This window comes from Rhyacophila brunnea, unplaced genomic scaffold (assembly GCF_057557595.1).
Source record: "Rhyacophila brunnea isolate RB1 unplaced genomic scaffold, BYU_Rbru_1.0 scaffold_21, whole genome shotgun sequence".
NCBI lineage: Eukaryota > Metazoa > Arthropoda > Insecta > Trichoptera > Rhyacophilidae > Rhyacophila > Rhyacophila brunnea.
This window is the reverse complement of record NW_028232871.1, coordinates 37375771-37509263: the sequence shown is the minus strand read 5'-3', so window position 1 is coordinate 37509263 and position 133493 is coordinate 37375771. Positions and strand designations below refer to the sequence as shown.

General features: G+C 34.0%; 1 protein-coding gene across 1 annotated transcript; it reads left to right on the top strand.

Annotated features, from left to right (window-relative positions):
- Positions 1-30795: 30795 nt before the first annotated feature.
- Positions 30796-132380, top strand: LOC147070994 (uncharacterized). Its single transcript, XM_085949037.1, has 3 exons — positions 30796-31027; positions 76820-79896; positions 132143-132380. Exons 2-3 carry the CDS (start codon positions 76820-76822, stop codon positions 132243-132245), a joined length of 3180 nt encoding a protein of 1059 aa, XP_085805163.1. The 5' UTR covers positions 30796-31027; the 3' UTR covers positions 132246-132380.
- The last annotated feature ends 1113 nt before the right edge of the window (positions 132381-133493 follow it).

Here is a 133493-nt window from a genome sequence, read left to right as displayed (position 1 = left end):
GCCTAAAGCGCAAAGTGTTCAACCAGTGTGTGCTTCCCGTGATCACATAATATGTGCATATTATGCATGTGAAACATGGACCCTAAGTAAAAGAGAGATCCAGAAACTTAGAGTAGCACAACGTGGTATGGAGAGGTGCATGCTGGGCATAACGCGAAAGGACAAAAAGAGGAATGAGTGGATAAGGAAACATTCAATGGTTTGCGTTGTAATAGACTTTAAAAGCGTTAAATGGAGATGGGGTGGACACAAAGCTCGAAGAAGAGACAATCGTTGGAGAAATCTAGTCATCCAGTGGTATCCAAGAAGTACAAAACGTCCGCAAGGTAGACCTAGAGGCCGCTGGATCGATGAAATGATAAAGTTCTGCGGAAGTACGTGGCAACGCAATGCACAGAACCGAGAGAAGTGGAAGCAGCTTGAAGAGGCCTTCATCGAGCAGTGGATAGATTCAGGCTGATGATGATGATTACATGATACCAAAATCTTAAATTTCATTTTAATAATATTATAAGATTTTTATTTTTGTAAGGAAGTCTTCGTTTTCTCTTGCTGGAGTGACTTATTTTCATTTCTAAACAATTCCGAAAAGAGCGGATATGAACGCTTTCGACTAATTTATGATTTTATACCAGCATTCTTTCAAAAACTGAAAGCAATAAAATATACGAGCCCATGATGTAGAAATTGTAGGTACCTAGATTGTAAACAATGCAGTAAACACGAACGAACCAAAACAAACAATACCTATACCTACCGACGAATTTGTAACACATGTGTTACGAATTATGGAATATTTTACAAACTGTAATGAGTGTTGAAATAATTTTTAGTTGGCTAAAAACGTTGTCCTTTTTATTTACACCATAGAACAGACAATACATAGAATTCCGATAGGCTATTTTCGCTATTTCAGCACGCTACATTTTGATGCAGGGTTTTGAATGTGTGAGTGTCCTACGAAAATGAAACACGCATTATGCACGTGCAATAGAGTGTGTAATACACCAATGTTAAATGAGCGTCAAAGCGTAAACCGAGAGCAGTTGTCAGTATTCGACGTATGACGTATGACGTATTCTTGACACGTGTTTAAGTTTATCCCGGGTTCTTCCTTACTCGAGATCTTTCGAGTATTTCAGTTCGCATTATTTCTGAGTTACCTGATTCCACTATTTAGTTTCTCCATGTTCTATAGGTAGGTACACGTTATTCTTTAGTTATCATGTGCCAATATTTAATCTACTCTGTGGAGGCCCATATTGTACTCTTCTTATGATCGGACATGGTCAAAAAGAAAAAAAAGTAATGTTGTATTTTTTTAAAACCCCTTGTGTAGATTTTATTGTGAAGTAATTGAAGTATGTAATCTGTGAAATCGTATTGAAGTGAATCAGAACAAGTACATATCAAGGTAGTTATCATTGGAGGTGACTACCTAATAGGTATAAACAAACATACCTATATTCCTAATCCTATGAATACCTACTCAGTTTACTGTAATAGGATGGACTGCTATTTTTATTCAGGGATTCGGATAGTGTTCATGGTTTTCCACTGAAAATTCAATTCTAAGAACTATTATTCTGAACGTTTATTCATCTAGGTACCTACCTAGGTACCTACTATATATAAACAAAAATTGAATCATTATTCATTAGGTATAAAAATCCGTGACGTATTTATAATTTAGTATTTTTTTCGTTTTATTAAAAAAATCATTTTTTTGGTAATCTTTCACTCGTATAAAACACTGTATATGCCGCGATAGACTAATGGTAAAGTATAATCGTGGTACCTACGCTGGTTTGAATCTTGTGTCGGCAACGTCGGCAAATTCGCATCTTCTTTTTCAGTGTGTGCTTAGATTACGACCAACCTCTTTCGTTTTAATTTAGATGTGTTATATTTTCTCCTAAATATGACGTTGTTACACCTAGGGAATCCAATCCCGAGCCAAAATTCTGATCCCGGGATTTCGGGATTACAATTTGACAATCCCGGGATTGGCATTTTTTTCCATTGTTTATATAAAATTTTTATATTTACAAATAACACTGATAAAATCGACCAAAAATAAATCTAGTATAATTCATTCTATTTAAGAAATTTATTGTTAATATTGTATACGTTCAATCTTGGAAATACACAAGTTTAATGGAGTAAATAATATTGTAATATAAATAATAATGTGAATTTAATATGAGATTGCTGTTTCTGATAGTAAAGACTTAATGAATGGGTTAGCGAGATTTAAAATAGTAAAGCAAATAATCATGGCGTACTTATGGCCTTTCCGCTTCATAAATCTAATTAGTCAGCCAAATATGAAATTGCCGTAAAACGTATGAAATCATGGTGGAAATACTTTGTTAAAAGTGCGAAGCATTGTTTTTTCCAATCTTTCTCATTTTTAATAATTTATGTGAAAAAATAAAATGAATCGGCTACCTACACATGGGTATAAATCAAACTTCATTCAAACTCAGTTTATTTCTAATGTAGTTATTTTTTATTAAAAGTATTATTTCCGTTATATTTTCGCTTTTATTTTATTTTCCATACAAATTGATAAAAAAAATCAATCCCGAAATCCTAGGATTATGTTTATCAATCCCGGGATTCATAGGTATCGAAAATAGCTCGGGATCCCTAGTTACACCATTGATGTTCATGTAGGTACTTAAATAGATTTGAGACAGCATGTTCACACATTGTTATTAATTAGATTACAAACGTAAGAAGTTAGGTACACGAAAAATTATGTTCTAATTAATTAATGATAAGTCAATTTACTGATGACGCCCTATACCGCCCCCCCCCCCTAGGCATCGCCAAAATGCCGCCCCGATTCTTTATAGGTAAGTAGGTACAGTATTGTTATTTTATCATTATCATCCTTTCATGACTCCAATATCTAAGAAATGTGTTCTATGGATGCCTACCAACAACATATTAAGTATATACTTACCAATAAAACATACAAAATTAAATTTAGATATAAAAAGCGAATAAGTAACGAATAAAATAATATAAATTAGGCATTTACCCAAATCACCAGAGTCTGAGGTCCTATTTGGTTGATATTAGTGACACATTTGGTTTCTACCATTTAGCAATACCTACACTAGTGGTTTCCAAACTTTATGTTACTTCGCCTCCCTTTTAAAAACATTTAATCTTGGCGCCTCCCCTCCTTTATTTCATTAAATAATACAGACACCTTTTTAAATAGCCAAAAATGTACTACTTAATAATACAACCAAGAAAAAAAACTTAAGTAATTAAGTATAAAAATAAACAAGATTTTACGAAGTACTTTTAGATACTTATTATATTAATTTTTAAATTAATTTGTTTTTCATGCGACGGATGTGCTTGTTTCTTAGCACAACGTGCTCTTTTTCTACTAAACGGGGTCGATATTTGGATTTCATTGCAGCTAATAAATGCTGAAAATCCCGAAAAATATGATGTTACGAATGGTATAGCAGTACCTTCTTTACTTACAACTTGCATTGCTTTTCTTGACAAAGTATTATATTATTATTTCTTCACTTCGATTCAATCAAAATTGAACTAGGGTTTTTGTTTCAATGAATTATCGCATGTTAATTCTATCATTTTTCCCTTTTCAATAGTAGTCTATCCAAATGCATCATCGTTCATTGACAAATGGATTCTATCATGGGCCCCACATCCTGAAGCGGGCCCACCTACCCATTGCTGAGGTTAAGGGCAATGTGGTGCTCTAAAATAGTGTTTCCTAATTTATACACGGGAGTTATCATTTAAGTAGCTATAGCAATCATCATAATATAGGTATCACAGCAAATTGCAATGCACAACTACATATTAAAAATATTTAATAGCTCTGAAACTAAGTAGCGCTCAGCTAAGACTTTTTTTAAACTATTAGATTAAATTTGTGATGTCTTTTATGCCCGGGCCCCAGGCTCTTTATAAACTATGCATTTGCAAACTGCAAACCTGTGGCTACATTTGTGTTAAATTTTTCGCGCCTCCCTTTGCAATACTCCGCGCCTCCAGTTTGGAAATCTCTGACCTACACAGATTTATTATTTGCACACCATTTTGATATTATGCTATTGTTGTACAATATGCAAACAAAATAATTTTCCTTATTAATTATTTAATATACATACATCTATTTTTAATCATAAATACACTATTAATAAAGTCTTAGAAAACTATGTCATCATCACATAAATAACACGATTTAATAGCACAGCTATCCACAGATCACATAAAAAACAATTAATTAGGTACATACTTAGGTACTACAAAACGTTTCCCTCGCTTATGCAATAGGTACTATAATATTAGAATGAATTTTTGGGTAAAGTCACAAACTCATAAATCTTCCCCGGGAATATTTTTTTAGGTGCACCTTCTTAAACCATTATCATACGTTGTCATTGTATAGATAGGGCATAGGCCATTGACTGTTTTACTATTTAACAAAACAACTTTGGTACGTACAAGTCGGGTTAAACAAAAAATAGGAACTAGGTACTAGATACTTATTGATTTATTTAAAAAAAAACTTCTCTTCCTCGAATAAGTCCTCAATATTTTTTTGTTTCGCTATTTTCAGTATAACATGTGTCGACCATAAGGCATACAGATAGATATTATGTGAAAGCTGATCTAAAAACAGCGTGATGTTATACAAACATCAAAGTTCTGAGCAGGGTAGTTTATGGCCTGACCGCCTGAAACCAAAGTAAAAAAAACCGCGTCGACTGTTCCCAAAGATTGAAAGGATGTTACATTATTAACGTGACAAACTAAAAAGCATTTATTATTTACTATTGCATTGAATTTCAACATTTCAATAATATACCTAGATTATAGAATATAACATTCAGTTTATACAATTTAATTCAAAATTTTTAAGGATATTAATAAAAACCCTTTGACTACATTGAAGTATTTACCTTTGTTATTGTAATTCACCTCCTCTTCCGTTATATTCGTGTTTTAATATAAGTAATTTCGTGAAAACTATTTTTCAAATATGTGCTAAATTGATATGGAAATTGAAATTGACTGCTGTAGTGTAAACCTACTTATGTACCCATTGTGATTTGTAAAAAAGGAGAATGTTTCAATCACTTAAGCCGTGTTTGTGTATTTTATACAAACGTACAATCATAAATAATTGTTAAAAGCATGGATTTATTAGAAAAATTAAAATTAGATTGTTGTTTTTTATTGTAGTGGGCCTCAAAATCAGTCAGTGCGCCTGACCTCAACCTCACTAAATACGCCACTGAGTCTGGTAGGTATAGGTATAATGTATTGTTGATACTTAATTAAATCTATACCTACCGCTGGATGCGGCGTTAAAGACCTGGTTTTGACCTGGCAGAAAAAACGGGATGCCTCCACCAAAGGCAGGCAAATATCAAATAATATAAAAATACCAAATATCAAATGGCGAATGGAGATAACCGCTTTGACTCCAGATCATTACACCAGTCAATTCCTGACTGGGCATGGTGGCTTAGCTGGCAGGCTCTTTGAGCTGGGTCTTGTTATTCGTCCTACATGTCCATGTAGCGGAAAAATACACGAAGCAAACCACATCCTCCGGGAATATCTGAAAATGTGTACGGGAAGGGAAGAGCTGTTCAAGTCGGCTCAACCAGCTGTCGGGCCCATCGAACCGTCCGACCTGGTCCCCACAGAATGACTATTTAAAGAATTTTTTGATACCACAACCTCCTATACTTAACTACACTTCTTCTAGATTCTAGATCTATTCATCATCATCATCATCAGCCTGAATCTATCCACTGCTGGATGAAGGCCTCTTCAAGTTGCTTCCACTTCTCTCGGTCCTGTGCATTGCGTTGCCACGTACTTCCGCAGAACTTTATCATTTCATCGATCCAGCGGCCTCTAGGTCTACCTTGTGGACGTTTTGTACTTCTTGGATACCACTGGATGACTAGATTTGTCCAACGATTGTCTCTTCTTCGAGCTATGTGTCCAGCCCATCTCCATTTAAGGCTTTTAATAAACTCTATTACATCGCAAACCCTTGTCTGCTTCCTTATCCACTCATTCCTCTTTTTGTCCTTTCGCGTTATGCCCAGCATGCACCTCTCCATACCACGTTGTGCTACTCTAAGTTTCTGGATCTCTCTTTTACTTAGGGTCCATGTTTCACACGCATATGTCATCACGGGAAGCACACACTGGTTGAACACTTTGCGCTTTAGGCACAGTGGAAGGTCACTTTTGAAGACATTATTCAGGCGGCCAAAAGCACTCCAGCCTAGCTTTACTCTGCGAACAATTTCATCAAATATACATCCATCTATAGATACTTGTTGTCCCAGATAGATGTAGCTTTTCACCTGTTCGAGCTGAGTGCCATTGATGAGGATCTCTTTTTGGCCTGCAAAGCAGTTGAACATGACTTTCGTCTTTGTTACATTTATTTTCAAACCTACTTTGTTGCTTACTTCAGCGAGTTCCTGCATTCTGCTTTGGAGGTCTTCTGAGTCTTGCGAGAAAATTACTATGTCATCGGCAAAGCGCAGATGACTCAGGTATTCTCCATTTATGGGGATCCCTTTGTCATTCCAGTCAAGTTGCCTGAATAAGTCTTCAAGGGTAGCTGTAAATAGTTTAGGTGAGATTGTATCACCTTGTCGGACTCCTTTGCTGATAGGAAATCTGCGCGATGGTTTATGGAGATTTACAGATGCTGTTGCGCTACTGTATATATTATTGAAAATATTTATATAGCGTCCAGGGATTCCTTGTTTTCTGAGTGCGTCGAGTATTGAACATTTCTTTATCGAATCAAACGCCTTCTCATAGTCTATAAAACCCATGCATAGTGGCAGTTTGTATTCCTGGTACCGCTCTATGATTTCTCTGACGACTTGGATATGGTCCATAGTGCTGTATCCTCCTCTAAATCCGGCTTGTTCTCTCGGTTGGTTCTCGTCTAGTACATTTTGCAGACGGTTTGAGAGAATTTTTGTGAACGTCTTGTAGAGAATAGGGAGTAGACTTATTGGACGATAATTTGTTAGGTCTTCTCTGTCACCTTTTTTGTGAAGAATGACAATGCTGGCATTTTTCCATACCTCTGGGACATCCTCTTTGCATATGCAGGCTGTGAACAATTGTGCAAGTACTTCATTTGCATCCTTTCCTGCTTTTTTGAGGATATCTATCGTTAAACCGTCTTCCCCGGGGGCTTTACCACTTTTCATGTAATTTAAAGCATGGGTTACTTCCCAGGATGTAATTTCGGGAGTATGGTCTTCCGAATTTCCATTTCTCTGATCTAAGTCTATAGTCGTATTGTCAGTGTCATCACTGTAGAGATCGCTGTAGAACTCTTCAACTCGGCTTAACAAGTGTTCCCAATTTCTGACGATCAGATCTATTATTTGGAAGATAATGAAATTTCTCATACATAATATTATGAAGGTTTTAATAATATAAGTAACCTATTTTTACGCATAAAGTATAATAAAATAAAGTCATCTTTGTCTATTCTGCAAATAATCATAGATGAAACTGATTTTGAGCAATTAAAATTAAACAAGTGATAATATTATGTTCAATTTGTTAAACACTGCCCTGGGCTCAACTTATAATAATTATTATTAACATATCGCAAAATCAGCGTCGGTTTTCAATACCCCCCCCCATTAATCGTTGTGCAAAACTATTAAAAAATCTATTAATATTAAATTATTTATTGTTAATTTTATTCATAATAGATGGACAAAAATTATAACGAATATGTAACAACGTTCGTGGCTCATTATTCAAAATAATAACGTATAGTTGCCATAGGGATTGCGAACCTTTTTACGAACGTGTGCCAAACTTTCCCAAATAATATTTTTCGACTGTCTGAACGTGCTGCCAAGCAGTTTTTCATGGTGAAAAAAAAGTTTTTTAACAGTTCTCTAAAAAAATAGTTTTTAAGAATTCCATTAAAAAAAGTTTAAAAAATACAATTGAGCTCTTGATATTCAATCTTTCACCGTATTTCTAGCCGAATGCATAACTTTTATTCTTTGAATATTTTTGTATTGTTTTCAAAATTTTCAAAGAGATCGTGGAAGCATTTTTTCATATTATATTCTCCATCACTGAACGGTTTTCCATGTTTAGAGATTATGTTTCAGTCAAAATAACTAGCAGTTGTTGATAAGTATTTGAATGACTGCCGATAATTAATTTCATAAAGTTTGTTGATTAAATATTGTTATTTTTAATTGCCCGATCCAAAGGACCGGCCTATGCAATTGTATATTTACATTAAATTAAAAAAATTAAACATTCGCGTGCCATGCAAAATCATCTCGCGTGCCATAGGTTCGCAATCCCTGCCATAGGAAAACATCGAGTAGCCATTTAAATCAGTTAATAAAATAATTATTCGTTAAGGTAATTAATGTCTGTTTCTATAATCTAATTGAAATATCTTAGATTCAAACTTTGAATGGTTTGCAGCGACATATATTTTTACATTACATAGGTATTATACCTAGTCATTTACACGAATGGCTTTTCAATAATTATCTGTTGAAATAATTCAGTTATAAACAAAAATTAATGTTTAATAACCATTTCTTTAATTCAAAGAATAATTCACAAGATTTGAGTACTTATGTAACATTCTATATATTATTATATTGAACATACACAATTATTTGTAAACACCTCAGACATTTGTAATTAAGGAATCATCGAAAACACGAAAATACCGCAATTTGATAAGCATTTCATGTAGTACGTAGGATCTACTAGTTAAAATTAGTGTAATTAAGAAGGAGGCTGTAGCTTAATTGGTTAAAGCATATTGGCGCAATACCAGTGGATACACGGGTTCAAATCCAGTCGGGCATCATATTTTTTTGAAATGTGACTTTTTCTAGTGGGTATATTGTATATCTGAGGTTATGTAGGTATGTTAAAATTAATGTGTTTGTTAATAATAATATATTCACTCCAATTACCAATTTTTCGTACCTATCTTTCAACTGGAAATGATAATACGGTAAATTTTTAAACTAGTTTGGTGTTGTTTTGGTTGTTAACACCAAACATAATTTTCTTTTTTGAGTAAATCTTTTCTTTAGAGTTGGCTCTTGAGCATTGTCATATCAATAGAATGAAGTTGTATTTTATTAATTATTTATACAAATATATACGTGTCGCTTTAAATTATCTATTATCTTGTTTACAAGTTGATATAAAACTCTATGGGAATACTGAATAAAGCAGACATTAAAAAAATCTCTAAAACTGTGTTGATAATATTTGCCTCTAAATATTCGAGAAAGTAAAAGGTGAGAATGTACGAAAAACAAAATTATAACTTTAATAAAACTGTCACCGTACGAATAAACATGACATAAACGTCACACTAAATCAGAATGCGTTGATTATTTAACGTTCTAAGTGTTTTTGGGAGAAAAACATTCGTTTTCTCTTTCAATGCGCGTCATCATGCGCAATGCTCGCAAATTAGTTTATGCGCAGGTATACAAACACAAAAAAAAAACATAATTAAAGTACCATTGATCGATAGGTATTCAAAAGAATGTGATTATCATATATGGTGAGATTTCATACACGCTATCTTGTGCGGCAGTGGCTATAAATCATTTTTTTTTGTAAATACAATTATTATAATGTTATCAAGATCGTGACTCCATTTAAAAAGCTCTCCAGCAATACCCTCGTCTAGTCGTCTATATGGCCGAAGTTACCAAGAGGGCCGTATTATTATCGACTATAATGGATTTAGGTTTCACCTGTTAATCACCATTCCGTATGTCCTCCTCGCGATGACCAAAAAGACAAACGAATCTATCACGACAGCTGGACATCTCGATTAGCTCTCCTCGGCTAACCTCATGGCCCCCACAAGGGGGAGGCTGATAGAGCTTTAGTTTGGGGGCCCGGCGTGGCAAATCGACCAAATAAGTGAGATAAACATACATCACAAAAAATTTGCTCTAATATTAAAAGAAGTCTTGAAACTTTCCTGGTTGCAAAAACTTTTCATTATTATAAGTATTTAAAATTTTTGTAATCAATAGATATGTAACTGTTTGTTTCCTTAATAAATAAATTTAAAAAAAAGCGCTATTTTCCTTCAATAATGTTATTATTTCAAATTATGTTGTTGGACGATGCCATTTTTAATTGTGTATACCGTACGCGTACACCATTTGCAAAACGCCAATGTAGAGCGTCATACTGCCTTTATCCTTAGCGATAGGTAGGGGGGCCCGCCAAAGATCCTAGCCTGGAGCCCCGCTTCAGGATGTGGGGGCCATGGCCAACCTGCACCACATGGCCGTTATCGAAGGACCACAGATGATAATTCTAGTCAGCTGCAAAGTCGGAGAGGACGAGAAAGAACTGTTTACATGATGGACGGACCAAACGAAGGGTGTTACAGGCCGTGTCTTTGTCACTAATATAGAAATATATAAGTCGCGAAAAATCTTCCAGATCGTAGTCATCAGGTTCCGTCACAGAACAGATAATAAATATAATTTCGATAGGCAATATTCAATTACATTTTGATGCAGGGTTTTGAATGTGTGAGTGTCCTACAAAAATGAAACACGCATTACGCACGTGCAATAGTGTGTGTAATAAACCAATATTAAATTAGCGTTAATGCATAAACCTAGAGCAGTTGTTAATATTCGACGTATGACGTATTCTTGACACGTGTTTAAGGTTATCCCGGATTATTACTTATTCGAGATAGGTTACCTGCTACTCCACACCCGTTAGGTATTTCAGTTCCCATTATTTCTGAGTTCCCTGTGTTCCGTCAAAGAAGTATAATATTTAGGTACAATGTTGTAACGAAAAGAGATAGGTATGAAATATTAGAAATACCAAAAACATAGATAGTAGATACCTTAGATTATAGGAAAAGATACATTCTGTTAATTTATTCAATTTTATACGAATCATAGATCTCAACAGAAGTAATGAAAAACTTCTGGAGATTTAAGTAAGTAGGTAACAAAAAGTTTAAAAGATAAACATTATTGAACATACTTACTTACATAATTTTGAAAAAAATTCTGAGAAAATATATTAAGTATATATTATAATCTAAGATACAGGTATAACCAATAGAAAAGTATTTTTGAAAAAAGTAAGAATCTTTAGAAATCGAACCTGCATCTCTCGGGTATTGCGCTCAGGCACATACATACTTAGTCCACTATGCTAAAGGATTCATAGGTACTTAACTGCGACAAATTTTAACTATTGGCTTTTAATATTCATTGCTTTCCAAATTGAACTAGGCAATCTAGTAGGCACTATTGGCGATCGGGTTAAATTGTGTATATTCAATAATAAGAATGTTACATTCTTAAATCTTGTGAATTATTCGTTGAATAAAAAAAATAGTTAATAAACATTATTCTCTAAAATAAGATTGACCACAGGAATGCATCTAGATTTAAGAGAAATTATTTGATCGATCGTACATATCAATGTCCTTTGAACTTTATGCGTTGAGAATAAATTAAAAATAATTTACCCACATAATACGGAAACGTAGGGCATTTTATACTATTTTTTAATAAAATACTATTCCATTTTCGGATGTAGATGCCATTCGATGACGCGAAAGCCATAAATGTCGGCAGGTAGATGCGGCAAGCCGCGGGCCGGCGCGCAACAACACCTGCGCATGTTATGTCGGTACTCGGTACCCGTACCTCCGCCGACCGGCTGAGTTATTCGAAGAGCTCCGTGACACGAATTCCGCTGACATTTGGAAGCAATAGCGTGTTCGGAAAACTTTCACTGAAACTGTCCGATTTAAAATAACATCAATTATTAATGGTCTCTCGTACCGAGAGGGCCTCTTTTGAATTTCTGCGAACCACTATTCGCGATGCGCTATTTTGGTGAAATTTTCGTATGAACTTAGGGACTGGGCACATCTGGATGATTTGACTTAATATCCTCACGTTAATTATACTAATAATATAACCCTAGGCTACAGACACACGACATTGCAGTAGACATGCGTCAACGCAGGGTATTATTTGATACCAATTGCATCCGATTAGAATTACCAGTTAGATTGGTTTTATCTTTACCTGCGTCGATGCACGTCAACTGCAATGCCGTGTGTCTGCCGAAAGTAGAGAATATAAGCATATCTGTGGCGAAGACTCCATACTAGGCGATTATTTGAAACCTACCTTCTTAAGAAAAATATTTTTTAATTGCATGTTGACTTATTTATATAATCACTTGACTATATAAAATAATTTATTTTGACAACGAGAGATGCCGTATGTGTAGGAATGTATTACAAAGATAATTACAAAACAATCTGCAAAGGTTTTAAAAAATATACCGCAGTTCGCCATCTCTCTTGACGTAAATAAAGGTCGGATTATGTTTCAAATAATTCTCAATTTTTTTGGACTTTGCGTCACGTAGCCCCGCCCAGTCTATCGAATTGTATGAACTAACGTAAGCTCCGATCGCAGAGCCTAAAACCGTTTTAGATCAAACGAGAGTGAGAAAATAATTAATAATTAAATTAGATTAGTAATTTTAAAAAATAATTTCTAGTGTTTAATCAAATATTAATAAATATAGACTGTTTATAAAAATAAAAAGAACTTTTATCTAATGATTTTTGATGTGTATACATGTTTTGATAAAATACGTAATTTAAACTGATCGCTTAATTTTATGTCGTCAGTGAGTTTTTGAAGTTTCATTAAATTAGTGTGTCGTTGTCATTAGTGTATACCTATTCATTAGTAGTAATATCGTATTATCTTCTTATTTCTCGTAAGTCTCCCTGACAAGTATGTTCTTTTTATCAGATCTCCACAGCCTACCTCTTTCCAAAAGTCACCCTTCGCCACTGAAGCATATTATCCTTAATTTCTGTACCGCCGACGGACGATCGCCTTGCTTTATCTTACTTACTCAATGAAATATCTCGTACTTGAGAATGGTAAATATGTAAAGTTGTAAAGCTTCGTCTGTATGTAAGGTTAGTGCCTGTAACATGGTCCCCACATCCTGAAGTGAGCCCCCGGGCCATAATGTTTGGCGGCCCCCCTATCTATCGCTAAGTTTAAAGGCAGTGTGTTGCTCTACAGTCTACATTAATGTTCCTCAATTAATGGTATTCCGCGGAACCCCAGATTTTCGCGAAGTAAAATTAAAGGTATTCCGTGTATTTTTGGTAATTTTCTAATTTTTTAAATAAATCCACCTTAATTATTGAGTTATCTTCACACGTCGCCACTTGAAGCACTGATCGCGACCCCCTTTTGTGGAAGCCAAGTAACCTGTGACACTTCGATACTTGGAAGATATAGTCATTTTTATTAGTCAGGAAACAGACTAAAAATAATCATTAAAAATGCTTCACGTGAATTATCATTTAATTATATCAATCATAATATCACATCAAATTGCATCGCATAGCCATAATATATTTTTAAATATTAATATTCTTTATGTAATATGCAGGCGACTTTTTTTTTTTACAGTGAGATCAAATTTTGGTACTTACCTATTTGTTTATCTCACTCAAATGCTCGACTCGCTGCGCAAGCTCCCCCCGGGTATCCTAGGCCAGAGGCCTATCAGCCCCCCCCTTGCGGGGGCCATGGCCTGCAACGTCTGCTTATCATGTCACTCCACAGAGCAGATAATACATAGAATTCCGATAGGCTATATACCGATACGGTAAATTTTGAAGCAGGGCTTTGAATGTGTGAGTGTGTTTCGAAAATTAGCCACGCATTATAGACGTGCGATATTATGTGTAATACACCAATATTAAACAAGCGTCAATGCATACCCCATGAGCAGTAAGTTGTCAGTATTCGACGTATTACGTATTGTTGACACGTGTTTAAATTTATCCCGTATTCTTCTTTACTCGGTTGCCTGCTTCTCCTTACCCGTTAGGTATTTCAGTTCCCATTATTTCTGAGTTCCCTGGTCAACCCCTATCGAAGTTAAACCAAGGCGATTTTTGGGTAATCTTCTATTACTTATATAAAACAGTAATGCTACGAAATGCGACGTCGTCCTTTAGGTACTACTTTTACGTTGATCTTTCGATGGATAATAAGTTGGAGGATGCTGTACTTTCGTCCTTTTATAATGCGGCCGAGGAGCAGTTTTCTGTTTTGATAATATTCAGAACTTCATTTCTTCTTATTTCTTCTTTCTTATTCATCTTCAGTTATTGCACATTTATTTGAGTACTTACGTTACTACGTTAACATTATTTTGTCACCCAGTCAGTACAAGGAATTTTGAGAATAGGTAATAATACAGTGACATCTCATCCAGACCTCAGCTCTCCAAAAACCACATTTCCTTACAAACTTTCAATCTCCGAAAAGTTTGCTGGCTGTGGAATTTAGATAAAAAATGCGTAGATCGCAAAAAGCGTCAACATACTTTCTATGATTTATGATCGCAGTCTTCAGTAATTTAATTTTGTATTAACATTAACAAATAGATATTAATTTAAGACGGCCTTAGTATATAAATGACAGTGGTGAAGGGTGAAGGTAGGCTGTTAAGATCCGCCATAAGTAGTGCACATTAAACTTTATCAGTTATACGTATTTGTTTTTATTGAAATAAGATTACACTTATTTACAGATGGTGTAGGTTAGTTTTTAAAAACCAATTAAACACGGCGAAACCAAGCCATACAAGATAATAGTCAAAAATACTCGTCTATCTATACAATATCTAAATTTATGCAATTAAATCATACATAACTTGGGTATTTTAGAGATAGAATAACATTTGTTATCAATTATTATTATAGTTTGTTTAGGCAGGACCGACAATATGTGTAATATAATATATTCTTAATCTAACGAAAACAAATAAGTATGAATGAAAAAGTGTGCACAATTTTGTCGTATCGCCCAAAATATACCAAAATTATTAGAGTTTGGTTTAGGCAGGGTTTAATTAATTTTTAAAAGCTAACCAACGCCATCTGTATATTCTAATCTTAGTTCAACAAAAATAATTACGTATGACTAACAAAAATCACCCTTTGATACTGATAAATGGTATAAAACGTAAATAACATAATAATAATAATATGCAAATGCAGAAAATGGTGGGTTTAGGGAAATAGAGGTCCGACGCGCTAAATGGTTTAGGCTTCGGCCACACCGAAGTGCTTCGCTTAGTGCTAAGCTAGGTGCTATGCTTGTCTACTAAAAACACTACTGCCATATTGCACGCTACGTGTTTAGGTACAAATTCAGTTGACATTTGGGAGCGCTCAAGTCAACAACGATGTTACTCTCTAAACTAACCAGAAAGCTACTTCTCACAGAGATTTTAAGGTTAAAATTTCGAAAGTCTCAAATTCGAACTTGTTGGGTGCATAAATGCCGGCCACAGACGGACAGTTCTCGTAACAGGTTGAACATGCCAGTTAATAACCATACAGTTATCTTTGGTAGATAATCTGCTGCGCCCATAGACGGACACTTTTCGACCTTTCAGATGTGTGCCATGTTCAAACTGCCAGCGACCTCCCACTCCCGTGTTTTTGTAAAACTGTTGGAATTTCAACTCACCGAAAGTTTTCGGGTGACGTTAGCTAGCTGTGTCGTAAAGTAGGAGTAGCTGGCGCGATTTGGCGGCAAATTTTGACAGTTCTGTCATAATCTTCTAAGTTCGTTCGATAAGAAGTATATTATTTTTGTTGCGTATTCTTTTGCTACTCATATTATATAATTACGAATATTGTGAAGTGTCAACTAGGTACCGCAAACAATATTTATTGTGTGTTGTTAATATGTCTGTACCAAATTAATATTATATTATATTATTCAAAACCAATAAGTAAATTGTTTTGGTGATTGAATAAAACATATTACATAAATTTAATGTATATAACCCTGATTTAAATAAAACAATACGTATGTATTTTATCTTAATTAAATTTTATTAAAACAACAATTAGTATACTATGAATAATTTATTCAAAATAAAAGAATCTGGACATATATTTACACAAACAATAAATTGTAATCATAATAAATCTAACAAAGTAAAAATATTCGTAGATCAATCGTTCGTTCAAGTATACCCTACTTAAAACTAATTTAACACATGGTACCCCTGTGTATGATCTCGGCGAACATAACCTCCATAGTTTTTGACACTTGATCTGCCACAGACAATAACTGTACGTATATGGGCACGTCTGTTGACAGTTCGACAGATTTAAATGGGGTAGTTAAACTGATCTGTGGTATGTCCACTAACGTACAGTTATTGAACAGTTATTGTCTGTGCCATGTTCAAACTGCTACGAAAACTGTCCGTCTATGGCCGCCTAATGTCAATTCATCTCGAAGTACTCAAAGAGTTTCAACTTCTCTACAAAGAATTTCGGAACTACGATGAAAAGTATTTTAGTTATTTGAGGATAAACCAGGAAACATTTGACTTATTGATGTTGGTTGTAAGAAACATTACAAAAGGATGATACGCATTTCAGATGTTGTATATTCTATAACACCCGGGTAACAACTTTATACACTTACTCTCTTTTATAAACTGCTAATATTAAAACTTACTCCGTCTTGCAAAATCACTAGGTGACTAATAATCACGTAGCGAGGCGTGAAGCGTGCAGTGTAGTCATTGCGATAGTATAGTGTGCGTCCGTTCGCTAGGACATGTCACATAGCTCTTAGCGTAGCACTAAGCGCCAAGCGAGGCACGTACCTGTGTGGCGTTGGCCTTAGACTTTACCCCTCCATAATGAGAAATAATATAAAGCCATAAAAACCTAGTAGTACCCACAAAATATATAAATGTATCTTTTTCCTAGAATAACAATCTTTCAAAAATATAGGTAAGTATATTATTGAATATGTGCATTGTACAATGATGGCATACACTAATACTATTATTATTTTATGATATTTCATTGATTTTGTTATGATATTGGCTTAATTTGTGAGAAATATGCTTATTTTGAAGATTTTTATATGATTTCATATTTGTATGACCTGTATAAATCGTTTCGATCAGAGGGTTGGAGCGGATCCCTGACTCAGAAATAATGGGAACTGAAATACCTAACAGGTAAGGAGAGGCCGGCAACCGATCTCGAGTAAGAAAGAATACGGGATAAATTTAAACGCGTGTCAAAAATACGTCCTACGTCGAATACTGACAACCGCTATCAGTTTATGCATTGGCGGTACCTATTGTAATATTAGTGTATTACATGTCTATAATGACGTGGTTCATTTTTTGTAGGACACTCATACTTTCAAAACTCTGCGTCAAACTTTACTGTATTGGCATATAGCCTATCGGAATTCTATTTATTACCTGTTTTGAGTTGCTCCGCTTCAGCTCTGCTATAGGGTCAGCTCCGGGTAAAACGTTTTAATTGGTAGATATTATAGGTAATAAACAAATGTTAAAAATTAAACAAATAAGTAGTTTTTAAATAAGGTTTATTATTCGTCCTTTTCATTATTAATTCTATTAAACAAAACCGACAGCAAATCGTCTTTTATTATATGCCTCTTCTGCCGTATTTCAAATAATTCCGGTGTTGCAAAGATCAATATTATAATAATTTCATTAGATTATAGGAAGCAAATTTAATACTTAATTAAAAAAACATCCGGAGCAGTGGAGCACTACAAACTTTCGGTGCTCCTGGTCCGGGTAAAAGCCCATTGCTCCACTGCTCCGTGCTCCAACGCTTAGGTTTCGATGCACCTTTTAAAATCTTCTGGCGCATCTTTTTCGTTCTTGTCGGGTCTTCAATAACTACAATGTGTCGTTCCAGAAGTTGGCGAAGGCAACACCATATTCCTTGAATTCCTTGAAATTGCAGCTTACTGGGCAAGATTTGCATGAAAATAGGTGCTCCATGCTTTGCATTTCACCGCACTCCCCCCACTTCACCACATTGTCTCGAGTGCGCCCTACCATGGTTCTCAGTCTGTTTAGGGCTTCATGTACGGTACCCGAGACTGGGTCCGGGTGGGTACTGGCTTTACCCAATCTTTGAGACCGTCAGAGGATAGGTTCGCCTCCCAAACAATCAAATACTTACATCATTTGTATCAATGAAAATCGCCGCTGATTATCTACCAAGTGAAGTGAAGTCGAATATTTTCGTACCGATATCCGAAGCAATTTTGTTGGTCCTAGGACTGTTTCAGACGGGACACCGGGGGAATGGGACGATTTGACACCGCGAACTGGCCTCCGCCGATTGGTCTCCGGTAATTGGCCGTCGGTACAATCGGACGCCGGCCCAATTGGACGCCGACCCAATTCGACGCCGACCCAATTGGCCTCCGGGAGGATTGGACGCCGTATAGTTGAATTAAATGCGCAAAGGAATAGACGTACGTTACGATTTGTTGGAGTAAGTAAGCAAGTCAGTTTAATATGCTTCTATCTTCTCAGTAGTTGTACCTTATACATTTCGCGCTTGACACATTTTTAATAGGCCAAAATCCCGAATGCTGAAATCCCGAATGGCCGAAATCCCGAAAGCCTAAATCCCGAAAGCCGAAATCCCGAAAGCCGAAATCCCGAATACCGAAATCCCGAACGCTGAAATCGAATTGGGTCGGCGTCCAATTGGGCCGGCGTCCGATTGTACCGGCGGCCAATTATCGGAGGCCAATCGGCGGAGGCCAGTTCGCGGTGCCAAATCGTCCTAGACCCGACACCGGTGTCGCGCTCAATACAATATAGGAGGCCTTTGTATTATTTTTATGAACGCCCCATAGTTAATGAGTCAACGCATAATTTCGCGTTTATTTCTAGAACATAAAACTGGCTGCGGTAATAAAAACAAGTGTATCGGCGGCTTGAGAATGTAGCGACCGACGGAAAAGTGTACCGGACACGCGTTGACTCATTAGTGCTGGGGCGTTCATAAACATAATACAAAGGCCCCTTCATTCGAATGCAAAGGCCTCCTATATAACATCGAGCGCGACACCGGTGTCCCGTCAGAAACGGGCCAATGAGCCAACGCATAATTTTGCATTTATTTATAGAACATAAAACTGGCTGCGGTCATAAAAACATGTGTATCGGCGGCTCGAGAATGTAGCGGCCGACAGAAAAGTGTACCGGACACGCTTTGACTCATTAGCGCGGGGCGTTTATAAACGTAATACTAAGGCCCATTTATTCGAATGCAAAGGCCTACTTATTATATACGAGCGCGACACCGGTGTCCCGTCTGAAGCGGGCCTCAGTTTAGGCAATACCTCCCAATATTGATATCATCGGTGGCCGGTTAGTTTTAAATTCGGTTTCATACGTAGACAACCAATGTTCCCGATTTCTCAATAAATTATTGGTTTAGTTAGTCAGAATTGTAGAATAAAAATCGCAATGAAAATGCTCAGCTGAAAAAGAAAGTAGACGATAATTACTGCATACTAATAAATAGTTTAATATGTTTTTGTAGTATTAATCTCTAAACGTTTTGCTTTGCAAACATTTAACTAAAAGATTAATGAGTTGGCAGACGTACATTAGGCGTTTAATTTGTTTTGAAAATAGCAGAATTTCACATGTCACAACTCACATCGTTGTGACAATATGTCGGAAACTGTGTTGACAAAATACTGTAAAAGCCAACTTATTTAAATGCATGTGGGAATTTTATTCTCAATTTAACTGCAATGACAGTTGCATATTATATATTTGTATAGATTTTTTATAACCATGGAAAGTTGATACTGTTATTAATACACTTATCCGTTTGGCGTGTATGAAATCTCATAGCTTATATTAAATTATTATACTATAGATACGACGCCGCTAAAAAGATTTTAAAATATGTATTCACAACGTCTACCTACATATTTACTTGCTTGACTGGTGTTTATTTATTTATATAAGAAAACAAAACATTGTGGACATAACAAGTCAAATTCAAGACGTGCACACCATGAGATTTACATTATAACAAATTAACATGACCCTCACAAGGGAGAAAAAGAGAATATATAAAATAATAATACAGTCGAACTTGGTTATTACGATCACGGAAATAGCGAAATCTCGGATGTAATGAGGAAACATTCGTTGTCATTTTAGGTAAAGATTTTCTCCATACATTTATTCACGTTTTCAACGAGGTACTTCTCGGGTATACCGAGCACAACTGTTACTATGTCAACATTTTCGACCCTAAGCAATAAAATCCAACCGGGCAGTTAACTAGACCGATGCCGCCGGGATCAGATTACGTTTATGACACTAGTTAGGTGTCTAAGTACCTAATTGGTGTTTTCGCCGACAACATTGAAAAAGTTTCCAAGCATATGGTTGAAATTGCATGTAAAAAATCCAAGCTGTGTGAAGTCAGGTACCTACCAGCGCCGGCGGCTCAGCACTTCATTACAATAAACAACTCATTTTGTAGTTTATGAATGCCATGCTTGTTTCGGGGATTTTTACGATGTTTTCAGATTTTTTTATGTTCCATGCTTAAATAGAACGTGGCGCGAAAAATATTATGTAACGATATAACGAGTAATGCTTATAACGACTCAACGAACAAATTCGGTAGGTCCCATCTTCCTCGTGCAGGATGTTACAAAAGCTATATACACGACGTAGGACTCATATAGGTATAACATAAGTAATTATATACTATACTTATATATCAATACTGTTTTTAATGGAACGGTATCAACTTAATTCCTTGCCAGATAATTAATGTAATGTAAACCATTTCTTTAATTCAACTAATTATTCAGAAGAATTGAGAATGTAACATTCTATATAATGAATATACATACTTTAAAAACACCTCAGATGTATTTATATATCTATATACCTACTAGACAAAAATATTACAAATAAAAATACGACACCCGATGGGACTTGAACCTGTACCGACTGGATTCGCGCCAATGTGCTTTAAGCAATTAAGCTACGGGCATCCTACTTAATTACGATGAATTCTACTAGTAGTTCTTACATGAAATGCTTATTAAATTGCGTTATTGATAAACATTTTATTTTTATGTATTTTTTCAAAAACGATATTTTCTAGTAGGTACTTACATATTACATAGCTATATTTCTGAGGTGTTTTTAAATTATGTATATTTTAGAATCTAGCAGGGTAAGTCAACCTTTTTATACCTACCGCCCAATTTTGTATCTCTGTTAGTAGTAAAATTTTCTAACCGCCCACCGGTTCCACAGTAATGGTGATTTATAAAGTAGGGAAGTAACTTTACTTGATAAAATTTATAAAGCAGAGTTACAGCAAGACAAGTTAAAGCATATAATAATAATTACTTACCAAATACTTTATGTCGGACTTTCGCTAAGTTTGGCAGAATAAATCTTTATAAAACAACTTACTGTAGTTAAATTATTCTTTTTATTTATAGTTTGCATCCATGGAAGCATTAAGTCTGATGAAATTACATCTAATTAATTAAATTAATAATTTAAATTGTCACGGGGAATTTTATGAAAACATAATGAAAATGTTTTTAAAACCCCTACCGCCCACCATGAAAGATGGAACGCCCACTATTGGGTGGTAGGGACCAGGTTGACTGCCAGTGATCTAGATAATGAATATTTTATATGTTATCATTTAAAGAATACCTATTTAATAAGTTGTACAAAAAATAATATATTTTCCCATGTGTGATAAAGTAAAAGTTTTCCACAATGGCGTACAATATTGAGAAAACATGCGGCAAAGTAATTAAATTAACGAGAATGACCGCTGCAATATTTTTAACCGTACAAACTGCATTTTAATTTGACACTAAAATTATACGAGCGATGTTAATCTTATACATTTTGAGAGAAGTATATCTACATCAATACAGAATACCGGGCTGACCATAATATAATATTCTGTATTCCATGTAAAATATATAATTAAGAAACAGTTGAAATAGTTATACTATATATAATTATAATTACTTATAAAATATCGAGTAAATATGGCAGAATCCAGTAATGAAATGACAACAAAAAATATCTTTCAGCGTTGTTACGATGGAATAATATATCGCAGGACACGCAGGTCGCAGGCCTATTCTAACATATCACTTAACATCAAAAAAGAGCTAATTATTGTGATAAATATATCACATGTATCACTTTTCACACGTATTCTGGCGGTTTTTAGGTAAAAAAAGTTAACCGTCTGCACTATCAAAATGTGATATCTTTTAACAGCCTCCCGCTTGGCCGTGATAACTTTGAGAACGGGACAGAGTATGTCAATTTTACATATTGAGAATTGATCGTTTTGCTACAATCACAATGTCATGATTAATAAAATTGTAGGTTATGTTGATATGTCTGACGTATCAATACAAAATTCTTGTGTTCGGTCTTATCCGCTTAGGTTCGGCAGTACGAAAATATCCGAAGTTGACCGACATGTCTACCAACCTAAATTTTTGCTGTATTATGAATTAGAGATAGCCGCCGCTAACCGTTTAGTGTAAAGTTACCTTCCGTGCTAATTTGTAAAAATGAAAATAACGAAAACGTGCTAAAATGGTAACCGTTAAGAATAGACCTGCTGGTATACGTTCATTATCCCGAATTACCTGTTACTAAACTGATACCGTTCTGATTCAGGAAATATTTTTCCTTTCAGGCCGTTGTCCGAGTTCATTGCAATTCCTAATAATTCAAAATACACTATAATTCACAATTCAAATAGATAATGTAATAAAAAAAAATGACATAAATTAATAATATCGGAGATACATAAACATTTCAAAATATCTACTAACCGGATGACATTGAACGAACGTTATTTATGTACGTAACGTACCTACATTAATAGCAAACACAAACATAAACATTAGATTTGGGATAATAGCGTCATTCATGAATAAGTAGCGTGCAATGACTGTGATCGGATCCATATCGGAAAGACTCGACGATCATTTAATTGAGAATTATTGAAAATATTGGATCCTAAAGATAATAAGATTAAAGTCCATTGGATTAAGTTAAAGTTAAAATTGCTACCCATTATTAATAATTTACTCCTCTATTCAATTAATAATTTGAAATTTTACTTACTACCTACCAACTATACTTAGCTCCTTTTCTACACAGTGTTGAAAATAATTATACTATTACATAAACTCAAATGTAAATTTTAATACTCGTGTTTGTACGTTTATAATCCGCTCACTTTTCGTAAATTAAACTATCATACAGTTGGTGGAAAGAGCAATATGTATATTTTTATTTTACAGTTTCGGTTAACTTTCTGGGTTCGATCTAATTATAATATGTAGGTATACAGAATACTAAAAATAGTGATTGACTAATTGCACTTATAAAATAGACTGAACATGACATAATAATGATATGTAATTACCCGTAAGATATTGCAATTAACAAAAATTTGTATATTATACAAAACTACGTTGGTTGGCACATGAGTAGTTATGATGTATTTTCATTGTATTAAAAATACTATAAGTAGTAATATTAATCGCACCGTGAGTGTAAAACCAACGCATCTGCAATTTTTCAATTTCGAGATTAAATGCAAAACAACTGCAAAAGTGGTGAACCTGATAATGTAAAAGTGAAGTAACTGAAAGAACATGCAATATATACTGTACTGTATATACAACCAAATATTATGGTTTTTTTAGAAACTCTATTTCTCCTAACAAAACGAAGACTTCAAACCGTAATATATCCAAAATATGTTTTTTGCAGTTGCTTTGGTTTTACACTCACGGTGCGTTATGATTCGTTTGATTTTACAGGTATGTATGTGTTAAGATAACAAAATGTCAATGAACTAGGCCAGAGGTAGTACCTACTCTAGTGCAGTGGTTTCTAAACTTTATATTACTACGCCTCCCTTCAAAAAAAATCTAATCTTGGCGCCCCCTTTATTTCATTAAATAATACAAACAACTTTTAAATAGTCAAAAATTGAAACACAAAAGTGAAAAAAAAATATAAAAACAAAGAAGGTTTTACTACCTACTTATATTACTTATATTCATTTTTTAATTAATTTGTTTTTCATGCGACGAATGTGCTTGTTTATTAGCACAATCAATTTCAATAGTAGTCAATCCAAATTCATCATCGTTTATTGACAAGTGAATTCTATCATGGGCCCCACATCCTGAAGTGGGCCTCCAGGCCAGGATCTTTCAACCACATATTAAAAATATTTTATAGGCCTGAAACAAAGCAGCGCATGCGACTTTTATACTATTAATAACTTAATGTGAAAAGTGCATTAGCAAACTAACCAAGAACTTAGTAAATAGATTTTTGTTTGCTTCAATATATCTGGCGTAAACGTACTTTTTTGTAATTTTGATTTCCAAAGCTCCAATTTTTTATGAATGCCTTCACTTTGTCTTTTTAAATCAGTGAATGCATTAGTGGTCCTTGCATTGATTTATTCACTCAATTTTTTTTTAAATTTCATCCAAATAGACAAGTTTAACAACAAAATTACCGTTATGATTTTACCCTTTTACTTCATTTTTTCACAAGATAGCCAGCGCGCTTCACAATAGTATATAAGTGAGATACTTATTATAAAATTAGTCTCCATATTTTCAGACAGGTTTGCAAACAACCTTTTATATGACTGTTTTTTGTGTAGTTTAGTGTAGTAACTAGCGGCCGTTTTATAAACAATGCATTTGCAAACTGCAAACCTGTGGATATATTAATTGTGTTAAACTTCGCGCCTCCTTTGCAACACTCCGCGCCTCCCAGTTTGGAAATTGCTGCTCTAGTGAATGAAATATAAATAATAGTAAACATGTGAAGAAAAAACACATACTACGTTTGTACCTGCGATTATAATATTGTCAAGTGTTCTTTTCAGTACCTGCATATTATTTTGAATGTGAGAAGTAGCAATCAAATATACAATACCTCTGTGAGCCATTGATTTTGTGTACAAAAAAATCTTATAAGTACTTACATATTTTTTTATATTGAGAGAAAACCATACAATTTAACCTTAATAAATTCTGACTCTCGATTTCTTTGTAAGTATATTAATTTGAAAATACATTTGCACAGAGTGACTCAAAAATATTAGGGTATTCTATAATAATTAACTTACAAAGTGAATCGGCAGGTATTTTAGTTGATGGAAAACCAATTGACAATAATATTACGGTATGCCGACGGGTGATGGCCGATGACAGGTGTGCATCAATTGGTTGAAAAGGTTAATGAGGTCAGCAATTCTTACGGCTTAAAAATTAACTTCAAGAAAACAAAGTTATTGTTAGTACCCATCAAAAATAGTGACACCAAACACCAACACAAGTAATAATTGCAGTCAACAGCAAACCAATTGAACGTGTGACCCATTATAAATATTTAGGAATATGGGTCAATGAGAAATGGGACCAGTCAAAGAAAATTAAAACTAGAATTGAGATCGCAAGAAGTGCCTTTCTCAACATTTTGACGCCTGGGAAAGGACCGAGAAGTTCTGCGTACCTAGTAAACTACAGTAGGTACCTCGGTCACATTATGAGAGGACAAAAGTACAACATTCTCCAACTTGTCATCCGAGGAAAGATCAGCGGTAAGCGTAGTAGACGAAGACGTCGCATTTCGTGGCTTGTGTACATGCCTCATTTGCCAAAAAGTAAGGTTATTTATCACTCATCAATGTTGCTGTATTTCAAATAATTTCAGTGTTGCAGTGTCAAATAATATGATATTTTCATTGAATTTTAGGACGAAAATTTAGAAAAGTAAAGCGCTACAAATTTTCGGTGCTCCGGGTAAAACTCCATTGCTCCACTGCTCCGAGCTCCTACTCCGAGCTCCACTCCACCACTCAGATTTTTACTTATTGAAATAACTACATATTAATACGTGTTTGTTATTTATTCGTTAATGTTAGGTACATTATGGAATAGTAAAGTTAACAATAGAGTTATTAATATTTGAAGCAACATTCTTGACTGTAGGTACCAAAGTGAAGAATTTGTTTTAGCCTTGTGCCAGTTTACGTAATAATAGGAGAAGGTACACATCAACATCTTGAAGCGTCCTTATACGTCTACCTGCATGTTCATTTACAATTTACATATATTTTAATGACAAAAAGTCGACTACTGTGACTTTGTTATTGTGTGTCTTATGAATAAATAATATTGTGTTCGTTGGAGCTAAACATACATGCCTTATTTTTAGTTAATAATATAATATAATAAAGATAAAAATATTTTTTTTATTAATTTTAATACATTAACAATGAACCGATATAAATGAATATATGAGTATTACTTCTTCGTGGTCGTACACTCATGGCTGAGGATCGTAACCACATTTGAATTTCATCATCCTCTGAGCGACCAACACTTTCCATCCTTCTCGATCTTCCGCTTCCCTCAGGGCAGAATGGCTTGAGTCAGCTCTTTCACTTGGTCGCTCCAGCACGCAGACGCTTTTCCTCTGCTTTGCTTTCACTGGAGGCCACCCAAAACCACCAGTCTCTTCAGGTTGTCCGATCCGCGCCTGACAATATGTCCAAAAAACTGTAGAATTCGTCTCAGACATATTGTCGAGAGCCGTTCCTTCCGAACACCACATCTCAAAGACATCAATTGCCTTCCTTTCCCTTGCCTTCAAGGTCCACGACTCCACTCCGTATAAAAATATCGAGAACACTAATGTTTGCACAAGCATCATTTTTGTGACAATCGAAATTTCCCGATCCTTCCATATAGTGGTAAGACGTGTCATCGCATTTTTTGTAATCTGCGTGCGCCTTCTTATTTCCGCTTCACATCCGCCCTTTCCACTGATGGTCGATCCCAGATATACAAACTCGTCGACTGTTTCTAGGTTTTGGAGTGTACTTGCTGTTGGTAGAAGGTTAACCCAATCGACATCCATTAACTTGGTCTTATTCCTATTAATAAGGAGGCCGTATTTGCGACTCTCTTCCTCTACCCAGTGTAGCAGCTCTGTAAGTTCTCTTTCATCACCATCATTAGTATTACACAACTAGGTACTCGTAATTAATAATTTTATTATCAATATAGTTTTTTTATGATTTTACCGAGGTTTTGACTGCGACTCTCTGTCATATCGCCTCTTCTCGTCTAGAAGAGGATCCGCCGATCAGGCCCTCACTCCAATTCTGTTAAAGAACTTTACAATTTTGCCAAGCTCTTTGGTCCTACCAGTCCTACCCACCGCCAGGGCACTTTTCAATTCGCCGACATTCTCAAAGATATCTGAAATTCACAGCTGTTCTCGTGTCGTTCATATTATTTAGGCCATTGTACTGTATCTATGTACAATGTCCTCCAAAACATCACATTCATCGCAGATATCCGAATCGCTTCTTCCTACGAGGACATCAAATCTTTTACCTTTACATACTTTTACATTGCGTGTCCTGTTCTTAGCCCGCAGACACATGGCACTCCCGTGGACATGCGTCGACGCATGGATAAAACAAATCTAATTGGTGATTCTAATCGGGTGCAATTGGAATCAAATAAGACCCTGCGTCAACGCACGTCTACGCAAGTCCACTGCAATGCCGTGCGTCTGCAGCCTTAGCCTCAGTATCAGCTTGAGCTCATTTTTCTTCAAAGGAGACTCTACAAACCAGGGCACCGAACGTGGGGATGGTAGAATGGACTTACTCCATTTCCCATTTTCTAGGGATGCTCTGTGGTGAAAATCTATCCACATGCTTTGGCACATTTTATTTATGGCCTCATTCCAGTCCAGGTATTCCGGTACCCACTAATATGGCATACAATGTACATGATTGGCCAGCTTCCTTTGCCAGATCATTCGCCCTTTCATTAAGCTGAACACCCATGTACGATGGGATCCATTGAAGGCATAGGTCTCCCCCTCTATTTTTCTTGGCGTCGATCTGGTCAAGGATGTGGTACGCTATGCTTTTACAGTTATGTGAACGACTAACTGACATTTTCCAATTAGTTATCTAATAATTGATTCATATCCAGAAATATATCCAGCTTAAATTAAAAAAAAACTTTACTTTATTGTATTGATTTGTTATATAAGTTAGAGTTAATAGTATTCGGTGTCAGTATTTATTTGCCTTTTGGTCAGTTTACACAGTGCCTGAAGATGCCAAAAGGCGAAACCAGAATCGCAAAAAATGACTCAAATGGAATAGTACAAAACCTAAATCCATTAGAATTAAAAAAAAAAGTTTATTTCTTACCGTTCCGTACAGAAATTGACTGACATATTCCTTTTGGGGAAAACTGGTTCTAATCATTGCAGATTGTTTTTTTTTAATCACTTCATATAAGTAATATCTCAATCGAAAAGGAGTAGTCACTCGAACCTTTCCGGTCTTCAGCTAAATCGATCAGCATGTGAGTTCTGGTTTCCAGGAGAGACAAAAATCAATCAATAATTAGAACATTTGATTGAGGAAGAAGATATAAATAGTATGTCAAGCTAAATATTCTTGCACACTCTAATTTGGATTCATTACGCCACGTTATACGTGTCACCGCGACGCTGCGAATTTAGAAGCAAATGTATACAACAATAGTTTCATGAAATGGGTGTTTGTTGAATCTGCAAAAAATAATCTACTTAATGTTTTCGAATGTCGACAACTTTACTTGTTAACTGATAAATGCATGCTACCCAATTATATATCAATGGAAACATCGTCACACCAAATCTACCCTATCATGAGGACTAATTGATTAGTTTTGGATTAATCGACATTCAAGATTGAATACAAATATCTATCTGCGATATTATAGTAGGTGCTTACATAAATATGGTAGAGTAGAATTCTGAGTAGATTCGCAAACTTTTCCAATCACTGCCCCAGGGCTCGTAATGGATCGGAGCGCCGTTCCGGTTCATAAAATTCACAAAATTATTGCTCCGTCTCGTGGAAAAATTAATTTGACCGTCTAAGCTTGACAGGCCATATAATAAAATCTAACACTTTTTTGAAAAATACACATAAAATTAGATAACTATTAGATAAATATAAATTTATGTAAAATTATCGAGCACTGCACTGCCTCTTTTTAAATACTAAATTTCTTACTATTAATAGTGAGTAAACCAGTAGAATTATAATTAATAATTAATGAGAACATAGGTACCTACATAATTCTGAAAACACTCGTGAGAAAATATAGCCAATAGAAAAAATCTTTTTCGAAAAAAGTGGTATTGCACAGGGCGCGATACCCTAGAGACGCCGGTTCGATTCCTGCCTGGTGTCTTATTTTTTCGAACGAGATTTTTTCTATTGGTTATATTTTCTGATGAGTGTTTTCAGAATGATGTATGTTCAATAATTAGAATGGTACATTCTTAAATCTTTTGAATTATTCGTTGAATAAAAGAAACAGTTAACTAAGGAGAAAATGAGGCCGCTGTTGTGCTATTAAGTTGTCCGCATATTGTCAACAACGTCTTGAAACGCAATAAATCGCCAGATAAAATAAATAGGATATTATTGGACTATCTCTTCTACCAATCATTCTCATATTTCTTTTAGAATGTGTACTATAATAAGTGTGTGTTGAAAAATTGCTCTTCTTCTCCTCGTACCATCCCCAACGGTGGTCGGCTACCATCATTACGATCTTTGCCCTATCGTCTGGTATTAGTGGAGCTGCACTCGTACCAATCAACGAGGCTCTTAAATTATGCAATGCGGCGTTGTTCTCTGCTATGTTTCTTACCTTGGATGACGAGTTTGAAAATGCTGGACTTAAGTTAAGGTTCCAATTCTCATTGACCTATGTTTCTAAATATGTATTTATATTGGATCACTGTTGTTTATAGCAAAGTTAACAAAAACTACTTGACCGGATTTTATCATTATTATGATGGTAGAATGCATGGTCCCCACATCCTAAAGCGGGCCCCAGGCTAGGATCTTTGGCGGCCCCTCTATCTATCGCTAAGGATAACGGCAGTGTGACGCTCTACAGTAGCGTTTTGCAAATGGTGTACGCGATAAAATTAATGTGTATATTTAGTGTTTTTTTTTTTTTGTATATTTTAATACATCCATTTGAATTATGGAGTTGTCGAGTATAGATACACAATTAATAGTAATTGTAGATATCGTACAAGCACATCGTCTTTAATAATAAAATTATGGAAATTAGCGCCGCATGCGACTTTTTTTTACTAGTGAAGCAAATTTGTGACGTGTTTATCTCACTTATCTGGTCGACTCGCCTCGGAGTACCCCTCCTGAGCCCGGGCCCCGGTAGAATGTCTCGTTACAATAGTTCATTCAATATAATACTGTATTTTACGTTTTCTTATTCTCAGTTAGTTGGCTTATGATTATTTTGAAATAAGAACGTTAATTTAATTCAGTTGCTGTTCGCGTGTTAATGTTGCTACTTGCTAGTCTTGCTGCCCCTCCTCCGTTTACCTCCCGCTACCGAACAAACCGATCGACTTGCATTGCACTTGACAATTGGAGAGAGCTATCCTCTTTCACAGCGATACAGCTTCAATGCTTCAAACGTGTTCCGAATCCCGCGGTGTGAACAACCGAACTTATAATTCGAAAAAGGAACGTGCGCGCGCACTCTCCGAACGTAATTACTATTGCCCGAGAAACGTCCAATGTTCCAAACATAAGCAAACGGAATAATAAATTTAATACCAACATTCTGATTTTGAAAAAAAAGAACGATCTCCAAACGTCAAACTCAAAATAACGCGATTCGTTTGTTTTTCATGTGAAGTGTCAAAATAAAAATAAAAACTATGTTATTTTGATTGAAATACAATAAATGGATACAATGTCCGGTGCAGTGGGTTAAATACCATAATTTGAAAAATAAATAAAAACTTTATCAATAAAAGAAAGTGAGTTTTAATCGGTCTGGTGACTGTTTTCCGCAATTGGAAAGGAAATAACAAAATAAAGGTACTTACCATTTTTTTAAATCATGTGCATGCATTTTTATACGAAGGATATTATATCGGTTTAATCCCGAAATGTTTAGAAAAACGTTTTCAAAATAAAATTTCTTTTCATTCGTCATTATATTACATTGAGAGGCTCATCATATTATGGAAACGTTGAGTTATGTATGAATTATTTATTAACTCTTTATTGTAAATATACATTTAAGTTTGTATCTATTGTTAATTGCCACGTAGGTATTACTTAAATTAATTTTTCAAATAATTTAACCATTGAATAATATTAATAGTAAGCAACTCTAAAACAATAGTGAATAGGTAGGTATTACTCGGAAATATATAATTGAATAACGGTCAGGACCAAGGACCGATTTTGACCGATTAGCTGCTGGTTTGGCACGACATTCATTGTTTTATTACACATTAATTAACACCATTAGTGTGGTTGATCTTAGCCACAAGCAACCTTTATTTGACACGATAAATTTTGTATTTCCCACAAAAAATATTTTAGAAATATATTCAGAATATCCAAAACCATAGATAAGAAATGGTATAATATTATTTACCCAAACGGATATGAATTTTTCTAACGCAATATTAATAGATTTATTTTTTAATCATAGACAAATGAGAAAAACAACTAAGTATTTACCTAATCATAAACCATAAGGCTGCAGACACACTGCATTGCAGTAGACGTGCATCGACGCAGGGTCTTATTTGATTCCATTTATTGTATTCGATTAGAATCACCGGTTAGATTTATTTTATTTAATTGATGATTCTAATTGGAATCAAATAAGACCTGCGTCGATGCACGTCAACTGCAATGCCGTGTGTCTGCACTCTGCAGCCTAACATAACCGATCAATATTAGTTAGTTTTTAGCATGCATTCTGAAGATCAATATTGTTGTAGAAATCAATTTAATATAATCATACACGTGTAATATTATATTAATGTTATTATTATAATGTATGTTCATTTACAAAGTTGCATGCGAAGAGATATTATTTTCGAAAGAGTCGTAGGTATATTTATTGTTGTAGAAATGTATTGTTGTTTTAATTTAATAAAACGCATTTTTTTTGTAGTAAGTACTTATTCCACATTTGATCAATAGATTAGGACCGGTTTCGCCCGCCTCAGAGGGACATTTTCAATTTGTTTTTTCAAATTTCATTTCCTAATCTATTGACTAAAAGTGGAATAAGTACTACAAAAAAATTGCGTTTTATTAAATTAAAACAACAATACAATGCAGTTCCACCATGAATTGACAGTTAACAAAATAAAAGAAATTAGAATTGTATAATGTAGATACAGTTAGATGAAATAAAATATAATTTGATTTTGGAATATTTAGATAGATTTTGGATCGAGACGTAAACTGGTAAACTTGTTATAAAAGAGAGTAACTTTTATAATTTAAGCGAAAAAAACGATTTATACGCATTCAATTTAAATTGAAATGCGTAACGATTGTATTCCACTGTTCATTAGATTAACGATTGATGATGGACAGGTGAAGCAGTAGGCACAATTCCGTTTTTATCATTTATTGAAAAAAATGCGTTTTTTTCAGATAACCCAGTTACTTCTATGGTCCAAAGTTGTGCTCGAGTATAATACACAATCCACAGTATATTTAAAACTATTTAAAGTACTTGGGGCGGTCCTGTACCACTGCTTGCGCAAACTTAAACTAATATTCACAAGTTAAATAGCCCTCGTGTCATATTTTATTATATCATAATATTAATGCACAGTAGATGCAATGTTATGTCATGTGTATAAATTTACTCGTATAATATATTTTTAGCAGTGAATGTTTTAAAAGCGTATTTTTTAAAACTTCACTATCGAACTAAACACACCGTAACTTATAAATTGTAAATATATTTAAAAACTATGTATATTTTCTCACAAATTTAGATCATATCTAGATACATAAAATATATTCATTCGGGGGCTCTGAGTTCGACCCGGTGAGGTCACATAATAATATGTGATTTTCTCAAAGCCTGGTTTTTTGATTGTTTCACTTACATATTATTATTATCTCTACACTACTGTCATTTGACATAATGGTCTGTTGTAGTGTTAAAAAAGAATAATAATGGAATATAGATTTCGAGTTCTAAATTTTTAATAAATGAAAGCTGTAACCATAGATTTTTTTATCCTCGTAATCCCCTTTTTATACGTTAAAACTGTGAGTACATTGGCAACATTGCGTCATGTATTCATGGGAAAATGCAGATACGTATGCGTGGTAAAACATTTCCTTGAGTAGAGTGCTCATTGAAACATCAGCTTTCTATATTTTTTTTTAAATGTGAATAGCATTAAGAAAGAAATTATTAGAATGCCTACTCATCACACAATATTGATAAATATCCGTTATCATAATTATATTATGCATTCATATCATAATAAATAATAACATAAATATAATATTGTATATGGTGGTGTACACAATATGAATATGTATTATTATTAATAAATTCACTTTCTTTCATGTACATAATGTTATGATTCAATATTCTATCCGATTAAGGCTTGAATATTGTTCCGATGAGTTTAATGATATGTGACAAAATTTTCTGTTATGACTTTCAAAACATGTTTTCACTTTTGACGGCGGGCCAAAAGTCAATATTTATTTATTCATATCGAGTTTCAATCCTTTTGTGTGCTGCATTGCATACTTAAATACGGTTTTACAATATTTGCAATACTTTACAGTTTTTTGACTCATAAAATGATACATAATATTATTCTAGTGGTTAAAATTTAATACAAAAAACAGGCTTTCTTTTAAGATGCATATTTGATTTTTTTTTTGTGCAGATTTCTATTGGAATAGTGACAGTTATAATAAAATTTATTCAAAACACTATTTCAATGAATAAATTAAAATTATACTTACTTACAATAGGTACAATATGATATCCATCTTATGATAGACGAATAATAGTACAGATTCTATATCAGATTTAACTTTCAGTTAGACCTTCATCCAAGTAATTCAGAAAACAACGTACTTATATCGAAACTCACTATCACGTAAATGGTATAAAATACCAATACCGGAAGCTTTGAAGATAGGTTGAACACAGATATTGTCCTTCCAATTTCCATTACCAATGTCAGGTAAGTACGTGTATGATAATCATATTTACACAATACAATAATTACGTCTGAGAACTACGTCATGTAACAATCGTTACTCTAGGTATACCTTATAATTATTATAGAATGTAATACACCGTATACACGTGCATAGGTGCATAGATTTACTGCTGACAGTCCGTATTATCGCAGCCATAACAAAATAATACAATATAGTTACATATACAATATGTATTATCTTGCAAGTTACAGGATTGCATGCATGAATCGAAAAAGTTCGGAAGCTTCGGAATTTTCACACGACAAAATGCCATGTTTGTCCATTGTGGTAATAAGGCAATTATAGAGGATTCCTAATTTACATTATTGCTGTTTCACCACGCGCTTATCAAAAATGAAGACTTTTCCCATCGATGATTTTACATTTTAACATAATAATAGATTTAGTATTTCGCTAGGATAAAATCTTGACGAAAATCCTTTTCATTTTTTTCATTAGAGTGGAAACCAAATGTAAGAATTCACAGCTATATGTCACATAGTCATATAAAAATAAATTTATATATTTTCCATCGCTGGATTTTAATTGATTTGTATATTAAATTTATACTATTATATTACTATCATAATATGTTTTATATATATATGATAGTAATTGGATACAAAAAGAAGTTTTACTTAATATTAAAAAGTTAAATATATTTCCAAAAGGATTTTACTGCATATTCTAATTGTATAAATAAACGTATAAAGTGAATAAAAAATCCGCAGTCCGGCGATAATTAAATTAAGTTAACATAAAAACTACATTAGGCGATTCGATTTGTGATATCAGAGTTATTTTGTATGCACAGCATGTAACCCATTTGTTCACTCTTTAGTTATGCGCTACGGGAAAAACGCAATTGTTAAAAATGTAGGCCGAAGATATTGTGTTTTGCATGTGAATCGATTTAAATTCTACATAGCCACTGAATAGAGAAAAACGTGAAGTGGTGGATTTTATAATTACCGAAATTTGTCTAATAATTGATCACGTACGTATGTGAGTACAATGCGAATACGTAATTTATGTCAAAAAATATACATTTTTTTCATTGGGCTCCATCGTTTACGCAGGATACTTTACTTTCATACTAATCCTCATAGTAATATTTTTGACGATTTTGTATTCGATTACTCTTACTCTTAGAGTATGAAGAATTAAAAAAAACGACTAGTAGTACAACGAGGCATTGTAAAATGCATATTGGGCATAACACAGAAAGATTATAAAATAAACCTATGGGTAAGGAGTCAGGCAAGAGTAAGTAATGTGACAGAATTTCCCACTGTATTATGTGAGAACCTATAACATGAGCTATTTGACTACAACTATCCGAGTTTCTCAGTCAACGCAAAAGTCCTTAGTAGAGTATACCTACGTTTTATAACTTTGCACTTTTTATTAAGTACAATGATACGCCTCTTTGCCCGATTAACTCGCATTAGATCAAATGATATTAACTTGTATTAATATAGTAGTACCTACCTAATAGGTACATAAATAGATAAATAATTATGTTAAAAATATTGTTAGGATATATTACATCATTTTCATCCTACAGCCGGAGTGCAAAGTTATGAAGCATATGCAGATGCGTTTACAAAGAGGTGCTTTTACATTCGATATGTGTCGCTTTCAGAGTAGTAATATTTATTATTTAAATATTTATTATGTGAAACACGTGACGCGTCCCGGTCAACTCAGTCCATTGCAGGCCTCGATATAAGGCTCACCGATAACACAGTCACGCATACAAGTGAGAATTATATGTTTATTTAATCAAATCATATAAACGGAAGTTAAATGTGTTCACACGTGTTTCACTGATAATCCACTTAACAACCAATACTACTCACGGGTGAATTGAAAATGATATCGAACCACTCCAGGTTGAAGAGACCGGTCATGATTGGTAGCACAAACGGAAAAAAGAGGAAGAATAACTCAAACAAGTGTAAAGGTGACGGAGGAAAGTCATGTGCATAATTGAAACTACTCATGAAGACCGTGATCCTCAGTATAGAGGCGAATGCAAATTAATATGTACTTACTATTAGTTTATTTTATGTTTCAATAACCGAATGATGGGTGTTTCGGTTGTATTAATTAATGTATTATATAATGCGCCTATAGTAAAGTAGATCCCAGAACGCTCGTTTTTTGTTCCGTGGGTTGCGTGCATTGATATACTACAATTTCAAGCAAGCAGAGACGCTGTGGAGGTCCATAAGCTCTATTTAGGAGTTGAGAAAGTATTTTTTTGTATAATAAAACTAAATATAGTCATTTCTATTTTTTCATTGATAATTATCATTAACAAACCTGTATCAATCGAGAGTGCTTCTTGGAAGGGTTTCTTTATTGTGAGAAATATTTGTTGGCCGTTTGAGTCACCTGCGGATTCATGCGCTAGCTAGATGCAAACACGCATTATAAAAGCAACATAGGTAGATAAAGATAAACAACTCGCGAGCTTAGAGGCGGACTTCACATCGCAAGCTTTATGTACTAGAATTAGAATGTAGAATAATTATAATGTTTTCAATTTTTCCCTTTAGTTTGCACCATTATGTGTGTTTAACCAGAATTGGTTTTTCACACAAAATATTAAAACATATTTTTTGGCTAATGTGTACACTACATACTTTGGCTGCAACATTTTTTCGCTGCACGGTTGGTACGAGAATAATAAGAGAAGAATGAGAAATGCTCACATATGAATAATCTATAACATGCATACCTCAAATATCAAACAGTTATTAAATATTTGCAACCAATCATTGCTACTGACAAAGTATAGTAGAACCTCGTTATAACGGACTAATGCGAGTGAGGAGGTGTCCGTTAAAGCCGAAAGTCCGTAATATAAAAACACAAACAAAATTCTGTTTATTCGTCTTCCGATGATATATCTAGCTACACACACCCGTTGGGAGTGACGTTAATGTTCGATGTCGACGCGCTTGCTTTCGGAAATCCTGATTTTAAAGAAGAATCAAGTTTTGTTTCCATTTTAAGTGTGCTATTTTTTATAATCAACTCCCTAAAATTAAGAAAATGTGTGTAATATATTTAGTTGGATTTTATTATATTCTGATGAATAAATAGTATCTAAATAAATATTGTTAGATCATCGAGATGCGATCTTATCACTGATAACTTTGTTTTTGGGCGTGTTGTTTCTTCTTTCTCGCTATCTTCACTTCCAAGATCATATTTACATCTGCCATTTCACTTTCAGGTCACCTCTATCTACTTCTAACAATCGTAAACTTATTGAATGGAGTAATAAATACATTCATTCACTTTGAGTTAACAAATTAAACTGCTGTGCAGCTCTGTGAATTAGCGGCCAGCGTTGCAAACGTCAGTGCTACATTCAGTATATGACACGCAGAACATTGTTTACAAGCGGTGACACTTATATGTACATATGCATAACATTAACATGATGTTTTTAACAATTTTCACATTTGACAGGATATTTTGTCCGTTATATCGAGGTTCTACTCTCTACTGTATGAAAATTTAAATTTATTTACAAAATCTAATCACATGCATGTTTTAATGTTCAAATCGCAAATGTTAGTCGTATCTAGGGATTCCAATCCCGGGATTCCGAGCTATTTTCGATACCTATGAATCCCGGGATTGATAAACACAATCCCGAAGCTTTCGGGATTGATTTTTTTTATCAATTTTTATGGAAAATAACATAAAAACGAAAATATAACAGAAAAAATACTTTTAATAAAAAATAACTACATTAGAAATAATCTGAGTTTGAATGAAGTTTGATTTTGTAAGTTGCCGATTCATTTTATTTTTTCACATAAATTAATAAAAATGAAAAAGATTGGAAAAAACAATGCTTCGCACTATTAACACAGTAATTCCACCATGATCTCATACGTTTTACGGCAGTTTGATATTTGGCTGACTAATTAGATTTATGAAGCGGAAATGCCATAAGTACACCATGATTTGCTTTACTATTTTAAATCTCGCTAACCCATTCATTAAGTCTTTACTATCAGAAACAGCAATCTCATATTAAATTCACACTATTATTTATAATACAATATTATTTACTCCATTAAACTTATGTATTTCCAAGATTGAACGTACTATACAATATTATCAATAAATGTCTTAAATAGTATAAATTATACTAGATTTATTTTTGACCGATTTTATCAATGTTATTTGTAAATATAAAAATTTTGTATTAACCAATGGAAAAAAAACCAATCCCGGGATTGTCAAATTGTAATCCCGAAATCCCGGGATCAGAATTTTGGCTCGGGATTGGATTCCCTAGACTCGTATCTCAAGTGAAAGGTTTTGATAGGTGACACAATTAGAACGATAAAATAACACATTCTACGTATCCGGAAATTTGTACGTAAACAGTTCAACGTAGAACACTTATTCGTGTGCCGCAGTACGTGAAACATGAGTTCGTGCAACATTTATTCAAATGACGAGTTCTTCGTTGAACATTTCACCGTGGAATACATTTCACCGTGGAATGCGTATTCTACAACATGTGGCGCTGGTTTGCAGTTCCAATTAGATTCAATACGAATTTTATGAGATGTCTTTATTGGTTTTAAATAATTTAATGTTGAAACTACATACATATAATTACAATATGAAACTATTTCTAATTTAGTTACCTACTTATTTTCTTCCGTCTTTCCCATATACTCCGATGGTTTAAGTGTTATAATTTTACATGATTATTATACGTTACCAAAATAGCATTATTTTCTTCAAAATTAAAGTAAATAATATTATATTTATTTACCTTCGTAAAAGAAGTGGTTATGTCGATATGTCATTTTTTCCAGTACAAACGATTCTTTAATGCCTTTCAAAGTCATTAATTGATAATATAAATAATAATATGCACGATAGATTTTTATGTTGTTTTTAATACAAGTAAATAATTTGGAAAAGACCAAAAAATAAAGCAATTTTTGAACATTTTTAGGAACTTTTCAACACTTAACTTAGTATTGGCAAATTTTGATATTGGCACTTATTTTACCAAGATCCAGATTTATAATTCCTTGTGTAATATAGATATTATCGTGTAAGTATTAATAATTGATGATTTTTATAAGTACTTAATATTATGAAGTGCACTTAATGGTAACTATAAAAACAGCTATTTATTGGTTGGAATTAGGAAAACATTTTATTAGGTAGTTAATTAAAATAAAACACAAAAATAAGTAGTTAGTGTTTATTCCACAATTCACACATGGATATTATAGGTTAACCTATAATCCTGAGATATTGGTATCATTTCAGTACCGTTTATTATATATTGTACTTATAAGTAATAAGTAAAACTAATAATACACCCATGGTGGCTGAGTTGGTAAAGTGGTCGTCTATCAAGAAGTGGGATCGATCAATCCAGCGTAAAGACCCAATGTGTCATGCAGTGGCGCAACCAGGGGGGGGGGGGCAAGGGGCCCTGGCACCCCCCAAAAATGAAAATTATCAGCATGATTTTAAACATTTAAATTGAAAGCCAATAAACTATACCTTTGGGCTTAGACTAATAAAGACACAAAAAATGATTTGTAATAATTCTCCAGCACCCTTTTTAGAAAAATTTCGTAGATTTTAATTTTTAACACAAAAATTTCGAAACACTAATGTCAGGTTTTTTTAGAAACACAATCCCTAATGGAAATGTCAAAAATTCTCGATGTCCACCCGAATTCCGGAGTAGTGTCGGTCATGGCTGGGGAGGGCTGACAGAGCTCTAGCCTGGGGGCCCGGGCTGTGGGGGGCCCGGCGTGTCGGGTTGACCAGATAAGTGAGATAAACACACATCATAAATTAGCTTTAATAGTAAAAAAAAGTATACTTCATGGTCATGAACATTTTCAATTACTTATATAATTGTGCAATATAGTTTTTGATTATAATGTGTCGATACTCGACAGCTCCATTATTAAAGTAGATGTATTAAAAATCGCCAATAATTCACTGTATAAGTACCCTTAATTTGAACTAAAACACAATTTGAAGAACGTTAATGTAGTGTTTCACACTGCCTTTAATCTAATATCGTAGCCTGAGGGCCCGTTTCAGGATGTGGGGACCATGGTGTACGTACACCGAGCGCAATGGACAAAAGACCGATAAACGAGAAATTAGGCTGTGAAGAAGAAATAGATCCTATGGGACCAATGACATTAATATGGACGAAGCATCTAGAAAATAAAATGACACTCACTTTGTGTCGGGTCTGCCGGATGGCGAAATTCATATTTTAATATCGGTATCCTACGCTCAAATGAACATTCTGCTTGCAAGCGGTCTGGCGACACCGCTGGGTCTGCCCATACAAAATTTCTGACTGTCAGGTTTCGACTCCACCGTTATTATTGTGTTACAAAATGCCAATGTGCCTAGTTAAAAATTGTAATAAAAATCTACTAAACACTCCAAGAAAGATGGGATATCACTTTTCATGTGTTAGTATTATTTATTATTTATAAAATGCCATTTTAAGATAATGTTTATTCAATACAATTGAATGACAGAAACCATTGGACAGTCGCCTGTGATGCGCTGGCTCACTTGCGTCTAATCTCCGAAAAGTCGTAAGTAACCGAGAATCTGTTTCTAACGCAATGAGTCATGACACTAATACGCCATTACAATAAAGGTTATATTACTATAAATTCTCGAAGCTTGTATCGCATAATGGAAATGGATACGTCATATGGTCACGTGACATCTACCTATACATCTGTGAATGACTTTCATGCACAATTTCTCGTGCGCGCCGGTATGAAGTGAGTTGTCCATTTAATATGTCATTGTATGGGACTAATTTACATTTTCCTCCTTGCCCCCCCCCAATATTAAATCCTGGGTGCGCCACTGGTGTCATGTCAAGTGATTATTTCTAGTGTGTCAATCAATATATAGAATGTTACATTCTCAAATCTAGGGTCTTATTGGTTGAAAAAAAATGGTTTATTATAATTTTTATAATACCTATGTATTTATTTAATAATACATTCAGTTTACTGTGGGAAACATGTCCTAAATATAATTAAAAAACCAATAACGAAATGTAGTAAGTAAGTGTTTTGAAATGATGCATTACCTAATTACAAATCCGTTTTATTTTGGTGGAATCTAGTAAGTGACACTGACTAAAGTCTAAACTAAACAATACATTCATTCAAGACAAATGTGCCCAGATGGTAGATTTTTTTGTATTATGGTCAATTTATTGGGTTGGCCCTTTCTCGAGAGTTCCCTTGTTCATTATTGTGTGCACAAAAAAGACCGTTTTAGAAATTAATATTATTAAAAAAAAAACATTATTACGTACGATATGGTTGTAATTATAATATACTTATCTATCTATTTTCTGCTGTGTCCCTTGTATTATAATGGTTTTATTACGTACTTTTAAGTAAGTATTATATTTTTACATGAATATTTAAAATTTCATTATATATTGTAAATAAATAATATTATATTATGTTACTATGTTTATTGGTATTATGTATTGATAATGGGAGCTATTTATAAGTAATAACCATATACAATATACATAGTATATTTGTCTATGGTAATATCTACGTAATGCACATTAATGGTATTAACTATCAAGTTTAGTATTGATGAGAAAATATTAAGTATATCATTAATTTAAATACCTATAACACAACAATACTATTTAGGTAAGTACCTAATGTTTATTTCGCAATTTAGACAGGTATATAAATATATATGTACAGATAAGTTAACTGAAATTACAAATATACCTAATGCTAATTTAAATCTATTTCCGTTTTATCTATGAACGTACATTTTATATTATTTTTATAATAACTTAACTTGTGTACTCCATCATAATGCAGGAAATTAAGAAGGCATCAGAAGTGTAGATAGATAAAGATTGTCATGGCTACGGAACCAACGTGTGTTTCAAAACATACATTCTTGAAATTGACTACAATGTTCTTATAGCTATTTACCACGTGATAAAGAATATGTTATTTACATTACGTAAGTATCATAATATGTTTTAATTTGTTAACTGTCAATTCATGGTGGAACTGCATTTTTGTTATATTATTTCTGTCGCTTTGGAATTTGTTTGATAAATATTGTTTTAAAAAAATGTACTCAGTTGAAAATGTCCCTCTGAGGCGGACGAAACAGGTCCTAATTAAAAGTGGAATAACTACTACAAAAAATGCGTTTTATTAAATTAAAACAACAATATCATAATATGCATTAAAGTTTCTAACATAAATGAAACGCGCATTCAATATTGGCAATATTCGAAGACACTAAACGGGCTTAGTATTTCTTGCGTTGCTGGCTTCAAATTCTGGGTCGATGGTGACTGGCTTTAGCATTTCTATCTTAATAATCAGTTCTGTGGTATGACCTATAGATATTTAAAATGCACTATTATGCAACTGTAACAAAAGTAACCTATAACGTAAGCGTATTAAACATTACATATTATTTATAAATCATGTATGTGTGAATACTTAGTAAACAGAATACAGTATGTACCTGGCTAAATAATTAACATTTTTGCTCCAAAGCGCAATACATTGAGCTGCATTGAATAGAAATTATATTAATAAATAAACGTCACTGTTCGGTTATACGGAATACAGCGGAAAACGCATTTTGAAAATAGCCGATAAACTGGATTATTTGTTAGGTTAACCTAACCAAACCTAACCTAAACTAACCCAAACTAACAAATAATCCAGTTTATCGCCTATTTTCAAAATGGGTTTTCCGCTGTATTCCGTATAACCGAACAGTACCAAATAAACTTTTTACGAAGAATGTTGTCACTTGTTAGCCATTCGCCAAACCCATTGGGTCTTTACGCTGTATTAACACACAATGGTTTCAAATGTTTTAATTAGATTATTATAATCTGAGTGGACTAATTGAATTAAAACTTATTGTAAGTAGGTATTATTGAAAATACAAAGATGGCAATACCTAATTTATTTAAAAAATAAATGTTTTAACCTAGGTATATATATTTAATTCATTTAGGATATTATTGATCTTTATAATATATAAAGTAAGTACTTAAGTATCTTAATATATATAATATGTATTATACAAAAAATATAAAAATAATAATACTTAATTAATATTATATAAACTAGATAATAAGTAGATAATACAATCATAGATATAATCATAGGTTATACATTAGATATACCTAGTCAATTCACTGTCATTTACTTTTTTTGTTTGTAAGAAATAAAAAGGTTTTTATATTTATACATATATGTATAAAGTACGCAGTACCTACCAACATATCCTAAATATAATTAAAAAATCTTGAAATAAATCAATTACAAATCCGTTGTATTTTGCAGTTTATTGTGTAGGTAGGTCCTTTAACTTTCACGTGCTTCTAGTGCACAAAAAACATATGGCCACTGTAACATAGATACCTAATATCCGGAGTTCTGATCAAATCTAAAAATTAATAAGTATTAATAAAAAGCCAACATTATTACGTACCTACCTTACTATAACAAAAATAACCTATAATGAAACGGAGTGTATTATACGAGTGTAGAATAGGTAATTAATATTTTTTCTGCAATCCGGAACATAAATTGGCTCCATAGAATGGAGATTATATTAACAGACTTTTTACGAATAACGGTTGTTACTTCGTCGCTATAGGATTTGTTTCCCGAATATCCATTTTTGTCGAAATCGACATTTTAATGCAGTTCAATTTCTTTTATCGAACTCTACCGAAATCATTTATAAAAACAATATATTTTTATCTAGGAACAGAGATATTTTTTTAAAAAACCCGAATACGCCATGTTAAGTTACAATTACTCCGTGGTTTTCTCCCGAATGACCAACTATTCGTACCTGAATATCCAAGTTAATTTCGGTCGAAATATATCTCTGGCTGAGTGTTTATTTCCCGAATATGACTTTAGCCAATCAAACCGCGCTCACGCCGTGCATCTCGCTCCCACATTCACGCTGTCTAGCTCTAAAACAATCACGCCCACTTTCATATTTTTCCGCCGTCTGGAGACTTCTTTCAAATTTCGTCTTATTGATATTGTTTTTAACGTTACTATTGTTTTAATAGTGAATTCATCAAATTTGAAGAGATCATTCATAGCTGATACATCACCAGTTTGCCCTGAACTTACAATAGAGTTGTGGAAGTGAGTATTTCAACCTAAATAACTGCATTTTGATTTTGATAAATGACACAAAATCCCAACGGTTATATGAATTCTACAGTATGACCCGGCAACTACTATGACGTAAAAAATAATTATTATTTCAAATTATTATTAATCAAACATTGTTTGTCTTTATTTTACTTTTATTCTAGGTATTTCTATGAAAATAAAGGCGAAGCTATTATTTATTTTTGAATGCGCTGATAATTAATATTTTAATTTAATATGTATGTTAGTAACTATTTATTTGGTGGATATTATATACTTAGGATATTGGTACCTACCTAATATTAGCAGCCAATGGTAATTAATTTATACATGCTATTATTTTGTGTTGTTGTTCCTTACAATAGTAAATATATAATATTTATTTGGTGGTTTGTAATAAGTTTAATTGTCAATTATAGAAATATATATAATAATATACAGATATATATAAATAGATTTTTTTTTTTTTGGAAAAATTATTAATATAAAATTGTTAGCAAGTACGAGTAAGTACCATCATAAAATATTGGAGAAATGACCTTGACGTCGGTTAGTAATTGAAGTAGTAGATACCTTATAATATATTTTCTCAGAAGTGATTTAAAAAAAATATGTAAGTATGTTCAATTATTAGAATGGTACATTCTTAAATCTTGTGAAATATTCGTTCAATAAAAAAATAGTTAATTACTTAAAAACTATTTTATTACTTAATCCGAAAAAAAACCTAAAAAAGCGATTGCCGCGTGTTATTATTACATACGAACTTGGGTAATTACGATCATTAAGTATTTAAGTAGTAGAGGTAATTATTAACAATTATCGTGTAAATAAATATAACATTTGAGGCGCGTACTTTTTGACCACTCAGTAATCTGTGGGCCGTGCAGCAATACGCTACGGTCTTAAATCCCGAACGTCCATCTTTTGTCCCGAATATCCATTATTCTGAGAGAGCGCTAAAAATTTCCCGAATATCCACAGTGAGTACTTGTAAATAAAACGCATTTTCTGTTCATTTAATGATTTATACCAGTATATTATTCTTGGAATCTATTCTTAGATAATGTTGCAATCATACAGTATAGAAAGAATGATTGTTACATCTACTGATATTAAAATATACGACAGTGAAATTTGTTTTTCGTCTCCTGTAAAATTGACATTTGGTCTATTCGGGAAACAAATCCTATAGCGACGACTTGTTAGCCAATCTTGGTCTCTCGTTGGATTAACACACATTTAAAAAACAACATGTATTTTTTATTAAGTCACAGGATTGAACCCACTTTCTATATGGAACCGCTCTGCCAAGTCGGATACCATGGCTGTATTATCAGGATATGCAAAAGTTAAAGTACCTACGTAGTAGTACCTATGTTTAAAGTTGCAAAGATCAATCATATCCAAAATGAATTCAATAAATGCAGTCATCTATATAAGTAGGTATATTTATTTTTAAATTAAAGTATGCAGCTATTAACACGTTCGTATTTTCAATAATATCCATTTACAAAAAGTTTCAAATCAACATTGTCCATAATATTATTTTAAATAATAATAAGAACACACATTTTCTATAATACTATAATAAATTTTCAACATATTTGGTAGTTAATTAAAATAAAACGCAATAAGCCACAACAGACACATTTAAAAAACAACGTGTATTTTTGTATATCCGCGGGAAGAACTAACCCACTCTTCATAAACGACCGCTCCCCCAACTCGGGCACATCTATTTAAAAGTAAAGTAGGTACTACGTACTTATCTATAAAAATCAATAATATCCTAAATGAATTAAACAACAGCATTTACATATACCTATGTACCTATATACATTTATTTTTTAAATTAAAAAAGGTAGGTATTGCCATCTTTTTATTTTCAATAATGCATACTTACAAAAGGTTTCAAATCAACTAGTCCATTGTCCACACCAAAACAACAAAATATTGCTATTTCTGTAAGTTGCAATATTAATGTCTAAATAAAACACTTAAAAATACGTAATAAAACCATCGTAATACAAGAAACACACATTAGAAAATAGGTAGGTAAGTAGATTATAAATACAATCACATCGTATAGGTATATTATTTATGTAGTTTCAACATAAAATTATTTAAAACCAATAAAGACATCTCATAAAATTCGTATTGAATCTAATTGGAAGAGCAAACTAGCGCCACATGTTGTAGAATACGTATTCCACGGTGAAATGTATTCCACGGTGAAATGGTCAACGAAGAACTCGTCATTTGATTAAATGTTGCACGAACTCATGTTTCACGTACTGCGGCACACGAATAAGTGTTCCACGAAGAACTGCATACGTACAAATTTCATGTAACCCACATTCTATGATGTCCATTTACTCAGGAGGTATGAATATTTTTTCACACGTATGAGATAATAATATTATACATACTTACTATAATTCAATACATTTTACGTATAATATAAAAAGAATGAAAAAGAGTATTTCAATAAGTAAACATTTAACGCAGATGAATACGAATCTTGTAAGGAAATCTTCATTTATCAGTAGCTCGATGACAACAATATCAGTAATTAGCTAGTATCTCTTATGATTAAATAGTTTATTGCGATTCTTAGTTGCAATATTTAGCACAATAAAATTCTCTCTAATAGGTATACATGTGAAAAGTTCACTCGAAACAATAGTAAAAAAATTAAGCACATGGACTTTGCTGAAATCTAGACAACGTTTCGCTAATCCATTTACGTTCGTGCTAATCTTTCATCCAGTGTCAAGTGTAGAGAATAAATCTTTTGGTGTTGTACAAAAAAAAAAAACCGAAAAAACAACGTATTGAGAGCGCATGCGCCAGCGCCGGCTTCGCGTCATATTCCGAAACCACTTTCGATTCCTTCGCAAGATTCGTTCAATATTACGAATCGAAAACTTATTGTTTTTAATTTCCATAATATTATAAATATTGTTGAATTTCTAAATTAATTATACCTAGCAGAATAATTTTGTCGTAACATGTATCCTAAAAGTGACCTCCCACTGTGCCTAAAGCGTAAAGTGTTCAACCAGTGTGTGCTTCCCGTAATCAGATATGCGTGTGAAACATGGACCCTAAGTAAAAGAGAGATCCAGAAACTTAGAGTAGCACAACGTGGTATGTAGAGGTGCATGCTGGGCATAATGCGAAAGGACAAAAAGAGGAATGAATGGATAAGGAAACAGACAAGGGTTTGCGATGTAATAGAAAATAGAGTTTGCGAAAAATATCAAATGGAAATGGGCTGGACACAGCTCGAAGAAGGGACAATCGTTGGACGAATTTAGTCATCCAGTGGTATCCAAGAGGTTCAAAATGTCCGCAAGGTAGACCTAGAAGCCGCTGGATCGATGAAATGATAAAGTTCTGCGGAAGTACGAGGCAACGCAACGCACAGGATCGAGAGAAGTGGAATCAGCTTGGAGAGGCCTTCGTCCAGCAGTGGATAGATTCAGGCTGATGATGATGTATCCTGAATTCTAATATGTATTAGTAACTGAAATATTTGGATCATTGAGCAGGATATTGAATTTTATGTAGTTAGTGTTAGATAATACTATAAAGTTTGTGTTCCCATTCCATGGGTGGTGGACCCACAGGGCCACGGGGTGGTCGGGAAGGGGTGTCTATGCGTCGCACTCTACTCTTAATAAAATTCTGGTGAAAAGTAATATTTTCATATCTACAATTTTCGTACAAATTTGTTCCACGTAAAAACGTTGTAAAACTTTCACGTTTATTAGCTTTTAGAAATATGTAGGTGCGCAATAGATAGGTACCTACCCATTGTGTTTACTAATAATATTTTTTTACTAGTAACTAGTTTACTAGTAATACGAGGCTGCCAAACGAAAGATTGTGAAAGGGCCTTCATCGAGATGTAAATACCGTCTCTGTGTTATGTGTTTTCCTTCTTATCATTTGGTATTTCAGGTAATCTGAGGATGGCTTCGTAGCCAGTAACAGCTGTCAATATAAATGTAGTTTGTTTCTAAACTATAGGCAAACTATGCAAATGAAAAAAGTTTAACATGAAAGAAAATGTGATAATTTACATTAAAACGTTGAAAAGGTTTGGGAATATTTGTGATAACTGACAATTAAATGATACTTGATTAGTGATTACTATGAAATAAATGTCGCGACACGAAAAAGGTTGGGAACCAGTTGGAATACCGGGTATTAAAGATATAACGAAAGACATAACATCAATATCTGCATATATGCATATTTTTGTCAGAATCGCAAACAGATGGTTTTTTTGAATTTAATCAATGTTATTTGTCAATTGAGCATGCTTGACGCGATTCATCTCAACTCAACCATGGATCAGTAATAATTATTACTCAAATGTATAATGATCAATTATCAATGAATGATCTTATTGAATCTAATAGACTCGGAACATTACTGTATGTAATATTCCACGAACAACGTGTCATTTTTTTATCCCAATGCTATACGGACGCCTCTTTCCGGTACGGCAGCTCAAGGCGAATTATGATACTGGTACAGAATACGATACATGTAACCATTAGTACCAACAGATATTATATATTTTATTATCAACCGAGTTTCATTTTTCTCTGTAATAACACTATGATAGATAAACAAAAACAATTGTAGGTATACACTATGACTATACCGCAGCGGCGAAGAGTGGAGGTAGGCTGTTAAGATCCGCCATAAATAGTGCACACTAAACTTTGTTAGTGATATTAATTTATTTGTTTTCATTGAAATAAGACTACAATTTACAGATTGGTTAATTTTTAAAATTCAATTAAACCCTCCGAAAACCATGCCATAATAGATAATAGTCAAAAAATACTCGGTTATCTACAAAATATCTAAAATTATGCATTTAAATCATATATATTTTACAGATAGAATAATATTTTTTTATCTATTATAGTTTGGTGTTGGCAGGGCTTAATGAATTTAAAAAAAAAAACTAACAATATGTGTAATATGTATGTATTCTTAATCGAATGAAAACACAAAAACATGAATGAAAAAGTGTGCACAATTTTGTCATATCGCCCAAAGTACCTATACCAAAGCTATTATGGTTTAGTTTACACAGGGTTTAATTGATTTTTCAAAACTAATCAACACCATCTGGAAATAAGTGTAGTCTTAGTTCAATAAAAACAAATAGGTACGTATAACTAACAAAGTTTAATGTGCACTATTTATGGCGGATCTTAACAGCCTACCCTCACCCTTCGCTATTGCTATACAGTAAGAGTAACTACAATAATTATATTCAGCTTTCGTCATAGTATAATATGGAAATATGAATACAGACCATACCTACTAATAATTAATAATAATAGTATGTATTACCATACGCAACATTTTTAACAGCGCCGCAACGTCTCGTTGACCATCAACTACAACCACCTGTGCATAATATCATTCGAATTGAGTCAGCGTCAAATGCAGCGCGGCGGCCAGACTCGTCTGCGCTGAAGACCAGACTCTTGGTCAGTGGGCAAGTCGAGGTATGCGAGGCGATTTCACTTTTCGGCAGCGCCAAGTACAACGGTCCAGTGAGCCAGATCGGGCGGAGGAACTCGCATAGTTTCGAGTGCGTTCACCGACCTCCATTTTATTTTAGAGGTGCCCTTTTAGCTCACCGGCGAAAAAATTTACGGCGCCCATAAATGCGATTGTAATTCTGTATCGGGTATTACTTTACGAGCGTCGTGTTTGCTTACGTAAAAGGACGCCACGGGCTTTTCTCTTTAACTAAATTTACTAAATGATTCTCAGGAGCTAGATTTACCACATTCGATAATAGTGCTACTGGTGAACAATTAAATTAAAAGGCTTTCAGAAATCTGCCTCCAGCGCATCTATTCTATACACAACACTGCTATCAGCAGCTATCGAGGGTAGATTTGTATCGAAGTATTAGAACTTATTGTAACAATTACAATAAGTTAGTTGTAATTTGTTACAATAAGTGCAATGTTTTAACAGCACCTCACTTGGGTGTACTAAATTTTAGAGCGAGATAGACAGTTTTGACTGTTTATTATTTAACTTATTGTAACAATTATAATACTTCGATACAAACATATGAAAAAAATACCATCGATAGCTGCCGATAGCAGTCTTGTGTATAGAATAGACCCGCTGGAGTGAGTAGCGTCGGTATGAATAATCGAAAAACTTCTATCACTCAAAAAACTTACAAACAATAATATTGTCATTAATATTGATATGACGTGTCTCTGAGTAATTGGGAGGATTTGTGTTGTTTTTTTTCCCCCAAAATCTGAAACTAACCTGTCATTTTGTTACAATAAAAATACGAATGACCAGTGGTTATATCAAACTAAATTGTTTCAAAAAAAAATAATTCACTTATAAATGGACGTTGTTTGATATTCTTTTCCTTGTGCCGTCCCTGGCTACGATTTTCTTTGACGCAGATTATGCAATCGATTCATCAGAAGATTTAAAAGAGGGTCTCGGAACAGTTCAAACCGCTCATACAATAATTAAAATGTACCAATATCTCAAAAATATGCGTAGCACAGCACCGCGATTTCCTAACTATCGACTCGTGTGGCACCAGACGACATGACGTAATTGTGACGTCAGCCAATACACGCTCGTGGCATGCCACCCAGCGCGCAGCGCTCACCGTAGATATTATTACGATGAAACACCTATATGTGTATGGTGACAATGAATAGCGCCGCTGTCTGAGTAGCGTTATTTTCTCGAGTGCTATTATCACTCCGGTAGTACGTCACAATGATGTCATATGACGTCATGTCGACCGGGAAGCTTGCACTCGCAAGTTCTAACATCGGGCCGCAGAACAGATAATAAATAGAATTCCTATAGGCTATATTCAATAAGCTAGATTTTGATGCAGGGTTTTGAATGTGTGAGTGTCCTACGAAAATGAAACACGCATTATGCACGTGCAATAGTGTGTGTAAAACACCAATATTAAATGAGCGTCAATGCATAAGCGGAGAGAAGTTGTCAGTATTCGACGTATGACGTATTCTTGACACGTGTTTAAGTCTATCCGGATTCTTCCTTTGATACTCCTTACCCATTAGGTATTTCAGTTCCCATTATTTCTGAGTTCCCTGATGCGTAGGCATTTCTCACAAATTGAGTACATAAGTATAAAATATGTAAGTATTAGATACCCAAAGCTATTAACAGCAGATGTATATAAAAATAAATACTACAACAAATATATACGTAGTGGTGTACACAAAAATAAACGAGCTAATTGTCTATTGTCACTGTCATCTTCAATAATAATTAGTTTTCGCGTGTTAGTAATTAGTGCATCGGACATCCACGTATATAAATCCGCAACTGGCCACCCCGAATAGGAGGTCTGCCACCATCAGGGAGATCATCGCTTTGTCGTCTATTACCCGATTTTTTCACCACTAAGTTGTTTTATAAATTATCAATTTATGATCTTTTTGATTCACTCGGTAGACTGTGCAACTATTCTTTTCGGTCAGAATTTTACATTACCTGTTTTACTAAACGTGTCGTTCTGAACGTACAATAATTTCTAATTTCCCGTAAAATAATGAAAATACATACGAAAAATGTATGGGAAAGTCATGGAGCGAAATATTAATACATAGGTATATAAACCAGTTAGGTCCCTACCATGGCCCCCACATCCTGAAGCGGACCCTCAGGCCAGAATATTTGGCGGGCCCTCTACCAATCACTAACGTTAAAGGCAGTGTGACGTTTTTTCCAAATTGTGTTAAATTATTTAAATACAATACTCAAAAATCGCACAACGATATGTTTTAAAATGTTATTTTATATACTTATGTGCTATCTCGTGTATTTGGTCGACTCGCCACGCCGGGCTCGCAGGCTAGAGCCCTGTCATACCCTCCCTCCCTTGTGGGGGCCATGGTCTCTGCCCTACAGAGTAAGAAGAATTTTAACCATAATACCATATTAGTAGACAGAACACAGATAGAATAGTTCACCATATATTCAATAGTTATTATGATGATGAAATTAAATTCAGACTTTCTTCTAACAATCTAATAGGATATCTACTGTTTAAATAAGTTAAACCGATAAGTTTACAGAGTAACATAACGAAGTTTTCGTTCCCCTTTGAAAATAAAGAAACCACTGAGTACTGTAATAGTGATCACGTGACTGGACGTCCTTTTATTTAATATCACCAATAAATAAAGTTGTAAACCGTTCAAATTATTGGTAATGATTTTTCTAAATATAATTTGTAGGATTAAAAAAGATTTTTCCGGATTGAAAAGAAGATGTGTGCATTAAAATCTTTATAAATTATTTAAGCGTTTTCATTCAATTATGTAATTGGATGCGATCGCTTTCAAATCCCTAATTATATTTTTGTGTAATTGAAGCTTATTAATTTATAGTAATCTGATAATATATGAAATATCTCTTAAAAATGTTTGAATACTATGTGACTTTCACCATGATTTTTACGATTGTGATAATACTTGCTATCTCAGATAATAAAATATATTTTCTATTTAGTATTTTTCACATTCAGAAAGTATTATAAATAGGTATCAAATTTATATACATATACAGTTATTTTTATAGTATATATACTTAACAGCATATTATACTATCATAGTAATTACAATCGATGTAGGTACATGTTTAGTCACCGAGTAGTACACAAGAGGTACAAGGGTCACATAACCGAGAAGAATAAAATCCACTTGGTAAGGCCTTAATTCAGTAGTAGATGAAACCTGGCTTAATGGTACTCGTATATATAATATTAAGTTATTATATCAAATACAATAAGAGAAATTGTATAGGTAATTTAATTCTTTATAATTTAATTTGCTTCAAACAAATATATTTACTTCTTGACTGATTAATTTATGTGAATTCAAAGAGAAAAATATTATAAATATCGTTGTGAAGTTAAAATTATTTATATGAATGACTTGCTTAATATCTCAACTCTAGTTTTTAAACAATTTTAAACTTAATAGTAAGAAAAAACCAGTTATTAATGCAACAATAGAAAACAGATGTTCGGTGCATTAATTAATTATATATTTAAAATATCCGGGTCACGGACAAGAAACTTCTCCTCATAAGTAAGTATTTAGCTAGACAGTTAGTTATTATTATTACAATAATTTTTTTAACACTTTGTCATGTATTTAATTTATAGACATATTAATAATTTTATATAGGTACTGCCTATTAGAATTTTGGTGGTAATAAACTTAATAAGCTGAAAAATGTATTTATTGTTTTGGCGCACCACACAATAATATACTCGAAAATATCTGATATGAAGACAAAAATCATAACCATCGTCGGTTAATTTAGTATTGGATAAAAGCTTTCCAATTTTTAATACAATACAGCGTTATGAGACATTTTCTCAATCCATTCATTAAGACAACGTTTCTGATGAGAGTACAGATTCTTGCAATTTGTGGATTTGATTATAATACAGAGGGTTAGAGCGGACCCCTTTTTGAGTTGCTCTGCTCCGGGACCCAATACTTGCTCCAGCTCCTCTCCACGATCTGCTCCGCTTCGGATAAAAAGTTGTAATATTAAATATGTACCTATACAAAATGTTACAAAAAAGTAGTTTTGAAATAAGGTTTATTATTCGTCCTTTTTATTATTAATTATATTAATCAAAATTTACCGACAGCAAATCGTCTTTCATTATCTGCCTCTTCTGTCAAAAAAGTAAGGTTATTTATCATTCAGCGGCGTTGCCGTATTTCATTGGATATCAGGACGAAAATTTAATGATAAAAAAACATCTGGACCAGTGGAGCACTACCAATGTTCGGTGCTCCTGCTCTGCTCCTGCTCCTTATCCGGGTAAAACCCTATTGCTCCACTGCTCTGAGCTCCGCTCCAACGCTCTGTTATAAATTATAATACACTAAAACTAAAATATTCAGATAGTGCAGTATATACTCACTGCGCATACTATGTTAAACGTTCAATCCTTTTATTTAAAAGTTTCGGAACATTAATGAGCCTCATAAAAGTAAATTCTAGTTTTATTAACAGGTAGTTGAATGAGAATTGATACGATAAATTTATTGTACCTACGCTAAAATAAGTAAACGATAGTCGAGATGAAAGCTTAATCGCCTAATTATTTCACATCGAGTTACAATGTCAGTAAACTATGCAATTCTCAGTAAGTACTTGTTAATTATTGTAAACAGCATTAACAATTTATCAGAGAGCTCCGACGTCTGGACAATTAAAAATCTCTCTCTCAGCTTAATCGTCCGATGCATAGAGATGCATACAAGTTGTCCAGTTCAATTATCCTATAATTATACATACTAATGCATCTGCAGTATTTGCAATGGGTTTTAAGAACAGCTTAGTATTTTGTCGTTAATATTTAAATGACAGCGTTTGTTTGAATTCGTGTTATGAGTTTATCGGGAAAACGTTTATTTAATTTTACAACAGTAATATACTTCCATGCGTGGTTCACAATAATTATGGATCGAGTCCATCAAAATGGATCCTGAGATATTTGGACCTATAGTGAAAACTCCTTTTGTAAATTGCAGGAATGTTTTGACTGTATACTATATACTTAACATATTTTGATAGTACATGGATCAATTTAAATAAATAGTCGAAACATAAAGTATATTCAGGCTTTAATTAGCAAATACCTCTTTATACTGCTGAAGGAACTGTCAAAATTGATGTCTTATCAATACTAGTATTGACATTTATGCGGAAAATTGTAGAGCTACGATTGTGATATTAACACACAATACAGAAATCTGTTTTATCTAGCCACTGAAACAAAAAAATCGATTTTTATGAAAATTGGACTTGATCCATAATTATTGTGAGCCACCCATATTATTAATTACTCACTACCTACTTCACTCTGATACGTTCCAGCATCGGATCACTTTTCGCCACGTTTCGCGTTTCTCGCCATGTTAAGACCTGCAGTGCGTAGATCGCTTTTGTAGCACCGCTGCAGATGTAGCCGGATCATATATGTTTTCTTTACTACTTTCAACACGATTGGCTCAATTTGTTTTCTAAAGTTTAATTATGATTGTCAACGAACTGAATTACTTTGATCATCAATTCGTCATAATCAGTCTCGGCGTTACATTATAAATAGTCGAAATAGTTCTTACAATAAAAAAATTCTAACAAAATAAATTGTTATTTCTTTCAAATGAAAACTTCTTTGATTGTTAGTTAGTCTTCCATATTAGGCCTACCGATCGGATTTGTACCACTTTCACATGTGAGATGATAGAATAATCACTATAAAATACAGAAAGGTCATGGTTGGAACTATTGTAGTATATCAATAAAAATACAGGTGCCTGCATTGCACAAGGACTACACGCAATATGATTATCTACATAGCATTTGACTCTGCATTTGGTATTACATAGGTACAAATATTTTTCTAATGTATTTTGTAATACATGTTAATGCACGAGGTTATTGATCTTACACAAAATAATTGGTAAATAGTTGGAATTTATTTATTAAGCTAATGTGTAATACTTATTTGTAATTCAATTGTCTAATATCTAAATTATACCTATACATTACTTACCTAATTGGGAATAATTATATTATTAATTGTATAGATTCTCTTACACTAATTTTCACTTATTTATAAAAGATCTACACATCGAATTTCATTATAATAATAGAAATTTATTTCAAATGGCGAATTTGCAGAATATATTATACTATGCATTAATGTTGTCCGATTCACTCAATCTCATGTTATCTCGAGATACATAATTACGTATAGTAACCTAGTGGCATTATCAAAAGTGTATTTATAATAATTATAACCCCATTATTTTTTGATTTAATTAAGTAATACACTACCTAATAAAAAATATTGTCCTTATAAAATTTATAATTGCGCGTAATTATTTCCTCTAGTCATGTCAACATTATACCGTGTGGAAATTCATTGATATTAATGGGTAGTAAAAACACATATGTTTTTTACTTACTAAATTTAACTCTTAACATGAGGAAATAGTTGATATAAAAATGCAATATTTTTCCGAATGCTATTTCAATGATTAGTTGTCATCCATAGATGCGTTGTGTCACCGCCATCTTTAGATTAATAAAGCCTGATCATAACTTTTTGCACAAGCAACGAGTGCAATGACAGGTCATCTATAGATAACGGAAGGGGTGGAAAGTTAGGACCAGTCGTGAAATGTATCGGCTTTCCTCTTCAGTCGGCAATGGTTGTGTACATTGTGCCATACTAAACGCATGATTTCTGTTCATGGAAATATTATATTTTCACTGATTATATTATAATCGTCTGACCGTCAGTGGCAAAGGGTGGAGGTAGGCTGATAAGATCCGCCATAAATGGTGCACACTAAACTTTGTCGGTTTACTGTGTTAAACGGTTGGTTAGTTTTTAAAATTCAATTGAACCCAGCAAAAACCAAGGTATAACGGATAATAGTCAAAAAATACACGTCTATCTAAGTATAAAATATCTAAAATTATGCAATTAAAATAATTAAAAAGATGGAATAATATTAATAATTTTAATATTAATAATATTATAGTTTGGTTAGGCAGGACTAATGATTTTAAAAGAAAGAACCAACAATATGTGTAATATTATAATTATATTCTTAATCCAGCGAAAACAAATAAGTATGAATGAAAAAGTATGCGCAATTTTGTCGTATCGCCCAAAATACATATATCAAAACTATTATGGTTTGGTTTAGGCAAGGTTTAATTAATTTTTAAAAACTAACTAATACCATATCTAAATTGTAGTCTTGGTTAAATAAAAACAAATACGTATGACTAACAGAGTTTAATGTCCACTTTTTATGGCGGATCTCAACAGTCTACCTCCATCCTTCGCTACTGCTGTCTGTATCCGTTTATATAGGTACCGTATAATACTATTACGCTCATAGAGGAATGCCCACGATGGCTGCGCGGCTTAAGCGTTGGCCTATTGCGTCGTGGTTCCCAGGTTCGAATCCTGGGTCTGGCAAGTACACATATTGTTTTTTCAATTTGTGTATGAGTCGAGTATGGATATGATCCTATTAGAATCGGACACGGTCGAAAGAAAAAGAAGAGCAATTACTGAAAATATATTTCTATGCACAGAATTCATAAGTTTAGTATGGCACCTGGTACAAAACCACATACATTTATGGTATCCGTATATGGATGATTGGAAGAGATAATACTTACAGAGTTTTATTTTTCAAAATTTGTGCACTTTCATGTTTTTATGATTTATTATGGATGGTGGCGAAATGCTAGGCTTGGGTAGCAGTACGAATCTTTTAATTATCTTTTCTTTTCTCAATATTATCAAACGTTATTTGGCATTCTCTTTGGGTAAGACCAGCGGAAATGCCGGCCGGGTCAGATAACTTTGAAAATTTCGCCAATATAATCCGGCGAAAGATTAATGGGCTGAGATAAGCGCCACCGACGCACGCTATCATTATCTGTTGCGGCATTTTAAAAACATACAAAGGCCTCCTATATTAAATCGTATATAAATATAAATATGACTTTTATGACCCCACCCTGTCAGGGATTTGAAAAATGTTTTACATCGGAACATCAAAAATTGTTGGCATTACAGCTGAATTACTGAACGTATTCGCGAATGAAAACGATATCTAAAATAATTTTTCACTCATTACATCTTGTTTAGAATAAATTTTCTGCAATTAACTGAAATCATCCACTCTTCGTCTCATTAGTGCGTAGCATTCTTGAATATGGATCGATTATCTTGAGTCCTTCTGAGGTTTCCTATAAGCTTATTTTAGAACGCGTCCAGAAGAAATTTATTCTATATATTCATTTTAAGACATAATAAAACTATTTTCCTTTCGATAATTCGTCAAATGATTATTTTCCGACTGTCTTTCTGCAAGGCATGCTTACTTTTCACTCTTTTGAATCTCTTCTGCTCTTGAAACACTTTTGCCTGTTATCACGAGGGATGGTTACCAATCCTGGTATCCTAATGATTTTAAATTCACATGCACCTGTCAATTACCTACGTGGTCGCAGCCACGATTTATTCTGGATTGTAACCGTTTCCTCGTGTCAAGCCCATCAGGCAGCATTAGCGAGGGGTGCAAGATTAGTAAATGCGCTCCCTAAAGACATAGACATTTTCAATCATATACTTTGCATTTTGTTTTTGAAACTTTATTTTTACAACGTTTTTATTAGCTCGTATTCTTATTTGTCCGGTGGTTGTTAATCCAGTACAAATCTTGCAATCGATTTTAACTAACTTCCCGACTAGCTAGACATTTGAAACTTTTAGAATATGTCAGAACACGATGCCAATGCATTCTTTTAATACTTTTAGCCATCTTTAAGTAGAATTGAATTCATTTTCAGTTAATTCTGTTTTGTATGAAAAGTTATTTCGGAAGAAATCCGTAATTCAATCCACTATTATTGGTTGCTAAGTGGATGGTCCTAGCAACTAAATTATTAATATATACGTGCTTTACTATGGAAATCAAAATGACATTTCAGTATTCTATATTTTGTTTGTTTGTTTGTTTTTTATTTACTTCATATCAAGTACAAGTTTGAGCATATTGACCATAATAATTGAACAGAAAATTTAAAAACGTTGTATATAAGAAGTTCTTTTTATCTTGTAATTATTCTGTATAAAATTGTATGTTTTTTATTTTCAAAATTTTAATTTTTCTGTATTAAATTATACTTAAATATGTTTCGATTTTATTTTATTTTTTTTGTTATTATTATTATGATTATTATTGTTCTTATTATATTTTTTTCTATATTCTCTTCTTCTTTCTTGTGAGGGTAATATTTCACTTATAATGTAAATCTCATGTTGTGTACGTCTTGAATTTAGATTTTTTATGTCCACAATGTTTTGTATTCTTAAATAAGTAAATAAATTTCGAAACTACTGTCAACATATTAAATAGCCCAACCTGCCCAACTATCGTACAATTAATTAGCATTAAACGTTGTTTTTAAAACTAACATTGGTTGATTGTACCTACTCAATTCAATGATCTATTTTACAAAATATCGCGAAAGACACTTTCAAATATACCTACTGCTAATTTTTATTAATATGAAAACGTAATTTTGGTGAACGGATAGAGAGATGAAACGGTGGCGAGTGATGTGCGATTGTGATAAGATTTCTCCGAGCTGTGTGGCAAATTTATCGCCATGTTTGATTATCCGTTTTTTATATACTCAAGATTTAATCTGATACATCATCTTAAACGGATGTTTAGTTTATTAAAGACAAGAACATTCCTTGTGCTGCTATAAATAATAAATTATAATTAATACCGTGTAGAGAATTTATTTTTCGCGTAATAATGAAAGTGTTTTGCTAGCGATCTATGTATGGTATACTTTTTGTAATTTTAATTGCAATTTTTGTATTATCAGAGCTTTATAAAGTTTTATCAAAATCATAGATAATTTCAGTTGTGACAAAACAAGATCTGGGTAACGTGTCTCAGGCAGCACACATTATTTAGCTTACACTGTTTACAGACTATTATTTTTAATTTATCTACAAAACGCATTAGCTACCAACTCAGATAATAGTATTTTTGATAAAATACATATACCAATTATTCACTGTAGATAACGTGGAATCACCATTATGTTTTGCTTCTTACTTACTTCATTAGGCATACTATTTGAATATTTTTGGTTTACTTACCTACTAGGTATGTTTATTGATTGTCACTTGATAGAAATCTATTTTACAATCGTTGGTAGACGAAGAAATTGATAATATTTTTCAATAATTACAAATATTTAAATATAGCCAATAAATTTCTCAAAATTCTCTTTTGGTGTAGGTAGGTATTCTAATTTTCTATTATTTTATATTATAATAAATTTGATTTCGATTAATTTCACTTTCACGATTCAATCTGTGACGCATTTATGAATGGTTTCCATATGTGATAATACCGCTACATCTGTAACTAATTTTATGTTTTGTTAATTTTAAAACACCGTATCTAATAATAATGGGTTTGCATTTCATATTCAAATACATTTATTTATTATACATGATGATATCATTGCTTAATACGGAAATTAATAACCTATGCATAAAAAAAATGGAATTAAAATTATTATTTTATTTTCCCTACATGGTTTAACTCTTATAATCGATTTATATTATTATTTATTAGGTATCTATTTCAGTATCTAGAGCGGGTAATGCTCTCAATGAAAATTGTGAAATTGTGATCTGGGACGTCGCGTAAAAAGTAATAACCAATCAAAGATAACATATTGTGCAAATTTCTTACAAAAATGCACACGAACAGTAAGTACCTAGTGACTTCACAAACCTTGGATTTTTTACATGCAATTTCAACCTATTTGCGTGTATACTTTTTCAATATTGTCGGAGAAAATATCAATTACGTAGGTACTTAAACACTCAAATAGTGTCATAAACGTAATCCAATTCCGGCGGCATTCTGTCCGATCGGATTTAATTACTTAGGGTCGAAATGTTTTTAAACGATCGACACATTAACAGTATTTTAGCTTGGAATATCAGATAAGTTGCTCGTTATAACAGTGTATAGAGAAAATCATATACTAAAATATGTCAACGAATGTTTCCTCATTACATCCGACATCTCGCTATATCCGTGATCGTAATAACCTTTTTCGACTGTAATTTGTTTGCGTGAACATGTAAGTACTTATGTCGGTCTGTTACTATTAGGTTTGAGATTCTGGCAATGTGTTCATTAAGCCTTTGTTCGTCTTAATATTGACATAAGTGTTGATATACATCGCTGATTTAATTTAGTTTTGTAATAAAGGTAAACTGTCGATAACAAAACTACTGATGGTGAGTCACTATTTTATAGAAAGCTTCCGTGTTGCCCGACCATTGAAATCTCTCTTGCAACTCGAAACTCGCCATGATAGAGTTTGCTATTCGACCTACGACCTGCGCAATGCACGAAAACAGCTGACGTAGGCGTACTCGCTCGTGCGCATGTGCAGTTAGTGAAGTCACCGTGTCAGTTTCACTGCGCGCACTTTTGGCGGGAAAGTGCACCGGTCATCTAATGGAAAAGTTCCCGTGCATCCGGTTTTGTAATGGCCGTTTTAGACTAGACGTTTTGCATTTCGAACGATTAAAACCGACGACTCGCTAACGACACTATTAAAGTGCAAGTTTATTACATACCTGTTTCTTTGTATGTGTTTATTAACAGATGTTTTCGCAATCGTTGAGGTCGCGATACATTTTATAAGGTGTTATATTGTATTTTAAGCGGTGCTCTGGTTCAGTAATAACTAGTAATAGTGGATAGGTACTGTAGTGCATGGCCCATGGGGGGGGGGGCTGACAGGGTTCTAGCCTGGGAGCCTAGGCTTTGGGGGGCCCCGGCGTGGCGGGTTGACCGGATAAGTGAGATATACGTGTGTTGATATACGACAACTCCATAATAATTAAAGTACATGTATTAAAAATCGCTAATAATACACTGTATAAGTATCCCTTAATTAATGTAGTGCGTCACTACTCTTAACCTTAACGATAATAGGGGGCCCGCCAATGATTCTAGTCTGAGGACCCGCTTCAAGATGTGGGGGCCTTGCTGTAGTGTCATTAAACATGTAATCTCTTAATTAAATATCACCAGTAATGATTATTGAGTTGTTATAATATAATTATTTACGTCTTCCCCGAAGGCAAATTCGTATGGGATCTCCTCAAATTATATATACTGTTCGACAACAAGATCTCGTCGATAACAGAAAGTCACTGTAGTCGCATATAGAAGAATTCTCAGTGACGTATCTGTGATGGCAGCAACGAGTGTTTAAATAATGTATCGGCTCTCTTTTCTTCTTCGCAATAAACCGAAAGTTTACTAATAATAATTATAACATCACCCTTGATCGTTTTAGACATATTTTTTTTAATAAAAAGTATAAAATTACGTAAATTGATAGATCCGTACACCACGAAAGTGTAAAATGAAATGATAAATTTGGGGACGCATTATTTCACAGTTTTAACACACTCGTTTGTACGGACGTTCTTGTACGACAATACATAATAATCCAGAACTCATGACTGAGTAGTATTGCTTCTAAAGCCGTTATGTTGGGTTCTAGCCCCGCATCTGACGAATCCATAATTATTGTGTATTTTTAATCCAGAGCAACGACCAACTGTAGACCAGTGGCGAAGGATGGAGGTAGGCTGTTATGATATAAATAAAATATATAGATATAAATAATGCACATTAAACTTTGCCAGTCATTCGTATTTGTTTTTATTGAACTAAGCTATAATAATTTACAGATGGTGTCGGTTAGTTTTTAAAAATAAATTAAACCTTTCCTAAACCGCTAAACTTAATCATAATAGTTTTGGTATGTTTTGGGCGATTCGACAAAATAGTGCACACTTTTTCATTTATACTTATTTATTTTCATTGAATTAAGAATACATATTACACATGTTGGTTAGTTTTTTTGTAATTCATTAAGCCCTGCCATATTAGATAAAAAATGTTATTCTATCTATAAAATATCCAAAATTATGTAAGTATGGTTTAATGGAATAATTTTAGATATTTCATAGATAGACAGATTGTTTTTTACTATCATCTATTATGGCTTGGTTTCGCCGGGTTTAATTGAATTAAAAAAAACTAACTAACACTAGGTATATGTAAATTGTAGACTTAGTTGAATGAAAACAAATACGTATGACTGACAAAGTTTATTGTGAATTATTTGTGTCGGATCTTAACAACCTACCTCCACCCTTCGCCACTGCTGTAGACAAGCATTCTAATAAATAAAATAAAGCCTCAATTTTGTGATGATAATTAAATAGCAGTTAAGTTGTATGTTTTAAAAACTTAATATGCACATCTTCTTCTTCCACATTTCTTCAGCCAATTAAGTCTCTTACTGTATTTCTCTAGTTTATTATATTGAGCAAAATTATGGCTTCTTCTTCAATGTCATTCTACCTACACGTGGGTATAATCCCCGAGTTCCCTAAATGAATTATTTGGTTTTATCAGTGGACATGTCATACCCAAGTTAACTGTAGTTTTGTGATAGTGGAAAGTAACTATATAATAATTGACAATCTTTTCTTGGTCGTACACTCATGGCTGAGGATCGTTACCACTTTTTAATTTTGCCATCCTTTGAGCGACGAAGACTTTCCATCCTTCTCGATCTTCCGTTTCTCTCGGGCCAGAATAAATGGTGCCCCCAGTCAGCTCGTTCAGTTGGTCGCTCCAGCGCGCAGGCGCTTTTCCTCTGCCCTGGAGGCCATCCAAAACCACCAGTCTCTCCAGGTTGTCAGGTCCGCGCCGGACAATATGTGCAAAAAACTGCAGAATGCGTCTTATATATACTGTCGAGAGCCGTTCCTTTATCTGCAGTCTCTGGATGATTGACTGGTTCGTCCTGTGTTCCGTCCAAGATATACGAAGCATTCGGATTGATTGCGCAAAATGCGATGACACGTCTTACCACTATGGAAGGATCGGGGAATTTAGATTGACACAAAAATGATACTTGTGCAAACATTAGTGTTCCCTATATTTTTATATGGAGTCGAGTCATGGACCCTGAAGGCAAGGAAGCGGAAGGCAATCGATGCCTCTGAGATGTGGTGTCGGCGCCGAATGCTTCGTATTTCTTGGATGGAACACAGGACGAATTGTCAATAATTATTGTTTTATTTTGGGAGTCTAATAATTAATTATTGGTTATGTTATTGATACAATCAATATGCATTCGAGTGCATGCAAGTAAACGCATCCTGTAGCGTTGCGAGAAGCACGACATCGCTTTCATTAGCCAAGCTTAGCAATTCAATTTACACTGTGAGTCATTATTATTGTGATGCAATCATGCTCTAGTTGCCGCCAGGTAATCACTAATCAGAATACCTGAGACGAATGAAAAAACCATTGCATTTTCTCAACGTAGATTTTATTGTGCGTCTATATGGTATAGTATAAGACTGAATCTAATCTTTAATATTAAATTTGCATTCTAATTAGATGACCACAGTTAATTTTATAATACAAGAGCAGTAGTATCATCAACCGATATTACGTGCTGGATATTCAATTTTTATTATTGATGCGAGTTTTGTACTATTCCGTATGAATTTTTTTTTACTTTTCGACATCTTCGTGCCCTATGCTAATTATTGTACAGTAGACATTGATCAAAGTTGATAACTGTTATTAGATGATTTAAAATAACATTAAACTTACGTAAAAGAATTGCCCAGCCATTGAAAACTTCAAGCTTTGAATATCTTGGAAAATAAAAATTGTACCAATTAAAAAAAAAAACATTAAATACTTATCTAACAATTGAAACTTTATATTTTTCAAAAACAAATAATCAATAAACTAAGCTCAGTATGAATGTAATAACCAGGGAACTCGGAAAATGTTCTGTGGTAATAACAATAACTACACTGTATGTTATGAAACCATGCACATAATTAATTATCCAGATGTTCAAAATCAACACTTCGAGTGTGTAGATATCTTTATGTAGGTACACTGGTTTCTTAGTATATAAAAATATCATTCCTACTGAAGAAATAAAATGGAGAGTCAACATGAATGCTACTTTGATTTACAAAATCGACTAAACTCTAGTATCCTCTCCAGTTTTTCAAAAATTCTGATGTACAATACGTTGATTTGACCAGTATTGACCTACGGGACAGAGTGATGGACTCTCATCAAGGCCGATAAGCGTGCGCTCGATTTATTCGAGAGAAAGGTGCTGCGTAGGATATAATATGGTCATATCCTACTAGACTGACAAGAATCGCGTATTTGATATAACACTGAGCTCTTCTACCTCTTCCGAGAAGAATGTTTTTCCAGATTCGTTTCATTTGATAGACTCTAACGGGCGAGCCATGCAGTATGAATTAACACTTAACGACTGCCGAGGAGTATCCTGGATACCAGACCGGCTGACTGGCAGGCCCGTTTCCGATGGTTGAATGGTGTCAACGAGGATGCTATAGATATATCATCATTAATCGTCAGGTGTTCGAATTTAGAACTAAGCTTATCACAGTATAAAATATATTGAATGATATGTAAAGTGTTAGCATGTGGTGCCCTTACTCAGCGGACAACTTATACTGGTGGATCTATTGAGAGGCCGGTGTAGTAACTGGAGAATACTAGCCTAGGATAGGGCAGAATGGAGGAAGCGCCCTGAGTTAAGAAACTAGGATTATCACATTTTTAAGGATTAGTTTAGGTACTATTCTTTATTAATCACACCCCTCTTTCAAATAACTATCAACAAAGCCACGCTGAATTAATGTATTATATTTAGTTTCTAAGAAACACAATCTTCCATAGCTGAATAATTCATACGTTGTAGTTTCTCTGCTATCAAATACACAGTTTTCTCACATAGAGCAATAAATTATGTTAGAGATGTTACTGCTTGAAAATAATAAAATAATATAATAAGCATACTGCATCGTCTTCGGTTGAACAGAATAAGTTAATAAACAATTCAGTTACAAATAATGTAACCGGCCTAAGCGCATCTTTTCTCCTTGGAAATGCTTGTGCTACAAAGTAATGAAGTGTGTTTCTCTAAATATTTGAAAATGAAGTTTCGATTTTAATTATGATAGTTATTAATTTAAATATTAATCGTTTATTTGGTTATTCATGATAATTTTATAAAACGTATACAAAAATACTATTATGTTAGTCATCGAATTAAAATATTTTGATCGTTTAGTAAACTTCCTCAAGTAGGTATACTAAATGAATATTTATACTTACATATTTTGAATACTAACTGAGTTGATGTATCTTTAAAAAAAAATATAGGTATATCAGTTTTAATGATTTTGATTTGTTTAGGTTTAGGAGCTACTTCTTCCATAGTTTTTATTTTTATTAATATTGTTTTGACTGTTCTAGATAGTATGTAGGTATATTAGCATACCTAATTTATCGTTTCTTATCATCACAGCGAAAGCTGAAAATTGTATTTTTTTATTAACAGTTTATACCCCTAGTTAATTTTTTTTCAAATAATATTGTACTTCTTCATGACAGATATCAAAATATAATACACTGATGTTTGTACAGGCACAGTTCGCCGTGAGATTTTTATCGGAAAGAGATGACCGTATTCGATACGGTTTTACTGATTTTAGCAAAATTCATGAATTCAATAATGAAAACCTAACCTAACAAATAATCCAGTATATCGGCTATTTTCAAAAATTGTTTGCTGCTGGCTTCCTGTAAAGTGTGTTTAGAACCGTGTTTTATTTAGACATGAATTTAATGTCAGTTCTATACGACCCAAATATGTTGGACGCTCTTTAATATATGGCCATATATTTCCAATACATCATTTCATCGTGAAAAGTGTGATACGGCGAACTGCATATTACGTACATGTATCCGGACACGACTAGATCTACAGTAGAATGATAAGAAACCATAACAAACTGATTGAGGAAAAAAATGTTGACATGATATTGTCTTAAACTAAAAGTATTAGGTATAATGAAATGATCATGTATACCTACTTGAACACTATTTGTACTTATGTATGCGCTTTAGAAGTTATACTTCTTTGGCGTAACGAAACAAAAACAAAACTTGTGATAACCTAGATTCTTCGACTAGTTAGCTCTTAATTATTTTGTTAAATTACACACTCAAGAAAAAGATGGTTTATTTCTATACACTTTAACTTATATTACTAAATTATGTAATTATTTCTCGTTGTCTTTATTTTTAAAGTAACAACTGTCACTCTGACGTTTAATCGTTTGTTTACATAAGGAATTGCAAATGGCCGACAATAATAAATTCGTTGCCTAGGCAACGGAACAATTCTACTGTCAAACTTGCGTTTGTATACAGCTGACTGATTCGCAGCTAACTTCATACTGTCGCGCACTTTCGTAACGTCTCAATTTCACTCTCTACCAAACGCCCCAAAATAAGTATAACTTCAAAAAAATGTGTTAGAAACTCGGTGGGATTCAGTATAAGTTTTTCATATTTCTTCTACAATTCTACAAAAAATCACCGTTTCCAGTTGTCAAGATATTTTCAATTTCACTTTAATTATTATAACAGCGACTGATTCCTTTTGTACTGTAAGTAGCGGATTTACGACGCATCATGCCAATAATGATGCAATTAATAGTGGGACTAATCGTTTTTTATTGCTGTTTATGCGGATATCAATCTACGTTGAATCAGTTCCAATAGTTTAAATGCCTGCGACCGCAGACTTCAACTAGAAAGTTCTCGGTGCGGTTTGATCGTGACGTCGCGTCGCTCTTTCACACAAAAATGTCAATACCATCGAACCAACTATTCAGGGGTGGCAAACCTATGGCACGCGAGATGATTTTGCATGGCACGCGTTTGAAGAGAAAAAAATACCTATAATGATAATAAATGACAGATCGCATTGTATTAAAAATAGCAGGCGAATACTCTTCAAGAATTAGCATTACGTTTAATGTAAATAGATAATTACATAGTACGATCCTTAGAATTTATGCGTCACATATAATATTATCTCACTAACCTCATCAGGCGGCGGGGAAAGCCGCGCCGCGAACCTCTACTTTTGATCGATTTACGATGTTTGAGACAACTATAGCGAAAAAATGCCTCATCTGATCGGAGCAATTCTCGTGTCAGTTTGTGCGATTAAAACCATACTAATGAATACATTGCCAAACAATATCATTTCTACCCACAAAAAATGATTGCACCAAATAAGAAACAAAAACTTGGTGAAGCTAGTAGTAGTAATTCTAGCAGACAGCTTCATAATTGGTCGACCGAAATGTATGGCGTAATTGAAAAAGTGCTAAAGTTATGTGTGTGCCAGAATATCATCATTTTGATTAGAATTCATAAAAACTATTTTTTTCCATGAAAAACTGCTCGGCACGTCAGACAGTCGGGAAATAATATTTGGGAAATTATGGCACGCGTACGTAAAAAGGTTAGCTAACCCTGAACTATGTGATATCTCTCGACTATTTGACTAATCAAACACACTGGGTATGATTTTTTCCAATACTGTAGCAAACTTTTTCTTTTTGCCTCAGTGACACAAATCAGGTGTCACTCCGCTGCTTGTGACACGGGGTTTTCGTATTGGCACCTCAAAATGTTTACAACCATTTCGTGCTATAATACCGCCGACGCAGTAGCGAAGGGTCGAGGTAGGCTGTTGAGATCCGCCATAAATAGTGCACATTAAGCTTTGTCAGTCATAAGTTTCGTTTTTATTGAACTAAGATTACAATTTACAGATGGTGTTGGTTAAAAAATTAATTAAGCCCTGCTTAAACCAAACCATAATAATTTTGTATATTTTTGGCGATTCGACAAAATATTGCACACTTTTTGTTCATACTTATTTGTTTTCGTTGAATTAACAGTTTTAGTTTTTTTTTAAATTCATTAAGCCCTGCCTCAACCAAACTATAATAGATAAAAAATGATAATAGATAAAAAATATAATAGAAAAAATATATAAAATATAATAGATAACTATAATAGATAAAAAAATAAAAAAAACAATATACTTATCCAAAGTTATGTATGATTTAATTGCATAATTTTAGATATTTTATGGATAGACGAGTATTTTTTGACTATTATTTATTATGGCTTGGTTTTTGCAGAGTTTAATTGATTTTTAAAAACTAACCAACACCATCTGTAAATTGTAGTCTTAGTTCAATAAAAACAAATACGTATGATTGACAAAGTTAAGTGTGCAATATTTATGGCGGATCTTAACAGCCTACCTCCACCTTTCGCCACTGCTGCCGAGAGTGCCGAGCTCTTGTAGTAAAAAATACCTGTCCAGTATAACTGATGATTGATATTTTTTTTACATTACGTTATCTATTTTTTTTTAAGTCGTCTGTCGTAATATTGAAATAGCCACTCGTATTTGTTTGATCCATTAACAATTTCATTAAATAAGCTAGCATTGGCACACTAATATATTAGCCGCCTATTAGCGCAACTGATTTCAAAATATCTTCAAGGGATATTGCTAGAGCCGTTCAGAAGCGACTTTTTGGCACATCCAATGATACAATAATACTATAATGTGTAATATTTTTAATATAACTGTGGGTTCGAGGACTGATCCAGCTAAATACAATTAAGCGGTTAATATTATCTCTTATATACGAGGGTGGGTCAATAAGTCCTTAGAAAAGCCGACAAGTGGCGCGACTAGTACTGTAAGCGGTTTGTTTTCATGCAGCGGCACTACCGATTCAGTATGCTGCGAAGTTTCAATCAGATTGGTCGGGTTGTTGTGTGTTTTTCGTACATTTAAAAAAAAAATTTGCTTGTGGAAAATGGAAAAATGGAAAATGGAGAAAATTGAGCTTAGAGCTGTTATTAAACATTTTAATATAAAAGGGTTAACAGCAAAGGAAATAAAAAATGAGTTGGATTTAGTTCACGGCATATCTGCTCCTTCACTTGCAACTATTTATAACTGGTTAAATGAATTTAAACGTGGTCGTACATCAACAAAGGATGAACCACGCTCAGGACGTCCTGTAGAGGTGACTACACCAGAAATGATCAATAAAATCCACGATATGGTGTTAAGTGACCGAAGATTAAAGTTGAGTGAGATAATTGAGGTTACAGGGATCTCAAAAGGTAGCGTCATTTCTATTTTACATGACAAATTGGGCATGAAAAATATTTCTGCAAGATGGGTGCCGCGTTTGCTCACAGTCGACAATAAACGCAATAGGGTGGTGGCCTCTAAAGCCCTGTTGTCGCTCATGCAACACAATCCGGATGATTTTTTTCGTCGCTTTGTGACTGTAGATGAAACATGGATACACCACTATACTCTTGAGACGAAAGAACAGTCAAAGCAGTGGATTGCGAAGGCAAACCATGTCCAAAGAAGGCGAAAACCGTAAAATCAGCTGGTAAGGTTATGGCTACTGTATTTTGGGATGCACGTGAAATTATTTTCGTTGACTATTTGGAAAAAGGAAAAACAATAAATGGGGATTATTATGCATCTTTATTGGACCAGCTAAAAAACAAAATTGAAGAAAAACGGCCTCATTTAAACAGGAAAAAAATCCTCTTTCATCAGGACAATGCCCGTGTTCACACATGTTTACGATCAATGGCTAAAATTGAAGAATTAAAGTTCGAATTGGTCGACCACCCACCGTATTCTCCAGATTTAGCCCCCAGTGACTTTTTCCTTTTCCCAAACTTAAAAAAATGGCTAAGTGGACAACGTTTTTTTTCAAATGAAGAAGTCATCGATCGGACAAATGCTTATTTTGAGGACCTTCCGAAAACTTATTTTTCTGACGGTTTAAAAAAAATTGAGAAACGTCTAACCAAGTGTATTGAGCTCCAAGGAAATTATGTTGAGAAATAAAAAAAAAATACAAAAATAAAACCTGTTTTAATGCTTTTTTCTAAGGAATTATTGACCCACCCTCGTATCTCTTTGACAGGATATTGTCAATTGATACAAAATTCACAGAAATTTATAGATTTAAAAACTATTCCTGCAATTTATAGTTTAAATGGTCTACGTTGTTAATTATTCCATGAATGATTAACTCTTTATGTTTTACTATGAATACAAAATTCGACATAATCGGAATATCTGAAGTGAGACGTCAAGGAACAAAGATAGAGGAATATGACAATCATATTCTATGTCACATAGGACTTACGCCTGGAAAGTATGGCGTCGGATTCTTAATACATAAAAACATAATAACAACATAGAAAACTTCATATGTATAACAAATAGAGAAGCACTATTGAATTTTAAAATACAAGGAGCGGAATTATCTCTCATACAAGTATACGCACCCACAGAAATAGCGAAAGAAGGAGAAATTGATACTTTTTATACAAATTTAAATAAAGCTATTAACCAAGCACATAAAACTTTTATAATAATGGGCGACCTAAATGCAAAAATAGGTCAACCCAGACAAGACTTCACCCGAAGAGGGGTTCTTACAAACCAAACAAACTAATTATATACCGTTGTTCAATTTATAAACATTATCTAATAGTATTTTATACAAAAATAAAAAATCTAGTATGTATTATAAAAAAATATAAAAAATAATAATAATTAATATTAATTATAATAAATTAATAAACTAGAAAATAAGTAGATAATACAACCATAGATAGATATATATATATATACATAATATATATATTCATAGGTTATATATTATATATTCATTACATATAGTCATTTAACTGTCATTTACTTTTATTTGTAAGAATTATAAAAGCTTTTTATTTATTTATTATATAGATTAACAGACATGGTCTACGTTGTTAATTATTTCATGTATGATTAACTCTTTATGTTTTACTATGAATACAAAAATTATTAAAAGATGAAAGTTGTGAAAACATTCAACAATAACCAAGTGAAGAACCTGTTTAAATTTTATATGAAAACATTATTAATATCACACGTTACGATTGTAACCCAAAGTAACACCGAATTGCAATTAATTCACCGATGGGCGTTGAAAAATTACGCCAAATGGCAGATTAATAAATTGCAGGTCAGCAAACTTTGGTTTACGATGGAATATTTCACCTGGCACGGACTTGAGGTCTGTTTGGAAGAGGGTCGGTCGTCAACTGATACGCGGGAGGTCAAAAGTTCGTGATTGATTTAGTCATTTATTAGTTTGCAATGGCATTTGAGTATGATATGAGAACTAAATTCGGAATTTTTCAACATTCAAATTGTAAATTATATTGATACATTCACACCAATGGCGAGGGGTGGAGGTAGGCTGTTAAGATCTGACATAAATAGTGCACACTAAACTTGTGTTTTCGTTGAATTGAGACTACAATTTACAGATGGTATTGGTTGGTTTTTAAAATTCAATCAAACTCTGCGAAAACCAAGCTATAATATAATAGATAATAGTCAAAAAATATTCGTCTATCTATAAAATATCTAAAATTATACCATTAAATCATACATAAACTAACTAACATTATTAATTGTAGATTGTATTCTTGATTCAATAAAAACAAATACGTATGACTGACATAGTTTTATGTGCACTATTTATGTCGGATCTGAACAGCCTACCTCCACCGTTCGCCACTGATTTACACATATAATATAAGAAATATTTTCGAGCTCTAATAATAAATCTAAAAACGATCTTCTGATAATCAAAAGAAATAAAGTTTACACAGAATTTAGGCAATTAATATATACTAAACATTTAAAATTAATAAGATGGACTTGTCATTCCTAACGATTCCACTCTGATTATCTATTCACTCTGATTTTTGATTGAAGAAGATTGAATGATCGGAGAAGTGAAACTCGGGAAGAAGAAGAACAAGTGAAATTCGGGAAACCCAAATTGGGCTGATTTAGTTGCGTACCCTGGGATTAGAGGACATACCAGATAGAGTACAACATCAAAATGACCCTAAAGACCACCCCATGGTGTTGTGTTATAAATGATACGAATAGTTTAAATAATAAAACAAAAAAAATGATATATATACAGTCGAACTTGATTATTACCATAACGGAAATAGCGAGATGATCTCGGATGCAATGAGGAAACATTCGTTGACATTTTAGTTTATGATTTTTTCCAAACATTTATTCCCTTCCATAAACGAGCTACTTCTCGGGTATACCAAGAAAAACTGTTAATGTGTCGATCGAACATTTTCGACCCTAAGCAATAAAATCCGACCGGCCAGTTAACTAGACCGATGCCGCCGGGATCGGATTACGTTTATGACAATAGTTAAGTGTCTTAAGTACTTAATTGGCGTTTTCGCCGACAACATTGAAAAAGTATCCACGCATATGGTTTGAAATTGCATGTAAAAAAATCCAAGCTTTGTGAAGTCAGGTACCTACCAGCGCCGGCGGCTCAGCACTTCTTAACAATAAATTACTTTTGGTATAGTTTATGAATGCCATGCTTATTTCGGGGATTTTTATGATGTTTTTCAGATTTTTATGTTCTATGCTTAAATAGAACATGGCGCGAAAAATGTTATATAACAGGGATGGCTAACCTATGGCACGCGAGATGATTTTGCATGGCACGCGAATGTTTCATTTTGAAGAGAAAAGAAATTACTATTTCATTTGTATTTAAAAAATGTTTTTTTTTATAAAAAAGTTTTACAAATAAATAGAAAACCTATTTACTTATAAATATTACAAAATATTGACAACAGCCATGCGTATTTTCTTCGATTTTTCATACTATGTTTAGGTACCAATCGATGCGTACACAGAAAGGATGAAATGCATGCACAAATATAATGAAAAATCGCATTGTATAAAAGTTGCAGGCAAATCATTTTCAAGAATAATCAGTACGTTTAATGTAAATATACGATTGCATTCGTCGGTCCTTAGGATCGGGGAATTAAAAATAAAAATATTCATTTAACAAACCCTATGAAATTAATTATCGGCAGTCATCCAAATATAAATAACTGCTTGTTATTTTACCTCAAACATAATCTCTAAAAATGAAAAACCGCTCAGTGATGAAGAATATAATATGAAAGAAAGGATTAAATGCTTCCACGATCTCTTTGAGTAATTTGAAAACAAGGAAAAAATATTCAAAAAATAAAAGACATGCCTTTGGCTAGAAATACGGCGAAAGATAGAATATTAATAACTCAATTGTAATTTTGAAACCGTTTTAATAGAATTCTTTAAAACTATTTTTTTAGAAAAAAATCGTCATAAAAAACTGCTTGGCACGTCAGGCAGTCGAAAAATATTATTTGGAAAATTTTGGCACGCGTACGTAAAAAGGTTCGCCATCCCTGTTATATAACGATGTAACGAGTAATGCTTTTACGAGCAAATTCAGTCGGTCCCATCTTCCTCGTAATAACCAAGTTCGACTGTAATCGAATTTTATTTTAGTTTTTTTTTTATTGTATTCTTTTGAAACCCTCGGCACGTCCACGTCACTGCAACGTTATTATTTAATTTAATTTCCTTTTCTCTTCCTCTTTTTCAAAAGTCTATCGATCGCCGTGTAAATAATTAATTACAGTCGGTAATCAGCTTTTCTCTCACCTGTGTTACCTGAGCGAAGCGACGCGGCGTTCGGCTCGACTGAGCACCGATCGCGTTGGACACAGCCGTCGATAGAAAGTTTTACCTGATTACTCGATTCAAAGAGATATTTATTACAGGATCTTCGGGAAATCCAAACGGTTTCACTTGAGAGAGTGTAATTTAAACTAACAGGATATGACCGGGAAGTCTGTCAATTAACTTTAAAACAAATACATAATAATATAATAAACAGTATCGGCGAATGACGTAATCGATTCGTCACATTTTTTTTAAATGTTGAAGGCTCCACTGTTATCGTAAACCAAAATCAACTATTTTTAATATTGTCGCTATCATCATCATCATCAGCCTGAATCTATCCACTGCTGGATGAAGGCCTCTTCAAGCTGCTTCCACTTCTCTCGGTCCTGTGCGTTGCGTTGCCACGTACTTCCGCAGAACTTTATCATTTCATCGATCCACCGGTCTCTCGGTCTACCTTGCGGACGTTTTGTACCTCTTGGATACCACTGGATAACTCAACGATTGTCTCTTCTTCGAGCTATGTGTCCAGCCCATCTCCATTTGAGGCTTTTAATGAACTCTATCACATCGCAAACCATTGTCTGCTTCCTTATCCACTCATTCCTCTTTTTGCCCTTTCGCGTTATGACCAGCATGCACCTCTCCATACCACGCTGTGCTACTCTAAGTTTCTGGATCTCTCTTTTAATTAGGGTCCACGTTTCACATGTATATTATATGCTTACGGGAAGCACACACTGTTTGCACACTTTGCGCTTTAGGTACACTGGAAGGTCACTTTTGAAGACGTCATTATTCAGGCGGCCAAAAGCACTCCAGCCTAGCTTTACTCTGCGAACAATTTCATCAAATATGTATATATAGACTCTTGTTGTCCCAGATAGATGTAGCTTTTCACCTGTTCGGGCAGAGTGCCATTGATGAGGATCCTTTTTGTCCCGCATTGTCGATATAGATTTCACAAAACAATAATGCTCAACTATCATTCAACAATTTTAAAATCAGCGACGTCACAAAAATACTCCATGCAGAACATGCATTGCTTAGAGAAAATTAAGACAGAAATTGTGTATATTATGTACTTACATACTTACCTAACTATAATTTTGATGGTGAATTTTTTGGCCATGAAATGATTTCGCCTGCGACGCTAATATCTTCTCTTATATAAATTAAGATTACAGGTCCCTTTATTATTGTTATTCACACACCTACTGACGTTATATTGGTGTTTTAATATAAACTCATGAATGCTACATCTATACAGATGTATGTATGTGATTTGTAAATAAGCAGTATTTTTAATTATTTATGCGATTCAGATTAAACCAAATAATAAATCATTTGAATGCATGGATTTAATTGGAAGTTTAAAATTTGATTGTTATTGTTTTATAATATGGAGCCTCAAAATAAGTCACTAAACGCGCCACCGATAAACATGGGATATATAACATTATTCTACCCATAATTTGTGTTGCCTTCAATATAAATTTACTTTTCAATAAATTGTCAATATATAATTTATTATATAGTTATTTATTGAAGATATGAACTATAATTACATACAATATTCTGAGATATTCTCTGTTCAAAAATGTGGAATTCGTATACTTACTACATATTATTTTAATTAATAAAATATCAACTAAAATTGACAGTTTAAATTTAAAAAAGAATCAGGTTTCAAAGAGATAAATATTGTGACTCGTAAAATTAGAACTATTACAAAAAGTATTGTACCTATTTAATTAAACACTTCATGTTAAAATATTTCGATAACTACTACCTACTCATATTAATTATATATAAGCAATCACTACTTATCTACATCCAAAAAATAAGATGAATATATTTTCGTATTTTAATAATATTTGTGGAATATTTTGTATTGTAAAGGCAACAAAAATTCAAACATTTTGTAAAGAAGTAATACGGTTAACTATAAGACCAAATTATTTTGGATTGTTAATACGTGTCTTACCTATTTTATTTTATCTTTAACATTTCTTTTATTATTTTTTTTCAGATGGCTGCTAAACTCACAATTTTGTTGTTTGGCCTGATATTTTGTATGGTATCCACCCTGGCATCATCTCAAAGAAATGCATCAAATATCACTTTGATCAGGGGGACCGTGAGATATCCAAACATGGCTCCGAAAACTACCAGAACGGAACTCAAAGTATCGAGAAGTCTTAACCCGGAAGATATGCAAACACTAAACGTTATGACTAAATCTGGACAAGTCGCCCAGTTGATTGTCAAGAAACGTGATGGAAGATCTTCAATAAATAGTCCGAGGACAACCACACCTGAGGCTGTTGTCATTTTATCGACTACCACGACCACTACAGAGTTTCCATTAAATACGACACAGAAAGAAGAAACGACACCCAAAGCTTTTGTAGGATCTCAGCGATTATACGAAAGTGACTTTGAACCGATGGGAACAGGATTTTACGAGAGTAGGAGAATGAACTCTGATACAGAAGCTGACGAAGAGATTAATGACAAAATTACGAATTACAATAAGTATTATTTGAATAAACAAAAAGAAGCTGACGAATCTCCAACTGTTAAGACAGAATACGGAAATTGGTCACCAGTCGCTGTGATTCCCGAAGGTACGTTTGACACAGAAACGTCCACAAAATTTTCGCAGCCAGAAAGCTTAACTTTCAACAGCAATACGAAAAACTCAAATCCACCAGTTTATATAACGTCAGCTAGTTATACTGAAGGAAGGTCTCGATCGAGAAGCGTATATCCAGATTTGTCAACTATTGTTACGAAAAACGATAGAAATCCGGTTCATATTGAAGTTGTAAGCACTAAAGTTAACGAAGATAATAGCTTTAAGTCACTCCCAAATCCAGTATTTGTGCGATCTGATGAAATGTACATCAAAGGTAAACCCGAAGGACTCGATTTCAAAAGAGGGAAGTCAATTTTGAAAATTGGTGATGATGGCATTCCTGAAATCCACGGCGTTCGCATGCCCGACGACGAATCAGATACAAAGATATGGAGAAATGCCAGAGTTATAAACGGAGAACTTCTTCCGTATCCCGTCGGTTATAAGCCTAAAGCTGCTTTCCTCGAAGGAGAAACAGACGAAGTCGCATCTAGTGATGAAAATAGTCGCAGTATTGGACCATTCATGAAAGAGGACAATTTCCAAGATCAAATTGAGCAAGGTATCGGTCCATTTACGACTTATGATAATATTAGAAGTGAAGCTTTAATCATGAATGATAACATCGGTCCATTTATGACAAGTGACAATCCATCGTACAATTTAAAGAAAAAAATCACAGGAGAATATCTGAGGAAAGGATATGGACCATTTACTAAAACCGATAATTCAAGAGTTGCCAATTCAAAGCTTATTGAGTATATAAAGCAGATTAATGACCATGAATTGAAAAGAGATTACTTCGGAGGAAGGAGTTCAAGGTCTGAGAGAGAAGATAATATTAGATTCCCTGACGGTCAATTACAAAGAAGAATGCTCCAACATGCAGGTAACCCAATTTATCCACCGTCCCAATTATACACTCCGAAGACCGCAGACAAAGGTGCGCCAGTAGTTTTCACTGACGGAGTAAGAAACCCTGTTTTACAATACGCTCACCCAGAATTAGGTGTCCAGCCAGCAAGAATAGGTAATAATGGAGAGTTTGACGCAAACAAAGCGGAAATCACTAAGAAAACTAATAAAATTGTCTATTACTCACAAGACCCCCACAGTGATCGGTCTCCGTATGCTGTAGAACCAGCCATGTCAACCACAGAAAATTACGATGAAAATGAAGACCACCTTGTCAAAGAAACTTTCAGGCAGAACAAATATTATGACAACAGTGATTACAATATGAACAGATTCAATTATTATAGGCCAGACTACGTTAACAGTCCTTACAATAATAATTATGGCTTTGTCAAAAGGGCACCTGATCAGCCATTGTGGAGAAGAATAACGGATTCAATGAAAGACACTTTCCAAAGTGGTATAGATACGGTACATCAATTTACTAAGCCAGTCTTCGATATGACGAAACCGATTTTTGAACCAATTGCCAAGGTAACAAAGCCAGTTTTAGAGCCTTTAATGGAAGCTACGCAGAAAATTTCACATAATCTAGGATTCTCTCAAAAACCTTACTACGGGCACGGTTATGCCGCTCAAGATAAAATTGGGACAGTAGCAGGTGCGGGGTCAGTTCTTCTACCGGCTTTAGGATTAATGGCCGGCGGAGCCGCATTGGGTTTGGGAGCAGTCGCTGTCGGTAGATTTTTAGATGTTGATATGATGAGAAGTGCAGGATTGAGTGAAGATGCAATCGGCAAATTACAGATGGAACACAAGAGGTCGCTCAACAATGCACATTACAATTATATTAGAGCGATGCAATACCACGATGCTGACAAAGAAGCCATGAGTCAACAGAGAGTCTATACTGATAATGTCAAAATGCCGAGTGAAAATGTTTTTGTGATAATGGAAGCACCAAAATCATCACCGTACTCTACGATTAATCAACAAAGAAGAATGAAGAGAAGTCTTGAAGATGATGCAACGCTTAAATATATAGAAGACAAAATTTTGTTAAACGAAAATCTACGAAGAGTTAAAAGAAAAGACAATTATCTGAATGATCAAATTGGAGATTACGATGTACAAAACGATCAATTCAATGACCAAAATGATAAATTCGATCAGTTTTCAGATGTCGTAGATGTATACAACGCGCCGGAAGAGATGTCAAACCAGGACATACTATCTGACGTCCACAAATTAATCGATTATACGGATACATTCGATGAAGCCAGACCTAATGTGCACGCCATTGAAAGAAGATCGATTAATAATGAAGACGACGACGAGATACAAGAAGAAGATAAAGTAATGGAAAAGATGGTTCAGAGTATAGAAGCTGACAGTGTAGGACAAGGGTTGGGAAGTGAGGTGTTGGCGCATATTCACAGTACGGATTGGACCAATACTCCTTGCGCAAAGAAGACCTTCTGCGAAGTCATGGCGGCCCAGCCTGCCGACGAGCTGTTCCAGATGGAGAAAAAAATGGATTCATTTTTAAGAATGTAAGTAGCTTCAATATTTTTTTTTCTTATTTGATGATATTACGATAGTGTCGATAATGCTATTTATTGAAGATCGTTTGAGATTAATTTTTATTGTTTAATAGGAATATGTTTTAGTAGTTTGAAAACACGTTCTGAAGATGGGTTCATAGCCAGAAATATCTGTCAACGTGAATAACTCAATTATCGTTGAGATTAACAAAAAAAAAATGTTTTAAAATCATTACACTACTACAATATCTACCACGTAACCGCCAATTCAATACTTTATAACATTTTATACATCTTTCTGTGCTCGTTTTACTTATGGTTCTTGACAGTAAGTAAAAACAACTGAAATAATATTACAAGTTAATTTTGTCGTAATTAGGTAGGACGCAGGTGGCTCAAATGGTAAAGCACATTGGCCGGAATCCAACGGTGGCGGCTTCGTGCCTCACCTACTGTCGTATGTTATATCTTTAATTAGAGTAGGACGGATACATTTTTCAATATTTTTCCATTCGCGTCTGGAAAAAGAAACACAATCACATATAATAAATTACAATAATTCTTATATAATCATTTGTAATTTATTTATCCCAGATAGGTGCTTTTTTCTGTTAATGATGCAACACTCACGTATTCAAACAACATTAAGTGGTGAGTAGGTACTGTGAACTTGTTTTTTTCTTCATCAAGCGCATGTGCATCGTGAGAAGTAGGCGACGATTAGGGAATAATGATGCTTGTGTTCACATACAAAAGTATAACATTATTATCTCACCTAATTTTCTCTACTTTGTAACCACAATTGAAAATAATGATTACGTGTTAATGAGGTAGATAGGTGCTCAATCGTGTAATACAAATAATGTAGAACTTCATGAAGAGACCATTATTAAATTTGACCGTGTTGATTTAAAAATAATCATCTCTGACTCTCGAATAGAATGGTTTGTTCACAATACCTAGCATTTCATTCATTATGTATTTATTCAGCAAAGGCGTTTGTGCGAAGAAGGGTTTCAATTTAATTACTTGATCTTTATACAGTGCGCTGTGTGAGGAGAAATACAGAATTAAATATTTTAACATGATCATGAATGAGTGCGTACTACCCGGACGGCAGGATTCAGGGGTTGAAAAATACCCGATAAAACCAATTTTAATAAAAAAAATAATTACAATAATACAGAATCTTGTGTTGAAATATATGAAGTACCATAATGAGACTCGATTGTGTTTGAATAGTGACCATTCGTGCAAGATGGCCTGCCCATTGGCATAATTATTAACACGGCAGCAACTAGCTAAACTTGACGAGCCGTTTTATATGAGTAAAATCGATCGACATCAATCGAGCTGGCGATGAAACGTTCATCCTAATGGAAAGTAAATCTACAAAAAAATCATTCAACAATTTCACATGTGGCTACAGTAATTGTTACGGCAGACGTCCGATGAAAATAGATTATATTAATCACTGGTTCTTTCTTTAAGAGCATGCACATCATTGTACTCCTGCGGTACATAATTTTCGAAGAAAGTGTTTGAATACATTGTAGATTGACGGTATGACGCATTTCCAGTGTTTTCCAAATACAAAAGTTCGACTTGATGACCAGCGAAAACTCAATAAATACAGTATCGAGCTAAGTTGAATCAGATTAATTAAAAGTTCACAATATACCTACCATAGGGTAATTAGCATTTATCGTAAATACGTCATCGTCATATATTATAATTATTAGACTTACTATTTTGTAAGGTGAGGTGGCGACCAATGTATCCTGTAAGGGACACAATGTAACTATCACATGCACAATTCTTTGAAGGTGAAGGTCAAGTGCGACTAACGCGAGCACGCAAGTGAAATTTTACGTCGAGCGGGATCAATATATATTTATATATAAATTTAACCGCGATTTTGAGATTCCGTTGTCTGAGTGTCTGTTTGTGGGGGGGGGGGTGTAAATTTACCGCACCGGGTGACACTAACCCTAGTTGCGCCACTGCTCAGATGCATTAATGATCCGCACACACGATAGAAAAATTAGAGGGAACGTTGGCTGGCGACATTTTTTTCCAATTTATCAAAGTACTTAGTTTACATTGACAGCTGTTTCACATTACAAACTCCTCTTAAAACAGTGGATGTAACGCAAACAAAACCTAATTAACAGGCGTCTAAAAAATCTTAAAATTTAAAACAAATATAGTATTTGTTATCTATTAAATTATCGTTACACATTTTCAATATGAGAAACTGTCTCGAAACTCTGTGATTCATAACGTTTTACTGAAGATTCTACTGATCTCAAACTTAAACATAAGTACAAATTTAATATCCTCCGAAAAAGATAATAGTAAAAAAGGTCACACAACGATAGCATATCTATGAAACCTCCAACCAAGTATTTATTTAAGCAAGCCATGGAAAGTCTATATCTACTAACTAGTAGATACGTACACTGCATTATGAAACAGGTTTAATAAGTTACCATTAACATTGTAAACGCTTTGGTTAATCTTGATTGAGAATCCACCGAACCTGTTTACATATAAATAAATTAAAGATCACAAACATTTACTAAGTGAATCCGCATCGCCATAATATTGTATTTTATTATTTTCTGAAGAGAAAGGTAAAGAGTAGAAAATTTTCGTCGCAATGCATTTATTGAACTATGACCTTGTGCGGAAAATCTTTTTCTATTTTTCTAGTATATTATTACAAATTGGCCATTGTATTATAATATGATTGTGGATTGACAATAGACAATATTTTATGAAAGAATACTAATTGGTTTTAAATTATGGTTTTCAAATGGATATTTTCTAACTTTTTATGAACTACACTCGGGTTCTATACGTATATCACTATCATCATCGGTCTGTTTTAATCCGCTACTGAACGAAAGTCTATCCGAGTTCTCTCCACTCTTTTCGGATCTTGTTCTTGTGTACCTAATTGTTCTTTTTTGCCATATAATTTCCTTAAGAGTGTACATAAGTGAAACGGCAAATAATTTTCAACTGTATGTGGAACGAAATTTCGGCCGCGTTGCCAACATTCGGAGAGCGATAGGCGAAGTGTCCGCACGTCGATTTGTTTTGTCATGGCGTCGGATGAAAATATTCTTAAATCGTGTAAAGATGACAAAAAACTTTACGTATGTACTTAAAAAAGAAAACATGTCAATGAATATACTATTATTATTACGAATAAACATAACATAAAAAGGATGCATGTTGAATTTTTATGACAAATTATATTTCGTTCGGCTCGCGTCATTTGCACAATCCGCGCATCACCTAGTCACGATCTTTTTAGACCATGCCTCAGCTGAGGTATAGCCTTAATATTTTGTCAATCCAGCGTATTTTGGGAGGGTCTTTTGGATATCAGATTCCTACCGGATAATCGCATAAATCCAGAGGCCATCTTGTCTACGCGCTATCTGTCCGGCCCACCTACATGTTAAAGTTTTGGTATACTTAATTACATCGTATAGTCTCGTTTACCCTTTCTCCATTTGGCGTTTTTCTATATTTATGTATAATACGTAACATACACCTTTTCATGCCATGTTATGCTGGATTTCTCTTTTACTAAAGCGTCAATTACATTGAGCTACTTTACGAGCTGTTTGTTGGCGAATTTACAACCTGCCTGTAAAGTCGCCCAGTGTAATCATCGAACAAGCTAACAAGCAGATTGTAAACACTCTACAGAGAAAAGTTGAAAGCCGGTCAACTTTACACGCTACACGCCGGCGTGTGGGCCTACTGCGTCTACGCAGTAGAGCGCAGTAGCAACCTCCCGGTAAAAAAACGAACTACGTTCTGTCAAAATAGTCGCTGGCTTGTGGCTTCTCAACGAATGGAAAGTTTTGTGTGTCATCATCATAATCGCAGTAGCTGAATCGCCCGCTTTTAAATTCGCCAACAAACAGCTCGTAAAGTAGCTCAATGTAATTGACGCATAACATACATTATTTCTATGACATATACTTTCTTAAATAAAAATATCCAACTTCCTTAATATTATTAGTACTAAATAGACAAAAAGTCCTCATCTATAACGATGACATATTTATGAGTTTATATTATTTAAATTATTGTACCTTCATCTTTATTCAACATGTAATGTGATCGTAATATCTAGCTATTAATCCAATGTCACTTTTAATTCAACATATTCTTATTTTTATTAGGTTACTGTTTTGAAGCAAGGGGTGCCCCACTCAAAATGAGAAGCCTCCTTCGCAACCGTAGATCTGGTACAGTGCGCTGTTATGTTCACTCAATCCTTTTCTATAGTATGAAGATATGGACGCTAAACCTGGAGATGTCACAGAGAGTTGAAGCTTTCGATATGTGGCTGTATAGACGCATCCTCAAAATTCCTTGGACTGACCGGGTGACAAATTTTGACGTTCTCAATCGAATGAGAAAGGACCGAGAAGTAGAAAACTGAAGTATGTACTTCGGCCTCACTATGAGAGGACAAAAGACAAGAAAAAATAAAACAATGATTCGGTTTGTGGATTGTATGCGTACGAATACGTATACCGTCGTCAGCGCTACGAGTACATTGGCTACCAGGTAATTAGTAGCACTAGTTGGGGTAAATATCCGCAAGCACACCATCGACTAATCGAATCATTGTTTTGTTTTTACTGTAAAATATTCTGAAACTTGTCATATAAGGAAAGATCAATAGTATATTGCAGAGGACGACACCGTGGCTTAAGAACCGTGATTGATACGAGTGCAACTCTGTTGAACTGTTAACTGATAATAAAGAAAGGAAACTTTTATTATACATGTAAATACTATCTCTCCACTATTCACCACGTACGGGCATTTACCGTCACATTTTAACGAGAAACCCATGCGAAGTTGTATTGGGAGCGTCCTATAATCAAGTTCTCATGACCCTGGCTGTATGAAGCATGCACTTGCAATATAAATGCATGATTCCTAGCGTCACTACTCCTATTACTAATTCGGTGGAGTCTGTTCATCTTTCAGTTGAACCTAACATACCCGAGGAACTCATTTGGCATGGGGAGGTCTCTTCTCATCCAGGCTCGACCGAATTAATAATAGGAAATATAAATAAATTTTATAAATGCCACTAATATAATATCAAATTGATAATGCCTCCCGGGTTTTATTATTAACAAAAACTTTAACTAATTTAAGCATTACAAATTATAATGTAATTTAAATTGGTCCTATAATTGCCGAGCGGCTTATCGCGTTTATATGTCACGGGTCCCTGGTTGAAATCCTGGGTCTGGAAAATACACATATTGTGTGTTAGGAGTCAGTAATAGGTTGAACAAGTGGGTAACATCCATTTTTCGTAAACACAAAATCAGTTCATACAAACTCCACTCTGTGGGTGGGGCCTATATTATCGTCTTAGGATCGAACATGGTTTAAAAAAATATATACAGTCGAACTTTGTTATTCTATTACGATTACGGAAATAGCGAGATCTCGGATGTAATGAGAAAACGTTCTTTGACATTTTAGTTTATGATTTTCTCCATACATTTATTCACTTTTACAACGAGGTACTTCTCGGGTATACCGAGCAAAACTGTTAATGTACCGATCGTTTAAAAACAACATTTTCGACCCTTAGCAATAAAATCCGACCGGCCAGTTAACTAGACCGATGCCGCCGGGATCGAATTACGTTTATGACACTAGTTCAGTGTACCTAATTGATGTTTTTGCCGACAACATTGAAAAAGTATCCACGCATATGGTTGAAATTGCATGTAAAAAATCCAAGCTTTGTGAAGTCTCAGTAAGTACCTACCAGCGCCGGCGGCCAGCACTTCATTACAATAAACAACTTATTTTGTAGTTTATGAATGCCATGATTGTTTCGCGGATTTTTACGATGGTTTTCAATTTTTTATGTTCTATGCTTAAATAGAACGTGGCGCGATAAATGTTATATACCGGTATAACGAGAAATCCTTATAACGAGCAAATTCAGTCGGTGCCATCTTGCTCGTAATAACCAAGTTCGACTGTTAAAGTACTCGTATCTTTTATTTAATAAAAATATATATAAGTACATCTCTTCTTTTATATTAGGTATGTACGTACTCAGACGATGGAATTTTAATAGAAACCCAACGTGACATGTTCTTTTGTAAGCTGTCTAATGAGTTTTGGCTTATCAAAAAAGTTCTCATGTTGATAAACAAAACTCATCAAGAATCAAGGTCACATAACACCAAACAGTGAGAGAGAATCGTCATTAGTGTCGCATCCGAGCAATAGAGAGTAAAAGGCTCAGTTGCCGGTCACTAGTTTTGTGGTTCAAACCAGACAATAATAACCATCTACTGATTATGCTCTCCTTCAGACACGACTTTGAAATGTTTTTTAATGCTATTAATTAATGTTATTACAAAGCATCTTATGAATATTTAAATTTATATATATTCGTCAGTTGGATTATGTAGTATTTATGCAACCCATATGCACAGTGATAAAAAGACTCCATCTCTCCATGCCATGTTAATTGCTTTATTGTCATGGTGTGTTTGAGACTAATAATATCTACATGTATGGATTAAGTGTGTTTTTAGGAATTGAATACTTTTGTAACATACAGAAATACCTAAATATCTTTATTGTATAGTTCACTCTTGATAATGGTATCACCATTAAAATAGCTACCGACCGAAATAATAATGTTATGAAGCTTAATACTATGTATTAATAATTATTACACTGTTAATAAACTACTATTTTCAGTATTATTCAACGAAACATGCACAAGGCTTAAGAATGTAACATACGACACCTAGGAGCATGGGTCCCACATATTGAAGCGGGCCTCCCTACCCATCGGTAGGGTTAAAGGCAGTGGGACTTTTTACAGAAACGTTTTCTAACTGTTTCAGGTAAAATTAAGGGTATTTGGTGTATTTTTAGCGATTTTTTTTTGTATTGTTGAATAAATCCATTTGAATTATGGAGTTGTTGAATATCGACACATCATGCATCACACAACTAGATATTTTAAAATGTTAATACTCTTCAAGTATAATAGTTCCACAAACGACCTTTTTCCCATTAGAGCAAATAACTGTGATGTGTGTTTATCTCACTTATCAGGCCGACCCACCACGCTGAGCCCCCATGCTAGAGCCCTAGCTAGATTTGAATCTGCACCCAACGGGATTCGCGCCCATGTGCTCTGATCACTAAGCTATAATTATTATTGATGCCTCTTCTTCTTTTATGGCACTGCATCCCCGGATGGATCTTGGCCGCCTCAAGTAATCTCATCTATTCTGCTCGGTCCTCGACTCACATACGCCAGTTAAATAATTCCGGCGCTCACTAGTCTCTATGTATGCTATGAAGTCATCGAATTATATGCTATGACAATTAACACTGTCAGTGATTGTTATTCATAATATGCTTAGTATCAATATTTGTCTTTACGATCATTTTCTGTAATTATTATTGATATTACATAATACATCATGATATTTATTATGTACGCAGAATGTTAAACTGAAACTGGCACTACAGATGATTCAGGTCTATGGCCGACTACACAACCATCCTCCAGGTATCTATCCCGAGCTCCCTCTCTTCAGTCGGTCACATTCAGCCTCACTGGGTCCCTTATGACTTTATCCGCCCAGCCGTCTACCGGAGTTGATTCATAAACTTTATAGAGAGCTCTAAATTCCTCGCATCTAATAACAATATGACCGGCCTTGAAGATATTGACTATGTTGGGGTTAAATTGATCGGAAAGCTCAGTATTCGTATGGATGCATCACCTTTGGTTTTCTTTAACCAGCCGAAGTATTCTTCCGTGAATTTCGTTTTCAAATACTTCAAATACCGATAAGCTCCAGGTTTCACACCCATAAAGAGCGATTTTTTACGGTCACTTTACAGTTTACACAGGATTTTTTTTCATTTTGGACAGTAGCGTGGACCTGGATAGACTCTTCAGTGTGAAGAACTCGTCAGTCTGCTGACGAGTTCGACAACCATATCATTCTTTTGGGTTGGTTGCCATTGGTTCCCAAGTACTTTACGGTACGTACTACGAGCATTTAAGTACGGAGCTTTTGAATATCGTGATACTTGCCAAAATGTTTACCGGATATCCATTCTTCCAGTACTTGGTCATCAGTCATCACAATGTTAAATATGTGTCATTTTTCTCATCTAGAAATAGTATTTTTAATTTGCCTAACAAAAAATAATTCTATTCGTCATTGATATTTGTATAACCGTGTCCGGAAACTTTTACGTATGCAGTTCGCCGTATCACACTTCACCGTGAAATGATGTATCGGAAATATGGCCCCATATTAAAGACCGACCAATGTCTTTGGGTCGTATAGTACTGACACAAAATTCATGATTCATGTCTAAGTCAAACACGGTTCTTGTCGGTTTACACTTTACAGTTTACAGGAAGCCAGCGGGAAAGTAGTTTTGAAAATAGCCTATATACTGGATTATTTGTTAGGCTAGGTCAGCTATGAAAATTGAATTAATGTTCATATTGAATCTAATAAAACTGGAGACCGTATAGTATACGATCATCTCTTTCCGATAAGAAATCTCACGGCGAACTGTGCCACGGTGAAATGTTTTACGTACAATTTACGTGTAACCTTGTATAACAGAGTATTTCTGGAATATACGTGAATTACAGTGATATTAATTATTATTTTATGACTGCTGACTTTTGTATTCAAAATGTAGTTATAAAATACGATATAACTACATGCATTTTTGTTATCTAAATGTGTGAAACAACTTTATAAATAAGTAAATAATGATACTGATCTAAGCACCAACCAGTTATCTCAGCATACGAGTCTTACCCCATTATAGAAGCTTTCATTCTCTTTGAATTTTTCTCAACAGTCACACGGCATAGTCACTGAACCTACATTTAATACAACATGAATGAAACACTTGAACCGACAATAAATATATACTTATGACAGGTTCCATACATTTAATGTTCCCTGATAACATCAGTCTTTCAGTTGGAATATTATACGTATATATTTTTAATTTTAATGTTAATGTAAGTACAGCACTCTCTCAGTAATCCGCCACCCCAAAAACCAGACAAGTGTCCAATTAGTGAAAACGGCGGATTATAGTGCATACATACCAAATAAGGTAAAAATTAAAACAGGTATTTCGTAAAAAATAGTTTATTTGAAAATTTTGCACTAGCAAATTTCGGTTTTATTTATAATCAAAATCAAGTATTTACTAAATTATACATAATTATGAACTAAGTTTATTAACTAAATATTAAATAATAAATCACTTGACACAACCAGTTGTTCAGTGAGGCAGATATTGTTGAATGGCTTAGGATTCCTGGTTTTCCCTATTACCAAAAGCTTCATTATATGTGTCCCGGTTGCATTGGAGCACGGCATAATAATTGTGATGCGGTCCTTGGGCACTTTCCTCCCTGGTACATTACTTTCTTCGCGATGAACGCAATATGTTTTCCGCGTCGGACTACTGAATTTGACAATCGAATACCGGCCAGTGCTCGAAATGGAAAATTTTACGAACAGGAACGCTCAATAATTTTTCAAAAATGTGCAATATTAGATATAATATCTGTAATATAAAAAAATATCTTAGTTTTACATAATGTACTTTATAAAACATTTTCCTTATCACCTTCGCCCGAATCAGTTGTTTGTAACATAAAAAATATATCATACTATAAGTTTACGAAATCGTTTACTAAAAAATACATCATTCATAATAATAATAATTATACAAATATGTATACCTAAATGTAAGTATATGAATCTAATTGGAGTAGGAAACATAAAAATATATGAAATAATGGACAAACCAATACAATTGTCCATTTGTTTCGTCAGTAGTTTGAATAAAAACATGTAAATAAGTGTAAATGGAAACATGAGTGAAGATACCTTATCGTTATTGATTTTTGGGTTTTCACCACGTGTACTTCTTCCTTCTTTCCTCGATATCATATAATATCTCTTGATAATGGCCTCTGCAACAAGCCCGAAACGTCGAGCAAAGAATGAAGAATTACACACGGTGAAAACCCAAAAATCAATTACGATGACAAACAACGGTGAAAGTCTCAAACAGAAGATAAGTACATTGGTTAAACCAAGTTACATGCTACTTTATTTAAAGCTAGTACCTAAATTGGAAATATTTTGATTAAACAATTTTTTCATCACATCAAAATCCATCATGTACGAAAAAGTAGGAGCATGGTTCATAATAAATTAATTTAATAAAATTAAGTACTTAATGAATACACAAGTTTTACGAATGTAGCATTCATTATTAAATATGCATAATTTTAAACAACGCCAGACTTGTAGATATTAGAAAAAAATATTCAAATATTTACACCATGTGGGCATGTGGGATAATTTATTCTAATAGGTTTCTGATGTTGTTGAAACTATTAATTATTATGTAAGTAAATTCCCATTGGATTCCTCTATGATTTTATTTAAATGTATGCTACCTCTTTTATTTCGTCAACATCTATCGCATGAGTTTTCGCAATGTATTATTTGCTCAATGCAATCTATATGTTATGTATATAATATATAGGTGCATATGAGGGTGAGAAAAAACACGTCACACAGTGATGTTCCTAAACAAAATGCCGCGTCAATTTTTCTACAGTATTTTAAATCTCCGTATGATGACTCAAATACCTCTGTAATAAGGAATCTGTTCTATGAATATATAACAAAAAATACCTTTGCGATAATAGGTATATGAAATTAATAACTAATACTTACATAATATTTATTCGCTTTCTATGCTACTGGTATAAGATAGAGTTTAGACACTTACCCAAATCACCGGGTTCGATACCCAACTTCTATAGGGAAACAACTCAAAATACATTGTTCTAAGATTTCGTCGTTACCACTTGGCAATACCTACACAGTTTTGTTATTTTTACTCATTTGTACTCTGCTATTATTGTACAGTAGGTACCTATATAAAAATCCTTAGTACTATCATAGTACCACTATGTTTGTGGTTTGCATAGTATGCAGCAAGTTTCTCCAATAAAAGACAAACAATAATTCAAAACACCAACAAAAACTCACAATCAAGACACGATAATTATTATAGTACCTACTTGATTTAGGTGGGTATGTACTTTTTTATAATTATTATGGTTTTATAAATAAATACTACCCCGATGTAAACGACCACGACCACGACCTCTTGTTAGTCGAGGATTGCTGTTTAAACTAATATTTTGTAAGAAAATTTATTCTTTCAAAGCCCTCAAATCAAAAATTACATGTGCTATTAGTTATTGTTTATAAAACCTTTTTTTGAGACAAAAAAATCTCTTCCTTACGTAACATTTCTGTGGATTTGGGAGCCATAAATCTTCACCGACAATATTTTTTTCAATGCACAATAGGTAGGATTCATTGTATTATTATTGAGTAGTAAACAGCTTTGCTACGTAGAAGTTTTGTGAAACAAAAAATATGAACTAAGTAGGTACCTACCTATATTGATTTAATGATTTATTTCAAAGGACCGTATTACTATGGTTATTTTAATATCCTCAACAATATATTTTTTCCATTAGCTTTATTTTCTGTATAACATGAAGGATAGGTAAAGAGTTAAGGTAGGTACCTACCAACGAGTATTTTTTCACTGCGAAGTATTTCTGCCGAACTAAAACCGAAATAAAAAATAAGAGTAGGTACCTAGCTCAGCATGATATGGGTAATACTATGGACGTTTAAATTTGTTCGTTCCCCCTGATGAAGATGCCCATACACGCAAAAATTGTACAGAGACCACAGACATTTTAATTTACTTGCACAATAGCGTTATTAAACCTCCTTGGATGTATATCGCTCCATACCGATGGGAAGACACCTTGTTGGTTGCATACCATCTAATATCAACAGGTCGACTAATGAACGGCCTCGATTGTCTTATGATGTATTGTGAAAACTATGAATGCGTCAAGCCTACCTAGTACCTAAAGTTAGCTATCCTATATTTTACGCAATCGTCAATCGGACAGTTATTGTTTTGTTTCTTCCATCCATTTCTCTCCCGTTTCATTCCATAAAATATTGTGACTTCCACTCCCGTATTGATTACAAATTTAATGTACCTACTCAAAATCATAACTGTTTGGGAACCCGCGATTTACACTCTTACCCAAGTCAGCTAAGCCCTGTGGTTCATACCAAAGTGTCTAAAATCCAAACCTTGGTAGATACCTACACAGAGGTAATTTATTTATTCATAAAACATTAATTAACAAATGAATTATTTTTCACAATACCTATGTAGATATTTCATGTGTTTTAATTGAAAATCAAAAAAAAGGTGCGTAATAATTTAACGTTATTATCGATATTAGTAGTAGGTACCTACCCTAAATAAATGATGTATTTTGTGATTTTGTCTGCAAGCAAAAAAAACTTGTTGAATAGCACTGAAGAATAGAATAATATACTATTATCTCATATTGTCTTAAAGAAACCGGAAGAGAGCAATACAGTCATGTAAGGGTGCTTCTTCAATAAAAACTGTATTTTTTATTATCAGGCATGGGTTGTCTAGAAATGCATTGTTAGGAAAAAATATACCTAGATGCATTTCTAAGAAATTTGCCTGTTATTATCGACATGTACGAATTATTAAAAATCAGGGGTAGTCAACAAGTAAAATCATTGGTTTAATAATTTTTTTTTTTTTTTTTAAATATATTTATATACCAATTCATATTCCTCAATTTCAATACAATCTGAACCGGAACGCCATATTAAATATTCTGATGAGGCTCGAGAATTTTACGAGACATCTCGCTATCAGGATTCCACGAGAAGGAACGGTAGATTCGAAGAATCCACGAGACGGAACGGAATTGTCAACGAATTCACGAACCGGAACGGCGCTCCGGGGCGTTCCGCTCCATTCCGAGCGCTGATACCGGCGAATTATTATAGAGCTTGATTTTGTGCTTTCAACTAGTAAAAATAACGGCGGATTATAGTAGTTGTCTGATAATCGAGCGGCGGATTACTGAGAGTGTACTGCATGTATATTATTTTCGAATGAAACAAAAAATTAACCGTGACATTGTGTATGCATGTATTATTATGGGACTTTCTTGTTATAATCATCGCCACTTTGCCTAATGTGGAAAATGATTTCAATTATCTTTGTTGTTCGCTTTCTTCCATCATTGATATATAGCCTGTACAATAAGAGCGTCCCACTTTTACAAATAAGATGATAATGGGATCACTGTACAATTCAAACAGTTCATAATAATTTGTGCTCAAACACCTTCTCAACGTCTTTCATAGAAAACGTCCAACTTCCTCTCATCCAACAGACATTATAAAATTAAATTTGTAAATGAACTTTGAAAAAACTGTGACCCATAGCACTCAGAAAATCAAACCAGTGATGCTTGAAGTGTCAGCCTCTTTGTGGTACTGTTACTATTTATTTTCAAATGACTCATTGTCCTACCTACTACTATAACTGCTGCAGAAACCGACCATGTCCGATCCTAATAAGATCATAATATTATGAATTAACGTTTTTTTTACAAGAATTGGATGTCAGCCACTTGCTTAACTTATTAGGTCCATACTCTGAATCATACACAAATTGAAAAACAATATTAGGTATATGTTCTTACCAGACCCAGAATTCGAAGCTGGGACCTACGACGCTATAGGGCATAGGCCGACGCTTATTCAGTGCTCAATTTGTTATATGGCTACAAAGTCTATAACTTAAAAGACACGGGACCAAAATAAAATTATATGCTTAACGTAGAGAGATCTTACAATAAAATATTATAATAGTATTGAAATCAATTTTAAAAAAGCTCACTGGAAAATATTTACAATATACAAATATATCTAAAGCTATCAATAATAAATTATTCAGAGTTTTAAACGTTATGAGCCAAAATTGTTGTTTATGCTTAGATTATAGAAAAATATGTTTATGGTAAACTAAACAAGAATAGTATCAGATTTTTTTAAAATTACCTTTTCAATAATTATCTCCTGGCTCCTTCAAGTGTAAATTCGCCCCTGATAACATTATTTAGTGGTATTGCGGTATGAGCGGTAAGGCATCTGCTTGGTGAGTCATCGGCCTCGGGTTCGAATTCCGGGACTCGCAAAATTCGCATGATGTTTTTCAGTGTGTGTTTAAACCTAGAGCATTGACCTTATATGCTAAGCAATAGGCTACCATCCGTTTTTAGATTTTAAAAAATCTGCTACGAAGATCCACGTCGGATCGTAGAGACAACGGAAAAAATATGTACAGAAATTTGGATGAAGAATTTGGTAGCCGCTATCGAATCATCATACACGTCAGTGTTGTCATATAATATGGAGTCATACTATTCCCTAACAAATCGTCGCTATAGGATTTGTTTCCCGAATAGACCAAATGTCAATTTTTCAGGAGACCAAAAACAAATTTCATTGTCGTATATTGAAATATCAGTAGATGTATCAATCATTCTTTCTACACTGTATGATTGCAACATTATCTAAGAATAGATTCCAAGAATAATATACTGGTATAAATCAGTAAATGCACAGAAAATGCGTTTTATTTACAAGTACTCGTTGTGGATATTCGGGAAATTTTTAGCGCTCTCTCAGAATAATGGATATTCGGGACAAAACATGGACGTTCGGGACTTAAGACCGTAGCGTATTGCTGCACGGCCCACGGATTACTGAGTGGTTAAAAAGTACGCACCTCAAATGTTATATTTATTTACACGATAATTGGTAATGATTACTTTTACTATTTAAATACCTAATGATCGTAATAACCCAAGTTCGTAGGTAATAATAACATGCGGCATTCGCTTTTTTCGGTTTTTTTCGTAATAAGTAATAAAATAGTTTTTAATAATCTTTTTTTTTTATTCAACGAATAATTCACAAGATTTAAGAATGTACCATTCTAATTATTGAACATACATAATTTTGAAAATCACTTCTGAGAAAATATATTAAAACCAATAGAAAAAATCTTTTTGAAAAAAGTAAGACACCCGGCAGGAATCGTCCCTGCATCTCCTGGGTTTACGACCAAGTCCACGAATTATCCACTATGCTACGAGGTGACATACTTATGACGACAAACTTTAACTATTGGCCTGTTAATACCTGCTCATCAGTATTCTTCAAAATCAAGCGACTATTGGCGATCGGTTTTTGTTTATTAAATAAAAGTAGGTATCTACTACTTTAATTACTAACCGACGTCACGGATTTCTCCAATATTTTATGATGGTACTTACTCGTACTTGCTAACATTTTTATATTAATACTTTTTCAAAAAAAAAAAAAAAAAACTAAGTATGTATATATATATCTGTATATTATTATGTCTATATATTTCTATAATTAACAATTAAACTTATTACAAACCACCAAATAAATATTATATATTTACTATTGGAATGACAACACAACATAATAGCATCTATAAATTAATTACCATTGGCTGCTAATATTAGGTAGGTACCAATATCCTAAGTATATAATATTCACCAAATAAATAGTTACTAACATACATATTAATTAAATTAAATTAATCAGCGCATTCAAAAATAAATCATAGCATCGCCTTTATTTTCATAGAAATACCTAGATTAAAAGTAAAATAAAGACAAACAATGTTTGATTAATAATAATTTGAAATAATAATTATTTTTTACGTCATAGTAGTTGCCGGGTCATACTGTAGAATTCATATAACCGTTGGGATTTTGTGTCATTTATCAAAACAAAATGCAGTTATTTAGGTTAAAATACTCACTTCCATAACTTTACTATAAGTTCAGGGCAAACTGGTGATGTATCAGCTATAAACGATCTCTTCAAATTAGATGAATTCACTATTAAAACAATAGTAACTTTAAAAACAATATCAATAAGACGAAATTTGAAAGAGGATTCCAGACGGCCGAAAAATATGAAAGTGGGCGTGATTGTTTTAGAGCTAGACAGCGTGAATGTGGGAGCGAGATGCACGGCGTCAGCGCGGTTTGATTGGCTAAAAGTCATATTCGGGAAATAAAAACTCAGCCGAGATTTATTTCGACCGAAATTAACTTGGATATTCAGGTACGAATAGTTGGACATTCGGGAGAACAACACGGAGTAATTGTAACTTAACATGGCGTATTCGGGTTTTTCAAAAAAATATCTCTGTTCCTAGATAAAAAAATATTTTTTTTATAAATGATTTCGGTAGAGTTCGATAAAAGAAATTGAACTGCATTAAAATGTCGATTTCGACAAAAATGGATATTCGGGAAACAAATCCTATAGCGACGAAATATAAAATATAATTTTCTTTTTATTGATATTTAAAATCGTAAAGTAAGTAGGTGCATAACTTTTATTCATAATCTCATTGGTTCTCATCTCGTAAAAAGCAGTTAAGACATTCCTGTACCCAGAATCATCATGTTAGTAAGTGCCTAACCATAATTTCTTCGAGAATACTTTCTCCGCTCAGCGAGTCAAGTGTACGGGTTTGTGAATCGTTCTATTCTGTCTGTTGCCAGTTGCGACTGGCACCAGTAAACCATTAATACGGGTGACCAGATATATTTAGAATTAACTTATTAGCGTGAGATAATTGTAACTTACCTATAAAAATTAGTTTGTAATTAGTGTAATTCTTGTTTTTCAACGTATATTTCTCATTGACAAAGATTGGGGCTCATCTTACACGTACGATGCAATGGTTTAATTTTCAGTGGCGAAGGGTGGAGGTAAGCTTTTAAGATCCGACATAAAAATGCAAATTAAACTTTGTCAGTCATACATATTTGATTTCATTTAAATAAGACAAGATATAATTGACAGATTTTTTTGGTTCGTTTTAAAAATTCAATTGAATCCTGCGAAAACCAAGCCATAATAGATAATAGTAAAAAAAATACTCGTCTATCTATAAAATATTTTAAATTATGCAATACATAACTTTGGATATCTTATAGATAAAATAACATTTTTTATCTATTATAGTTTGGTTTTGGCGAGCCTAATGAATTAAAAAATGAACCAAAAATATGTGTAGGATTCTTAATCCAACGAAAACAAATAAGTATGAATGAAAAAGTGCGCACAATTTTGTCGTATCGCCTAAAGTATACCAAAACTATTATGATTCGGTTAGGCAGAGTTTATTTAAAAACTAACTAACACCATCTGTAAATTGTAGTATTAGTTCAATAAATACAAATTCGTATGACTAACAATGTTTAATGTCCACTATTTATGGTGGATTTTAACAGCCTACCTCGACCCTTCGCTAATGGGTTTCAAATATCCTACACAGTCACTATTTAAATACATACCCACCTTATTTAATTTTATATATTATTTAGATTGTTATTACTTCAAACATAAATTTCGCCTGGCAAATCTAACTGTTGGTAGCAGTGGTCGTTCTCAGACAAACGGGCGCTCGAAAAGTAAAATTTACAAAGCGTTCGAAATTTGAAAATCACGAGAGTGAAAGAATGGAGAGAGAGAAAAAAAAGAAATGACGATCATATCAAGTTCGTTGACCCACGACAGCCATGTGGTGCTCATTTGTTTTTGACCGACTTTATCCCCGCACCGAAGAATCGGACAAAATTAATGTCGAATATTTGAATTTCTGTTTTATTATCTTCGTTATTATATTTATGATTTTTTTCATGCATTATCTATTTAATTCGTCAGGACACGAATTCCTTATAAAGGTTGATATTTAGAATTCATGGTATTCAATTCAATTCAATTAAATTTATTTATTTTTACATATTGTGGACATTACAAATTATAAGTTTAAGACGTTCACAACGTGACAAGAAACATTATTATAAAGAAGAAAGAAAAACAAATGTAGTAAAAGGGATAAAAATGGAAATAAGTATAAAAAGAGAACATAATATATACATACATACAACAGCAGTGAAAATACAATTATACATATATGTATAAGTTCAAAGAAGTACACCGAGTGTGCTAAGGAGACCCTATTTTAAGAATTTATAAAATAGCGTCCACCTAAACTCACCCTCACGCAAGTTGAATATATCAACACCCGAAGCAATTTGGTTGAACATAGTTATCACCCTCCCAATTGGCATTACCAGTGGCAAGTTGGTTCTACACCTTGGGAGAATAAACAACTGATGCTCCCTATTTCTAAGATAGTTATCAGTGACACACAGTTCAACACTGCCAATAATGGCAGAGTTCTCATTTATATATGTCAGTATGTCTGCCTGAACAAACGGTAGGATATAATATACACGTGTATCATTGCGATAATATTATTTTTTCTTAGGGTGCCGGACGAAATCCTGATGGACAAAATTCGGAACACCATAATCCCACAAACAAAAACCCGAAATACTAAGAGCCAAAATCCAAAATAAGCAAAATACATTTTACTTATATACCTATAAAGTACTGGGTGATTTTACTTAACTCGGTGATCAATGCCCCCAATTAATAAAGAAGTTCCAAGGAACATGAAGAATAACACAAGGACATGGAATAAGTAAATATATCCTACCTGACCATTTTCATGTCCATTTATAGTATATTATTATCTACGTCTATTTTCTCAGAAATTAATAATTGTAAGTGTTACGGAAGGTAAGAGTTAAGCAAGAATGGTTTAAAAAATTGTAATAACCACGAACATATTGCTTCATTTAATTTAGAATGATGGAATTTAAAATACAATTTATATCATAAAAGCATAGTCTACATCTACATGAGAATTCGAGTCAAATGGTAATGAATCCAACCCGTCAAAAGCATAAACATACTGCTGAAAATATCGATGCTGTGAATCAAAGTATGGATGAAATCTAGAACAATCAATTACATGTCGTTCTCAAGAACTAGGACTTTCTTAAGGCATTGAATTTGAAGGCGTATAAAATACAGTTAACACAAGAATTTAAACCGACACTAATGCAATGAGCAAAGAAAAATCTTTATATTAAATATAATATAAAGTTGTATCATTACCATATTATTATGTTTATGAATTTATCAAAAAACGGTCTATCATATTCGGTCGGTACTAATGCAGTTAGCAAAGAAAACGCCCTCATCTTTTCCGATGACGTATTTACGTCGTGTTTATCATAATTTTACTTTTAACATGCACCTTGATCTTGATTTAAGTTATTCTGATATGGTTATCGTAATAAACGCTTCAATGAATAATATATGTTTTTAAAATTTAAATTAACACTAAAAATATTCAGATTTAAATGTAATCTTTTAATTATTGATTAAAATTTATAATTATTAAGATTTTTAACATATATGTAAATATTGTTATTTCTCTTCTCAATTATTTATAATTTATTTATTTCATTAATATATTTTATGCTAATTTTTTATTTTTTATTGCTGACTTATACAGCTCGTCTGTTTTTATCGATTTATCTCCCAGCGTGTTTTTTTATTTCATATTAATTAGTCGACAGATAAATCATAATATTGTTTTCTCAATTCGATCTACTAAATAAACATACCTATAATACATTTTTTGAATGGCAACTTTCGGTTGTTTTACGAGCGATACTAATCAGAGAATAAAATGAAAAAAATAATGATATTTACCTACAATCAAAGAAAATGAGAAAATATTGTACTCGGTAAAGTGATTAGCATGAATTTCTTTTAATTTGTTCTCGTTGACTTCTCATATTTGTTTCTGTTTTGAACTTTATATTGACTTCACTTGGATACGACTGTATTTTTTTTTGCTAATTCTCGTATATCGCGTTGTCATTGCGTTTTATGAAAATAGGGACAGACAGTTCGGTGATCCAAACAACGTATACGTATAATTGAATAACTTATTTTATTAATAATGTTGGTATAAAATCTTCATAATCCCGTAATCACATATACGTGAGAAACATGGACCCTAAGTAAAAGAGAGAACCAGAAACTTAGAGTAGCACAACTTGGTATGGAGAGGTGCATGCTGGGCATAACGCGAAAGGACAATAAGATGAATGAGTGGATAAGGAAGCAGATAATGGTTTGCGATGTGATAGAGTTCGTTAAAAGTATCAAATGGAAATGGGCTGGACACATAGCTGAAAGAAGGGACAATTGTTGTACAAATTTAGTCATCCAGTGGTATCCAAGAGGTACAAAACGTCCGCAAAGTAGACCTAGTGGCCATTGGATTGATGAAATGATAAAGTTCTGCGGAAGTAGGGTGGAAACGCAACGCACAGGACGAGAGAAGTGGAATCAGCTTGGAGAGGCATTCATACAGCAGTGGATAGATTCATGCTGATGATGGTGAAATCTTCACTAATGGATTCTTTATACTAAAGACGGTTTAGAATTGTGGCATTCTTTTATAAATTAAAAATAGATCATGAATGCGTCATAATATTTAGTGTACTGATCCAGTGAGTAAAGCCCTCTATCCTGTTTTTCACTTTTAATGTTTGTTGGTTAACATATAAATATTTTCGAAAAGTTGTTTTCATTTTTATCTTTCAAAAGTTTTAAATCAAAACACATTATGCATATTTGATTAATTTGCACGTGATTTCCAATATAAACTCAAAAATTGTGTACCACACATTTCAATATTAAAATTATAGTCCCAATTTTCGGGGGTATTTTCCTTTTAACTAAGTGCTGGTAATTTGGCGGGTCGTGGGTCGACTTGCCAATATTTTTCATAACGAGACCCTATTATTGCGAACGTTCATAAATGCTTTTTTTCACTCTGTATAATTCAATTAATGCCAGTTAACGGAAACCCGCTTTGCAAATTACACGTAAATCTCTCTTTTTTACACACGTGCATCGTTTGTTTTTCGCTTTTATGGGAAAGCGTAATGCATTTTTTTAATGCAGGCAACACCCATTTTGTTAATGATGCGCTCGGGATTTTCATTTTATGAATGCATACCCAGTGCAGTTATTTTTTATAGTATGAGGATGGATATTAAAAGATTCATAAAAATATGCAGACTTTATAAAGGAGTGAATGTATACTGAAAATTTACAAACACATGGTTTTTGACGAATTTCATATTATTAGAAAATAAAAAAAAAAACCCACGACGGAAGAGCGGTAACTTGTCGGCTAATAATGTCGTGGATTTCGAGATCGAATCCCGGGACTAATAAATTGACATGCTGTTGTTCAATATGTGTTTGTGCCTAGAGTACGGACCTAATAGTTTGAACAAATTGCCAACATCTATTTCTACTACAAACAAAAATCGGTTAATACAACCTTCAATCTGTAGATGCCTATAATCATTTTAGGATCGAATATGGAGATGTAATGTAAATAATAATTGAACTTAGTTAAGTATTCGATTTTTCCAATGCTTTCCGCGGAATCCGTCTTGTCAATAATACAATGCAGTTCCATCATGAATTGACAGTTAACACAATAAAATAAATTAAAGAAATTGAATGTATTTCTATATAAGCAACATTGAATCATAAGACTGTTAAAAAAACTTGAACATGTGACCTCTGAAAGTGGGTGGTATACATACGTGGTCTATATCAGTTGTTATGATTTAACTTTAACAGCAGATATAAAAGTAAAGAAGCTTCGGCTAGTACTAACATACGTTAAAGTGCCCACCACCACCCGTCATATATGCACAACCGTGGATATGCACGGCCGCTTTCTATGACGGTTTACACGTGTCTGAAAGAAGTGATTTTAAGTGCTCATTCCGTCCCGAGACGGAGCCGCACGGGACTGATGCTGCAATCATGTACCGTAGTGCTTAAAGAAGAAAGTTAAGAAGGAAAATGTTTGTTTTTTGGACTGGCTCTGCTGTCCGCTGACGTTAAGCGCTTTGTGTACCCGCATACTGAGTGTCACGAATTGAAATTGAAAGATTTCCTGCTTGAAACATTGTTTAATATACTACATACTTGAAAGCTACGACAAAATATTATGTCTAATCTAGGGGCGGCAAGTTATATGAAAGTATGGTGTGGCATGATGGTAATCAAGTTGCAGCAAAACTTTCAGGTTAACATCATTATGATTATGTGATGACGGTTAAAAGGCCAAAGTAAATCCTCCGTGATGCCCAGCAATTTTTTTTTTATCGCGTCGCTATTTCTTGTAAGTTGTCGGCTATTGTTGGCCTGCTTCACTCAGTTGTATGAGAAAGCCGATTCTTTGCCCTCTTTTTATTTAATAAGTACCTCTATGTGTCTAACGATGGCGTATCTACATCATCAGATACGAGTAACATATCATTATGCTACGCGAAACCAACAAATCGGTGAAGGGTTACCATGATACCGACATTTGGATCTCGATTAAGGATAATAAATTTAACGAAAAATAAATATTAAACCTATAACCTGAATGAATTAAAGAGCTATGAATGGAAAACTGGAGCATATTCAGTAAATAATATTATTAACAAACGAATATTCATGAACGGCATATAAATATAAATGCATTCAGAACAACGACCTGATAATAATATTTTATGCCCGAAACTCCAATAACCGTGCAAACTTATTTAATATGCGCAATGGCACATGCGCAATGAATGCAGTCAGAGAAAACGACAGGAAGTTAAACAGGTGTTTTTGTATCGTCGCCACAACCACATACCTATTACTCATACAAATGAATTTTGTGAACATGAATGAAACTATAAAACAATTGTTGTCGGAATTACTTTTGCTTTCTTACGGTTTTGGTGTAAGGCCCGTTTCAGACGGGACACCGGTGTCGCGCTCGATATAATATAGGAGGCCTTTGTATTCGAATAAAGGGGCCTTTGTATTATGTTTATGAACGCCCCAGAGCTTATGAGTTGACACATAATTTCTCGTTATAAATTGACCATAAAACTGGCTGCGGTAATAAAAACAAGCGTATCGAAAAAGTGTACCGGACACGCGTTGACTCATTAGCTCTAGAGCGTTCATAAACATAATACAAAGGCCCCTTTATTCGAATACAAAGGCGTCTTATATTATATCGAGCGCGACACCGGTGTCCCGTCTGAAACGGGCCTAAGGCAGATATTTTAAACCGAGCCGTACGATTCAATTATAAGAACGATCATCTGTAACCACGATTATTAACATTAAATTATTATACCCCGTTTACACATGCATGGATTTACTGTTGACAGTACGTTACCCCACGATGGCTGCGCGACTTACGAGTTGGCCTATAGCATCGTGGATCCCAGGTTCGAATCCTGGGTCTGGCAACAAAGTACACATATTGTTTTTCAATTTGTGTATGAGTCAGAGTACTTAATAGCCTATTTAATAGGTTGAGCAAATGGCTGACATCCATTTCTCGTAAAAACAAAATCTGTTAATACAAACCTCTACTGTGTAGGGCCCATATGATCTTATTAGGATCGGACATGGTCGAAAGAAGAAGAAGAAAGTACGTATTATCGCGACCATAACTATAAAATGCACGTATAAACACGTATTGTCATGCAAGTTGCAAGATTGCATGGATGAATCAAAAAAGTTCGGAAGTTTCCGAATTGTCATGCGACAGCGATCTGCGCCTGTGCCGTAGAACGATAGTGGCGGACCTGCCGGCAAAAAAACGAACTACACCGCGGAGAGACTTATTTCGAGGTTAACCGATTTTTACGACCTGTCAAATAGTACCGTAAAATGAGAACATTGAGTCTCGCTTACTCTTGAATGAGATTGGAGAGACAGTCAGCACTTTTAGGTGTAATCAGTTATTCTCACGATTGTTTAAAATGCACACTATTGCTCCCAGTAAATCCATGCACGTGTACAGGCACTATTATGCTAATTAACATAGTAGATATGTCTTGCTTTTTTTACAGTCGTAAAACAAGAGTGGTAAATCTGTATTATCCTCTTACCTTATCTCATTTTTAATAATAGGTTCGTTTTTGACGTATTCAATCATATATTCTCTCACACCTGAAGATGACCGACTGTTCTGATGGCAAAGCGAACCTGGCCTCTGTAGGTCACGAAGAATCAGTAAAGCCAGCATAGCATCTCCCGTCCGGAGCCGGTCTCGAGTACCGAACATGGAAAGCCTTAAATTGACTGATCACTGTACAGGGCGTACCTGAGACAATATTATTAACTCATTTTTTTATGATTATGAACTTATGAAGCAGCCCTGTAGAGTGTAACCATTGAAGATAATGATATGACGAAGAAAGTAATACATTTTCGTTTCTGATTTAACATTTTTTGTGCGCACTCCATTTTGAATCAACAAGCAAAACTAGATAAACAATGGAAAGTTAAAATATAATCATTTTGGTGGTTCACCTTGAAAATAAATTGTGTATAAAAAAGCAGATAAGATTTTAAAAAGAATAAGTACTGTTGGTTATTTTTGCTTGTAAAATTTCCTTGCCTTGCACTCGTATGTTGTATCGGTAGAACGTTCGCCACTAATACTGTGGGTTCCGGGTTTGAAGCTTGAGTTTTGGGAATCCACATATTTCATTCTCAGTATAATATTATTATTTTTCGTTTTAACAGTCTTTAACCTGCCCGAAATTCGTCTAAATCCACTTTAATAAAAAAGAGATCCAATACTCAACATCACTATTTCTTGGTGGCTTTCCGTAATTCTAGCTAGATAATTGTTTCCCAAACATGTGATATGGAGGCATAATTTCTTAGAATCTGTTTTTTCGACATAACCCAATTCAGATGGAATAAGTAATATAAGAGAGAAACTATCGTACAGAATTCGTTATTCACACAATGTAGGTGTAATTTAAAAAGGAAAAAATCAATTGCATAGGTACTCTTTGAAATATATTTTCGTTAATAAACTACTAAACTAGTGGTAAACTCATCTACTTACAATACTTTTATAAACACTACTTTATAGAATAGGTACCTATATTGAGTTGAGTCAGATATTTTCAATTTGTTAAATGAATGCTGGAAAAAAATATAGAAAACCTCGATTTCATTTAGTGTTTTTAATGTCTCTGTTATCTTGATTTCACTTGTTTGCTGAGTACTTTAGCGATGGCATACACTCGTACAGTGTACGCTGCATTATTCTATGGGCAAAACACCTAACGATCTTTTGTCGGTGAGGTGAATATATTGGCAATAATAATTACCATTGGCATTGGGTGAAAGTGGTCGCGCGGCGAGCACAAAGCGCTACAGCGTTTGCGATGCCATCTGTTATCTGGCGGTGAAAACAGACTCATCTGTGGCCGCACAGGAAACGGACATGCCGAATATAATATAATGGTCAACTGTGAATATGCAACAGCACGTAACTACCAACCTGTTGATTTTGAAACCTTGGTTGTATGAAATCTAGCTAATAGTAAAGATTGTGCATAAGTTATAACCAATTTGGAATATAATACATAATATTACATTCTAATTAATTATAAAAGTGATACTATAGTAGGTAATGATGAAAATTGTTAGGTGTTTTAATATATTATGTAAGTACTTATAAAAAATTGACCTTATGAAAAAAATAATTGTGTATTTACCCCTATTTTTACCACAAACTAACGTTGTAAGTAATCTCTTGGCCACTTGGAGTGGTCTCTTTTATAATTTTGAATAAATTCTATTCACAACCAAATAACTTAGCATTGACATCATGGCCTCCAAATCCTGAAGAGGACCCCCAGGCTACGATGTTTGGCGGGTCCCCCTACCTATCGCTAAGGGTAAAGTCAGTGTGACGCGCTGCAGTGGCGTTTTCCAAATGGTGTACGCGGTAAAATTAAGATCTATTTTTAGCGATTTTTTGTATTTTTAATATGTACCTACATCCATTTGAATTATGAACTTATCGAGTATCGGCACACAGTAAAAAATTGTATCGTACAACTAAATATTCTTAATTATTAATTTCATTAAAGTAAAATAGGCGATTTTTTTTACTACCTATTACAGGAAATTTGTGATCTGTGTTTATCTCACTTATCTGGTCGACTCGTCACGCCGGGCCCTTCCTGAGCCCGGGCCCCCAGGCTAGAGCCCTGTCAGCCCCTTCATCCCAAGGGCGTCTGCCGCCCGGGTGACAGCCCAAAATTTCCGTCCCTCCAAATAATTTTTTTTAGCGGAAATTTGAAAGATATCGTACTTTTATGATTCTCATTTTCTGGTGCTCTTGGTCGTACAAAGAGTTTATACTATGATAATATGAAACTGATCCATACTATTAAGGCTATACCTCAGTTGAGGCATGGTCTAAAAAGATCGTGGCTAGGCGATGCGCGGATAGTGCAAATGACGCGTGCCGAACGAAATATAATTTGTCATATAAATCCAATATGCATCCATTTAATGTTCTGTTTATTATTCTATTAGTAACAATAATTATATTATATTAATTGACATGTTTTCTTTTTCAAGTAAATAGGTAACGTTTTTTAGTCATTTTTACACGAATTAAGAATTAATACCCCTGTCGCCATCACGAAACAAATTGACGTGTTCACAGCTCGACGTTCACTCTCCGATTGCCAGCGAGTCCAAAATTTCGTCGCACCTATAGTTGAAAATTATTTTCCGTTTCACTGAAGTACCGTCTTAAGACATCGAAAGAATACTTTTCTGTTTTTTTCTTCAATTTGCCGTCCGGGACAACATCAGCTATAAATAATGTTATCAATATGTTTTAGTAATTTTCTTAACGGAGCTTAAAATACCACAGATAGCGTAGTTATTCGCAGTATTTCGTGAAAAACGTCCTATCACACTAGGATTTATGATTTATTTAATTAGTTTGTTCCTGGTGGTTTTCACAATGATCAATTTTTAATAAACACAACGTATTATTTTATTGGTTTCATTACACCTGTTTTTCTGAATGAATCTAAAATAGAATATTATTATAATATAATAATATGTATATAGTATCCTAGCGGGTCGCTGATATTTTTCTTCATAAATAACAATAACACTGTTTTTAAAACAGTTTCAGATTCTGAATTGTATAGGATTAACCTATATTCCTTATATCTCCCACGATGTCTTAGCGATGGCTTATAATGTCATGGGTCCCAGTTACGAATCCTGGATCTGAAAAATACACATATTGTTTTTCAATTTGTGTTTGCAGTCAGAGTATGGACATAACAGATTGAGTAAGTGGCTAACATCCATTTATCGTAAAAAACAAAAAAACATCTGTTGATACAAACCTGTGGAGGCCTATATGATCTAATTAGGATCGGACATGGTCTAATAAATAATAAATAGAATATACATATTATACTATTACCTACATTATAGTATAGGTGGGTATATTATATTCGTAGTGGCAAACTCTATCGATTTTTTGTTCAACGACGGAAATAATCAAACTTCGGCGGATATTGTTTTGTTTTTGACAGGTGTAAATTTAAACAAAACGAAAAAAATTGGCGCCAAAGCACTTGTACAGAATTAAAGCATCGGTGTGTAATTATTTTATCGCATCTGACAATGACTGATTGCGAATCTTAATTAAGACTATTTAATGTGAAAATCGTTTATCTCCGTGACCATCAGAGTAAAAAATACATGCATTCACTAAGGCTATCACGAAATATTGATACTAACTTATGGTACATTTATCATTAAATTGATTTACCTACAATATAATGTCGAAAAAAATCACTTTAGGTTTTGCGGCTATGCCTGCGTCGATGTCATTTTCCCTACTATGGAGATGAGTTTTGTTGAGGTTTTGCGTTTACCCCTGCGTCGATGTTATTTTCCCTACTATGCAAGATGAGCTTTGTAGTAAACACAGTGCTGTGTCGCGCGCGCCTACTTCGTGAAATCGAACATGTCACTAATACCAACCATTTTCTTTCCATGACTTAATTTTCGTTATCATCACTGGAAGCAGCTGTATGGTTCAATCGATCCGTACAAGCAGCGGATGGCAAGTTTGCTTTGTACTGTTACAGTTTATGTTTCCTATTTTATGGGGCAAGCACAGAACAAATAATAAAAATAGAATTCCGATTGGCTATATTCAATACGCTACATTTTGATGCAGGGTTTTGAATGTGTGAGTGTCCTACGAAAATGAAACACGCATTATGCACGTAACATCGTAAAATTTAACGAGGTTGTCGCGCGACATGTTGCCAGTGTGGACCCGGCATAATACCTACCGAAAATCATTTATAAAATAAATATTTATTATAGACCTATACAAACACGGTGGCCTAGTTGGTATAGCGGCCGTATCTGAACTCTTGGGTCACGGGTTCGATCCTACCGCTATGCAAAAAAATGCAAAAAGACCCAATGGTCTGGGTGAATATAGGTATGTATATTTCTTGTAAAAAATGTGTAGGTAAATAACCTAATTGCAATCTTCACTCTGCAAAGGCCCATATTATGCTCAACTGAGGACCAAACATGATCCAAAAAATAAAACATTAAAAAATTGGTTACATGTAAATTGTACGTAAAACATTTCACCGTGGCACAGTTCGCCGCGAGCTTTATATCGGAAAGAGATGACCGTATACTATACGGTCTCCAATTTTATTAGATTCAATATGAACATTAATTCAATTTTCATAGCTGATTTCGGTAAAATTCATGAATTCAAGAATGAAAACCTAACTTAACCTAACAAATAATCCAGTATATCGGCTATTTTCAAAATTTGTTTGATGCTGGCTTCATGTAAAGTGTAAACACTGTAAACCGATAAGAACCGTGTTTTATTTAGTCATGAATGTTATGTCAGTAATGATAGGTATGGGTTTACGGAGGGTGTTGATTTACACTTTTCCACTTATTAAAAACACCGATTCAGGGACATTAAGTATATTTCGCTTGGCAAGTAACAATTAATTATTAAGAACATTTTTTTGTAAACGCACGACTTGGCGCGAAAAAGGTAGCGAATCGTATTTAGAGGCGATGTAAGGGCCCAAGGGTAGGTAGCCGACTGCCCGTAACGACCCTCGGAGATCCCTCGTCCGCCCAGAAACAGATAACGGTAACTTTCTTTTTGTTTGTTTCGCTGTGCATCATCGACCATCGTTTAGCCTTGACTCATTTACAGTTACAATAATATTATCATTATATTCTCAACTCTGTCGAGTGGAGGATTTTTGATGGGGGATTTAGGCATTATGATATTTGGTATCAGTAAGTACTATACGACCCAAAGAGGTTGGACGAACTGCATACGTACAAGTTTCCAGACACAAAAAAAAATATACTTATTCTGCTGAATATTTTAATAAAAAAGATATCTTCGTAATTATAATATTTCTTATGTATCGGTCAACAGTTTTCTCCGATCAGGTGAACAAAAAAATCTTAAATGACGTGCATAATATCAATCAAGCACGTCAAAATGCCATTCGCATTATTTCACCCGAGCGTGCGTTATTTATAAAACGCAAACGATTTAACCTACCTATATTATAATATATTGTACGTTAAAAGAGAAATGAGTTGCATTTTAATAAGCAGAAAAAAGACATAAAATGTGGCCGTTGGACGCATCGGAATGTCTTAACGAATCGATCCCGTGACCTTTCTCTTCAGGCGTATGTGCCTTTACCACTTAGTTATTTTATTCTTCTGAAAACACGTAATTTAATAGGTCAACGCATACAAAGATTGCCTTTATGATTTATTGAGGAAACTTCTCTTTCAAAGAAGATAAGCTTTTGAATACCTATATTCCTATAAGCGGCATTATGCTAGAGAACTATCTCTTTATTGTAGGTATATAAATCGATATTATGATGCTAATACGACAGGAGGCAATGTCACAATTCATTATAATATGCAAAATATTATAGTAGTGGGAAAACATAATATATTGATAACATGTTTTTGAAGTTATAATTTTATTCTTTTGGGGCGTTTGGTAGAGAGTGAAATTGAGAGTTGCGCGCGCACACCGTTACGAAAGTGCGCGACGGTATGAAGTTAGCTGCGAATCAGTCAGCTGTATACAAACGCAAGTTTGATAGTAGAATTTATTGTTCCATTGCCTAGGCAACGAATTTATTATTGTCGGCCATTTGCAATTCCTTACGTAAACAAACGATTAAACGTCAGAGTGACAGTTGTTACTTTAAAAATAAAAAAACAAAGAAAAATAATTACGTATATAATTTAGTAATATAAGTTAAAGTGTATAGAAATAAACCAACGGCGCCCCAATAAGCGGCCCCTTTTCTTGAGTGTATAATTTAACAAGATAATTAAGAGCTAGTCGAAGAATCTAGGTTATCACAAGTTTTGTTTTTGTTTCGTTACGCCAAAGAAGTATAACTTCTAAAGCGCATACATAAGTACAAATAGTGTTAAAGTAGGTATACATGATACTAAATACTGAATAGGAAATTACACAATATGGTTTCCCACAAAGTAACGTGCCTATAATTAGGTACCTATGGTAGGTACGTGAAATTATTATATATCTTGATTTATTACACGAATTAACACGCATAGGTAACTCAATTAATAAACTTAAACACGTGTCAAGAATACGCTCGTATTTCGTCGTGACGACTGCTCTCTTTTTATGCACTGACGCTCATTCAATATTGGTGTATTTGAAGGTTGCAACACACACTACTGCACGTCTATAATTTGTGGCTTATTTTCGTAGGACACTCACACATTCAAAACCCTCGGAATTCTAATTATTAATCTGTTCTGTGGACACACAGTATTGATTGTCGACAATGTTAGTAAGTACAAGTAGGTGCCTAATTCAATTTATCTAGATAATTAAACTCTCAATGTAACAGGTACGTATGCATAATATGTATGGATATCAGTGGCGAAGGGTGGAGGTAGGCTATTAAGATCTGCCATAAATAGTGCACATTAATCTGTATTAGTCATACGTATTTGTTTATTCAAGACTACAATTATTTACGGTGTTGGTTAGTTTTAAAAATCAATTAAACCCTGCCTAAACCAATTCATAATAGTTTGGTATACTTTCGGCGATACGACAAAATAGTGCACACTTTTTTATTCATACTTATTTATTTTTGTTAGATTAAGAATACATAATATTACACATATTGTTGGTTCATTTTTTTAAATTCATTAAAATCCTTACAGCGCGAACGCCACAGCTGTTGTGTCCTGATTAGAGGGCCATTAGATATAATTAGCAGGTTATTTAAATGTGGTAATTAAAAAGAAATATCCAAAGTTGTGTATGATTTAATTGCACCATTTTATAGACAAACGTGTATTTGTTGACTATTATCTATTATGACTTGGTTTTCGTAGGGTTTAATTGAATTTTAAAAACTGACCAACACCGTCTATAAATTGTATTCTTATTTCAATGAAAACAAACTTTAGTGTGCACTATTTATGGTCGATCTTAGCAGCCTACCTCCACCCTTCGCCACTGATACTATCATGTATGCATACTTTCGCTTGAGTTAAAAATACTGCTGGAGTAATTTTCAATTTGCAAATATTTAATTAATAAAAAGAAGATAATAAAATGTTGCGGTAATATCGCCATCGCCAGACCGGAAACGGCGCGCGTCTGCCGTGAATTATCACTACTTATTAGTGCGTCCGGCGGCCGTCGGTTTTCTCGCGGCGCTGTGCGGTATGTAGGTTTAACTTCGCTTTCTTTCGGGCAATAAATAAATAAATTATTATTTCTGAGTGCGGTCGGCGGAGCGTAAGTGCGTGCGGGAATTGGTAGATACCGACGCATCGCAGCGACAGGGTTAACTTAGGATAGATATTAGTTTTTCAAAAAAACTGGGGCGTTCATAAACAAAATACGATATATCGAACGCGACACCGGTGTGGCGCTCGATATAATATAGGAGGCATTTGTATTCGAATAAAGGGGCCTTTGTATTATGTTTATGAACGCCCCAGAGCTAATGAGTCAACGCTTAATTTCGTGTTATAAATAAGAACATAAAACTGGCTGCGGTAATAAACACAAGTGTATCGGCGGCTTGAGAATGTAGCGGCTGACGAAAAAGTGTACCGGACACGCGTTGACTCATTAGTTCTGGGGCGTTCATAAACATAATACAAAGGCCCTTTCATTCGAATACAAAGGCCTCCTATATTACATCGAGCGCGACACCGGTGTCCCGTCTGAAACGGGCCTTACCCACGCATGTATCAAAAAAGTAAAGAATTGCCAGTCAAAAAAACTGTATTGCAAGCATTAAGGTATTCATTCATAAATAATTAATAATAGACATAGGCCTGGCGTAATTGGCTAGATGTTGTACAAGCCGTTCATTATTTTTACATTATTCATATCGACAGCTCATTATATGGACGGTTATTAGAATTTATGATTTTTTCGACGGGATCGCGTTACAGTTAATAATTTATTCCAAACGAAAATGCGAGCGAACTTTAACTACGGTAATTTAATAGTGACACAGATTGTGATTCAATTATTTCAGAAATCATTCACTTTTTATTTATGTAAATGTCTTCCAGTGCCTTACAATATATTTATAGCTATGGAAAAATATATTGTTCATAATATAAATTTACTTAAACAGTTAATTTTTAATACATTGCCTATATACCTAATTATTGTCCAAACATGAGTCACATGACATTATTAAAATTAATCCGAAAAAATAAACATAATTCGTGTAATAATTTCTTCCTATACGGTGGTATCATGGCCCCCACAGCTAGGCTCTAAACTAGATACCCGGCGTGGTGGGTCGTTCAGATATGTGAGATAAACACACATCACAAATTTTCTCTAATAGTAAAACAAAGTCACACGCAGGCGCTATTTCACGAGGGGGTTATTTTGTTATTAACATTTAAAAATGATAAACTGAAAGCCATTATACTTACTTTTTTTACCTCTAACACCATTTTGAAAACGCTTTTGTTGTGCGTCACACATGCCATTAAAATAACGATAGGTAGGGGGGCCACCAAAGAACCTGGCCGAGGGGCCAGCTTTCGGATGTAGGGCCCATGCGTGGTACTCTTATAGGTACTTTTACCTTTATTTTTACCATTTAAAACGCAAAGCTTCTCATGTAGCTTATTCAAGTAGGTGTACCGTAAGTATAGGGTAAGTAGGTATAGGCAAGTACCTAAATAACCTACCAATCTTTTCATAAATACCCAACTTTCAAATATAATTATACTAAAATCCCAGTTAATTAATTAATTGGTTAATTAATTATACTAAAGAGTGTTAATATTTTAAACGTTCCTTCGCTGAATATTATTATATTATGCGAGTACGTTATAACTACGGTCAAAGGACCAATGTAAATCCTCCGTGATGCCCTGCATTTTTTTATCCCGTCGCTTTTTCTCGTAAGTTGTCGGCTATTGTCGGCATGCTTCATTCGGTTGCATGAGTAAGCCGATTCTTTGCCTATCTCTATATTTATACATCTATGTGTACGATAGTATCTTATTCTTGGTCGTACACTCATGGCTGAGGATCGTAAACTCGTGAATTTTGCCATCCTTTGAGCGACCAAGACTTTCCATCGCTTTCGATCTTCTGCTTCTCTCAGGGCAGAATGAATGTTGATCTAGCGCGCCGACGCTCTTCCCCTGCTTCGCCTTTCCTGGAGGTCACAAAAAAACACCAGTCTCTCCAGGTTGTCCGGTCCGCGCCAGTAAATATGTCCAAAAAACAGCAGAATGCGTCTTAGACATATTGTCGAGAGCCGCTCCTTTATCTGCAGTCTCTGCATGATTGACTGGTTCGTCCTGTATTCTGGTCAAGAAATACGAAGTATTCAATGCCAACATCACATCTCGAAGGCACCAATCTTTGCCGTCAGGGCGCATTACTCGACTCCGTCTAAAAATATGGAGAACACTAATGTTTGCACAAGCATCATTTTTGTGGCAATTGAAATTCCCCGGTCCTTCCATATAGTGGTAAGACGTGTACAATTTGTGTGCGTCTTCTTATTTTCGCTTCACATCCACTACTGTTAGATCCCAGATATACCTACAAAATCATCCACTGTTTGGAAGTTTGGGAGTGTACTTCCAATAGTAACTATAGTAACTTCTAGAAATAGTTAGATACCCAAATGAGTTATAGGTACATTTTACATAATAACATAAAGTTTTTGAATATAGTATTTACTATCTGTGTATTACTTCATTTTAATTATAATATATACGCTTTAGTAATGATTGCATAGAGTGAACAAATAATATGAGTGACCTTAAAAAGATTTTATAAATTTTATAGTATTTAGTAAATTTTATATATAGATAGTGCTCTCAAAATCAAGTTTAGTTGAGCATCTACCAAAATTTCCAAAATAGTAATCGCGCACGCTATAAACTTTATTTTTATTTGCAATATAAAACTATATCGGTTCTATAGAAGTCTCGAACATAAAAATGACGTAAAAGGATATCCTGAACTAATTAATAGAAATCTAGACTGATGTAAATTTTGAAGAAAAAAACTTGTGTTTGATTAGTAAAATTGACGCACAAGCCTGATTCAATAGATTACAATCAACGGATTTAGCTTTACAAAAGATACGTACGCCTTCGCAGATCATTTCCGCTAATGAATAAGACAGTGTTTCCATTTTTAGTGGCTACTCCAATCAGCGTCCATCCAAAATAAGACGTTTATTGAAATTATATGGTTTCTTGCTTTGCTATAAATATATATACCCAGTTTAAGTTTCTTTTTATGAGTATCATTCCAGTGTCATTTTGCCTAAAGTGGTGGCCAAACCGTTGCGCATGCGCCAAACGTCGCGCATTGGATAATTACAGGTGGCGCATTGCATCTTTGCGCCTGCTTATTCTTTTGAAGTAAGCGTCATAACTGAATCCTTCTCTGATTAAAAGGAAAACAAGGTCGCGAATAACTGATTCAAGTTTGAAGAATTCTCTGCTGCTCCCAGTAACAAATTTAACACCAAACATTGAAAGACTAGCGAAATCCAAACGCTCAAAAGCTCTCAGTGCTCCATCCCGCTCAGAGCTCTCTCTCTCTCATCACATCCAACAACTGTGGTCCGGAGTTATCTTAAACAAACGAGACTCTCCGGCAGCTGTAGCACCATCAGCGGAGTCCACGACAGCGATCACTCTCTCGTCCAAGAGATCATTTCTGACTATTGTAGATTGGTGCTCTCCAACAAACGTGTGTTTTTTGGCATACTTAAATAATCTAATTGCGTGATTGAGTTATTCCTTTTCCTCCCCTAAGCGAAGCAGATCCTACCCCTATACCTATTTTCCAACCCCAACCGTGAACGTAAGAAGGTAGAAAAGGTGCTTGAGTTGTATGGCGCATCCTGAACGCGTCTGTGAAAAAAATTGGCGCATGGTACGCAAAAGGTTGGCCACCTAAACGGTACAGTGTATCTAACGAATTTAGGTATTCAAACAGTGCTCACATATTCCCGCAAAGCTTGTAACACAAATCTGAGAGAATAAAAAAAATTAAGCCACGTGGCATGTTAATGTTCACCAGATTCATCAGTCGTGTTTGATATTATAGGTAATGATAGTTGAAGGAATTCTTATTTTTTGTTGTCACCCATTTCGCGCAAACTCAATCAGCCCAGCGAAATCAGTGAAATGCTCAGCCCAATGTCGTTTCATCAGTATCCGACATCAATAAGAATGTATTATGTTGATATTGTATTGTTGTATTGTGTCCCACGAAGAACTGCATACGTACAACTTACATGTAACCAATACCAACATAATACATTCTTATTGATGTCGGATACTGATGAAACGACATTGGGATGAGCATTTCGCTGATTTCGCTGGGCTGATTGAGTTTGCGCGAAATGGGTGACAACAAAAAATAAGAATTCCTTCAACTATCATTGCCTATAATTATCAAACACGACTGATGAATCTGGTGATGGTGTTGATTAGTGGAGGAAGGTAGGGATTCCTCAATGGTATACTAAAACAGAGTGAATGTGGTGATTACCTTATCTAATTAATTATTGAAGAGAAACACTATAATTTAATATTGAAGACGTTGTAAATATAAAATCGGCTTTCGATTGGTTTAAGAAAATGAGGATAGTTATAATAGTCGTAGTACCTACATAATATTAAATAATTACAAGATAAAAAGAACTTTTTATATACAACGTTTTTAAACTTTCTGTTGAATCATATAAACTTGACTTGACTAGCTTAAACTATCAAAAAAAAAATGTACTTGATAGAAATAATACTGAAATGTCATTTTGACATTTCATATTGATTTCCATAGTAAGTTTTAAAATTTAGTTGCTAGGACCCCAGACCCCTAGCAACCAATAATAGTGGATTGGATTACGGATTTCTTCCGAAATAACTTTTCGTACAAAACAGAATTAACTGAAAATGAATTCAATTGTACTTAAAGATGGCTAAAAGTATTAAAAAATGCATTGGCATCGTGTTCTGATATATTCTAAAAGTTTAAAATGTCTGGCTAGTCGGGTTGTTAGTTAAAATTCGATTGCAAGATTTGTACTGGATAAACAACCACCGGACAAATAAGAATACGACGTAATAAAAACGTTGTAAAATAAAATAAGCAATAAAAATTAATTAGGTAGATTCTTTGTTTAGTTAGTATGTAGGTATACATTCTCACGTAAAGTAAATCTCCCAGTGTATTGACCATTTCCATATTATTGAAGATGTATTCCTCAGCCCAACTATCAGGAACATAGAGCGCTACCCTTGTGACACTTGACTACAAATGAATTCGTACAAAATATTAAAATTATTCCACTCTTTCCCGTACATAAATTTTGAAAGTGACTAGTGATGAGTAGGCATAATTTATTAATTACTTGAATTAACATTTTTTTAATTGGCCTTGCATGTAAATTCGGCTAAACGGTGTCAATGCGTCGAATTTTTTCCCACTACGCATTTTTAAGAGTATCCAGGGCTCGGATTATGATATGATAATATCCAGCTCGTTTTTCGAATTGATAACTTCTTCTTTGGCCATATCCGCCCCTTGGTTGGTTGGAGCATATGGACACCACGCGGCGCCTCCAAGAATCCCTGTCGCTCGCCAGTCTTCTTGCTTCGTTCCAGGTCGAACCAGCATCCCGTAGCTCCGCCGTATATACTCTATAGATAGTATTTAGCGGCCTTCCTGGACGCCGGAATCCGGTCGGCTTGAAAAACAGGCAAGTCAGGTTGAGGTTCTCTTCTGGCATCCGCAGCACGTGGCCAACGTCGCCTCTTCACTCTCAGTGTGATAGAGGCTGCTTGGAGCGTTCTATTATATCCTCGTTGCTCATAAAGTGCCACCGCACACCCAGTATCCGTCTTAAACATCTTTTTTCGAAGCTCAGTATACGGTTGCTCGACCCTTCGTAAGTTGCCATGATTCGCTACCCTAAAGCAGCACCGTCAGAATGCAAGCGTCGAATAGGCGGCATTTTTAATTATATAAGGAATAGGAATACGTTTCTATTAGATACAAAAAACTACATTATTTTAATGATTAATCTAATATTTATAAATACCTTTACATGGCAAAATGTCAAACTTCAAACAGCTTTAAGATGTTTTGGTGAAATAAAGCGTTCCTATAAAAATATACCACAATCATCCTTATTTTAAAAAGATGATGGTTTTATAAATCTTTCAAATATAGTGCTGTTATATTATTCATCCAATTTTCAATTGTCCCAAATGTATTTCAAAGAATATTGACATTATTGAAAGTTTATTGTGTCGCAGCTGTGTGGAAGCAGGTTTGAGAGTGGGTCGATTGTTTGGGCCACGCATCAGTTGAAATACGACCTTATGGTGGAGCGAGTTCAAAAGAAATTTTTGAGACTCCTTTACTTGTATTGTTGTATGTTGTATGGGTATTATCCGTGGCTTTATCCAACTGGCTTCCTCTTAGGTATGCTTACATGCTGTAGCTTAAACACTAGACGATATTTATATTTGGCCACGTGTTTTCTCCGACTTATACGCGGTGAAAATGAGAACTCTGCCATTCTTGGTAGTATTGGCATCCGTGTCCCTGATAACTAACTATCTTAAAAATAGGGAGCATCAGTTGTTTATTCTCCCAAAGTGCAGAACTAACCTGCCAGTGGTAATGCCAATTGGGAGGGCGATAACTTTGTTCGACTAAATCACTTCGGATATTGAAATATTAATCCACCTGCGTGAGGATGAGTATAAGTGGGCATTGTTTTATAAATCCATAAAATAGGGTCTGCTTAGCTCATTCGGTGTAGGTACTTCCTTGTACCTATCTTATTTATATTTTTTTGTATTTTTGTACTTTTTGTACTTTTCTACTGTTTAATAACTTTTATATAATACAGTTTTAATAATATTTCTTTATTTCTAAATGTACCTAATGTTGTGAACGTCTTAAATTAATAATTTGTAATATTCACTAAGTACCTATAAGTATGTATTTTTTTTTTAAATTGGAATTCTCCTATTACTTTAAACAACATTCATTTTCTAGATCTTTATATTACAATAACACAATAATATTAAATAATATATTCAACAGAATTAATTTTAATGGTACCTACTTCGATTGAAAATGGTGTAATGTTACAGTAGGTACCTACCTAAAAAATATATCTTTATGTAATTTACCACTGCTTTAGTAATTAGTTAGTATCGCAAAATGCTACAATAACAGGTTTCCAATAATATAATTACCCAGTTTATTAAATGTGTACAATTATTAACGAGCTTTCTATTGTCGAATGAAATTCTTCACAGACAAAAACAAATTCAAATTCAAAAATCAATATAAACGGACAAATGTTGATCGTTTAATTTAAGCATTACAACTCCATTATACTTGCTTTAATACAAAACTTTTTTGCTAATTCTGTAGAGTTAATGTGGAATTAACATTTTTTGTTTTAAAGCCATCGAAAGTTAAACGCGAAATTTCCATTCCGACCTCTGAGTATGACGCCACCAAGTCAAAATCGAGAATGCGGCATGCGTGGAATGATATCTCTTTTTACCTGCACAGTCTGCAGCAAGTAGTCACCAGGTAAGTAGATAGGTAGGTACCTGTCGCGAGTGAATACAAATTACACCTGACTCTTATTCGACCGCAATAGCAATGAAAAAGACCGCAACCAGTGACGTTTCCACCGCCATCAACAAAATGTACAGGAAATCATTGTTGACCATAGCTTATTAATAAAGTACTAGGCTATCATGAGAAAGGCTTATCCTAACAAAAAAATACATAGGTACAACGTTAACATGGGACTGTTAAATTACATTAATTTCAATTTTTATTTATTTATTTTTGCATAATGTGGACATTATAAACAATTATAAGTTTAAGACGTTCACAACATGACATGAAACCTTATTATAAAGAAGAAAGAAAAACAAAAGTAATAAAAGGGATAAAAGTGAAAATATAAAAAGAGAACATAATATAAACATACAAAAGCAGTGACAATACTGACAATACAAATTATACATCTATAGAAGTTCAAAGAAGTACACCGAGTTTGTTAAGGATGCCTATTTTAAAAATTTATAAAATAGCGTCCACCTAAACTCACCTCACGCAAGTAGAATATATCAACACCTAAGCAATTTGGTTGAACATAGTTATCGCCCTCCCAATTGGCATTACCAGTGACAGGTTGGTTGCGAGAATAAACAACTGTAGGTCTTTTCTATACTTATCGACCGCTGTGAGTTTTAAAGTGATAAATACGACGGCTAATTTGGGTAGGTTTGTAAGTATTAGCACTTATTGTAACAGTTACAATAAGTTGGTTGTAATTGTTGCAATAAGTGCTACATTTTAACAGCACCTCTCTTGGCTGTGATAAAATTTAGAGCGAGATAGACAGTTTTGACTGTTTAGACGGCTAAGTTATTATAAAAATTATAATACCTCAATACAAATATGTAATAAATACTATCACTTTATTACTTTAGCGGTCGACAGTCGCCTTGTGTATAGAATAGACACGCTGATGCTATCTATTTCTGTTATCAGGGACACACAGGTCAACACTGCCCAGAAACTCTGCCCTTCTTTGTGAGTTGTCTCTGGACTTTTCTAAATCACTTTATTATGAATTTATGATATATTTAATGGTTAACATTGTTAGCTGACAATCTCCGACTACAGCACGCCACTGATCTCATTAAGCCCCGCGGGGAATACTTTTATGCAGAGTAGTGGAAGATGATTTGCCACTGATGATGATGTGTTATAAATGAAGGGGAGAGGGGGGGAGGGGGTCAAAATAAGGCGAAAGTGGATTTGGCACTTCACATTTCCATCATAATGCGTATAACTTTATTGTCCGTACAGCACGAATGGATGTTATATTATGTTGTAAAATGGTGGTTGATGATCATAAAATAGTATTCTTCCTATGGTCTCCATAATTCAGGTTAGGTAGCAACTTCATCCTCGTTTTACTGGTCCAGGAAATCATCACCGAAGTTTGATCACCAAAGTAAAGTACAGTAAAAACGAGTAATAAACACTTAATTAAATACTGCGCTCTTGGAGCAATTAAATCCCGATATAGTAGACATTTATTGAAAGTAAGAATACTCAGATTCAGATAGGCAGTTAGTTACCTTGTTAGATGGATTTAGAACTCGTCATAAGGTGAATGATAAAATCCTTGTAGGCACTTGGCCTCTTGGTCGGCTCTGGAGGTAAAGGGCAACAGTTTTTGACCTGATATACAAAAAGGTAGAATGTAACTTACTGTAGAAACAGAGCTTAGTAAAGATGTCCAGGAGTAGAGATGGGCGTATTTAGAAGTCGATAAGTGGTTTAATATTCTAGGCGTTGGTGATTTATATTTATACGACTAGCACAAAATAGGGAGGTGCACTGCATTTTCCAACAGTCGATAGAAGACCGCGCTAAAAGAAGAACATAGTTTTCATCGTGCGAATTTATGAACTAGGTCTCTCCTGTATATAGCCAATCTATAATATTTCAAAATGTGTTTTTTCTACTATTATAGTGAAAACTACATTTGAAAACAAAACCATACACCAGTAGCGAAGGGTGGAGGTAGGCTGTTAAGATTCGCCATAAATAATGCACATTACATAGAATACAAATAATGCACAATACCTTGATCCAGCGCTCGGAATGGAGCGGAACGCCCCGGAGCGCCGTTCCTGTTCGTGGGATTTCCGAGGATGGCGTTCCTGTTCGTTAAAAATTCGAAAATGGCGTACCGGTTCGTAAAATATCCGACGGACAGCGAGTCGTCTAGTAAAATCCTCAAGCGTCATACTTAATATTATTACGTTCCGGGTCAGATTTAAAATTGACGAAAATTAATTTTTATTAAAAAATAATTTTACTGGTTTACAACCACTGAATTTTCTATGACCCGTACATATTACGTACTCAAGAATGTCAGAAATTGTTTTAAACGGTGGGTAAACAACAAAATATTATTTTTTCAAGACAATATGAAACTGGGCTTCAAAAAAGATTGTTTTAAAACACGAGCATATGTACTGGAGAGAATTGTATAATTTCTCTCAATTGTTTCCATTTATAGTCACAGAAAAAACATTGCATTTTTAAAAAGAATTTGGTACGCACCGAAATATTAAGAGCGTGCGTGTTAAAAAAACAAATGCATGTCATAAATTTTGTGTTCACCTTCTACGTATTCTTCCGGGCGACCGGGCGACCGGGCGAAATGCATTGTCTAAAGACACTAAAGCTGTAAAGTGTAAACTAAATAAATATTGCATACATGAAAAAACCTAACTAGGTAGTTAGACCTTCGCAGATGAGTTCGCTAAATTATTTTATTACCGACAAAATGTGTGCCCTGACAAAAGCCTTTGTAGTAAATAGTAAAAAGTTTTCCCTAAATAACCTACATGTTTTTAAGGGGTTGAAATATTTCAAATTAAATATGTAATTGTTAATAAAGTTTTGTTTTTCCCTTTGGCGAGTTCATACCACTTTTAATAATTCACCAATTAATAAATTTCCAGACAAAAACATTAATTTTATTTTATAATTTAAATTATTCATTGCGGTTATAGGTAATACCTATATTTAAGTGTTGTGTCGTGTGATTATCTATTAAATTATATACCATATGTCATGTTATACCTTTTTTGTAAGTATGTATTTTGTATAGGTACTTGCATACCTACTTCAATTTAACTAAAAGTAGGTCATTTTATTTGATTGTTTATAAGTTTATAATAATTATTTTTATGCTGACGTCGCTACATTCTGGTAAGTTTTGTGTTTCAATTTAAAATGTTAACTGTTTTATATATAATATATGTAAGTTACATTTTAAAGAAAATGGGTTCTCTTAAAAATTTGATTAAAAATCCCAGCAGGCAATAACATTACACAAGAAACTAATATATCTGCACATAAAAAAAAATTAGATGATCGAAAAGTTCCAACCGAAACTATTGAAAAATATTCCCAAGAGACAAGCGGCCAATTCACTAGAAACCCAGTTATTAAAAATTGGAAGAGTTTTATCAGTGCGGTGGGTGGTTTCAAGTATGCTTACAGTAAATGCCGTTATTAATAATTATTCGGCACTATACGATCATTTTAATAAAGCATCCGAAGATAATACTAGGGATGAATCAGAACGATGCAAATATAGTGGCCTTGGAAAAATGTTAACAGGTGTGGAATTTGTTCGAAATTTAAATACAATATCAGATGCACTAGATGAATTAGGTTTCTTATCGAATTATCTTCAAAGGCGTAATATTACACTAGTTGATGCTGATAAAGCGATTAAAACCACCATTCGTGTCCTTGATTCGATGGCAAATGATCCCGGTCTAAAATTATTAGACGCTCTTAGAGCCATAGATGAAAAGATATACAAAGGACTAATTATTCAGGAAGGTAAGGTTAAAGCCATTAATGTTTCTCAATTATATAGAAGTCTAGCCAATAACTTAAGAAATCGAATGATTACAAGTTCATCGCATGTCAGTCGAAACGCAAACATTCACCAAGAAAACATTAATCTATATAACAATTTATTAGAGAGTATACAAGTACTGGATCGTAATAATTATCGCAAATCAGATGATGACGGCGTGGACATACGATATGGAGAGTATAACATTATTAGATTATGCCATCAATTTCATTTAAATGAATTAGATATTAAACGCGGTTTTAGGTTTTTTTTTTAAATGTGTGATGATTCTAATAAAACTCCAGAAGATTTGAAACCTCTCCTTAAAGCTATAGCGACGATCCCAATATCAACAGCTGAATGCGAAAGAAATTTTAGCGCTTTAAATGAGATAATGACACCACCAAGATCATGTCTTAATATTAAAACGTGTGCTACGTTGTTATTTATAAATAGTGTAGGTCCGCCATTGAGGCAATTTAATCCTAAAAAATATGTTCGGTCATGGTTAGCTAAAGGTCGGCATTCAGCGGATGACACGGCAAGTCGAAAAAGAGAATTGAAAGATGACAAAACGTACGACCTCCTGTGGAAATTATTGTAAAAATTAAACAAACCAATGCGGATATGCATTTCTTATTTTTCTTAATGATTGTTTATCAACGTGTCAATACGTAAACCTTGTAGTAAATATATAAATGTATACATACTATCTATCTATATATAAATATGTATAATAATTATGAATGCACACACATAATAATATGTAATTGTAATAATTAATAATGTATTGCTTGGATCCCTCCTCTCTCCACTAACGCCCTTATCCTACAGTATTCCTTTCCTGGTAAGGAATATGCTTACACCTCCACGTGGTCAATCTGGACAGTATTGTTCATTTTTTATTGAAAACAATTAGTCTATAACTCGGCTCAAAATCTCGGTTTCATTGCATTGTGTAAATTCAATAAAGCCAAGATTTTAAAATATGTGTATTATTTACAAAATACAGTACAACAGTTAATACAACAGGTAATGTTAAGTTGTGAATTAATTTGTTTGTTGTTCAAGATTAATCCAATATAAAAATATACTGTATGAATGACGTTCCAACGTATTAAAATTTATAATACCTTGAAATTCGGGAACAAATTATTTCGCTTAGCACATGTTCAATTACAATAACAATTGACAATATTGACAAAGAGAAGCTTTCTTGCATGTTACACTGGTTACAAATGTATTTATGTATAATGATTATTAATTTTAAATATATGATACTTTTAGTAAGTGTATTTTTAGGAGAGAATTTACTTAATATCTTTTATATCATATTTACAAAATCTTAAATATACAACACCCACGATGGTCGCGCGGCTTAAGTGTCGGCCTATAGTGTCGTTGGTCCCAGGTTCGAATCCTGGGTCTGGCAAGTACACATATTGTGTATCAGAGTATGTACCTAATAGGTAGGGCAAGTGGTTGAGATCCATTTCTCGTAAAAACAAAAAAAAACTGTTAATACAAACCTCTACTCTGTGGAGGCGCATATGATCTTATTAGGATCGGACATGGTCGATAAAAAAGAATTTATCTATGGTCTTGTAATTTCTTTGCCCATAAAACGGTTAAGTTAGATACTATTTAAATTAATATGGTATAACAAAATTTCAGGACTTGTGATGCCATACGTATGATAAAAAAGTATGCAGATAATGGCACTGTTCAATAGTGCCATTTTATTAAGGGGCGGAAAATAAATGATGTAAATAGATACAATTATCAAAGTTACCACGTGGAAAAAATTTAAGTATTCATACTCATAACTTGATTATAATGCTGTGAATGTCAAAAGTTCAAAGATTGTTTTTATTTCTTTCATCGGTTTAAGATTGCAACAAAAAATCGAACACTCTTTGATATTTTTTTGAAGGTTATGCAGCGCTCCGGTTCGTAGAATTGTCCATTTCGAGCACTGCCTTGATCTATTTATTATAAGCAATATAACAATATCTACCGCTATAATAGAAATAACAGTATACCTATCTATATAATAGATTTTTTTGGCAAAAACACGCGAGCCATAATATAATTAAGGTGATAGAGATGTTTTAAAGAATTTGCATAAATTTATTGCTGTGCTCCAAATAATCTATTTACGTAAACACGGATCACATTTTATAATTCAGCACATAATTCATTTTAAACAACTAGACCCGATTAATGAATCGTAGTTCCGGTCAAATGAGATAGCCACTAATTATAATATAATACCTACAACATTACGAAGAAAGTTACCAACTAATACCGCATTCCTAACGAATGCTAAAATGACATCATGAATAATTATTCTATCCGGGCATGAATTATTGTACATTTTTAGTATCTTAGCCGTTCGCTACTTGACGAAGGGTAACTCCAAGCTCGTTATACACTTCCACCAGTTCCACCTTTGTCGGTTTCAGTTCTTTTCTACTACGCGAATTCTATATTTAATATACATATATATATGATATGTACCTATCTATTTATACTTATCGATTACTAAATTTTTGCTACATTATCTGCTGCACAGAACAGTTCGGTGGCACCAAGAAATACGGCATCGTCCTCTCCTACGTTCACCAACAAGTTGGGGAATGCAGTACTATTGTCCTCTCGTAATGGGGCCGAAGTTCTGTTGAGTATTAACATTTTAAAATATGCAATTTTTTATTATTGTGTGTCAATATTCTACAATTCCATAATTCAAGTGGATTTATTCAATAATACAAATAAATCGCTAAAAATACACCGAATACCCTTAATTTTACCTGAAACATTTAGAAAACTATTATGTAGTGAGAGTAGAGTATCCCACTACCTTTAGCCATAGCGATGGGTAGGGGGGTCCCCCGAAGATCCTGGCCTGGGGGCTCGCTTCAAGATGTGGGGGCCATGGTCTATGTCTATACAGTCATATCTCTAAATACAATATGTACATTAAAAACAAAACAATGATTCGGTTCGTGGATTGTATGCGTACGAATACGTATACCGTCTTCAGCGCCATGTGTACATCGGCTGCCAGGTAATTAGTAGCACTAGTAGGGGTAAACATCCGCACGCACACCATCGACCAACCGAATCATTGTTTTGTTTTTACTGTACATATTTATTGAATACTTGGGTAAATCAACACAACTAATAATTTTTAATTAACTTTAATATTACTATTAATATTAGTTATTAGCAAGTTCGAGTAACTTACATCATAAAATATTGGAGAGTTCCGTGACGTCGGTTAGTAATTGAAGTAGTAGGTAGGTCCCTACTTTGATTTAATAAACAAAACCGATTGCCAATAGTAGCTTGATTTGGAAGAGCGCTGATGAGCAGGTATTAAAAGGCCAATAGTTAAAATTTGTCGTAATTAGTATGTCACCTAGTAGCATAGTGGACAATGCGCTAACGGGGCGGGGAACCCAAGAGATGCAGGTTCTATTCCTGCCGGGTGTCTTTCTTTTTTCAAAAAGATTTTTTCTACTGGTTATAATATATTTTCTCAGAAGTGTTTTTCAAAATTATGTTTTCTCAACAAGTAATAATTATTGCTTTAGATGAGATTTAAATCCAGAACATTCTGAACCGCAAATCGGTGGTTTTTAGTGCAACTAAACAATTAATAAGTTAATATAACAAAAATCCGAACATAATTGCTTTATTAAATTGTTATAATAAGCACTTCGATTGTTATTTCCGTGAGTGATAGTTATCTTTGGGAACGGCCGCGGGTCTGTGAAAGATGCTGGAGCCGATTAATCATGCCGGTGGCATGCACAAACAATAATCACGCTTTAAATGCTTCGCCAAAAACAACTGACAATTTGATTTATACCGACACACTAGAAAAACATTTGCGATTTGAGTCATTCTGCAATTAAGACGATGAGAAAACAAGGTCGTGTAAAAGCTCGTGACTTCGGTTAGTGAGTTGGATTTTCTTGATCCAACTTAGGCCACCCGCTCACGTGAATACTCAAAAAAGACGGGACTGAAACTCAAGTATCTAGCTAATAGCTAATGTATTTCAATGGCGGCTCGCTGACGGCAAGACTGGAATCTCCGGAGACGCGACATGCCAGTCTCTCAGTTGCCCATTAAACAGTGGTACCAATATCAATAGATTCGATGAAAAATCATATTTTCTTACCAAAATTGGTAGCACTGAACAAGAAATAACAAGCCAAGACGTCAAAAATTAAAGATGGGCGAACCGATTTTTTAAAATATGTGGCAGATGTTGAGAAATACTCCTGCCTGTAAAATTACAGGCTGCCAGAATATTCCCGTAAATATATTACAGGAAAAGCTTAGAACGAAGTAGGAAATACAATGTGTTTGACAGTTTGAGGTTATGAGATTATGTTTCAGTAGCGCCGTGTGCGAATCATCAGTCGCTGGTTAGTTTATGAGTTCCATCGTCGACCAGTTCGTCAGGTTTTAGTTTCTGCGTGAGCGGATAGCCTTAGAATCAACGTTTTCAACTTACCATTTTTGAATAGGCATCTTGCTTGCAAAATTCACAGCTGGCGTATGGTGCTAACAGTACAGTAACAGCTTAATAGATTAAAACTTCTCACAAAAAAAAACTATAATAATAATACACCAGATATACTTTTTAAGATCAGCTTGCTGGAATTTTGTATTATTTGAATCTTACCAATAAAATACTACGTACCTACAATATTGAAATTATGGCCACATTTTATACTGAATTGACTACGAAATAATTTATCCTTCTTGAATATTTCATCTTCTGTAAACAATGTCCATCATGACCACGTTTTAACCAATATTGCATATTTTTGTCAATTACCTACCCTAAACGTCGCCAGATTGATAAAATATAGTTAATTTAACGTAAAAGCAATGCAAGCAGAATCATAGGAAAAAGTTTCAATAGGTTTGTATCCAGTGATGCTATCGAATAACTGATTACATTGAACATGACCTAAACGTCCTAAACCAAATTAAATTTTCAAAAAAAGTAATTTACCGTGTGAAAAAAGTATAATATTAAATTGGCAACCCTGCACTTAATGCGTGGTTAGTGTGAGATAAAAAAATTCTCATTTTAAACGATTTGCGGCAATTAGGAACTAAACAAAAAATATAAATCAGCATTTCAAAATACTTTCGTTTCATATTATTATTATTATTATTAAAGTTAGCTGGCAATGTCATGTCATGTCATAAGATTAAATTGCATTTGTATTTGCGCTATAGGTGGCCGTTTTATTTAATACCCGTGACAGCGAAAGGCTTCACAATTATCATTGTTATGGGTAATTCGTTTTATCTTATAATATCTGCAATTATTTCACTTAACAGTACTTTACATCAAACATTGTCATATTGTTACCTAGGTACCTACTTATTTTACGTTGAAGCATTATTATGTTGAAAATTATAAGAAGTATTAGGTTTTCACTCTCAATTTATCGTCTAACTCTAACTGAAACAGCATTAGTTAATAAAATACAATCACAAGATACAAATACAGACCTCCATAGTATCGATATATTATGGATCTGTAACTCCCCAATGACAATAAATTGTCTTTTGTTTGGTTCATCGATACCCTAACTTACTAATAATGTACTATTGTTAAGAATATTCGATCTGTGTGGTTTCGACTATTAGGTACAATGTACCTACTCAATATTATATTATTGATCAACCCCAATTTATCCACCCTATCTAGCTGTATTACCTACTACACACATATAAACCCTTTTACATGAACTAAGCGTCACTAATATTACGTACTTACTATTTCATATTAATACTATTGTAAATTATTCTTGGATTCATTCAACTCGGACCATTCAACTTGTTCAAACATAATTCAGCTCTGGTCACCGAGTTGTTTCGCTGCGGATCGAACTCTATTGAGTCCTTTCCCTTTTATTTATACACCATGTACTTGTAAATTGAGTATTGACGAATAAACTCCTCTGAAGATTAACATCAATCGTGTCTTATTACTGACAAGTCTTAGTGGCAATATAAACCTTCCACTGGATCACGTGAAAGATCGGGTCCCGTTGGCAAGGATTTCCGTTGCCGAAAACATAACAGATATATTAAACGACTTTTACAAGAATATGGACCCAAGCGTAACCTATATTACGGGGTCCATGCGCGGGGACAAAACGTACGTCGATCATAGAAGGAGAGATTTTTACTATATTAACAACGTGGCTTTCGCGGGTCTTTGCATTGGGTGACATTAAAACTGGTTGGGGTAGTTGGTATCAGTTTGGGTTAACTTTGGGTTAAATCGCTTTTCATTTAGGTAGGTACCTACATATATTGAATGCAGAAAATTGCTACAAAGGTAGTGATGAGCAAATAAACAACTCACATAATAATATGAGATGAGGATATTTAAACGATGGGTATCATTGAATTTAACGATGGGTATCACTGACACCCACGGTGGTCGCGCGGCTTAAGCGTTGGACTATCACGCCGTGGGTCTCAGGTTCGAATCCTGGGTCTGGCAAGTACACATATTGTTTTTCAATTTGTGTCTGTCAGGGTATGGACCTAATAGTGGCTGACATCCATTTCTCGTAAAAAACAAAATCTGTCAATACAAACCTCTACCCTGTGGAGGCCCATATGATCTTATTAGGATCGGACATGGTCGGAAAAAAATCATTGAATCATGTTTAAACTGTGTCTACATATTTATTTAAGTTAATCATGTTTGAAGAAATATTGGTATTAGCTTAGGCTTAGATAGACTCCAGCAAATCGAATTCATTAGAAATAATTGATTATTAAGGGAGTATTTGTGATCAATATTATCAGATTAATTGTTAAATAGACCAGCCCCAGTTGAGAGATCTATAAATAATATACTGTTGGTTTGGATTAGATCTAATGATATGATCATTTTGTTGCTTTGATACATACGTTTTAATGAGTTTAACGAGTATATTTCTTTAGGAAATTAATTAGAATAACGTAAATAATGTGGCTAAAACACTCATTTTTATTCAAACGAGAGAAAGAAACACAAGAAAAGTTGATAAAAATAATTGGATATTTTTTGTTCTCTCTCCGATTCAGAGCACGAAAATTGGATTCCCATATATTATATTATTATGAGTCACAACATGGCAACTCTCGTTGGATCGCATAATTTTCAAGAAAAAGTCATTTTTTATCATTCCAACTCGACGTTGTAACGTGTAATTAAAAATATATATAATATAATATTACAAGAGAGCTCAGTGTAGGCAATTAATATATTTTTAAAACTACAAAATAATTTCATTTCATTAATTTTTTACCGAATTTTATGTGTGTTTGTATAAATAAACAAATTGACGGGCCAATTTCCGTCAAAAATGTAATCATGTGTAGGTACATACATACCTTCTTATTTCCGCTGTCGAAAATCTAATCGCTAGTTAAAAAAAACTCTAGCTAATTTGCAAAATTTGTTTCCCAACATATTACACAAATAATCGGTTCTAAATAAATTAATCTTTTGATAATATATCAACAATATTTGGAAGTAAGTACTTTATTTGACTCCCATAAAGATGTAGGTCGCTTCAAACCCGGTATTAGTCGTAGTAGTAGCTACGGTTGGAGATAAATGACTTGAAAAGGAAAACATACTGGTCGATTTATACACATTTAAAATTAAAAGTAATTAATGAAGCCGTTCAATGCATAGCTCACAATGACGCCGAGGTACTATAGGTCAGGGTTTCCCAAACTGTGTTCCGCCGAACCTGAATAGGTGGTCCGAGACCATTTGGAAAAGTTTTATACACTGCAACACATTTAACGATCTTCTACTGAGTAGAAGTAAAAACTAATACTAAAATAATTAAAGAATCGACTTCATATTGAAAGGCGAGTGATGATCAATCTCCACTGATGTTTATGACGTATCTAGGTAGGTCATGGCTCCCACAAGGGGGGGCTGACAGGCCTCTAGCCTGGGACCTGGGCTTACGGGGGGGGGGGGGCGTGAGAGATCGACCAGCCAAGTGAGATAAACACACATCACAAACATGCACTTATAGTAAACAAATGTCGCCTGCGGCGCTGTTTCACTTCAAACATACTAACATTTAATAATATATGGTTTTGCCATACTTACAATTTTTGATTATTAATTGTCGATATAATTGTGCATATCAACATAAAAGTGGGTGTATTAAAAATACAAAAAATCGCTAAGAATACCCTTAATTTTACCTCGAACACCATTTGGAATATGCAACTGTAGATCATCACATTGCCTTTAACCTTAGCGATAAGTAGGGGGCCCGCCAAAGATCCTAGCCTGGGGGCCCGCTTCAGGATGTGGGGGCCACGATCTAGGTACAGACGGAGGACCATCTTTTCTCACACCGTGTGCATGAAAAAGATGGGGTATATTGTTTTTAACTGATCGGCTGACAAGTCGTCAAAATTGGCAGAACAGTTAGCTGCGCTAATAAATAACCTACAGAATAAACTAAGTGTTCCGTTAAAATTTCAGAGTTTGCGAAGTGTTCCATTGCAGAAAAAGTTTGGGAAACCCTGCTCTAGGTTTCTGGTTCTGAAACTGATAACTTATTGGTTCTTATCCATTCGATTGAAGACATAGATAGATCAACATAAAATTTGTCTCTTTTGAGCATGCATCTAGGTATATAGTAACGCCTCAAAAGCATCGACTCTACAATAGGTTTAATTAAAATTTTGATGGGTTATTCATTAAGAAAGATACGTATGTTTCTTTGTTAACTATTCATCCAAATACAAAGATGCGGGGGGTTTGAATCCTCAGTCACAGCTTTAGAGACGGGTGTTCTACTAACTCAACAAAGTGGGGACAACGTATACATCAGCCTGAATCTATCCGCTGGTGGATGAAGGCCTCTTCAAGCTGCTTCCACTTCTCTCGGTCCTGTACGTTACGTTACCACGTACTTCCGTATAACTTTATCATTTCATCGATCTCTTGGGAACCACTGGATGACTAGATTTGTCTAGCTATACGTCCAGCCCATTTCTATTTGAGGCCTTTAGCGAACTCTTATTACATCGCAAATATTATATACATATGCATAAATTGCACACTGAATTGACGATATGCAATATAGAAATGCAACACTTAATAATATAGGTACATTGTTTATTTTCTGATCGGGTCATAATGACTAATTTGATTTATTTTTGTTATTTCAGGGTGCATCCAGCGGTTGCCAACTCTGTGTCGGCGCACCTCTCAGACGTTATGGCAGCCATAAAGCGACACGATTGCTCCGAATACGTCTGTCACCGGACATGACCGAGCCCGCTCCTCGGCGACATTCGTGCCGCCGAACCTATTCAAACAGTCACAACTAAAATAATAAATGCCAGGGAATTAATCAATTAATAATATTACGTTTAATATTAAAATACATTCTATAAACGTGCGTAAGGACCGCCTACCTTCATATGAACACGGGATTATGAGGGGCTAAAAAGAATCCTTGAAGATTACTTAATTGATATATTGCAATGCACCATATTATTATAGAATAGATGACGATTATTATTTTGTCCACGTTTTTTTTGGTAGAATTCTATTTTACAAATCGTTACTGTTCTGGCAGAAGACACTGATTCAAAAAAATGACATATTGATTTAGTTATACCAAAATGTTCCTTATTTCAAACTTTACCGCCCGGAAACCTTCTTAATAAATAAACAGTCTTTATTTTAAAGCCATCCTTTTTACGATTACTTAATAAACTCACATGATAGACCATTTCAAACATTTTAACAACTTCAAAGTCAAATTACTCAAAACTAGTATTCTCCAGTTAGTGTGTTCTGCTAGAACAGAGACGAAATGATATTAAATTGTACAGATAATTTTAAAGTCGATAGCTATTTCGGTTATATAACCATTCTTGATAATGGTCTTGATGAAAAATACCTTATATAATTTAATATGATTTATATTATTATTTGTGAAAATTCATATATAGCGGAAAGTAAATTTTATTTTTATATTGTCTCATAATCCCGACAGTGAATATTATACATAATGGTCCATTTTATAATCAAATTATAAAAATATATGTGTAAGTAAATTATTATTTAAAAAACCTTCTATTATGTTTTATTTTAATAATTATGCTCCATTTTTTCATTTAGTAAAATGGAGACATTAATTTTTCAATAGATACGAATCAGTGAGTTATGATAATATGTACGTAAATCTAAAAATCACACATAAATACATTCTAACATTTTAATTAAAAATTATATTTCTACATGAATAGTTTTTCCTTTTGAATTGTGTAATAAATTTTATTTATATATGAACTTATGTAGACAACAATCTCAATTTATAAATACTTTCAAAATTTTTGTATGATTTTCTCACACATTCGTTGAAAAGTTTTCTATGTTTGGAATTGTTATAAAAGTGAAGTTAATATGAAATTTATCATAATATTTAAAAGGTTTTAATTTTTTTTTATTTCAGTACCTACCAGTGAATATAGTGTGGGTAAAATTAATACCAGTAACAAAATATCACCA

Excerpts from the sequence above, each read along its gene's own strand:
- LOC147070994 (XM_085949037.1), top strand. The coding sequence starts at position 76,820 with ATGGCTGCTAAACTCACAATTTTGTTGTTTGGCCTGATATTTTGTATG. Across the intron at positions 79,897-132,142 it reads ATGGATTCATTTTTAAGAAT|GGTGCATCCAGCGGTTGCCA; the intron begins GTAAGTAGCTTC and ends TTGTTATTTCAG.